At 48.8% G+C, this 144,179-nt stretch overlaps 1 protein-coding gene and 1 long non-coding RNA gene across 2 annotated transcripts; one reads left to right on the top strand and one right to left on the bottom strand.

Moving 5' to 3' along the window:
- Positions 1-43,202: 43,202 nt before the first annotated feature.
- Positions 43,203-143,494, top strand: LOC140426442 (laminin subunit gamma-1-like). Its single transcript, XM_072511237.1, has 23 exons — positions 43,203-43,506; positions 74,718-74,906; positions 83,935-84,055; positions 88,552-88,650; positions 92,420-92,556; positions 95,177-95,293; positions 96,611-96,800; positions 97,232-97,344; positions 99,898-100,119; positions 104,019-104,186; positions 105,760-105,993; positions 109,577-109,752; positions 113,536-113,692; positions 118,580-118,785; positions 120,765-120,841; positions 120,963-121,100; positions 122,349-122,493; positions 128,218-128,367; positions 129,200-129,314; positions 130,951-131,150; positions 133,572-133,730; positions 139,307-139,406; positions 142,832-143,494. Exons 1-23 carry the CDS (start codon positions 43,413-43,415, stop codon positions 143,083-143,085), a joined length of 3,561 nt encoding a protein of 1,186 aa, XP_072367338.1. The 5' UTR covers positions 43,203-43,412; the 3' UTR covers positions 143,086-143,494.
- LOC140426444 (uncharacterized) lies at positions 45,721-76,815 on the bottom strand. The gene is made up of 2 exons (XR_011948203.1): positions 76,755-76,815; positions 45,721-47,005 (listed from the first exon to the last, which is right to left on the bottom strand). It is a non-coding gene; the product is annotated as an uncharacterized lncRNA (long non-coding RNA).
- Positions 143,495-144,179: the final 685 nt, after the last annotated feature.

Genomic DNA, 144,179 nt, shown 5'->3' with positions numbered 1-144,179 from the left:
CTGTGCTCCTGGAGTCAAAAAGGCAGGCCGTCTCGTGCCCGTTGATCCGGATGGTCATCGTGGACTTCGCGAGGTGGTGCGGCCGGGACTGGTCGAGCATGGTGGAGGCAAGCTTCGGAAGGCGGTCGGTAGGCCGGTCGGAGGTAACGGCGGCCAGCGTACGGTCGGGCGAGCCGGGCTCCCGGGAGGCTGCGAAGTGGTCCCAAGATGGCAGCCCCCATGAGTCGCTCGTGGCGGCCGTAATTGAAGATGGCGGCGAAGATGGCGGTGCCCACGGGTCGCACATGGCAGGTGGCGTGGCAGCTGGGGGCGGCCCCGACAGGCAGCAGGCAGCGCTGCTGGGCCGAGAAGGTTTAGGGGGGGATCGGAACTGGAAAGCTTTTGCAAAGTGGCCCTTCTTCCCACAGCTGTCACAAGTTGCGTTCCGTGCCGGGCAGCGTTGTCGGGGGTGATTACTCTGGCCACAGAAGTAGCACCTCGGGCCTCCGGCATTGGCGGGCCGCTGAGCGGCGCAGGCTTGCGTCGCACCCGGGTCGGTTGATGGCTGCGCCCACGAGGCCCACGAGGGTGCCGCGTGGTCGGTGGTGTAGGCCCCCATGTTCTGGGAGGTCACCTCCAGTGAGCTGGAGAGTTGTACTGTTTCTGGGAGGCCGAGTGTCCCCCCTTCTAATAATCATTGGCGGATATAGTTAGAGTTCATGCCCGCGACATAAGCATCGCTGATCAGCAGCTCCGCGTGCTGGGTAGCCGATATCACCCGACAGTCACAGTTCCGGCAGAGGATGCACAAGGTACGCAGGAATTCTGCGAGTGATTCCCCAGAGCGATGTCGTCTCGTGGCGAGGAGGTGCCTAGCATACACCTCGTTAACGGATTTCACGTATTGTCCTTTTAGTAGCGTTATTGCCTCTGCGTACGAGGGGGCGTCCCTGATGAGGGGAAAGACATTTGGGCTCACCCAAGGAGTGAGGATCTGCTTCTTCTGGAGGTCTGTGAAGTCCTCCGGTGGGCAAACATACCGGGTCTTCAGCGCCGTGAGGTAGCAGTGCTAACCACTACGCCACCGTGCTGCTCAGGGGAATGTAGAAGATGATGCTCATTCCAATAGTGGCATGGGTCATTATCATCCATACAAAAAATGGTATAGGCAGATTGATTGATATATTATGCAAAAGAGCTAAAGCCTCTATCTTTATTCAGCAGTTATTATCAGACATTAAGGGTGAGAGACAAATCACATGCAGTGTTTTAGTTTTTTCAAATACTTAAGTACCGTAGAATCTCTCTAATGCAAAAGCTCTCAGAAGATTAATTTTTGTAATATGATCCTGAATGGGTTCCAGTCACTGTAGTTGATCATCTGTTAGTCACATTGAAGAGGTGAACACACCCAGGTTCCATGCTGGGAGCCATGGTAACTGTTAAAAAATGAACACAGCCTGAGTCTAAGAACCGGAGACTACCTCCAGGTGACGTTTTCTAAGAAATGTGACGGTGGAAAATTCTAGTGGAACCTGGGGCAAAATTCTCCTACCCGCCCCGCCACATTTCTGCCCCCACCGGCCGGCGGGAATCTCCGTAACACTGGCTGGTCAATGGGGTTTCTCATTGTGGGGCAGCCCCACGCCGTCGGGAAACCCCCCGGCGCCGGCAAAACGGAGACTCCCGCCGGCGGAGAATGACGCCCCAGGATTGAGAATCTGGAACTGAGAGGGTTTTCTTTATAGATATGCCATCTGCACATGTCCACAAGGTATACTCTCGCATCGACTTTTTTGTTCTGAGAAGGGCGCTAATACCGAAGGTGGTGGATACTGAGTACTCGATAATTGCAGTGTCGGATCATGCCCCGCACTGGGTGGATCTACGGGTTAGTGTGGAGAGAGGGCAATGCCCGCTGTGGAGACTGGATGTGGGGTTGCTAGCGGACGAGGCGGTCTGTGGGCGGGTTAACAAGTCCATCCAGAACTACCTGAAAACAAATGATATGGGGGAGATCTCTGCAGTGGCGGTCTGGGAAGCTTTGAAAGCAGTAGTCAGAGGGGAATTAATCTCGATACAGGCCCACGGAGAAAAGGTGGAACGGGCTGAGAGGGATAGATTAGTGGAGGAGATATTCCAGGTGGACAGGAGATACTCGGAGGCCCAAGACGCGGGGCAACTGAGGGAGGTTACAGGTGGAGTTTGGGCTGTTGACCACAGGGAAAGCAGTGGAATAGTTGAGGAAGGCAAGGGGGCGATCTATGAGTACGGGGAAAAGGCAAGCAGAATGTTGGCGCACCAGCTCAGGAAAAGAGAGACGGCCAGGGAGATAGGTAAAGTAAAGAGTAGAGATGGTAATACTGTCCTGGACCCAGTGGGGGTGAATGTGGTGATTAAGGACTTTTACAGTAAATTAAATGAGTCGGAACCCACGGCTGGGGTGGAGGGGATGAGGCAATTTCTGAATCAGTTGAGGTTCCCGAGGGTTTGGAGGACCTGGTGGAGGGGCTGGGAGCCCCAATTGAGATTGAGGAAATAATCAAGGGGCTGGAGGGCATGCAGTCGGGCAAGGCCCCGGGGCCTGATGGCTACCCGGTGGAATTCTATAAGAAGTTTTCAGAGATATTGAGCCCACTGCTGGTGAGGACATTTAACAAAACAAGAGAGAAGGGAGTCCTCCCCCCAACAATGTCGCAGGCCTCAATTTCATTGATCTTGAAACGGGAAAAGGATCCGGAGCAATGCGGGTCATACAGGCTGTTTCTCTACTGAATGTGGACGCCAAACTGCTGGCTAAGATACTGGCCACAAGGATAGAGGACTGTGTCCTGGCGGTGATGGGGGAAGACCAGACAGGATTTGTTCAGGGCAGACAACTCAAGGCCAATGTTCGAAGGCTTCTGAATGTTATTATGATGCCCTCAAAAGGAGAGGAGGCGGGGGTGGTGGTAGCGATGGATGTGGAGAAGGCTTTTGATCGGGTGGAGTGGAATTACCTGTGTGAGGCGCTGGGAAGGTTTGGGTTTGGTGAGGGCTTTATTGACTGTGTGTGGTTGCTCTCTCAGGCACCAGTAGCGAGTGCGCGTACGAACCAGCTATGGTCGGGTTATTTTGAACTGCACCGAGGGACAAGGCAAGGGTGACCTCTCTCCCCGTTACTGTTTGCTCTGGCCATAGAGCCAGTGGCCATGGCGTTAAGAGCCTCTAGGAACTGGAAAGGGCTGGTTCGGGGGGGGGGGGGGGGGTGGAGCACCTGGTCTCGCTCTACGCAGATGACCTGCTCTTGTACCGTTCGGACCCGTTGGAGGGGATGGGAGATGTAATGTGAATCTTGGGGGAATTTGGCAATTTTTCGGGGTATAAATTGAACGTAGGGAAAAGCGAGATGTTTGCGATCCAGGCAAGAGGGCAAGAGAAGCGACTGAGAGAGCTGCCGCTTAGGCCGCTTAGAATGGTAGGGAAGAGCTTTCGATATCTGGGAATCCAGGTGGCCCGGGAATGGGAGGTACTACACAAGTTAAACCGATCCCGGTTGGTAGAACAAATGGAAGGGGACTTTAAGAGATGGGACATGCTCCCGCTATCACTGGCGGGGAGGGTACAGACTGTGAAAATGACGGTCCTCCCCAGATTTCTGTTTGTCTTTCAGTGCCTCCCCATCTTTATCCCTAAGGCCTTTTTCAAGCGGGTGAATAAGATTATTACGGGCTTTGTGTGGGCGAGTAAAACCCCGCGAGTGAAGAAAGTGTTGCTGGAGCGCAGTCGGGGAGGGTGGGTTGGCGCTGCCGAACTTCTGTAATTACTACTGGGCGGCTAATATAGCCATTATCAGGAAGTGGTTAGTGGGGGAGGGATTGACATGGGAGCGGATGGAGGCGGCGTCATGGAAAGACACCAGCCTGGGAGCATTGGTAACGGCACCTCTGCCGTTCTCGCCGGCCTGATACTCCACAAGTCTGGTGGTAATGGCGGCTCTGAGGATCTGGGGGCAATGGAGGAGATATAAGAGAGTGGAGGGAGCATCGATTTGGACCCCGATTTATAACAACCACAGGTTTGTACCGGGTAGGCTAGATGGCGGGTTCCAGAGTTGGCAGAGGGCAGAAATTGGAAGGATGGGGGATCTATTTATAGATGGGAGCTTTCCCAGCTTGAAAGCTTTGGAGGATAAATTTAAATTGCCAGCAGGGAATGGTTTTAGGTATTTGCAGGTGCGCGACTTCCTGAGAAAACAGGTGCCGGCCTTTCCGCTGCTGCCGCCACGGGGGATACAGGATGGAGTAGTTTCCAGTACCTGGGTGGGAGAGAGGAAGGTATCGGATATTTACCAGGAGCTTTCGGAGGCGGAGGAAACTCCGGTGAAGGAGTTTAAGGGCAAGTGGGAGGACGAGCTAAGAGAAGAGATAGAGGTGGGGCTATGGGCGGATGCCCTAAGCAGGGTTAATACCTCCTCATCATGCGCCAGGCTTAGCCTGATACAATTTAAGGTAGTCCACCGGGCACACATGGCAGCGGCTAGGATGAGCAGGTTTTCCGGGGTAAAGGATAGGTGTGCGAGGTGCGTAGGAAGCCTAGCAAATCATGTCCACGCATTTTGGGCATGCCCGAAGCTTAGAGGGTTTTGGCAGGGTTTCGCTAAGGCAATGTCCACGGTGCTAAAAACACAGGTGGTGCCGTGTCCAGAGGTAGCGATCTTTGGAGCGTCGGAAGATCCGGGAGTTCAGGGGGCGAAAGAGGCCGACGTCCTGGCCTTTGCCTCCCTGGTAGCCTGGAGATGGATCTTGTTAATGTGGAGGGACTCGAAGCCTCTGAGTGTAGAGACCTGGGTTAGTGACATGGCTGGGTTTCTCAATCTCGAGAAAATAAAGTTTGTCTTAAGAGGATCAATGTTAGTGTTCTCCCGAAGGTGGCAGCCGTTCCTCGACTTTCTCGGGGAAAATTAAAAATGTCAGCAGATGCAGTATTCCAAAGGGGGGGGGGATTGTTGTTGTATGGTTGAGGTGCGTGAAGATTGGGCTGGTGGGGGGGGGGGGGGGGGGTAATATTTATTTTACCATGTTGATATCATTGTTTTTGTTACTATTATAAAAATTTTCAAATACCTTAATAAAATATCATTGAAAAAAAAACTATGCCATCTGGGTTGATGTGACCTATTCCACTGAATTACGTGTTTGCAGTGCCATTTAAATATCCTATAACCAGCTATTCCCAACAAGCTGCTAAATATATTGGGCGAGATTCTCCACTCCCGCGCTGGTTGGGAGAATCGCCTGGGTCGCCAAAATTTCCGGGGACGCTGGTCCGACGCCCTCCCGCGATTCTCCCAAGCGGCGGGAACGGCCCGGTCGGGTTCCGCGTGCCGCAGGCCGGAGAATCGCCAGAGACACCCAAAATGGCGATTCTCCGGCACCCCCGCTATTCTCAGGCCCGGATGGGCCGAGCGGCCAGGCCAAAACGGCGGGTTCCCCCCGGCGCCGTCCACACATGGTCGCTGCCGTCGGGAACAGCGCGCGAACGCTGGGGGTGCGGCCTGCAGGGGGGCGAGGGGGGATCCTGCACTGGGGGGTACCTCAAATGTGGGGTGTCCCGCGATCGGTGCCCACCGATCGTCGGGCCGTCCTCTCTGAAGGAGGACCTCCTTCCTTCCGCGGCCCCGCAAGATCCGTCCGCCATCTTCTTGCGGGGCGGACTTAGAGAGGACGGCAACCACGCATGCGCAGGTTGGCGCCGGCCAACCCGCGCATGACGCCAGTCATGCGGCGCCGGCCGCGTCATCTATGCGGCGCCGCCTTTACGTGGGCGACAAGGCCTGGCGCGTGTAGATGACGTGGCCCCAATCCTAGCCCATTGTCAGGGCCTGAATCGGTCGGGATCGGGGCCGTTTCGCGCCATCGTGAACCTCGACGGCATTTATGACGGCGCGACCACTTCGGCGCGGGAGTGGAGAATCCCGCCCACTGTGCCAGGAGGATGATAGGTTCAGTCCCTGGGTGGTGCTGAGTTTACTAATCTCAGTCTAGGCAGCGTAGTGCTACAATTTGCTTCAGTGTATGAAATCAGAGAAGGGGATATAAGATCAACCAGTATCTGAGTGCTGTGCAGTGACTTCCTGGAAAGGTTGATGGATGGGATTAGATTCCCTTTTGTCTGAAGACCCACCAAAGCTTATTGTTAAGGCTTACTTGGGTGTACCTGTGGAACTATATCCCGGCATATATCATTCTATTGGAGAAATCCCTACATCCAGACTGGCAGGCTTTAGAACATTTACAGAGAAAATGATAAAGTCTTAAAAAAATGTATTTAAAAAATATCAGCCTGAATTCTGCACCGCTGCCGCCGGTTGCGGGCTCTCCTATACGGCGACGAATGGAAAAATCGTGATCGGTACAGGGTGTTGGCAGGCCCTGATGAACCCCACTGGTGATAGGAACGAGTTTCATGCCTACGTACCTGCGGGAGAATGTAAATGAATGCAGGTGGGTCTTAATGACCCATTTGCATCCATATAGCGGGCCCGGCACCCGATTACTTCCCCCCCCCCTCCCTTCCCCCTCCCGCTCCGTGGTTCTCCAGTCCCAAGGGTCGGGAATCATGTGGGTGGGGATTACTACTGGTCTCTCCAAACCTGAGCCTGATGTGATGGCCTTCGTGGTGGGCCAAGTGGATAAATCCTGAAGGGAGCGGCCCCCCAAATCCTTCCGAAGGGCCCCCCCCCCCCCATAGTGAGACACCCGATCGAAATGGCGGCCTGATTGCAGGATTTGCTCAGGATCCCTCGTATTGCTCACCATGCATAAATTTGCATGGCAGGTGATACTGAATTGCTTCCCGATTTGTGCTCCCGGGGAAACGTAAATCAGTCACAATTCTCCTCCAGCGCGAGAAAGTTTATTCCCAATGGATAATCTCAGCCATCATATTTAAAACCCTGAGACTATTGAAAAGCTAAACCAATGAGCTGTTCCTATTACTAAGTTGTTGATGTTATGAGTATACCCATTTCCTGTTGTACCATAACTGAGGGGAATTGATATCAATGCAGACAAATGATAAGTAAGTTAAACAAGGAATAAAAATGTGTGGAAATCAAATGAGCATACGGCACATCAATCCTCTTTATTCTACCTAGCAGATTTTATTTTTCCTTATCATGGCTTTCACTCTGCTTTATGTGAGCTGATGTTCTCTCTCTTCAGATGTTGTCTCTCTCCTTTAAAATCTGCTGACATCACCACGCTCCGCAAAAGACAAACCTTGGCAACATCCTTGCAAACTCCCTTTTCTCTCCAAAGTCCATGAAAATATAGTCATCTCAAAAATCCATGACCAGTTTATTCTGGAACTTCGGCCGGGATTCTCCAAAATCCCGGCTAAGTGTTGCCGCCGGCATAAACACCGGAGTGCTTTACACTGGCGTCAATGGGCCTCTTGGCCCAGCGATTTAGTGACCCACGCAGCTCCAGTGCCAATACGCGGCCCTGCAATGCCGACACGGGTTCGCGCATCCGCACGGCGGCTGTTTCCGTGCCGGCTCATGCACACGGCGGCTGTTTCCGCGCCGTCTCATGCACAGGGTGGCCGTTTCCGTGCCGGCGCCGCGCAACATGGCGTAGCGACACAGCGGGCCCATGCAGAAGAAGGTGGGCCCCCCCGATTGGTAGCCCTCAATCGTGGGCCTGGCTGTTGTGGAGAACCCCCCCCGGAATCTGACCCCCCCCGCCCCACCCACCAGAACGGCCACCGCAGCCGCAGGTCCGAGCTCCCGCCGTGTGGTACCATATATGAACCACGTCGGCGGAACTCAGCAGGAACTTGGGCATTTGACCACGGAGAATCACCGCGGGGGCCTCTTTCAATGGCCCCCGACCGGCGCCACGTCGACCGTCCTCGCGACTGGCGCCGATTCTCCGGTCGCCGGAGAATCGCGTCCCTGAGTCAGAGCGGCGTGGTGGTAATTTTCGACGACAATGGTGATTCTCCTACCTGGCCCGGGCTCGGAGAAGCCCGGCCTTCATGTTTGAATCCAGTCAGATCTCACCAACCCCCTCCACCCCCCCGGGCCCACCACCATATTTAAACAGTTCTTATCAAAGTCACGAGTGGCATTGAACTCGACTGTGACAATGGTCAACTTTTCCTTCCTCATCTTTGTCATTCTTTCTGCAGCCTTTGATGCATTTGCTGTATCATCCTCTGCCCTTTATTGTCATTCAGATGAGTGGGACTGGACTTAATCTATCTAATCATATCCAGAATATCACTTACAAAGTTCCTCTTCCATCTCCCACACCTTTACCCCTCTGGCTTTCCGCTAAGATATATCCTTTGCCCTCTCCTATTTCTCACCTAAATGTTGCCCCTCGGTGACACCATCCAAAAGCTTAGTGTTAAGTTTTCACAAAACTAATGAAGGCACTCATCTCTACCTCATTATCACTTCTCCAGTCTCTTCCATTGTTGATCATTAATCATAGACCTCTAGTATGACCTTACAGTGACCAGGGGTGTGGTCGAGCATTGCTTCAGCATCCTCAAGATGCGCTTCAGGTGACTGGACCGTTCTAGAGGGGCCCTCCAGTACGAGGCTGAGAGGGTCACCCGCATCGTGGTGGTCTGCTGTCTCCTCCACAATATAGCACAATAGAGGGGCGATGTGCTGGAGGAGAATGAGGAGGAAGAGCAGGCCTCATCAGATGAAGAGGATGCGGGGGAAGGGGACGTAGAGCAGGACATGGGGCCCAGGTAGGCACAGGAGGCCGCACAACGCCACCAGGGCCAACACGCACGGGATGCTCTCATCGCGACACGGTTTACCGACTAGGAGGGGAAGGGTGTTGCTGGCCAGGAACACGAGCACCACCATCCCAAACCCACACCCCCTCAGCTCCCACACCACCAAACCGCCCGCATGGCCCACTCCCACATCCATCAGACAGAGCACCGAGGCAGGTTTCAATGGTGTTAACAGGTCTTTATTGTGGAGAAATATATACAGTCTGGGCCCTAGCCCCATAACTCAACTGTGCCCTGCACCCATGCCAACTTAACTGGTGTCTAACATTCTGGCCTTACGGGCCCTAACACTACACCTATGTGGTTCCCCAGATGGTACAGCAGGAGTGGAGGCGGCCTGCTGTGACTGCTGCCCTGTGACAAGGGTCCCCGTTGGCGCACGTCTCCTGGGACGACCCGGGCTGGATGGGCTCAGCTGCTGCTCAGGCATCCTGGGTGGCGTTGTGCCACCCTGTTCTGCCCGCTAACCACCAGATGTACCAGGGACAGGAGCGGTGGGGAGGGGGTGGGGGGGAGTCCGAGATGCTGTGCTGTTCCAGTACCCCCCCTGCGGGGATCATCAGCCCAGGCCCCAGCATCTCCTCTTCCCTTGGGGTGCCCGATGGCCACCCTGCCAATCCTGGAGGCCTGCTCTAGTCTCGACCAGGGTCTGCACGTTCGCGGCCATGGAGGACAGGGAGTGGACCATCTCTGTCTGGGACCGCGCCACATCACACTGCGACTGTGCCACCACCCTGATGGTCTGCGCCTCACCAACCAATGACTGGGCCAACTCTCTCTGGGTCTGAGCCACCTCCCTCTGGGTCTGAGCCACCTCCCTCTTGGTCTGAGCCACCTCCCTCCGGGACTGGCCTCCCCGCCCAGTGTTTGCGCCATTGCGGCCAGCACCTGGGTAATGCTGCCGACGTTCCCAGCCAAGGCCTGCTGTGACTGGGCCATACTGAGGAGCGCCACTGCAATCTCCAGGTGGCACTGGCACATGGCTGCCTGTGAGAGGGCAGCCCTGTCCTGGTCTCGGCCCCACCTGCACAGAATGCCCCAGGCCTTGGACACTGACCCATATCTGACACCATCGCCCCCATCACCTCCACCACGGACGCCACCCGTGCGGTGTCGGCCTGGTGGCACGCATGACCGGCATCACTCCCTGCTCCTGCACACGGATGGACTCCTCCACCTGTGCCTGCAGGTGCTGGATGCTCGCTGTCATCCCATCTTGTGGTCCCTGGGTCTCTGACTGCACCTACACTGTGGCTGGGACTGGATGTTCCAGAAGCCCGGAACCCGTCTGGACGGCAGCTGGTTCCTGAGACCGGCCTGCCCTCTGACCATCCGGCCCCTCGGCTGCTCCTACCTCCACCTGCTGTACTGGTTGTGATGTGTGGTACACACCAGATAGTGTCCCAGGAGCCTCTTCAGTAAAGTGCCGAACCGAGGTGATCGTCCCTGGGATGGTGGAGGATGTTGGAGACAGCTGTGATGGAAAGTTAGTGTCCTCCTCCGACCCGAGCTCCGGGGTGTCCTGTGTCTCGGGCAGCGGGCTGGTGTTCGAGCTTGATGCACTACAAATTACGACGAGACGAGAGTAGAGAGTAATCGAGGCTTTATTACACAGAGACGTGTGGCCTCCAACAGCTGCTGCCGAAATGGCTGCAGTTCGGAGAGCACACACATTTATACTCTGCCTCCTGGGCGGAGCCAGCAGGCAGGGATCAACCCCTGTACCTGTAGTACAGGGGCCTTACCGTAATACCCTCGTATACAGTACAATATATACAATATAATACAACAGTGGTGACTACCACATTCACCCCCTGTTATAAATGAGTCCAGTGGGGGTGGTGGAAAACTATTTACATACAGGTTGTCATTAAAATTTCAGAGAAGGTTACAAATTTAGACGGTCGGGCGCCTTGATCCATTGTTGAGAGCGCCGCAGTGCTGGTGCTGGGACCTTTGTAGTATATATAAATGATTTGGAGGAAAATGTAACTGGTCTGATTAGTAAGTTTGCAGACGACACAAAGGTTAGTGGAATTGCGGATAGCGATGAGGACTGTTAGAGGATACAGCAGGATTTAGATCATTTGGAGACTTGGACGGAGAGATGGCAGATTGGGTTTAATCCGGACAAATGTGAGGTAATGCATTTCGGAAGGTCTAATGCAGGTAGGGAATATACAGTGAATGGTAAAATCTTCAAGAGTATTGAAAGTCAGAGAGATCTAGGTGTACAAGTCCACAGGTCACTGAAAGGGGCAACACAGGTGGAGAAGGTAGTCAAGAAGGCATACGGCATGCTTGCCTTCATTGGCCGGGGCACTGAGTATAAGAATAGGCAAGTCATGTTACAGCTGTATAGAACCTTAGTTAGGCCACACTTGGAGTATAGTATTCAATTCTGGTGGGTGCAGAAGAGATTTACCAGGATGTTGCCTGGTATGGAGGGCATTAGCTATGAGGAGCGGTTGAATAAACTCGGTTTGTTCTCACTGGAACGACAGAGGTTGAGGGGGCGACCTGATAGAGTCTACAAAACTATGAGGGGTATAGTCAGAGTGGATAGTCAGAGGCTTTTTCCCAGGGTAGAGGGGTCAATTACTAGGGGGCATAGGTTTAAGGTGCGAGGGGCAAGGTTTAGAGGAGGTGTACAAGGCAAGTTTTTTACACAGAGGGTAGTGGGTGCCTGGAACTCACTGCCAGAGGAGGTGGTGGAAGCAGGGACGATAGTGACATTTAAGGGGCATCTTGACAAATACATGAATAGGATGGGAATAGAGGGATACGGACCCAGGAAGTGTAGAAGATTTTAGTTTAGACGGGCAGCATGGTCGGCACGGGCTTAGAGGGCCAAAGGGCCTGTTCCTGTACTGTACTTTTCTTTGTTCTTTGTTCTTTGACTGTAGTCAACGACCATCCTGTTTTTCTCCCCTGTTTTCACCACTACCACTTGGGCTCTCCAGGGGCTGTTGCTGGCCTCGATGATGCCTTCCCGCAGCAGCCGCTGGACCTCAGACCCGATGAAGGTCCTGTCCTGGGCGCTGTACTGTCTGCTCCTGGTGGCGATGGGTTTGCAATCCGGGGTGAGGTTTGCAAACAGAGAAGGCGGGTCGACCTTAAGGGTTGTGAGGCTGCATACAGTAAGGGGTGGTAGGGGCCCGCCAAATTTCAGGGTTAGGCTCCGGAGGTTGCACTGGAAGTCCAGGCCAAGTAACAAGGCAGCACAGAGGTTGGGAAGGATGTAGAGCTGGAAGCCGCTGAACTCTACGCCCTGGATGGTGAGGGTGGCGATGCAGTACCCCTGCATCGTCATGGAGTGGGATCCGGAGGCCAGGGAGATGCTTTGGTTAATGGAGGGTACCGCGAGGGAGCAGCGCCTTACCGTATCGGGCTGGATGAAGCTCGCAGTGTTCCCAGAGTCCAGAAGGCAGGATATCTCATGCCCGTCGACCTTCATCTTTGTTGACGCGGTCGCGAGGTTGTGCGGTTGGGACTGGTTGATCGTGACGGAGGCGAGACGCGGCTGGTCGTCGGCGGCTGCAGGCGATGAGCGGCCCGATGAGGTGCCCAACGGGCAGAGCTCCTGAGGCGGGGAAGATGGCGGCGCCCATGGGCCGCACGTGTCCTGAGGCAGGCAAGATGGCGGCGCCCTTGGGCCGCACATGTCCTGGGGCAGGCAAGATGGTTCCGCCCATTGGTTGTGAGGCAAGCAAGATGGCGGCGCCCACGGGCCGTACATGTTGTGAGGGGAGCAAGATGGCAGAACCCACCGGCGGCACGTGGTCTGAGGCGAGGAAGATGGCGGCGCCCACTTGCCGCATGCGATGGATGCAGGGACAATAGCGGCGATTGAGCGGGCCTGGCACACTGCAGCGAAATGTCCTTTCTTGCCGCAGGCCTTGCAGAGCGCGCTCCCTGCCGGGCAGCGCTGCTGGGGGTGTTTTGTCTGCCCGCAGAAGTAACACTTGGGTCCCCCGGGGTTGGTTGGCTGCCGCACGGCGCAGGCGTGGCGTTGGCTGGGGGCAGTCGCTGATGGGGTCCACGATGAGGTGGCCGCTGGCGGGGTCCATGATGCCCAGGAGGGGTGGGCCGTGCGGTCGGGGGCATACGCCTGTTCTTTGCGTGAGGTGACTGTGAGCGAGAGTGCTAATTTCTTGGTCGCCGTGAGGTCAAGCGTGGCCCCTTCTAAGAGGCGTTGGCAGATGTAGGCCAACCCTATGCCCGTAATGAACGCGGCTCTCATTAGCAGGTTAGAATGTTCAGCGGCCGAAACGGCCTGGCAATCACAGTCTCTCACCAGGGTGAGCAGGGCACGCCAGAAATCTTCCACAGACTCACCAGGAAGTTGGTGCCGCGTGGACAGGAGGCGCCTGGCGTAGATCTTGTTGGTCTGCTGAGCGTAGTTTTCCTTCAGTAGCGCCATGGCCTCTGCGTAGGTAGGCGTGTCCTGGATGAGGGGAAAGACATCGGAGCTCAGCTGCGTGTACAGAATCTGGAGCTTCTGTGCTTCTGGGATTGGGTCTGGCGCAGACCCGATGTAAGCTTCAAAGCAAGCTAGCCAATGTACAAAGTCCTTTTTGGCATTGTCTGCTTGAGGATGCAGCTGCAGGCGATCCGGCTTGATGCGGAGATCCATGTTTGTAAACTCTCTGTGTAATAAATTGATGCACTATCAATTACGACGAGACGAGAGTAGAGAGTAATCGAGGCTTTATTACAAAGAGATGTGTGGCCTCCGACAGCTGCTGCCGAAATGGCTGCAGCTCGGTGAGCACACACATTTATACTCCGCCTACTGGGTGGAGCCAGCAGGCAGGGATCTACCCCCGTACCTGTATCACAGGGGCCTTATCGTAATACCCTCGTATGCAATGCAGTATATACAATATAATACAACAGTGGTGACTACCACAGAGTTGCTCTCCCCGTCAGTGCTCGGCTGTCTGGGGGGCACCGGCTCTGTCACTGGCTGGGGGCAGGGAGCTCTGGATGGTCCGGCTCCATCCCCCCCGGGTCCTGTAAGACACAAGACGCCATGTATGATTAGACAGCGGACCAGGTTGGGGGGGGCTGGTTGAGGGAGGTAGGGGTGGAGGGGGTTGGGCTGAGAGGGTTGAGGGAGGGTAGGCTGAGGGGGCTGGGTGTGTGAGGGGTGAAGGGGGTGTGGGGGGTTGTCCACACATGTGTCGTGGGGATCCGCAACTAAGTAGGGTCTCATTTGCTCACCCGCAGGTTTCTCACTTACTCGTGGAGTTTCTTCCTACACTGCATGCCAGTCCACATAACGTTGCCCAGCCCCGACACACTCCCCCACCTGGATCCGCCCTCTCCCCCAACCAACAGGAGAAAGACACCCAGGATTCTGACCCATCCCGCCTCAACCATCGTAAAATACCAACAATGCCAACACATGAAAATAGAATAATTGGTAAACACTATACACACATTTCAAAAAACCCAAAATATCATAAAGCATTGCCCCAATAAACTCTCCTCCAACCAGGCTCTTTAATAAAGCCATTTACCCCTTCAGGTGACTCAAAATAATGCTCCTTCCCCTTAAAGGTCACCCAAAGTTTGGCCAGGTACAGCATGCCAAACCAAACCTTATTTTGAAAGAGTACCGCCTTGGCCCAAATAAAGCCAGCCCGCCGCTTGCCAGGTCAGTACCAAAGTCTTGGTATATTCAAATCTCTGGTCCTCCCAATTACAGTCTCTCGTTGTCCTCGCCCACCTCAAGATTTGCTCCGTCACCTGGAGCTGGTGCACTATCACCAGCCTCGGTGGCTCCCCTGCTCTCGGCCTCTGCCTTAATGATCGATGCGCCTGCTCCACCTCTGGGGCCTTCTCACAGACCCCCTCATCCACCAGCTTTGCCAACATCTTCAAAACGTAGGCCGTAGCACAAGTTCCGTCCACCCACTCCAGCAGGCCTCTAATACATAGCTTCTGCCGCCTGGACCGATTCTCTTGGCTGTCCACTTTTATTTTCAGCTCCTTGCAGACCGCTCCCAGCATCGCCACCTCTCCCTCCCAACTCCACAATTCAATCACTGTGGTCCGTGACTGCCTTTTTCACCTCTTGGATCGTCGCATCTTGCGACTCTAGGCATTCCTCCACTCACTCCATGACACTGCAAAGAGGGTCAAATGCTCCCTCAGTATCCTTCAACCAGTTCTCCTGTATCTCTAGCCACTGCTGCTGTGGTTCTCCTTTAATCAGCCCCACCAATTGCTCCACTGGCAATAGAGTGGACAAAGACAATGCCCCTACCTCCTCCGCCTTCTGCAACTGCGCCACACAGACCCTCCACCTCCAACACTGTTGACTTATTCAACTTCTGCCAGGTGCAGTAACCTGCTGACATTCCACTTTAGAGGAGAATTCACTCCGCACCATTTATTCCACAAACACTCAGACCAAAAAGCCCATTAATCAGGCAGAAAGGGCCAAAACCGAAACTCTCAAGCAGGAGCTACCCTGAGTGCGACCGATCAGCACATGTCCACCACCGGAAGTCCCTGGGTCACCTTCTGGTGTGCACTTCACACAAGCTGCAGCACATCAGGTGAAAGCAGGGACTCCTGAGGGAGCGGGCGGTTGGAGGGCTGCCCGATCCCAGGAAACAGCTGTAGTCCGGACAGCTGTCGTGCTTTTGGAAAGTATGATCCCATCACTGGTGGAGATGCAGACAACAAAACAAAGAACAAAGAAATGTACAGCACAGGAACAGGCCCTTCGGCCCTCCAAGCCCGTGCCGACCATACTGCCCGACTAAACTACACTCTTCTACACTTCCTGGGTCCGTATCCTTCTATTCCCATCCTATTCATATATTTGTCAAGATGCCCCTTAAATGTCCCTATCGTCCCTGCTTCCACTACCTCCTCCGGTAGTGAGTTCCAGGCACCCACTACCCTCTGCGTAAAAAACTTGCCTCGTACATCTACTCTAAACCTTGCCCCTCTCACCTTAAACCTATGCCCCCTAGTAATTGACCCCTCTACCCTGGGGAAAAGCCTCTGACTATCCACTCTGTCTATGCCCCTCATAATTTTGTATACCTCTATCAGGTCGCCCCTCAACCTCCTTCGTTCCAGTGAGAACAAACCGAGTTTATTCAATCGCTCCTCATAGCTTATGCCCTCCATACCAGGCAACATTCTGGTAAATCTCTTCTGCACCCTCTCTAAAGCCTCCACATCCTTCTGGTAGTGTGGCGACCAGAATTGAACACTATACTCCAAGTGTGGCCTAACTAAGGTTCTATACAGCTGCAACATGACTTGCCAATTCTTATACTCAATGCCCCGGCCAATGAAGGCAAGCATGCCGTATGCCTTCTTGACTACCTTCTCCACCTGTGTAGCCCCTTTCAGTGATCTGTGGACCTGTACTCCTAGATCTCTTTGACTTTCAATACTCTTGAGGGTTCTCCCATTCACTGTATATTCCCTACCTGCATTAGCCCTTCCAAAATGCATTACCTCACATTTGTCCAGGTTAAACTCCATCTGCCATCTCTCCGCCCAAGTCTCCAGACAATCTAAATCCTGCTGTATCCTCAGACAGTCCTCATCGCTATCCGCAATTCCACCAACCTTTGTGTCGTCTGCAAACTTACTAATCAGACCAGTTACATTTTCCTCCAAATCATTTATATATACTACAAAGAGCAAAGGTCCCAGCACTGATCCCTGTGGAACACCACTGGTCACAGCCCTCCAATTAGAAAAGCATCCCTCCATTGCTACCCTCTGCCTTCTATGGCCTAGCCAGTTCTGTATCCACCTTGCCAGTTCACCCCTGATCCCGTGTGACTTCACCTTTTGTACTAGTCTACCATGAGGGACCTTGTCAAAGGCCTTACTGAAGACCATATAGACAACATCTACTGCCCTACCTGCATCAATCATCTTAGTGACCTCCTCGAAAAACTCTATCAAGTTAGTGAGACACGACCTCCCCTTCACAAAACCGTGCTGCCTCTCACTAATACGTCCATTTGCTTCCAAATGGGAGTAGATCCTGCCTCGAAGAATTCTCTCCAGTAATTTCCCTACCACTGAAGTAAGGCTCACCGGCCTGTAGTTCCCGGGATTATCCCTGCCACCCTTCTTAAACAGAGGAACAACATTGGCTATTCTCCAGTCCTCCGGGACATCCCCTGAAGACAGCGAGGATCCAAAGATTTCTGTCAAGGCCTCAGCAATTTCCTCTCCAGCCTCCTTCAGTATTCTGGGGTAGATCCCATCCGGCCCTGGGGACTTATCTACCTTAATATTTTTTAAGACACCCAACACCTCATCTTTTTGGATCACAATGTGACCCAGGCTATCTACATCCCCTTCTCCAGACTCAACATCTACCAATTCCTTCTCTTTGGTGAATACTGATGCAAAGTATTCATTTAGTACCTCGCCCATTTCCTCTGGCTCCACACATAGATTCCCTTGCCTATCCTTCAGTGGGCCAACCCTTTCCCTGGCTACCCTCTTGCTTTTTATGTAAGTGTAAAAAGCCTTGGGATTTTCCTTAACCCTATTTGCCAATGACTTTTCATGACCCCTTCTAGCCCTCCTGACTCCTTGCTTAAGTTCCTTCCTACTTTCCTTATATGCCACACAGGCTTCGTCTGTTCCCAGCCTTTTAGCCCTGACAAATGCCTCCTTCTTCTTTTTGACGAGGCCTACAATATCACTCGTCATCCAAGGTTCCCGAAAATTGCCGTATTTATCTTTCTTCCTCACAGGAACATGCCTGTCCTGTATTCCTTTCAACTGACACTTGAAAGCCTCCCACATGTCAGATGTTGATTTGCCCTCAAACATCCGCCCCCAATCTATGTTCTTCAGTTCCCGCCTAATATTGTTATAATTAGCCTTCCCCCAATTTAGCACATTCATCCTCGGACCACTCTTATCCTTGTCCACCAGTACTTTAAAACTTACTGAATTGTGGTCACTGTTACCGAAATGCTCCCCTACTGAAACATCTACCACCTGGCCGGGCTCATTCCCCAATACCAGGTCCAGTACCGCCCCTTCCCTAGTTGGACTGTTTACATATTGTTTTAAGAAGCCCTCCTGGATGCTCCTTACAAACTCTGCCCCGTCTAAGCCCCTGGCACTAAGTGAGTCCCAGTCAATATTGGGGAAGTTGAAGTCTCCCATCACCACAACCCTGTTGTTTTTACTCTTTTCCAAAATCTGTCTACCTATCTGCTCCTCTATCTCCCGCTGGCTGTTGGGAGGCCTGTAGTATACCCCCAACATTGTGACTGCACCCTTCTTATTCCTGATCTCTACCCATATAGCCTCACTGCCCTCTGAGGTGTCCTCTCGCTGTATAGCTGTGATACTCTCCTGAACAAGTAGCGCAACTCCGCCTCCCCTTTTACATCCCCCTCTATCCCGCCTGAAACATCTAAATCCTGGAACGTTTAGCTGCCAATCCTGCCCTTCCCTCAACCAGGTCTCTGTAATGGCAACAACATCATAGTTCCAAGTAGTAATCCAAGCTCTAAGTTCATCTGCCTTACCCGTAATGCTCCTTGCATTAAAACATATGCACTTCAGGCCACCAGACCCGCTGTGTTCAGCAACTTCTCCCCGTCTGCTCTGCCTCAGAGCCACACTGTCCCTATTCCCTAGTTCTCCCTCAATGCTCTCACCTTCTGACCTATTGCTCCCGTGCCCACCCCCCTGCCATACTAGTTTAAACCCTCCCGTGTGACACTAGCAAACCTCGCGGCCAGGATATTTATGCCTCTCCGGTTTAGATGCAACCCGTCCATCTTATACAGGTCACACCTGCCCCGGAAGAGCTCCCAGTGGTCCAGATAACAGAAACCCTCCCTCCTACACCAGCTGTTTAGCCACGTGTTTGTCTGCTCTATCTTCCTATTTCTTGCCTCACTGGCACATGGCACAGGGAGTAATCCCGAGATTACAACCCTCGAGGTCCTGTCTTTTAACTTTCTGCCTAGCTCCCTGAACTCCTGCTGCAGGACCTCATGCCCCTTCCTGCCTATGTCGTTAGTACCAATATGTACAACGACCTCTGCCTGTTTGCCCTCCCCCTTCAGGATTCCCTCTACCCGTTCGGAGACATCCTGGACCCTGGCACCAGGGAGGCAACATACCATCCTGGAGTCTCTTTCACGTCCACAGAAGCGCCTATCTGTGCCCCTGACTATAGAGTCCCCTATTACTATTACTCTTCTGCGCTTTGACCCTCCCTTCTGAACATCAGAGCCAACCGTGGTGCCACTGCTCTGGCTGCTGCTGTTTTCCCCTGATAGGCTATCCCCCCCGACAGTATCCAAAGGGGTATATCTGTTCGAGAGGGGGACAACCACAGGGGATTCCTGCACTGACTGCCTGCCCTTTCTGGTGGCCACCCATTTCTCTGCCTGCACCTTGGGTGTGACCACATTTACATAACTGCGATCTATGACGCTTTCCGCCACCTGCATGCTCCTAAGTGCATCCAATTGCTGCTCCAACCGAACCATGCGGTCTGTGAGGAGCTGCAGTTGGGTGCACTTTCTGCAGATGAAGCCATCCGGGACGCTGGAAGCCTCCCGGACCTGCCACATCTCACAGTCAGAGCACAGCAAGCACCCCTCTAACTGACATTGCGTCAATTAATTAAAATTAAAATTTGTCTTTTTTTTTACACAGGGAGGATTTGCAGGAGGAGATGTCAGCAACTTTCCAACACCTGTAGGTGCAGCTGGAGGAGTCAAGCTGCCATCAGGCACAGGAGATGGTGCTGACAATGCGTGGTACCCAGGCCAACACTGAACGGGTGGCGTCTGCAGTGGAAGCCTTGGGCAAGAAGTCAGAGCCATGGGTCAGGACGTCCAAGGCTTGGGGCAATCTGTGCAGGCGATGGCTGAGACACTGGGCAGGGGAGTCCAGTCGCAGGCAGACATGTCTCGGGCCCACATGGACATTGCTGTGGCGTTCCAGAGCTTGGCCCAGTCACAAAGGACCGTGGCTGAGGGCACCAAGAGCAATGATTTTTGATTTGATTTGATTTGATTTATTATTATCACATGTATCAGTATATAGTGAAAAATATTGTTTCTTGCATGCTGTACAAACAATGCACACTGTACATAGGGAAGGAGGAGAGACTGCAGAATATAATGTTACAGTTATAGCAAGGTGTAGAGAAAAGATCAACTTAATACAAGGTAGGTCCATTCAAAAGTCTGATGGCAGTAGGAAAGAAACTGTTCTTGAGTCGGTTGGTACGTGACCTCAAACTTTGGTATCTTTTTCCAGACGGAAGTAGGTGGAAGAAAGTATGTCCGGGGTGCGTGGGGTCCTTAATTATGCTGGCTGCCTTTCTGAGGCAGCGGGAATTGTAGACAGAGTTGATGGATGGGAGGCTGGTTTCCGTGATGGATTGCGCCACATTCACAACCTTCTGTAATTTCCTGCGGCCTTGGGCAGAGCAGGCTCCATACCAGGCTGTGATACAACCGGAAAGAATGCTTTCTATGGTGCATCTGTAGAAGTTGGTGAGGGTCGTAGCTGACATGCCAAATTTCCTTAGTCTTCTGAGAAAGTAGAGTCGTTGGTGGGCTTTCTTAACTATAGTGTTGGCATGGGGGCACCAGGACAGGTTGTTGGTGATCTGGACACCTAAAAACTTGAAGCTCTCGACCCTTTCTACTTCATTCCCATTGATGTAGACAGGGGCATGTTCTCCACTATGCTTCCTGAAGTCGATGACAATCTCCTTTGTTTTGTTGACATTGAGGGAGAGATTATTGTCATCGCACCAGTTCACCAGATTCTCTATCTCATTTCTGTACTCTGTCTCGTCATTGTTTGAAGTCCGACCCACTACGGTGGTGTCATCAGCAAATTTGAAAATCGAGTTGGAGGGGAATTTGGCCACACAGTCATAGGTGTATGAGGAGTATAGTAGGGGGCTGAGGACACAGCCTTGTGGGGCACCAGTGTTGAGGATGATCGTGGAGGAGGTGTTGTTGTCTATCTTTACTGATTGTGGCCTGTGGGTTAGAAAGTTCAGGACCCAGTTGCAGAGGGAGGAGCCGAGGCCAAGGCCACGGAGTTTGGAGATGAGTTTCGTAGGAACGATGGCGTTGAAGGCTGAGCTGTAGTCGATAAATAGGAGTCTGACATAGGTGTCTTTGTTATCTAGGTGTTCCAGGATAGAGTGCAGGGCCATGGAGATAGCGTCTGCTGTGGACCTGTTGCAGCGGTAGGCGAACTGTAGTGGATCAAGGTAATCTGGGAGGCTGGAGTTGATCCATGCCATGACTAACCTTTCGAAGCATGATGATGGATGTCAGAGCCACTGGACGATAGTCATTAAGGCACGCTGCTGGGCTTTTTTTTGGTACAGGGATGATGGTCGTCTTCTTGAAGCAGATTGTTGTAAAGAGAGGTTGAAGATGTCTGCGAATACCCCCGCCAGCTGATCCGCCCACGACTTGAGTGCCTGTCCGGATACCCCATCCGGGCCAGTGGCTCTCCGAGGGTTGACCTTCGAGAAGGCTGCTCTGACGTCTGCAATGGTGATCTCAGATACAAGTTCATCCGAGGCTTCTGGGGTGGAGGGCTTTTTGGCTGGGCACGGACTGACCTTAGCCAGTCACAAAGGGACATGTTACAGGCAGAAAGGGTCATGGCACAGTCTCAGAGAAATTGAGCCAGACCAGGTAGACAGACCAGACTTTTCTTCCCTAAAGGACTTTAGTGAACCAGGTGGTTTATACAACAATTGACAATAGTATCATGGGCATCATTAGACTTTTAATTGCAAATATTTTATTGCGTTTAAATTCCATCAGCTGCTGTGTTGGGATTCGACCTGGGTCCCCAGAGGGTTACCCTGGCTCTCTGGAGTACTGGTCTATCGATAATACCCCTGCCCCACCACCTTCCGGGTGCCTTCCTGGTAAGCAGGAAACTCCAGCAATATTAAATTTCCTGCTAGTATGTCATGTTTAAAGGCAAGGAAATAAATAATTCACCTCAACACTCCCTGGCAAGGGAAGCGGCAAAACAATCAGCTTTTCATAAAATCCCTACAGTGCAGAAGGAGGCCATTCAGCCCATCAAGTCTGCACCGACCCTCCGAAAGGGCACTCTGCCGAGGTCCACTCCCCCCACCCAACCAGCCCGTCCTATCCCTGTAACCTAACCTGCACATCCTTGTGCACTGAGGGGCAATGTAGCATAGCCAAATCCACCTAACCTGCACATCTTTGGACTTTTATTTCAGTTCACAGTGATCCCAGTATTCTGGAAAGTATGTATATCAGGTGACATTTAGATCAGGCCATGGACACTCAGATAACTTGCTTATGTATAATGTCTACATACAGACATGACGAATCAGGGCTTGGGCTAAGAACAGGAAGGAATTTGGCTGGAACCATAATCTAAGATGAGTCATGTCTTTTGAAGAGGAGGAGAGAATTTGGAAAGTGGGTTTTAAATATCGATAGTTTGCAACAGGTTGTCTGGAAACCTCTCTATGCTGTGTTGTTTTTTAAAGGCAGTTTGTCTTTATTTTCCGAGGATCACTACCGCCTCCAGAGCCAAGGTGCCATAAAACCGTTGTGTATGATAAGTAAATTTGACTCAGATCTCACTTTGATTGCCTCACCTATATTAAATATGCACATAAGATAATTTGTCACACATTCCAAAGAGATGCTTAGAAATTCCAGACAAGACTTTATCCTAATGATTTCTATTATTACCATAAATTTAATTGGCTTCCAGTGGTCATTAAACTAAAGAGGCAGAAACATAATCAGCTACAATCTCCACCCCATAGCACTATTCAGCGGCCTCTATTGACAAAAGGACTTAGTTGTAAACAAAGGGCGTGATTCAGTGGACTTGTTGCGCTTGAGCGAGAGTGTGACGAGGCTGGTGAATAACGAGAGAGGCCAAAACCGAGAACCACGCCGGGTGCCAAACAAATTCAATGCAACCGGCCCGCTCCTCTTGGCGAAATCGGGATCCCACCGTAGCGTGGTGAGAAGCCAATATTCACCACATAAATCCTATTTCCATACAATTAACGGGAGCCACCCCATATCCAAAGGCCTCCCGTGATTCAGCTGCCTCCCCAGCAAATAGTCACGCTGCACCGATTAGTACTCCATTTTAAAAACGTGAACCTGGCTTCTGTAGAGAGCCAAGGAGGTGAGTAGTCAAATCCGCTCACAGGCAAAGAGCTCGGGGGTGCTGGGCTTGCTGCCCCTGTGCTCGGATGGGGGTGGGGGCCACACGGGTGGGGGGTGGGAGGGTGGCCCTCGGCTGGGGTGGTCTGTCATTGAGGAGAGGGGTGCACCACTGGGCAGGCAACTGTTCGCAGCTCCGCCATGCGAACTCCTGGGTCATGTGTCCCCGTTCCAGGGCAACCCTTGTCCCTGGCTGTCTGCCCCACTGACCATCCATAACCCCTACTGACCGTGGAGGCCTCTGGCTGTGGGGCTGAAGGCTATTGCTAATAGGGAATTGGCAATCGTAGTTAAGTGAGCATTTTACACAACCCAAGTGGATTCATGTGGGTGGGCAGACCATGTAGCATGGGGGAGTTATTGCCTAGCATCACAATCAGGCTGTGATGCCTGTACACTGCGGGAGCAACACCACACACACAGCAGCCAACATCCGAACACCCAGGGGGTAGGACACAGCCCTGGGGACATGTACCCGACTGGAGGGTGAGTGAGCGCAAGGAGACTGTGAGGCACCTATTCCATGTCCTCGTGGACTTGACGCCACATGGAGGAGGACACTGATGTGTTAAGTAAGTTGGTTCAACGTTGACTGCAACTGAACGCAGTGAAACTAGAACCAGGCTTCTGACACAGGAGATGGTCCAACACTGTTTTATTGAACTTCCTGATAGCTGTACATAGTCTGCTGTGAGTTGACACTCTATCAGCCTAACTGATAACCCCCTACTGGCTTGACCAGACTAGCTCTCTACCTCATGGTGATAGTGCTCACTGGCTTGTGCACTCTCACTATCTCAGTAGCTGTGTTCTGTAGAGAGGGAGAGTCTTAATGCCCTGTGTGCTTTATAGTGATGGTGTCCTGTCTGGTGATTGGTTGTTATGTGTCGTGTGTGTTCATTGGTTATCCTGTGTGTCAATCACTGCCTGTCTGCATCTCATTATATACATGAGTGGATATTATGACATCTCCCCTTTTTGAAGTAAATTTTGGAACGTGGCGATATATATATACATGCACAATTATATACAAGTGGTGAGTGAATGAACATATGTACCTAGGAAGGTGTCTATCGTACAGATACAGAGCAAACTGAACAAAATTTACAATATTTAAGTCTATAGATTCAGTCTTTGTGGCGGGCGACAAATTCTTGTCGATCGCCTCAGAGGTGGAGGGGGGTGCGGGGGGGTTGCGGGGGCGGGGGGGGGGGAGGGGGGGGGCGGGCGCCGGCACTTGGACAGGTGGGATTGCTGCCATGTGGGTGTCCTCATGGAGATTCGGGATCGCTGCCAGATCGGTGGCCTCGTGGTGCGAGATGTCCGGAGGAGGCATGATGACATGCGGAGGAGTGCGGCCAGGCGGTGGGCAGGGAATTTTTCGTAGCGCCCTCCTGTTGCGCCGTAGAATGGAGGCATCAGCCATTTGGACAATGAAGGACCTGGGGGCAGCCTGCCTGACGACAATAGTTGGGGCTGACCAACCTCCCTCAGGCAACTGGACGCGAACAACATCGTCCGGAGCCAGCGCAGGTAGAGCCTTGGCATGAGCACCATACGTGATCTTCTGCTGGTCCCTGGATCGCTGCACTTTCTGCAGCACCGTGAGGTGGTCAAGGTCTGGAGCATGGATGGCTGGAACAGTCGTCCTCAGGTTGTGGTTCATGAGCAGCTGCGCCGGAGACAAACCAGTCGACAGAGGGGTTGCCCTGTATGCCAACAGCGCCAGGTTGAAATCCGAGGCTGAGTCTGCAGCCTTGCACAGCAACCGCTTGACAATATGGACCCCTTTTTCGGACTTCCCGTTGGATTGCGGGTAATGGGGACTGGATGTGATGTGACTGAAGTGGTAGGATCGTGCAAAGTCGGACCACTCTTGGCTGTAGAAACATGGGCCGTTGTCACTCATTACTGTGAGTGGTATGCCGTGCCTGGCAAACGTCTCTTTGCAGGCTTTAATAACTGACTTGGACGTGAGGTCCGACAGTTTCACCACTTCCGGGTAGCTGGAGAAGTAGTCGACCAAGAGCACGTAATCACGCCCATTTGCGTGAAAGAGGTCTATCCCCACCTTGGACCACGGAGAAGTCATGATCTCGTGCTGTTGCAGTGTTTCCTTGGGCTGAGCTGGTTGAAACTTCTGGCATGTTGTGCAGTTGAGGACCGTGTTGGCAACGTCCTGGCTGATGCCAGGCCAGGAGACTGCATGCCGAGCTCTGCGTCGACATTTTTCGACCCCAAGGTGACCCTCATGGATCTGTCTGAGCACCATGGCTTGCATGCTTTGAGGAATGACGATTCTATCTAGTTTAAGAAGGATCCCCTCGACAACCGTTAACTCGTCCTTCACGTTGAAGAACTGGGTCACTGCCCCTTTTGCCAGCCATGGGCAAGGTGTTGCATCACGCGCTGCAGTAGAGGATCTTTGGCAGTTCCTTCGCATATCTGGCCAATTCGTTCATCAGTGGCTGGGAGGTTGCTGGCACACAACTGCACCTGTGCCTCGATGTGGTGAATGAAGTCGCCCGGTTCACACGGCATGGTGATGGATCGGGATAGGGCATCCGCGACGATCAGCTCCTTGCCCGGTGTATAGACGAGTTCGAAGTCATATCAGCGGAGACGAAGAAGAATTTGCTGCAGCCGAGGTGGCATGTCATTTAAATCCTTCTGGATTATGTGGACTAAAGGTCTGTGGTCTGTTTCCACCGTGAACTTCGGCAGACTGTATACGTAGTCATGAAACTTGACTATTACTATCAGGAGACCCAGACACTCCTTTTCGATCTGGGCATACCGTTGTTCGGTCGGAGTCATGGCCCTGGAGGCATTTGCCACTGGAGCCCCGGATGAGGAATCGTCTTGCTGGAGGAGCACCGCCCCAATGCTGTCCTGGCTTGCATCTGTGGATATCTTGGTATCCTTGGTTGGGTCAAAGAACGCCAGTACTGGGGCTGTGGTGAGCTTCGCCTTCAGCTCAAGCCACTCCGCTTGATGTGCTGGAAGCCACTGGAACACTGTCGACTTTTTAACGAGATGCCGGAGGGCTGTGGTGTGGGATGCCATGTTGGGAATGAATTTTCCGAGAAAATTTACCATCCCGAGGAAGCGGAGGACCGCCTTTTTGTCCTCTGGTGTCTTCATGGCATTGATTGCCAGCAACTTGTCGGCGTCAGGTTGCACACCCTGCTGTGAAATGTGGTCACCCAGAAACTTGATAGCGGACCGACCAAATGAGCATTTGGCCCTGTTGAGCTGGAGGCCATTTTCATGAATCCTCTGGAAAACCTGTTTGAGGCGAGCAATGTGATCCTCGGGCGTCGTGGACCAGATGATCACGTCGTCCCCATAGACTCGCACCCGCTCGATGCCCTCCATCATTTGCTCCATTATGTGATGAAATACTTCGGAAGCTGATATAATGCCAAAAGGCATGCGGTTGTAGCAGTACCTGCCGAACCGAGTGTTAAACGTGCACAGCTTCTGACTGGACTCGTCCAGCTGAATTTGCCAGTACCCACGGGAGGGGTCCAGCTTGGTCAATTCTTCACGCTTCGGGATCGGGTAATGCTCTTGCATGATATTGCGATTCAGGTCTTTGGGATCAATGCAAATGCGGAGTTCATCAGAGGGTTTCTTGACGCAGACCATGGAGCTGACCCAGTCTGTGGGTTCCGTAGCCTTTGAGATGATGCCCTGGTCTTGGAGCTCTCGTAGCTGCGTTTTCAGACGATCCTTGAGAGGAGCCGGCACCCGGCGTGGTGCATGGATGACTGGGGTGGCACTCGGCTTGAACAATATCTTGTAGCGATATGGGAGCGTGCCCATCCCATCAAACACAATGTGGTATTGTGTGAGAATGTCATCTATCTCAGCCTGGAGATTCGCATTGGGCGAGGCTGTCGCCGGTGTCGAGGACATGGCATGAACTCGCTGTACCAGATTTAGGAGTTTGCATGCGCGAGCACCGAGCAGGGATGCCTTGTCAGGCTGGACGATCTCGAATCTCAACGTCGCCTTGATTGCCTTGTGAGAGACACCTAGCTGACACGACCCACTGGCAGCTGTGGCATTACCATTGTAGTCAAGGATCTGGCAGGCTGGTGGAAGAATGCTAGGTTGGTGTCGGATGCTGTTGAGGTCCGACTGTGATATGAGGTTCGCAGATGCGCCAGTGTCCAATTTAAATCGGATGCGAGACTGGTTGACCGTGAAGCCGGCACACCACTCGTCGTCAGGATCCACACTGAGGATCGAAAGGCGGTTGGCAGGCACGGTAGAGACCCACTCGCGTGTGGTGATGATGCCCACCCTATATGGAGACTCGAGGCAGTCAGCATCGGGGTCCATTGGGCTGTCTGGATCAGAATCCTGCATGCCTTGTTGTACGCAGCGGACACGTCTGCGCTGCAGCTGGGATCGCTGGCTGTTGTTCGGTGGAGCGGACCTGCAGAAGGCCGTGTGGTGACCAGGCTTTCACACTGTAGACATCGCCTGCCTTTGGCTGGATATTGCCACTTTAAATGGGCGGAGCCACAATTCGGACACATCATGACGCTAACGTCAGCACGTTCTGTGCGCCATCGCGCATGCGCAGTGCGGTCAGCCGACGTTCGCGCATGTGCCTCAGTGTCTTCGGCCTCATTGTCCACCCGGTCGTGGTGCGCATGCGTGCGGACCCGAGAAAAGCGTGCGAAACGGCCACTCTCCTCGATGCTCAGGCCTTGCATTTTCACTATGGCCTGCACCCTTTCTGCCTCGTGGGAGGCCAGTTTTGCAGTTTCTGCCGCCCTGATGCGGGAGTAACGATTTCTGGCATGCTCATGGACACCGCACGTTTCGATGGCAACGGAGAGGGTCAACTGTTTGATTTTGAGGAGCTGCTCCCGCAGGGAGTCGGACTGGACCCTGAAAACGATCTGATTCCGGATCATGGAATCAATCGTCGTGTCATAGTTACATGACTGCGCGAGGATGCGGAGATGGGTCAAGAAGGGCTGAAAAGGTTCATCCTTACCCTGAAGCCTCTGTTGGAAGATGTACCGTTCGAAGCTCTCATTCACCTCAATGTCGCAGTGGCTGTCGAATTTCAGCAGAACTGTCTTGAACCTTGTCTTGTCTTCGCCATCGGCAAACGTAAGTGAGTTATAGATGTGGATGGCGTGATCCCGGCAGCCGACAGGAACAGCGCGATCTGTCTGACATCTCGCAGGCTACAGGTGCATGGAATCCCTGTTTGCCAGGGTGGAGAACTGTATAAACTTTGACATGGGCTAAGCCCAACAAGACGCCTGAGCAGCAGGAGTTTCCACCATTGCCGGGATGTCCAAGGTCCAGCGGCTGATAAACTGCACTCGTGTAGCCCTGCCCACACCAGGCCATTACATTAACAGAAAGGGCTTCCACTCCCTGAACATCCAGCTCATGTGTGACCACCAGATGAGGATTATGCACACGTGTGCACGCTTCCCAGAGAGTGTCCACGACCGCTACATCCTGGGGCAGTCAGGTATCCCTGGTCTCTTTGAGGACCACCCCAGGGTAGCCAGCAGGCTCTTGGGGGATAAGTGGGATCTGCTTCGGGCCTGGCAATGACGCCAGTTCGGAGGCCAGAGACTCGATACAACAAGGCCCATATGGCCGCCTGGGCTGCCGTTGAGCGATACATCAGACTGCTCTAAATGTGTTTCCGGAGGTGATGATAATCCGCAGAGAGCTGAGCGCTGGTGCTCCTCAATCTATGCCATAGTCTGACCCCTGCCTGTCTGCTGAGTGCTCGCTCACACCCACCACCTGCATGCAGTGTGCCTGGGGGAGGGGGGAGCGCCAAGCCTTGGGCGATGGACCAAGGGTTCGGAGGTCGGCCCACATAGCTAAAGAAAGTAACAGAGGGTCATACTAGTTGTGGTGAAGGGTTTCTAATGTTTCACAAGTGTCCAACAGTGCCCCACTCCCCGAATGGTGCCACCCCATTCTCCCCACCATCCCCTCTCCATGGGACAGGTCCAGGTTGGCACCCAGTGCCCTCTCCTCCTGGTTGGTGCCCAAAGGACCCTGGGGTTCACCTTGGGTTGGCGGGACAGCTGGATGAAGCCCCGGTTGCCCCTGCTTCATCTGGCTCTGCCAGCCCTGGTGGCTCCCCAATGTCTGCACCATGGTGTTGACGCCCTCAGCGATGCTCCTCAGTGACTGGGACAAGCTCTGCAGCACCTCGGCCATTCTCATCTGAGACTGGGACATGTCCCGCAGTGCTCCATCAAGGTCAGCCTGGTTCTAGGTCACATCCCCCAGCAAGTCAAATATTCTGCCGAAACCCTCAGCCATGGCCGCCACTGACTGTGCAATGCCTTGGACACCTTCACTTTGCTGCTGACATTGTGGTCCAGGCTCTCTTCTGTGGTCACCACCCTAGCAGTGTTGGCCTCGGTGCCTCACATTGCCGGCAACACCTCCTATGCCCGTAGCCTCTGGAACTCCTCCAATCGGCTATGGGCCTGCTATAGTGTCACCGACATCTCTTTCTGGATATCACAACCGATCCCTAACGTCTGCATCAACTCTGGGTAATTCTACTCCAGAAGCTCAGCATCTGACTGGTGTTGTGTTCCGTGACCTCGTCTTTGCAATGATTCATACAGAACTGCTGGTGACTTAACTAGAATGATGTTTTATTCATGTACACGTGGTAAGGTAACCACCAGAATGCCAAACAGATCAAGTTATTGATTGAGTTACATAGACTCTCCTGGAACTACCCTTATGTGCGATTGTCCTTCTGCCGATAGCCGGATGTCACATGACTGACGTCTGACGCCACCTGCTGGTGGGAGGTCGCACTGATGAGTGCATGTAATATGATTCACAGGCATTTGACCACACACCCCTTCCTTTGGAGATATTGATCTCTATATACAAACATTGATTAATATCTTTACTTTACCCATTTGGTTTATGCATAAACAAATAAAATTAATGTGTCCATAGACATGACATGCCTGCTAGGTGTCTGTTCCTTGTGCATAGCTCATTGTGCCTCCCTCATAGGATCACCCCGTTTGGGCTGTTGTGGGACTTATTGAAGACTGGTTTGCGTGCCAATCTCTTGCTTCGTATCCCTCTGACACAGTTCTGTTTGAAGGCATGTATCCTTGTTGGCCACACGAGGATCACCAGCTTTTTCTTTCTGGGTTTCTTCACACGACGCTCTTTGCTGCTGCATCGTTGTATATTCTGTCTCTGGCTTGTCGGCCACAACATTGCCATCTTCTCTCTTGGTGTCATCAGTGGGGTGTACTGCCTCTTCCACTCTCCTTCTCTTCCTCTTTTTTGCTTTGATGATCATTTTGTGAGTGCTTGTCTGTTTGCGTATGGGTCTGTCTTACTACTGGTCTGCACCATGTGAGCAGAAGTGTGCGGATCTTCTGTTGGGATGTCTCGTGCTGGCGTGCTTCCGAGGGACTGTGTAGTCACAACCAAGTTTGTGCCTTCAACTGGTGGTTGCAGAGCCTCGCACTCTTGTGCCTGGGTGGAAGCCACATCTATAACAACGGGTGCTGCCCTTCTTGGCTTGTTGGAACATCTAGATATGGCTCCTCATTACTGGAGATTATGGTACAAACATTCTCTGGTCTTGACGATCCGGGCGATAGGTCATCCTGGTCTTGCTCTGGTATGTATGTGTGATCCGTCGAGCTACATAGCGATATAGCCATCAGCTCTTTAACTCATCTTCCGGTGGAGTAGCCTCAAGCATCAGGAAGTTGACTACCGGAACCATTTCAGAGGCCTGAGGTGATCCACCATGTGCCTCTGGAGCCAGTTTCTCCAAGATTGGTACGATGTCTTCTGTTATTAGTTTATTCGAATTCTGTTCCTCTGAGGTGTCAGCTACTGCAATCTCACTTTTCATTTTGGAGGGCGCCATTGCAGAGCTTTCGCACTTCTCGGTGTCCTGCGCAGTCTGGGCATCCCTTGTGACCTCGTCAATCCCGCCAAAACACCTTTCCGGACTCCTTCAGCTAGCTCGCCATTACTCCCGTGAAACAGGTTTATCAGCATTTCATAGTCATCTTAATCTGGCTCACCTTCCACATTGGGCGGCACAGTAGCACAGTGGTTAGCGCTGTTGCTTCACAGCGTCAGGATCCCAGGTTCGATTCCGGCTTGGGTCACTGTCTGTGCGGAGTCTGCACGTTCTCCCCGTGTCCACGTGGGTTTCCTCCGGGTGCTCCGGTTTCGTCCCACAAGTCCCGAAAGACGTGCTGTGAGGTAATTTGGGCATTCTGAATTCTCCCAGTGTACCCGAACAGGTGCCGGAATATGGCGACGTGGGGCTTTTCACAGTAACTTCATTGTAATGTTAATGTAAGCCTACTTGTGACAATAAAGATTATTATTATTATCTTTACTCTCTGTATCGTCTTCGAGTTCTTCATATATGTCGTCTTGGTACTCATCATCGTAGTCAGTATCATCTTCAAAGACTTCTCCTGTAAAATACCACATTGCACAAGGAATTATGTGTCCGCACAGGAGGCAGCCAATTTCAAAGTCAGCATTGAGTTTTGCTGCAGAATTTTAATTTAACATTCCATCCTGTGGAACTTCAGGAGGATTGAAGAAATTGAAGAATGAGCCATTTGGTAGAGTTTTCATAACTGTTTTACAAGTACTCTGACCCTTATGCTTCGGCTTCGTTTTAATGATTTTCCACGCAACATATTTTCCTTTCTTCCAGTCGATCAGGCAGCCTGTGCACCCTGTGGTTTCTGATTTGTCAAAGAAGGAAGATTGAAGCTTGTCAGGCCGTGATTGCAGCTGATAGACTTCCGTATTTACCTCATTTGTAAAATGTCCATTAGGCTCGAACGTGAACTACAGAGTGAAGCTCATTGCCTGTGTGCGCTCTGAACATTTAACGTTCACATCTTGTAGATGCTTTAATATGGGCTCATCATGCTCCTATATCATACCACTGAGTATACACACCTTCTTGAAGACTGTTAACCAGAAGTCTGGAATTCCCTTTGGCTCTTCTTATCTGATTTGTCATCCTCCTGGACTTCTGCAGTTTCACATTGAATGACTGCATTATCATATCTCATTGGGATTTGTAGAGTTCGCCTGGCCACTCGCTGTCTGGAATGTACAGCCGCTCAACTAGGTTCAGGGCCTCACATGCATCCGCTCCTATGATGGATTCGATTTTCATGTCCACAATATAAAACGGTAACATGTACGTTGTGTCGTGCACGCCTAGCTCAAGTTCACATTCACCCAACATCTCAATCTTTTTCCTACCATAGTGTATCGGCAGTCCCGGTCGATCAACGACTTCTGGCTGCGCATTCAGCCTGTGCAAAGCAGACCGACTGAGGAGGTTAGCCCTCGTTCCCATGTCGAGGTTGCATCGTACCAGTGAGTCATTCATCCACACTAGCGTTTCGATGGCATCAGGTTTGTTCTTACTGACTTCCAGTGATGACGTTGGGCTAAGCAGTCACACATCAAGTTGCTCTACTCCCGCGGAACTGTAAAACAATCACTTTTTAACAAAACTCGCCAAGGTTCCTGCGGATCGTGGGCCTACCAGAAGGACCCAACGGCAGAGAACCCATGAACTACTTCCCGCAATGGCTGCCTGTGCAGGTCGTACGCGTCGAGCAGCGTAGCAGATGGCGGGCAAGATGGAGGCCCCCATGGGTCGCACGTGGCCGGCCGCGTGGGGGAGGATGGCCAAGATGGCAGCCCCCATGAGTCGCACATGTTATGCGGAGGTGGAGTCGGCAGACACGCTGCCACCTTGCGGGTTCTGCGGGCCTGTGAGTCTGTGGATCGGGTCTGTGAGTTTGAGTTCTTAGACCTGGCCAGGCAGACCTTGGCGAAGTGTCCTTTTCTCCCGCAGCTGCTGCAGTTCGTGTTGCGGGCCGGGCAGTGCTGTTGGGGGTGTTGGGACTGGCCGCAAAAGTAGCAGGGTAGCCCCCCCATGTTGGGCGGGCGGGCGTGCGGCACAGGCCTGGGGTAGTCTCAGGTCGGGGGCCCACGAGGGGGTCGCGTGATTGGCAGGGAACGCAGAAAGGCTCTGAAAAGCCGCCTCCAGAGAGGTAGCCAGTTTTACCGTGTCGTCCAGGTCCTGGGCCCCTTTTTCGAGCAGGCATTGTTTAACATAGTTCGATCGGACCCCCGCCATGTAAACGTCTCGGACGGCGAGCTCCATGTGCTGAGTGGCAGTAATGGCATGGTAGTTACAGTTGCGCGCGAAGGCTTTGAGGTCACGTAGGTAATCATCTAGCGACTCCCCGGGGCGGCGGCGGCGGCGGCGAGTGGTGAAGATGTGTCACGCGTAGACCTCGTTCACAGGCCGCACGTAGAGGCGTTCCAATAGTGCGAGGGCCTCTGTATAGGAAGCGGCTTCGTCGAGCTGGACAGAAATGCGATGGCTCACCCGTGCGTGGAGGAGGCTCTGCTTCTGTTCGTCAGTGACGGATGGCGTAGACGACGCGGCGAGACAGGCCTTGAAGCATCAAAGCCAATGTGAAAAAATGTCACCTCTGCGGCCTGTGGATCGAGTTCCAGTCTGTCAGGTTTGAGGGCTGATTCCATAGTAGTATTTTAAGCTGATTAAATTGATGCGACCATCAATTCACTCGAAGACACGTGGAGGAGTAAACCGTGGTTTTAATCAGCTTAGAACTGAGCCTGCCTGTGACCGGTACAACACTGAAGGTGGCCCCGCAGGTCAGCGGCTCTTATACCTCCTGTAAAGGGGGTGGAGCCATGGGCGGAGCCCGTACAGGCTCCAACATATCCCCTGTGGGTGAAGCCACACAATGGCCCATAGGTAGGGCCCACAGGGTTAATAACATAACACAGTGCACTGGTGAATTATCAGTAATTATACATTCACCACAGGAACATGAGAGCCGACATAGTCTTCCTCCAAGAGACACACCTGAGAGAGCAGGACCGACTGCGGGTAAGGAAGGGCTGGTTGGGACAAACCTACCATTCCTGTTAAGGGATGAGGGCCGGCTATTCTGATAAATAAGAGTACAATGTTTAAGGCAACGAAGACGGTAACGGACCCAGGAGGACGGTACGTCATGGTTAGCGGTGCCCTAGTCCCCGCTCGAGCCCTGGAATGAACCTGAAGCGTAAAAGTTCAGGGTTGTGGTGATCTTGATGGCCACGAGCAGCAGGTTGCCTCCTCCTCCACGTGGTGCCAAGTCCGCAAGGACATGGCACAGGTGCCACACTGTCCCCTTGTTGAGGTGCAGCGTCCTGTGGCACACGCTGTCCAACATTTTCTCAAACGCCCAGCGACACCTTGGGACATCGCCGACCTCTCCCTCTGGGTCCTTCCTCGACCGGATGGACGGCCGGTTCCTCAGGGTGTGGGGCGAGCCCCTGCATATAGGATGCCGCGCCGAGCCTCTGTCGATGCTGTTGCCACTGCTTTCTCCGGCATCTTGCCGCCTGGGCTGCTGCTGCCACTGTACCGCGAGGGCAGCTGCTGTGGGGTCAACAATATCATCCATCATGTGATATCTGTAAGGAATTGGAGAGGTTGAGAGACCGACAATCTATTAGGGCTCCCACCCATTCCCTTACATTCCTTTTGATTCTTTTGTTTAAACAATATGCTCCAGTAACTCACAGTTGTGTCCCGATTAATGTTCGAAACACTTATTTCACAGAGGCGGTTGTCACGATCGACGGGCTTCTCTATGATCTGAACTTTTTTTTAACTGCCAAAAACCCTTTGATGATATTCAGCCCGAGTATCGCCAATGGTTTTCTCCAGGCCTCTGAATCTTCGCAGATGGCTGTTTATGGCACGAATCCTCGTCAATAGATTTTTTTATGCCCAAATCCTTATCGCCAGTTTTCTCTTCTATATATATATTAGTTGCCGTCTCAAAGAAAAAATAAGTAGAGGTGCCACACTTTAAGTTCATAAAAACATATTAATTATTTATTAATAGATGTTACATCTACAAGGTAAGATGGTGAACTCCCCCAAAAGCACGCAAAACGTTCCACTGATGTCACTGCGGAAGTAATTTCAGCAGTTAATTGGATTGAAGTTTGTTAAATCCCCTGAAGCAGATGAACTGCATTCTGTACAAGGTGGCTAGAGAGATAGTGGATGCATTGGTGATAATCTTTCAAAATTCCATAGATTCTGGAAAGATTCCTGCGGACATGAAAGTAGCAAATGTAACCCCACCATTTAAGAAGGGAGGAAGAGGGAGAATGGAGGACTACAGAACTGTTAATTTCATGTCAGTAGCAGGGAAAATGTTAGAATCTATTATAAAGAATGTGATAACTGGGCATTTAGAAAAGGGTGGTAAAATTGGGCAGAGTGAATGTGGATTTATGAAAGGGAAGTCATGTTTGACAAAATTGTTGATGTTCTTTGAGCATATGATTTGTAGCAATTATAAAGGAGAACCAATGAGTACGGTGTGTTTAGGTTTTCATACGGCTTTTTAAGTTGAACACTTTGGCAGGAAGAATAAAAAAGCAGAGTATTATGTAAATGTCAATGAATTCTGAGGTGCAGAGGAATTTAGGTGTTCTTGTCCATGATTCACAAGAAGTTAGTATGCAGGTGCAGCATGTAATCAAGAAGGCTAATGGAATGCTAAGCTTCATAACAAAAGGAATTAAACATTAAAGTAAGTATGTTATATTTAATTTAATAATCGTTATTGTCACAAGTAGACTTGTAGAACACTGCAATTAAGTTACTGTGAAAATCCCCTAGTCGCCACATTCCAGCGCCTGTTCGGGTACACAGAGGGAGATTTCAGAATGTCCAAATTACCTAACAGCACGTCTTTCGGGACTTGTGGGAGGAAACCGGAGCAGCTGGAGGAAACCCACGCAGACATGGGGAGAACATGCAGACTCCGCACAGTCAGTGACCAAAGCCAGGAATCGAACTGGGACCCTGGAGCTGTGAAGCAACAGTGCTAACAACTGCGCTACCGTGCCACCCTTCAGTTATGGAGAGCATTGATGAGATTGCATCTCGAATGTTGGGCGAGATGCTCCGTTTCCCGATGCTGCTTTTGTAAACCGCGATCGGGTGGAGAATCCTTTTTTACGATGGAATTGGGGTTAGCCTGTTATACGCAGGTTTTGCATGCTCTGCCCCTTCCAAAATGGCGTCATCGCGTCGTGCGCCGCACGCCGTTGGGACGGCCTCAGGTCCATCACCTGAACGTCCTCCCCCGATGTTCCACCCCCAATGGGCCGAGTTCATGATGGCACGGGGGACGTGTGGTCCCAGCCGTGCGGAAGCCCGGCGTGGCGGCTGTGGACTATGTCCGGCGACACCACAGTTGGGCATGAGCCATGCTGCTGGCCAGGGGGCCTTCTGTGAGGGATGGGAGACTGGTGAGGGGTGGCCAGGGGATGGCGAGGGGTGTCCAGGGGGGCATTATCTAGCAGGTCGAGTCCTCGCACGGCCATAGCCATGTTGTACGAAAGCCGCTGCAGGTCATCGCCATGCGCATGTTTGGTCACGGACCTGGCAATTCTCCGGCCGTTTATTTTGTGGAGATCGGGAATTTTATGTGGCGTGGCTGTTAGTCCCTCACCGTGCTGCCACCGATTGTTTCCATGTAAAACGCCACGGTTCCTCCACACTTAACCTCCGAATCGGGGAATCTGGCCCATTTTGTTCTTATTTCAGGAAGGATGTAAATTCAGTGGAGGCGCTTCAGAGAAGGTTTACTATATTGATACTGGCATAAATGGGCTGTCTTATGAGGATAGGTTGGAAAGGCTGTGGTTGTTTCCACTAGTTTCGAAGAGTGAGAGGTGACTTGATTGATGTATATAATAACCTGGATGGTATTGACAAGGTGGCCATTGTAAGGATATTTCCTCTTGTGGGTGAGTCCAGACTAGGGACCAAAGATTTAAAATTGGGGATCGCCTGTACAGGACAGAGATGAGGCATTTTCCCTCAGAGGCATTTGCACTTTGGAACTCTCTGCCTCAGAAGGCGGTCGAGGCGGGGGTCACTGAATATTTTTAAGGCAGCAGTAGACAGGTTCCTTTTGGGCAAGGGAATCAAAGGTATCTGAGGTCAATGGGGAATGTGGAACTTCACACAAACAGATCAGCTCGAGGGACCAAATGACCTACTTCAGCTCCTATTTTGTATGTTCGGATGAAGTCCAACGCTGGAGTGTATGGGATTTGGGAAATATAATTGTATGGATTGAGAATTGGTTAATAGATAGAAAGCAGAGAGGAATAATGGATCGTTCTCAGGATGGCAGGCTGTTACCAGTGTGGTAAAGCAAGGATCATTGCTAGGTCCACATCTGTTCACAATCTATATAAATGTACCAAGTATAACATTTCAAAATTGGTCTGGGAACACGAGTTGGGAGGAGGGTGGAGGGCATTAAGAAGATTTGGACCTGCCGAGTGAACAGGCAAGAACATGGCAGATGGAATATAATGGCCGGGATTCTCCCTTTTGGGGACAAAGTCCCCATGCCCGAGAATCACTCCGGACTGTTTCCTCGAACGTCTGAGGTGATCCTCCGTTTTCCAGGGGGCTAGCAGAGCACGGCGGCCGCAAGCGGGTCCGCACATTCGCGCGACGGCCACCTCGGCGTGGGCGCTGCCGACATGGCGGAGCGACACAACCGGCCCGCATGGAGTAAGGTAGATCCCTCCCAGATCGCGATGGCCCGCCAATCGGTGGCCCCCGATCGCGGGCCTGGCCACCGCTGAGGCCCCCCCACCCCGGAGTCAAATTCTCCCCGCCCCCACCAGGACCGCCACCGTGGCCGCGGGTCCAAGCTCCCGCCGGGTGGTACCAGATGTGAACCACACCGGTAGGAGTTCGGCTGGTCGACTGTGGAGAATCGCCGCAGGGGCCTGTTCCAATGGCCCCCGACTGGCGCTGCGTCGATGCATTCGCGTATGCGCATTGGCGGGTCCGCGGAAGCGCCGTCCTGCCGGATTTCCGGCGTGAACGTCTATTCTCCGCCCCCGCGGCAGGCGCGATTCCGGCGCGGAGGGTCAGAGAATCCCGCCCAATGTGAACAAGGGTGAAAACATAGTGCAGGGATTTTTTAATAGATGTTGCTTTGGCAGAAAAAACAAACAGAAAGGCAGAATATTGCTTAAGTAGTGACAGGTTGGGAAATTGTGTCTAAAAGGACCTGGGTGTTCTTGACATGAATAACTAAAGGATAGCAGGCAGGTGCAGCAAGCAATTAGGAAGCAAAATGGAATGTTGAAGTTCACTGCACGGGAATTTAATTCCAGGGATAAAGATGTCTTGCTTCAGTTGCATAGAGCTTTGGTGAGACCAAGGAATATTGCGTACTGTTTTTGTCCCCTTATCCAGAGAGGGATATGCTTGTCAGAGAGGGAGTGTAATGGAGGTTCACCAGTTTCATCGCTGGGATGGTGGGTAGTTTTATAAGGAGAGATCAGGGAGAATGGGTCTGTATTTCTGAAAGTTCTGAAGAATGAGGTGTGACCTCATAGAAACTCACAAAACGGTTACAGGGTGTGACAGGCTGGGTGTAGATAAGGGGGTGGATTCTGTGTCCCGTGATGCGCGCTGTGCGCAGTTGCAAGGCTGTTGGTGTGTCATCAGCCAGCCTACCCATGATGCACCACCCGCGATGGGCCGAGTTCTTGACGGCGCGGGCCACGTGTGGTCCCAGCTGTCGGAAAACTGGCGTGCCGGCTGTGCACAGTGTCCAGCGCCGCCACACTTGTCCGGGTTCCGTGCCGCTGGCCCAGGGGCTGCTGCTAGGGCTGGGGGGAGTGGTGGGGGATGGGCTGTGGGGTCAGGGTGGGCAGATTAGGGTTCCAGCATGGCCGGCGCCATGTTTTCCGGTGCGAGCGGTACTGCTCGTCAAGCCTGCGCATGCGAGGCCCAGGACCCAGCGATTCTCCGGCTGTTTTCTGTGCGATCCGCGGGTGTTCCACACGGTGCCGGTGCGAGCCCCTCACTGATACTGGAAACGGTGATGGGTTCGTGCAGATTTTCCCACCGTAAATCAACTGTGGATTCTCCATTGGCGCCAGAATCTAGCCTCAGGGATGGAGAATTCCGCCCTAGTCTCCCAAACAGGGGGATTGATTCTCCGCTCCCGCGCCGGTTGGGAGAATCGCCTGGGTTGCCAAATCTTCCCGCGTGCCAGTCCGACACCCTCCAGCGATTCTCCCAAACGGCGAGAATGGCCCCGTCGAGTTCCGCGCGGCGCAGGCCGGAGAATCGCCCGAGACACCCAAAATGGCGATTCTCCGACACCCCTGCTATTCTCAGGCCCGGATGGGCCGAGCGGCCAGCACCAAACGGCGGGTTCCCCCCGGCGCCGTCCACACCTGGGGCGAACTTCTCCGGTATCAGCGCGATGTCCGCCGGCTGGCGCCAAAAACAGCGCAAATCAGACCGGCATCACGCTGCCCCAAAGGTGCGGAATCCTCCGCACCTTGGGGGGCCGAGCCCTAACCTTGAGGGGCTAGGCCCGCGCCGGACTGATTTCCGCCCCGCCAGCTGGCGGTAAAGGCCTTTGGTGCACCGCCAGCTGGTGTGGAAATGACATTGCCGGGCGGCGCATGCGCGGGAGCGTTAGCGGCCGCTCACGGCATCCCCACGCATGCGCAGTGGAGGGGGCCTCTTCCGCCTCCGCCATGGTGGAGACCATGACGAAGGCAGAAGGAAAAGAGTGCCCCCACGGCACAGGCCCGCCCGCGGATCGGTGGGCCCCAATCGCGGGCCAGGCCACCGTGGGGGCACCCCCCGGGGCCAGATCGCCCCGTGCCCCCCCTCAGGACCCCGGAGCCCGCCCGCGCCGCCTTGTCCCGCCGGTAAGAGAGGTTGTTTAATCCACACCGGCGAGACAGGCATTCTAGCAGTGGGACTTCGGCCCATCTGGCGCGGCGCGATTCCCGCCCCTGCCGAATCTCCGGTGCGGGGGAATTCGGCAACCGGCAGGGGCGGCATTCACGCCAGCCCCCGGCGATTGTCCGACCCGGCGAGGGGTCGGAGAATCTCACCCCTGGTCGCTGTCGGCGGGAACAGCGCGGGAACACTGGGGGGGGAGGCCTGGTGGGGTGGGGGGGGTCCTGGGGGGGGGCTGAAATGGGGTCTGGCCCGTGATCGGTGCCCACCAATCGTCGGGCCGTCCTCTCTGAAGGAGGACCTCCTTTCTTCCGCAACCCCGCAAGATCCGTCTGACATCTTCTTGCGGGGCGGACTCGGAGAGGACGGCAACCACGTATGCGCGGATGGCACGCGTAAATGACGCGGCGCCGCTCCTAGTCCATTATCGGGCCCTGAATCGGTCGGGATAGGGGCCCTTTCGCGCTGTCGTGAACCTCGCCGGCGTTCATGACGGCGCGAACACTCTGCCTCCATTTCGGAGAATCCTGCCCAGGGAATCCAGCCTTATATTCTCCCCACCTGAGCTGAATTGCATCAGTTTTATGATCCCCTCAGGTCATAAAGCTGGAAGCAATTCCCATTTCCCTGCCATGCAAAATAAAGCATGGCGTGGAATAAGAGGGATTCCCAGGGAATCCCGCTATTATTTTTATTTATTCATGGGACGTGGGCATCACAGGTTGTGCCAGCAATCATTGCCCATCCCTAATTGTCCTTGAGGGGGCAGTTAAGAGTCAACCACATTGCTGTGGGTCTGGAGTTGCATGTAGGCCAGACCAGGTAAGTATGGCAGATTTCCTTCCCTAAAGGGTATTAGTGACCAGATGGGTTTAACGACAATGGTTTCATAGTCAACATTAGACTTTTTAATTCCAGATTTGTTTTGAATTGAAATATTGGTGCGCCATCCAGAGCAGGCAGCCCGATAGCGGAGTCCTGGCCATCACCCCCTTTCCCCCACCCCCACATTGGCCCTGATGTCCAGCCCACTGCAGATTGCCCCCCCCCCCTCCCCATTGCACAGCAGCCCGCCCACCCCTGGATTCCTGGATGCCCCCCCATCCCCACAGACTCTTTTAATAGGGGGATCCCTCCCCCCAGGACGCCTGTAATAGGGGGCCCATCTCGGGATCCCTACAATAGCCCCCCCCATCCCCGGACTCCTGTAATATTGGGACCCCCTGTCATTGGGGGATCCCCCACACGGACCCCTATATTAGTGGGACTCCCGACAGGGAGCCCCTGACTAAAGGAATCCCCTCCACAGAGCTCCCATACACAGACCTGCCCCAACACACATCTTTGATGTGGTCAATGTCTACAAACATTGGGGATTCACCATTTTGCCCACTGAACCATGAATGGATGTGAATGGATCAAAGCTGCAGATGGTTTTGAGAAGCTGTCAATCACAGACCATGACTAGAAAGCTATGAATGCTTTGCAGCTAATGGATCTGTGGGTACCAGGCGCAGGTCACAGCTGCTCTCCTTCCAGGAATGGCATGTGGAGCTGCAAGGTAAGCATTTCTGCCATAATGCTTCTCACTTCCCCTGCCTGGACTGCTCTCTAGCTTTTCTGTGGAGGTAGTGGGGCCGGGTTCTGTGTGGAGGGTGTCGGTGTGTGGGGGGTTTCTTTAAACAGGGGCCCCTGTGAGGGGTCCCCCTTTTACAGGGGTCACTGGGGGGTTCCCCCTATTACAGGGGTCCTTGTGAGGGGTTCCCCTATTGCAGGGGCTCCTGTGAGGGGTCCCCCTATTACAGGGGTCCCTGTGAGGAGTTCCTCTATTACAGGGGCCCCTGCGAGGGGTTCTCATATCACAGGGGTCGCTGGGGGTTCCCCAATTACAGGGGTCCCTTTGAGGGGTCCCTCTATTACAGGGGCTTCTGAGAGGTGTCCCCCTATTACAGGGGTCCCTGTGAGGAGTCCCTCTATTACAGGGGCCCCTACGAGGTGTTCCCGTATTACAGGGGACCCTGGGGGCGCCCCAATTACAGGGGTCCGTTTTAGGGGCCCCTCTGTTACAGAGGTCCCTGTGAGTGGTCCCCCTATTACAGGGGTCCCTAGGGGGAGTTGTGGGGGGGCGTCTGATAGAGGAGGTCTGGGCAAATTGTACATTGTTCAGTGGAGGATGGGGCCCTCGGATGGGCTCTACCAGCCTCGCCCTGGCGTGGTGGACTTTGCCCCCTTGGACAAAGTGAGGTCAAGCATGTCAGGACCACACTGGTAAAAGCCACAATTGATCCTGGCTGCGGGGACGCATCATGGACTTTGTTCATGCCGCCAGCAGGGGGTGGGAGCGACACATTCAAATCGATCCCGATTTTCCCTTGATGCGTGATTCCCATCAAGGAAAACATTCCAGCCGTCTCAGGATGGAGAATCTTGCCCACAGTCTCTCAAACGGAGAATCCCGTCCAAGATGTTTCCCCTGGCTGGTGTGTTTAAAGCCAGGGGAAATGATCTTAGGATAAGGGGTAGGCCATTTATGATTGAAATTAGGAGGAATATCTTCACTCAGAGAGTGGTGTATCTTTGGAATTCTCTCTCAGTCACTGAACATGTTCAAGCAGAAATCAATACATTTCTGTTGACTAATGACAGCCAGGTAATGGAGAGAGTGCGGGAAAGTGGCATTGAGGTAAATGACCAACCATGACCTAATTGAATGATGGAGCAAGCTCAAGGGCTGAAAGGACTACTCCTGTTTCTATGTTGCTAGGTGAGATATGCCTCCCCCACAACATTACCTTCTCATTCTCCAGGCTCACACTGAAAGATTGATCACTTGTGAGGTGCAGAAGGATGTCCGATGCCTGTCAGTCATATTGGAGCATGAATCAGTGCCCCCAGGATAAGAGGATAAAAGAAACCTCACCTACTTTGGCCAGAATCCAAACCCCGCCAGGTATACTTATAGAACTGATTTAAATTGTTTTTTTCCCTTAAAAGCTTAAGTGTACCGATAGGTAGTAGGTTACTGAAAAGCCATTCCAGTATATTGTCACTGTTCTTATTTACATAGGGAACAAGGATTGGAATATTTGCCTTACCAAACAGAATGATATAAAATAGAATAGCTCTGATAACATTGGGAGCACTTTACCTTCTTCTGAATTGGTATCTTCCAAATGCTTGGCATGGTTCCAGAAACGGTCGACAAGGCAGGGCAGGGCAGGGCTTGATATTTTGCAAGCGTTGAAATCGGTTCTGAATGATGGAGCAGAGCATGTCTGATTACTGAGGGATTGGCTCTTGTTCATGTCTGAATCACGTTGGGAGACTTTGGATTGCTATTTGCTTGCAGGGCATTCTTAGATTTGTCAGAATTAGTCAGGCAGGGAGGCAATATAAGTTCACTGGGTGAACACCTTCAGAGTGTACCTTTCTTCTTCTGCAATAAACACCGCCAGTTAACTTGCTCCGCCGATTGAAGGTCTCAGTTGAAGATGAATACATGTTTCTTACTGGCACTGGCTGGTTTCATTTTTATTTCATCCTATGTGTCTGGCACGTACGTTTGGAATGGTAGCAGATATGTAGGTAGGTCTCTACTTACTTTTCAATGGTTGAAGCACTTCAATGAGAATTTCGAGATCTGAGTGAGTTGTGAATAAGTTTACAAAGAAAAGGTACAGTAGAATGTGACGGTAATCTATTTTGCGCTGAACTGATTTTATAATAACCTGTGCATGAACTCATGACATGTTCGGACTGATAGGTAGATTATAACTTGTGCAGGCTTTTTTTTACTGTTGGGCTATATCAAGGGAGGGCCGTGATGCAGTGCTGGGAGCTGCCTGGATTCTCATTTTATTTCCTGTGGAGCTGGAGGAGTTCAAATACAAGGGGAAAAGAAGAGAAAAGCCTTGGCAAGTGAGCTTGGGATGAAATTAATTTGTTGATAAAAAACAGAAGCTGACATGCTGCTTTCCCAGTTATTAATAAAACTATGTGGAGTCGAAACAGGAGTCCCAATCGGAACTCTGTCTGATTGATGGGAATGGGGTGACCACGTGGTTAAAATAGCAGTCACTTACTAACTTCGGTATCCCCTAAGTACCCCCACCTACTGCTATTTGAAGCGCAAACGTTTTGTGGGCAACCCACCCATCATCGGCAGGTGGAGGCCACCTAATTGTATATAAATTAAGGTTCTATAATGTCATTAGGACCCCAATGCTATCTGAACCTAAAATGAACAAGTCCTGCCCAGTACTGGTCTGGAGAGTAAATAATATCTCAGAGACATTGATACAGGGCATGATTCAACTAATTGGGAACAAAGTCCCATAGTGAGCATATTTAGCCAATGTGGTGAACGTATTGCTACTGCAATTCACCACTGTATTGTACTGTACTATGTTGATGCCCCTGTGGGCTCCGCCTGTGGCTCCACCCCCTCAGGGGTGGTATATAAACTTGCAGCCTGTAGGCGGCACTCAGTACAGAGCAGTCGCAGGCAGGCACAGATCTAGCTTATTAAAACCACTGTTCACTTCTACTAATCGTCTCGTGTGAATTGATGGTCGCATTAGCCGTGTGTTTCCCAGCGCTCGCAGTGCCAAGAAACACATGGCTATACAACGGTATAAGGGGCCTCAGTGGGGAATGTGCAGCCAAGGCCGCACATAGCCCCATTTTGTACACTGGGGAGCTCCACTCGCTGGAACTCCCCAATGCAGCGAGAGATCACACCATGTTTAAAAGGCATCCCAATCTCCGAGGCCAACCCCCCCACCCCTGTCCCCCCCCCTGCCCCCGCTCGTTCTAATATGCAGATTTGCCAAAAAGTGATCCTGCCCACAAAATGGGCATGATTTACATTGCAGCATCTCGCAAGATTGCGTTGGATCTCGCGTGGCATTGCAAGCCGGGTAGATGCTGGGAGCGGGGTCTCCCGGCTTTTATCGACCAGACTGTGCCGTGGCGAGCTGCTTTTCGGGTGCAACGTGGCTATTGGACCGCGCCAACAGTATTTAATGCAACGTTCACCTGTAGCTCATTGGATCACAGCATATTTTTCTATTTGGATTGCCAGACATGTTGGGTTGCTTTTTTCTCCCTTAAACTGCCTCATCAACCTCAGTAAGCTCCAACTGCCTATCATGGGGGCAAGTTTCATTTGGACAGAGAAACAGCAGGAAGTAGCGGTAGCAGGGTAACAGGTATGGGGGACCGTTAGTAGGACCTCCTATTCAACACACAAGATGTACAGGGCAGGAGTCACTATCTTGGATATATCTGGATTAGCTCATGGCACCTTTCTACAACCCTGAGAAACATAGATAGAATCAAAGCAGGGAGATCTCCAGGGTTATTACTGAGCTCACCAGGAAGATGAGGAGAGGTTCATGTGTCTGGACAATTCTGGGGACATCCTACAATATGCCTCAGAGAGAGACTTCAGCATTGTTGTGCTGTGCTGCATTCTGCACAACCTCTGCATATAAAGTGGCCAGCGGTTGGAGGAAGAGCAGCAACAGCGATAAACATGGACAAGGAAGGGCAGAAGGAAGAAGAAGCAGAAGTACAACTGCCACCTCACTGCTTTTCAGAAAGAGATATGAAAGATCAGCTCATTGCTCAGCAAATCTGGTGACCTGCTCATTACTCTGTCCTGATAGCTTAGACAGAATTCCTCTGATTAACAATCCCAGTTACATCCTTCACCGCCCTCTTCATCTTGGAAAACAAACATCCAGGCCTTCCAGATAACTCCGGGATCAATGCCATACAGACAATGTTGTAAAAGTGTTTAAGTTAATAGCAAATTGATTGATATTTATTGTTACATGTACCAAAGTACAGTGAAAAGTATTTTTCTGCGGCCAAGGGAATGTACACAGTACGTACATAGTAGACAAAAGAATAATTGACAGAGTACATTGACAGTGGTGCATCAACAAATAGTGATTGGTTACAGTGCAGAACAAGGCCAAACAAGAGCAGCATTGGTCGTCGTGAATAGTGTTTTTACAGAGAACAGATCAGTCCGAGAGGGAGTCGTTGAGGAGTCTAGTAGTTGTGAGGAAGAAGCTGTTCCTATGTCTGGATGTGTGGGTCTTCAGACTTCTGTACCTTCTGCCTGATGGAAGGGTCTGGAAGAAAGCAATGCCTGGGTGGGAGGGGTCTCTGACAATGCTGTCTGCCTTCCTGAGGCAGCGGGAGATGTAGACAGAATCAATGTGGGGGTGGCAAGCTTGTATGATGCGTTGGGCTGAGTTCACCACACTGCAGTTTCTTGCAATCTTGGGCCGAACAGTTGCCATACCAAACTGTGATGCAGCCGGATAGGATGCTCTCTATGGCACATCTGTAGAAGTTTGTGAGACGCGATGCAGACATGCTGAATTTCTTTAGCTTCCGTAGGACGTAGAGACATTGTTGAGCTTTCTTGATTGTTGCATCAGTGTGAGTGGGCCAGGACAGACTGTTGGTGATGGTGAACCCCAGGAACCTAAAGCTATCGACCATCTCTACTTCAGAGCCATTGATATAGATGGGAGGGGGGGGGGGCGGCGTGCTATGCTTCCTGAAGTTGATGATCAGTTCCTTGGTATTTCCAGCATTTAGAGAGAGGTTGTTTTCGGTACACCATGCAACCAAGTGATCTATCTCCCTTCTGTTTCGTCGTTGGTTGAGATACAACCCACCACAGTCTCAAACAAAGTGACAATTGGCTTTTACTTCACAAATAGTAATTGGCTTTTGTTTATTTCTTATACAAATGATGAAAATCTATAGTGCCTTACTTTATAGAAGCTTAAGAATTCTATCAGTCCAATGAGGTGTCTCCTTCCAGCCTCAACAAACCCACTGTGGAGCTGCTGTTCCTCATGTTTGGACCTTGAAATGTTCTTGGCTGGTGACATACAGATGTTCTAGCCTGTGAGCGCTCAGTTGTACACTGGCTGCTGTTGAAGTAGTCTGGCCCAGCTGACATGGCAGCAACGTTGCAGGTATTGATTCAGGGGTGACAATCGAACAGATGTTTTGACATCCTCAGACATCCCAACAGGCCATCGCTGCTCTTGTGTGGCTACAGGAGAGTAGATAACAGGGAGAACGTGACTTCTTGAAAGCCTTCATCATTACGGCCATTTTGGACAGATTGAGGAACCATAAAGATGAGAAATCAGAGAAGAAAAGTACAGCTATTTCATTCTCACATTTCGTGGCACAAGGCAGGTTACAAACAGACTCTGTTTACTTAGCACCTGTCTACTTCATAAAATGGGGAATCAACAGTAAAAAGCATCTTTACAAATGAGATGATGCAGCTGATGAACATGTTGGGCTCTGAAGTTCCGGTGCATTATAGAGCTTTGGTTAGTTGCATGGAGGTGTAATAAACTGCTGGCATAGAGTTCATGAACATTTCACTGACTTCACAGGATTTATGGCCCACACCAGAAAACTGCTTGATTATATAGATTTAAAAAAGCAATAAAATAGAAAAATAAAATGGATAATTACAAATAAATCGACCTGGGTACTTGTCAAAATGAGTTAGTTTATCTTCAAGAGTATAATGACTGGTTGAAGAGGCACAAAGTTGATAGAAACTCTGTTTGCAGCTTTGAGGGAAGCTGGGGCAGGGAGTTCTAATCTGAGATGCTTGGTGTCAGCCATTCACATCGAATAGGTTTAGATCAAAACAAGAGTCTCAAAACCACCTGTTATTTTTGTGAAATGTTTGACCCGTGACTATCGGATGTGTTTCATTCAAATGATGGAATGTTGCAGAATGGTCGTCCTCTTATCTCAGTTATCAGTTGTGGCGAGGGCAACTGATAAAATCAATGATGTAATCTTACTGCACATGAATTCTGTCAATCTAGCTTTAATCCAAGTTGCAGAACAAACTGATACTTGATGTTTTGTAAAATGGGCATATTGCAGGTTCCAGTTGGGGGTCTTTTGTGGAACTGCTGCAATTGGTCTTGGTGCCCCTGAAATAATGAGCCACGTTTCCTGCCCGTTTCCTATCTAATCTGGTCTGTGGTGTAGCAAATATGAACCTACCCCCTACCTCACATAAACAAATCTCCTGACATTCATTCTCTGGGTCAATTAGGCAAGGCACCAACATAAACCATACATCAACATAAAGAGAAGGAAGGGGGGTCAGAGGAAATTCCAATTCCATTCCATTCTTCCTTGTTGATTAACTGATCACCTTCTGGTCACTAATCATGGACCTTCTTCCTGGAAGCATTCATGTTTTGGGTGAGTCCATGATCAGTAGCTTGGTAATACTCCCTGTCAAAGCTATGTTGCCGCATCTGCCCATGTCCCAGTTGGAAGTCAATGAACGCAGAAGAGGGCAACAGAGAAAGTGGCAATAAAGTGTTATTGTTTTCCTTTTGCCAATTCGCAATACAGTGCGTTTTTTGTTAGATTGTGGTAGTGGATAACTAAGAAACTTCAACTGAGTATGAACAGCAGTTGCAGTGAGATGCAAAGCTGATGCTTGGATTGCTGTTTGGAAGTCCTGCATTGTGCATAACTAATTAAGTGGACATCTCCCGCTGGATTAGGTTTATAAAGTTTGGTAAATTACTGAGATTTGAATTGAGAACAATTTGAACAACAGAATTTTCAATAACATAGGTACTGCAAGTGCTTAGATGTCAGAGTTTTAGTTTTTTAAAATTTAGAGTACCCAATTCATTTTTTTTCCAATTAATGTAGCATGCCCAATCCACCGACCCTGCACATCTTTGGGTTGTGACGGTGAGACCCACGCAGACACAAGGAGAATGTGCAAAATCCACACGGTCAGTGCACCGGTACTGGGATCGAACCCTGGTCTTCGGTGCCGTGAGGCAGCAGTGCGAACCACTGCACCACCGTGCCGCCCAACATCAGAGTTTTAAACAAGGTGTAATATGTAAGTTAAATTTTGGGAGTACCTTAATCACGTCAAGAAGACGGTTAATTAAAAATAGGGATAAATACTAGCCTTGCCAGTGATGCCCATTGTTGTAAGCCCCAAGGTGATGACCCGATTGATCTCCCTTTGGGGCATGTGAAATACCAGCTCCCCCGCTGAGGGGCGGAGGCCCACAGTGGGGCTCATCAATTTCACCCGATAAAAGCTAGCCCAGAAGGGAACCGGAATTTCGATGGTTCTGACTGAGACTAGTTGTACTCCCTGCCGTTGTGCAGCTTTGCTTTGTATTAGAGAAGTAAAACTACTTGGACTAACCTTTCCGGGAATCCTTGTGATTATAAAACCCATATTCTGTAAATAAATAACTAAAAGAACAAGGAAATTCTTGCCTTCAAGTAAACAAAGGATAGCAAACCAAGGATAGTTTAAGGATATCAAAAGTGTGCATTAAGCATCACTGTTACAGTAGCTTGAACATTTTCACAGAGTTCCTAGACTTGAACTTTGTAGTTGTCCATAACAATTGTCTTTTTATGTGAAATTCACGGACTTTAACTTGCTGCTGTCATTTTCAATTTACCTATCTTGGATGCTATTTGGGTCAAAATGGAAAGCAAAAGTTCTTGTTGATAAATACACTTGACAGCAGTTAAGACAAATCAGCGGCTTGTCCACATTGTAAAATATGGTGCATCATTAAACTTTGATTTCAAGTAAGGAATCAAGGAACAGGCCAAAAGGCAACGTGTTCATATCTGACTGACAAAAGTATGAGGAAATGTAAGATAAGGAGGAAAAAAGTTCAATGTATAATGGAAACCGAATCACCCACAATAGCAGAAAGACCTGCAGGTACATGACAGAAAATAGTGAATAATCAAGAGCGCCCAAATGAACTTTTGCTTGAAATGAAAGGGGGAATTTTTATTCCCTTCATCTGAAATAAAGTAGCCATGATGTGGAGATGCCGGAGTTGGACTGGGGTGAGCACAGTAAGAAGTCTTACAACACCAGGTTAAAGTCCAACTGGTTTGTTTCAAACACTAGCTTTCGGAGCGCTGCTCCTTCCTCAGGTGAATGAAGAGGTCTGTTCCAGAAACATATATATAGACAGATTCAAAGATGCCAGACAATGCTTGGAATGCGAGCATTAGCAGGTGATTAAATCTTTACAGATCCAGAGATGGGGTAACCCCAGGTTAAAGAGGTGTGAATTGTATCAAGCCAGGACAGTTGGTAGGATTTCGCAGGCCAGATGGTGGGGGATGAATGTAATGCGAAATGAATCCCAGGTCCCGGTTGAGGCTGCACTCATGTGTGCGGAACTTGGCTATAAGTTTCTGCTCGGCGATTCTGCGTTGTTGCGCGTCCTGAAGGCCGCCTTGGAGAGCGCTTACGCAGAGATCAGAGGCTGAATGCCCTTGACTGCTGAAGTGTTCCCTGACTGGAAGGGAACATTCCTGCCTGGTGATTTTCGCGCAATGTCCGTTCATTCGTTGTCGCAGCGTCTGCATGGTCTCGCCAATGTACCACGCTTCGGGACATCCTTTCCTGCAGCGAATGAGGTAGACAACGTTGGCCGAGTCGCACGAGTATGTACCACGTACCTGGTGGGTGGTGTTCTCACGTGTAATGGTGATATCCATGTCGATGATCTGGCATGTCTTGCAGAGATTGCCATGGCAGGGTTGTGTGGTGTCATGGTCACTGTTCTGAAGGCTGGGTAGTTTGCTGCAAATAATGGTTTGTTTGAGGTTGCGCAGTTGTTTGAAGGCAAGTAGTGGGGGTGTGGGGATGACCTTGGCAAGATGTTCATCTTCATCGATGACGTGTTGAAGGCTGTGAAGAAGATGTCGTAGTTTCTCCGCTCCGGGGAAGTACTGGACGATGAAGGGTAATCTGTTGGTTGTGTCTCATGTTTGTCTTCTGAGGAGGTCGGTGCGGTTTCTTGCTGTGGCGCGTTGGAACTGTCGATCGTTGGGACTCATCGATCGACAGTTCCAACGCGCCACAGCAAAAACCCGCACCGACCTCCTCAGAAGACAAACATGGGACACAACCGACAGAATACCCTTCGTCGTCCAGTACTTCCCGGAGCGGAGAAGCTACGACATCTTCTTCACAGCCTTCAACACGTCATTGATGAAGATGAACATCTTGCCAAGGTCATCCCCACACCCCCACTACTTGCCTTCAAACAACCGCGCAACCTCAAACAAACTATTGTTTGTAGCAAACTACCCAGCCTTCAAAACAGTGACCACGACACCACACAACCCTGCCATGGCAATCTCTGCAAGACGTGCCAGATCATCGACATGGATACCACCATTACACGTGAGAACACCACCCACCAGGTACGTGGTACATACTCGTGCGACTCGGCCAACGTTGTCTACCTAATACGCTGCAGAAAAGGATGTCCCGAAGAGTGGTACATTGGTGAGACCATGCAGACTCTGCGACAACGAATGAACGGACATCGTGTGTCAATCACCAGGCAGGAATGTTCCCTTCCAGTTGGGGAACACTTCAGCAGTCAAGGGCATTCAGCCTCTGATCTCCGGGTAAGCGCTCTCCAAGGTGGCCTTCAGGACGCACAACAACGCAGAATCGCCGAGCAGAAACTTATAGCCAAGTTCCGCACACATGAGTGCGGCCTCAACCGGGACCTGGGATTCATGTCGCATTACATTCATCCCCCACCATCTGGCCTGCGAAATCCTACCAACTGTCCTGGCTTGATACAATTCACACCTCTTTAACCTGGGGTTACCCCATCTCTGGATCTGTAAAGATTTAATGACCTGCTAATGCTCGTATTCCAAGCATTGTCTGGCATCTTTGAATCTGTCTACATATATGTTTCTGGAACATACCTCTTCATTCACCTGAGGAAGGAGCAGCGCTCCGAAAGCTAGTGACTTTGAAACAAACCTGTTGGACTTTAACTTGGTGTTGTAAGACTTCGTACTGAAATAAAGTAGGCAGGAGCATAGAATCATAGAGTCCCTTCAGTACATCGAGTGCACTGACCAGAAAGGGAGTTAAAATCAAACATGGGCGAGATTCTCCGACCCCCCGCCGGGTTGGAGAATCGCGGGGGCTGGTGTGAATCCCGCCCCCGCCGGTTGCCGAAGTCTCCGGCACCGGATATTCGGCGGGGGGCGGGAATCGCGCCGCGCCGGTTGGCGGGCCCCCCCCCCCCCCGCGCGATTCTCCGGATGGGCTGAAGTCCCGTCGCTAAAATGCCTGTCCCGCCGGCGTAGATTAAACCACCTACCTTACCGACGGGACAAGGCGGCGCGGGCGGGCTCCTGGGTCCTGGGGGGGGGCGCGGGGCGATCTGGCCCCGGGGGGTGCGCCCACGGTGGCCTGGCCCGCGATCGGGGCCCACCGATCCGCGGGCGGGCCTGTGCCGTGGGGGCACTCTTTTCCTTCCTCCTTCGCCACAGTCTTCACCATGGCGGAGGCGGAAGAGACTCCCTCCAATGCACATGCGTGGGAATGCCGTCAGCGGCCGCTAACGCTCCCGCGCATGCGCCGCCCGGAGATGTCATTTCCGCGCCAGCTGGCGGGGCACCAAAGGCCTTTCCCGCCAGCTGGCGGGGCGGAAATTCGGCCGGCGCCGACCTAGCCCCTTAAGGTTGGGCCTCGGCCCCCAAAGATGCGGAGCATTCCGCACCTTTGGGGCGGCGCGATGCCCGACTGATTTGTGGCGTTTTGGGCGCCAGTCGACGGACATCACGCCGATACCGGAGAATTTCGCCCCATATCTTTTACTCACCTGATGCCAACATGTGGACTTTTTGGGTGGAATTCTACTCTGCGCCTGTCGATGTGAGAATTCTGAGAGATTGAGGCCAAAAATTCAGTTCTGGATTCTCCACCCCGCCACGCCACCTTTCAGCCTCGACCTGCCAGCGGGATTCTCTGTCTCGCCGGCCGGTCAATGGGGTTTCCCATTGTGGGGCAGCCGCATGCCATCGGGAAACCCCCGGGCGCTGGCAAAATAGAGAATCACGCCGGCGGAGAATCCCGCCCTCAGTTTCATTTTGGCATGAAATTGCAGCGGGATCTTCTGATGCTGCCAGAGGAGGGCTTACACTTTTGGCGGCCTCGTGCTCTCCCTCTTTGCGGGGGCCCCATATCACGCACTGCCCCCCTGGTGATCTGACAGCCTGCCCCAATGATGTTGAGCGCCATCCCAATGACAAGGAACCCCGCCCCAATGACATCGAGCCCCACCCCAATGACATCGAGCCCTGCCCCAATGACATGCGCCCCACCCCAATGACATCACGTCCCACCCCAATGACATCACACCCCACCCCAATGACATGGTGCCCCACCCTAATGACATGGTGCCCCATCCCAATGACATCGCGCCCCACCCCAATGACATCGCTCCCCACCCCAATGACATCGAGTCCTGCCCCAATGACATCAAATCCCACCCCAATGACATCACACCCCACCCCAATGACATCACGCCCCACCCCAATGACATCGCGCCCCACCCCAATGACATCACGCCCCACCCCAATGACATCGCGCCCCACCCCAATGACATGCGCCTCACCCCAATGACATCACGTCCCATCCCAATGACATCACACCCCACCCCAATGACATGGTTTCCCCACCCTAATGACATGGTGCCCCATCCCAATGACATCGCACCCCACCCCAATGACATCGAGCCCTGCCCCAAATACATCAAACCCCACCCCAATGACATCATGCCCCAATGATGTTGAGCCTGCCCCAATGACATCGAGCCCTGCCCCAATGACATCGCACTCCACCCCAATGACATCATGCCCCACCGCAATGACATGGTGCCCCACCCCAAAGTCATCAAGCCCCACCCCAATGACATCACGCCCCAATGATGTTGAGCCCCGCCCCAATAACATTCTTAAGCAAATGCAGCCGATTGTCTAAGCTGCTCAAAAGCAGTGACAAACTAAACAAAGCTTTTGAGTTGATAAGGGGTAGTCTTCAGAAATTGTGAAAAGAATCGGTATGAGTATGATCTGAAGTTCACTGACAAAATCCTACCAGAGTAACTGGCTGCTGGCAATAATGTTTGGCAAAGGTATGATGCCGATGGATGATCAAGGCAAATCGGTTATCATAAAAGACACCGCAATGGATCAGAGAGTTAAATGAGTGACACCAAAAAGGCAGTAAATTCAACATGCAAAACAACAAGAAGACGCTGTTGGTTGCTGCCCAACATCTCACTCTCAGCCCTGCCTGGCTGGCCTTGTGTTCTAGTTGAGTCCCCCCTCCCCCCTCTCCCCCTCCCCCCCCCTCCCCGACCGCTGGTTTCCTCTGTTCTTTACAGTTGGTTGCCTTCCTGGCCTCCTCAACCCTGGCCTGAATGTCGATAGCTGCCCCCCCGCTACGTCCCTCGACAGCCATTGGCTGACGGATTCCCAGGCTCAAACTCTAATGTTATAGAACATAGAACATAGAACAATACAGCGCAGTACAGGCCCTTCGGCCCACGATGTTGCACCGAAACAAAAGCCATCTAACCTACACTATGCCATTATCATCCATATGTTTATCCAATAAACTTTTAAATGCCCTCAATGTTGGCGAGTTCACTACTGTAGCAGGTAGGGCATTCCACGGCCTCACTACTCTTTGCGTAAAGAACCTACCTCTGACCTCTGTCCAATATCTATTACCCCTCAGTTTAAAGTTATGTCCCCTCGTGCCAGCCATATCCATCCGCGGGAGAAGGCTCTCACTGTCCACCCTATCCAACCCCCTGATCATTTTGTATGCCTCTATTAAGTCTCCTCTTAACCTTCTTCTCTCCAACGAAAACAACCTCAAGTCCATCAGCCTTTCCTCATATATGTTGGCGACCTCACTTTTGCCTCAGGTTGCCCGCCAGACTGAACGCCAGAAACCTGGCTGCTGCTTTGCACCTTTACTCAATTAAAGTTCAGAAACTTCACATCAGTTCAGGAGATCCATGTCTGAGCTGCTCTCGATCTCCACCACCTCTCAACATCTGGCAGGCTGTTTTGCCGCTCCAAAGGGGAGTGCACCAATCAGAGCCCGATGTTCTTCTGTTTGGCCTGCTGATAGACTCAAGAATGAGCCTATCAGCAAATTTAGAAATATCAATACTCTGATTGGTGTTCCCATTATGTTCCCACCACAACAGTCACCTCTCCGCATGAGGCCCCCAATTGACTGTGCTGCGTGTTTCACTGAACGTTCGCCTCTGGGTGCAGTCCACCATGGCTTATCAGGAGTCCCTCTGGACGGTCACATAAAACTGATCTGCTAATGAAGGCCCAACTGCAATCTTTCCACCATTTTCAATTCTCCACAACACCAGCGGTAAAGCAAGCCAGTCCAGAAGACATCTGGACCAGCATGGCATACAAAAGTTGAGACTTACCTGAAGAAGGCCTGGACAGTCTCCGGAATTTGAGATGGAGGTTGCAAGCAACCCTGGACCCTGGAACACCACAGCAATGGCGAAGGGAACATCTATCAGATGGATCTTCCAGCTCCAGTGTCTTTGAGGAGCTCCATCTTTACTCTTCAAAAGGTCCATCTTCTTTTTTCAATAGTGGTTCAGTGATGCCGGGTGTCGTTTCAATATGGCACCCGGGTATAATGGCAGGACAATGGGACGTGTGCCAATAACCTGCCCTGACACGAAAGGTGGCACAAACGCCCGAATACACACTTAATTATGCCAGGGATGGAAGATATGTCTGGGTTTCCTGTTGCCCTCCCTGCCCCTGACACGAGACTTAGCCCCAGATGGAAGAATTCCGCCCTTTATCCCAATGATTGAGGTCTCTGCCTGACACAGATGAACACCTTATGAACATACACCAATCAGAGGCCAATGACTCAGTTAGCACGCTGAGGAGTGACCACCCCTATAGTCTCCTTTCTCACCTGTGGGACTGTTCATCCCCATCTTTCACTTTACCTGAAGATGCCGACTGGTCTCCGGGATTCCTGATCTTTACCTGTTGCCCCCTCATACCCGTTTTGGGTGGCAACTGGTTTGTAGGATGGTTAAACTGATCAGATTGCCCATGGAGATTTCAGAGCTGTGAGTTATGCTGCTAAACCCTCCACTCCAACCTCTGCTTTCCACCTGGGAGCTAAAATCCACATTAAAGTTTATTTTTAAAATAAATTCTTTCAGCACCAACTGTTATTGGTGTCCCAATGCAAACTTCTGCAAAAATGATGACTTGCGCAAAATTCCACACCAAATAATGAAGGATAATGAGAGTGTAACTAGTTGAGCCCCATTGTATTGCACTCTGAACAATTGCAAATCTCGGCATAAGAATGATTATGCCTTTGTTGCTGAACCAAAGCCACACCCAATGACTATTACATACAGAGTAATTTATTTGTGGGAGAAAGAGGCCCTCTCTGGTGTTTGGTCATTAAGTTCATCTGTAGCATTTGTGGTTAGATATAATGGAGTTTCTCCCAAATCCACAGTCTGTGCTATAATCTCTTTCAGGATTTTCTTGTGAATGAATGCTCATTTAAGAAGGGGCTCTTGTAATGGTTGACTGAGTAATTCCACAGCCTGCCCTGGACCAAGAAGCTCTCAGGTTCAATTCTTGACCGGTGCTGAATGATATGATTTAAGCTGTTCAGAAGTGGAGACCCAGTAATTAGACAGGGAGTGATGGCATAGTACCGACATGTGGGCAGGCTCTGACTGAAACCTGGCATGTTGCTTCCTGAAGCACAGCTGGTTTTCTGACCAGATCTTCTGGCACTTTGTCAGAAGAAAATTGATGGGCGTGTTTAGCGCTGTGGAACAGGGCCTCATGCGGTCGACAAGCTCACACAGAGATGAGGGCGCCGTCTTTGAAGGGCTCCCCTATTTGCGCCATCCCCCCCACAGCCATGGAGGGTGTCCCCACAAGCTTCAGGTCGACCGACCCCTGCCGCCATCACAAAAGTATTGGGGGGCCTTCTCCCCACTCTCCCTTTTCCCCCCATCCCCCGTGTGGTCTCAGGCAACACCCCTCTCCCCTACCACACATAAGGGGAAGCCCCCCAACCGAGAAGGGTTTGCCCCTCTCAGTGCCCCCAAGGGGGCAATGCCGGGGGCCACTGTCCAGCCTCATCCCGCAACACTGAGCACTTCCACACCCCCGACGAGGTCAACAAGACTGGTTCCAGTTTCGAGAACCAATAATGAATTATGTACATGTGACATCCCGCTGGTGGGAGGGAAGATTCAATGTGGTCAGAAGAATTGATTATAACCTCACTAATGATATTGAAATTGATCCAATTTGAGGCAAATCAGGTTCTTGCCCTTCCTGGGTGTGAATCTGATCATGTCATCGGGAGGGCCCAGGAACGTCGCGATGGGAAATCCTGCTGATGCAAACCTAATTTCTGGCCTCTCTGGAGAGTTTGCGGTCATTAGGGGATTTGCACCGTGGCTAACGGCCCCGCAGAATCGCACCCACTTTCCTTGGTAATCACCATTGCCAATATTGATGTGCTGAATATAAATGTGGTTTTCAAAAGGTATAGGTTATTATTTAGCAATTGATGTAGCAATAAGCTCATTTATACCGCAATAATCCTGAGCCTTGACAACAATTGTGAAATATTTATGCAGCCTCCCAGTTCTTATTTTTTCTTTCCTTTTTTTGTGTGATGATAGTGTTAATGGCACAGACATTAGGGATCTGGGCTGCAATTCCAGACATGTTTTAGAAAACATACTTGCTGGTTTGGAACTGCGTAAACAACATTTCTCTTCACTTACCCCAACATTGGTCACAAACCACTATTTCACCCAGTCTAGATGTTGATAGCTGAATCAGTGTTCAAGCACCTGGATAGTGTTTTGTTATGTCCAGCGCAGCAAAATGCTTAGAGTAAATAGACCTGAATTAAGCACTCAATGCTATATTCAAGCATTGTTTGACGCTATGGGCTGGATTCTCCGATTTTGAGGCTATGTCCGGAGCATGTGTCTAGTCTTACGACCCAAACATTGGCGCCACACCTGCACTGATGCTCTGCCCCGTGGGGTGTTAGCATTCACACCACATAAAGCCCCTGCCTTCACCTGTAGATACGGATGGAGAATTGCCGGGTCCGTAGCGCGTGCGCACGGCGATGACCTGTGGCGGCCGTGCCGTGCCCTACAACATGGTGCAGACCGCGCATGGACCCGCCCTGCCAGATAGTGCCCCCCTGTAACCCCCCCAGACCACTCTCCCACCAGTCCTCCCAAATCCCCCGGAAGCCCCCCCATTCAGCCAGCGGAATGGTCCCTCCCCCCTACTATGGCGGCGCTGGACAGTCCGCAGCCGACACGCGTAGTCCCCAAAAACTGTGAGCGCATGCGACCGCCGATTATGGCGTAAAAACGGATTATCCGCCCAATTGCCGAACGCGATTTCAGCATCGGCAATCAGAGAACCCTGCCCAGAAGTTGTTTATAATCTCATACTTATCCTATAACCATCTCATTATTCGGATATCTGCAAGCTTCTGTGCTGAAATGCTGACTTGTGCTGAGGTAAGAACCCATGGATGCTGTATGAAAATATCCTGCAAGAAATGGGCAACATGGTAGCACAATGGTTAGCACTGGTGCTTCACAGCGCCAGGGGCCCGGGTTTGATTCCTGGCTTGGGTCACTGTCTACGCGGAGTCTGCACATTCTTCCCCTGTCTTTTAAAAAAATGTTTTATTTCATTACAAACATGTATCAAAACAGATTACAACGAATAAACACCCCGGGAAACATACTTCCCAACAATCAATTATACAGATCTTTCCCCTTTTTCACCCCGCCTTCCCCGCGACAAACATCCCCCACCTTTCCTCAAACCCCTCTGCAGAGCCCCTGAACTCATCTTCTCTAATCGCAGGAAGTCATACAAGTCACCAAACCAAGCTGCTACCCCCGGTGGCGATGCCAACCGCCACTCCAGCAATATTCGCCGCTGTGCAATCAGAGGGGCGAAGGCCACGACATCGGCCTTCCTCCTCTCCATGAGCTCCGGATTCTCTGAAACCCCAAATATTGTCACCAAAGTGTCAGGGTCCACCTTCTCCACCACTATCGTGGCTAAGAATGCGAACACTTCTGCCCAGAATCTTCCCAATATTTCACAACCCCAAAACTTGTGCGCGTGATTCGCTGGCCCCGCCCACACCTCTCACACTCATCTGCTACCCCCTGAAATAACCCACTCATTCTCGCCCGAGTCATATGCACCCTCTGCACCACCTTAAACTGCAACAGGCTCATCCTTGCACAAGAGGAGGTCCCGTTTACCCTACGCAGTGCCTCACTCCATACTCCTCACTTGATCTCCCCTCCCAACTCCGCTTCTTATTTCTCCTTGATCTTCACCACCCGCTCGCCTCCCTGCTCCCCCCACTTGGATATATCCCCAATTCATCCCTCCCCTTCCACATCCGGAAGCAGCAGTCACTCCAGCAGAGTGTTTCCCGGCAACCTCGGGATCCCGCTCCAGACCTTTCGTGTAAAGTCCCTAACCTACAGTTACCTGAACTCACTCCCCCGCGGCAGCTCTACCCTTTCCCTTAGCTTCTCCAGACTGGCGAACCCTTCGTTCTTCCCGTATCTGCGTGGGTTTCCTCCAGGCACTCTGGTTTCCTCCCACAAGTCCCAAAGACATACTTGTTATGTGAATTGGACATTCTGATTCTCCCTCTGTGTACCCGAACAGGCACCGGAGTGTGGCGACTGGAGGATTTTCACAGTAACTTCATTGCGGTGTTAATGTCAGCCTATTTGTGACACAATATGGATTGCTATTATATTGGGGATTGGAATACAAGAATAAGGAAATCTTGCCGCAGTTGTGCAGGGTTTTGGTGGGACCACACCTGGAGTACTGTGTGCAGTTTTGGTCTCCACATTTAGGGAAGGATATATTTGCATTGTAGGCGATACAACAAAGGTTCATTAATTTGGCCCATGGTGACGAGTGAGTTGTCCTATGACAAGGCTGAATATATTGAGCCTATAGTCTCTGGGTTTAAGGTGAATGAGAGATGATCTGATTGAAAAATACAAGATTCTGAAGAGGACTCACGGGGCAGACACTGAAAGAATGCTTCCCTTAGCTGGGGAATCTAGAACATAGTAACACAGTAGCAGGAAAGGGGCCGATCATTTAGGACTGAGATGTGGAGAAATTTCTTTGCTCTTTGGAATTCGACACTCCAGAAGGTTATTGGAATTTTCCATCGGTAAATATATTGATGACTGAGATAGACTTTTGATGTCTCAGGGAATCCAGTGATACGGAGAGTGGGCAATAATGTGGCATACAAGATTAACCAAATTGTACGGTGAAGTAGGCTGGAGGGGTCAGATGGTTTAAACATAAAATGGCTTCACTATGTGTTCCTCTGCTGGATTAGTGGGTAAAGGCATCACATGCTATTGTCCCTCTGAATCATCCTCAATGCTTGGCACTTTTTTAAACCGATTTTTATTTAAAAAAAATATTTTTATTGGCATTTTCCAACTTTAAAGTATAACAGTTTAACATATAAAGCACAAAATATTTACAAAGTGACAGCTCAAGTGTATCTGATATTTACAAACCAAGTTTGTGTCTTATAAGAACTTAAGAACTAGGAGCAGGAGTAGGCCATCTGGCCCCTCGAGCCTGCTCCACCATTCAATGAGATCATGGCTGATCTTTTGTGGACTCAGCTCCACTTTCCGGCCCGAACACCATAACCCTTAATCCCTTTATTCTTCAAAAGACTATCTATATTTATCTTAAAAACATTTAATGAAGGAGCCTCTACTGCTTCACTGGGCAAGGAATTCCATAGATTCACAACCCTTTGGGTGAAGAAGTTCCTCCTAAACTCAGTCCTAAATCTACTTCCCCTTATTTTGAGGCTATGCCCCCTAGTTCTGCTTTCACCCGCCAGTGGAAACAACCTGCCCGCATCTATCCTATCTATTCCCTTCATAATCTTATATGTTTCTATAAGATCCCCCCTCATCCTTCTAAATTCCAACAAGTACAGTCCCGGTCTACTCAACCTCTCCTCGTAATCCAACCCCTTCAGATCTGGGATTAACCTAGTGAATACCCTCTGCACACCCTTCAGCGCCAGTACGTCCTTTCTCAAGTAAGGAGACCAAAACTGAACACAATACTCCAGGTGTGGCCTCACTAACACCTTATATAATTGCAGCATAACCTCCCTAGTCTTAAACTCCATCCCTCTAGCAATGAAGGACAAAATTCCATTTGCCTTCTTAATCACCTGTTGCACCTGTAAACCAACTTTTTGCGACTCATGCACTAGCACACCCAGGTCTCTCTGCACAGCAGCATGTTTTCATATTTTATCATTTAAATAATAATCCCTTTTGCTGTTATTCCTACCAAAATGGATAACCTCACATTTGTCAACATTGTATTCCATCTGCCAGACCCTAGCCCATTCACTTAGCCTATCCAAATCCCTCTGCAGACTTCCAGTATCCTCTGCACTTTTTGCTTTACCACTTATCTTAGTGTCGTCTGCAAACTTGGACACATTGCCCTTGGTCCCCAACTCCAAATCATCTATGTAAATTGTGAACAGTTGTGGGCCCAACACTGATCCCTGAGGGACACCACTAGCTACTGATTGCCAACCAGAGAAACACCCATTAATCCCCACTCTTTGCTTTCTATTAATTAACCAATCCTCTATCCATGCTACTACTTTCCCCTTAATGCCATGCATCTTTATCTTATGCAGCAACCTTTTGTGTGGCACCTTGTCAAAGGCTTTCTGGAAATCCAGATATACCACATCCATTGGCTCCCCGTTATCTACCGCACTGTTAATGTCCTCAAAAAATTCCACTAAATTAGTTAGGCACGACCTGCCCTTTATGAACCCATGCTGCGTCTGCCCAATGGGACAATTTCCATCCAAATGCCTCGCTATTTCTTCCTTGATGATAGATTCCAGCATCTTTCCTACTACCGAAGTTAAGCTCACTGGCCTATAATTACCCGCTTTCTGCCTACCTCCTTTATTAAACAGTGGTGTCACGTTTGCTAATTTCCAATCCGCCGGGACCACCCCAGAGTCTAGTGAATTTTGGTAAATTATCACTAGTGCATTTGCAATTTCCCTAGCCATCTCTTTTAGCACTCTGGGATGCATTCCATCAGGTCCAGGAGACTTGTCTACCTTTAGCCCCATTAGCTTGCCCATCACTACCTCCTTGGTGATAACAATCCTCTCAAGGTCCTCATCTGTCATTGCCTCATTTCCATCAGTCACTGGCATGTTATTTGTGTCTTCCACTGTGGAGACCGACCCAAAAAACCTGTTCAGTTCCTCAGCCATTTCCTCATCTCCCAATATTAAATCTCCCTTCTCATCCTCTAAAGGACCAATATTTACCTTAGCCACTCTTTTTTGTTTTATGAATTTGTAGAAACTTTTACTATCTGTTTTTATATTCTGAGCAAGTTTACTCTCATAATCTATCTTACTCTTCTTTATATCTTTTTTAGTAGCTTTCTGTTGCCCCCTAAAGATTTCCCAGTCCTCTAGTCTCCCACTGATCTTTGCTACTTTGTATGTTTTTTCCTTCAATTTGATACTCTCCCTTATTTCCTTAGATATCCACGGTCGATTTTCCCTCTTTTTACCGTCCTTCCTTTTTGTTGGTATAAACCTTTGCTGAGCACTGTGAAAAATCACTTGGAAGGTTCTCCACTATTCCTCAACTGTTTCACCATAAAGTCTTTGCTCCCAGTCTACCTTAGCTAGTTGTTCTCTCATCCCGTTGTAATCTCCTTTGTTTAAGCACAAAACACTAGTGCTTGATTTTACCTTCTCACCCTCCACCTGTATTTTAAATTCCACCATATTGTGATCGCTCCTTCCGAGAGGATCCCCAACTATGAGATCCTGAATCAATCCTGTCTCATTACACAGGACCAGATCTAGGACCGCTTGTTCCCTCGTAGGTTCCATTACATACTGTTCTCGGAAACTATCGCGAATACATTCTATAAACTCCTCCTCACGGCTGCCTTGACCGATGTGGTTAAACAAATCGACATGTAGATTAAAATCCCCCATGATAACTGCTGTACCATTTCTACATGCATCTGTTATTTCTTTGTTTATTGCCTGCCCCACCATAACGTTACTATTTGGTGGCCTATAGATTACTCCTATCAGTGACTTTTTCACCTTACTATTCCTGATTTCAAATGGATTCAACCTTATCCTCCATAGCACCGATGTCATCCCTTACTGTTGCCCGGATGTCATCCTTAAATAACAGAGCTACACCACCTCCCTTACCATCCACTCTGTCCTTCCGAAAAGTTTGATACCCTCGGATATTTAACTCCCAGTCATGACCATCCTTTAACCATGTTTCAGTAATGGCCACTAAATCACAGTCATTCACGATGATTTGCGCCATCAACTCATTTACCTTATTCCGAATACTACGAGCATTCAGGTAAAGTACACTTATGTTGGCTTTTTTACTCTGTTCTGAATCTTAACACCTCGATCAGTAACCTCTCTTAAGTTATATTTCCTCTTAACCTTTCTCCTAATTTTCCTTGTCGTTGAACCCATATCTTCATGTAGCAACCTGCTGCGTCGCTTACCATTAATGTTTTCACTTCCCGTTTTATTTCTTTTAGTATTCCTGGTCCTATTCACTGAGCTCCCCTCAGTCACTGTACCTTGTACTATCGCCCGTTTTGATTTTTGACTATGGCTTCTCTGCCTTACACTTTCCCCCTTACTGCCTTTTATTTCTGTCCCTGTTTTATGGACAATGTTTTTTACCAGCGATCCCCCCGACCCCCCCCCTTTTCCTTGTTGGTGACATGTTCCGCTTTTTTTTTGCTTTTTTCCTTGCTGCGGGTTTTACTTTTTATTATTTGGTGTTGGAGGGGGGGCCTGCGTGGCCCTTCCGCACCCTCCCCTTGCTTCACTTTGGGCCTTCCTTGGGATCCCTTCCCTCCCCTGCCCCCCTCTGCCCCTGTCTCTTCTCTGTGCCATCCCTTGTCTTCCTCTCTCTCTTCGCCCCCTCCCCCCTGCCTCGTCGCTGTTGGCCTCGAACAGGTCTTGGAACAGGCTGATGAATGGCCCCTACGCTTTGTGGAAGCCCTCGTCCGACCCTCGGATGGTGTACTTGATCTTCTCCAGGTGGAGAAATTCCACCAGGTCTACCAGCCAGTCTGCAGCTTTGGGTGGTGCTGCTGATCGCCAGCCAAGCAGGATTCTCCAAACTGCTCCAGTACTTCGATGAGGTACTTCCATTCGACTCTGTCGAAGACTTTTTCTGCGTCCAGGGAGACAATCAGCTCTGGTGTTCTCTGCCCAGAATGGGATCATTATTACATTCAGCAGCTGCCTGATGTTCGCAGTTACCTGCCTACCCTTGACAAAGCCCTGGTCCTCTGTGACCACCTCTGTTACATAATTCTCCAGTCTCTTGGCCAGGACTTTCGGAAGTAGCTCCACGTCTAAATTCAGCAGTGAAATGGGTCTCTATGATCCACATTACGTTGGGTCCTTGTCTTTTTTGGATATCAGCGATATCCTGGTCGGTGTTAGCATAGGAGGCATAGTGACCTTCACTTGCGAGTTTGCGAATATGGCCTGTTGGTGTGGGGCCAAGGTTAGTGCAAATTTCTTATCGAACTCCGTCGGGAGCCCGTTCGCCCCCTCCTGAGTCGCCATTTTCTTCCCCAGCCTATCGACTGCCTTCTGCATGGTGGCCATCACCTCTGCCACCGCCACCTTGACTGACACCTGGATCTCTGTCCTGATTGCTCCTTCATGGCGGTCAGCTCCTTCATGAGGAAACTCTTCCACCCGTCTCCAGGTGGTGGGGGAGAGGCTGATGCTCGGGTTGTCGGTCACCCTCTTGTCTGGGTGGCTGGACCCTTCGCCTTGTGGGTCCGCTGTCCCGTCCGCCTGCTGCTCTTTGCTCTTGCTGCCGTCTCTTCGGCCCCTCAAGCTCCCGTTCACTGGCATCTCTTCTTGGTTACCCTCCTCTTGCTGTTGAGGGATTTTTCCTTTGAAAAGTTATCTTGTTATGCCATTTTCGAAGGGGACTAGAATGTCGGACAAATATTTGAAAAACTTTTATTCACAAACAGCATGGTGCAATCTCCTCTTGAAACAGAAAATGAAAATGACTTATCTTCTTAAATAGAAACACTAATTCAGAAAGTCAGTGATCCCCTGAGATGTACTGCGAAATATATGCACTGTATTTTGCAATCTTTAAGCATATCTTCAAGCAAAACATTTATAATGACCCCTATTTCTGGTCTATCAGCACAATTGGAGCCAAACATATACAGACAGACAATGTGCTTACTCTGTGTCTGGGATGAACAGTTAATGAGCCATGCCTGTGATGACTGGGTGGTTGCATTGTCCCTCTAGTAGCCTTTAAAACCGGCTTGGGGAATGATCCAACAGTCACGGCAGAAGCCAACACATGTAGGAACAAGCCTTGAGGGCTCCTGAATAAAGAGAAGAGGGGTCCTTTGTATGATGTGATGAGGCCTGGCTGTAACTTGCCTTTCTGAATACTGAGTGCTGAATCTGATTTCAGCTTTTCATTAATTTATAAGAACGAGATGTTAAGGCTTCAGAAGATCCTTTCCTGTACAGCTAGACGATTGAAACTGTAGAAATGCAATAATGTTACATTATCAACCTATTCACATTCACGTCTTTGTGACCAAGTCTTGTTCCAATATTCATTTGGCTTATTTGTATCTTCTAAGACAGGTTGTATACCATCAATGGATTGGCAAATATTTGAATGACGTGTGGAAGTATATAATCTGCAGGAGTTACTCTGTTAACAGCAATTGCGCGTCTGGGACACAGTTAGGAGTTCAAGCCTCATTGGCATTAATTTGAGGTTGCAAATTGTTATCGACCCCAGAAAACATTTTGATGAAGGCCAGAGGATGAACTGAGAACCCATGTGCCTATTTACTGATGTATCTCAAGACCCTGACATGTTAGTTGTTAAGAGAAAGATTGCTGCTTTTCACTTCCACCAGTTTCCCAATATAAATGGGAGTTTGCGTTTTTTATCTATTAGGCATCTGCCATCTCCCAAAAAAAGAGATCATTCTCAAACATTTCTGGTTAAATAAATAACATATGCTGTTGTTGAGCAATCTTACACTTTAACATAGCTTTTGGAGATATAAAAAATCTTCCAATTGGAGTCAGAATCCTTGGGCGGGATTCTCCGGTCTCCAACGCCAAAATCATGTTCAATGATTGGCTGGAAAATCCACGTTGGCGCGGAAATCGGGGGCATGCAGCTTTTGCAATGCTCCGCCCCCTCCAAAATGGTGTAAGTACACTGCACGTCGTGTGAACGGCCTCAGGACGTTACCTGAGGCCCATCCCCCGATGGGCCGAATTTCCAACGGTGTGGGTCACTCATGCTAGTTTTTGTCGGGAGCGCGGCACAGTGGCTGAGGCCTGAGTCCAGCATCGCCACAGTCGGTGAGGGGGAGCCGATCCACTGGTTGGGGGGGGGGGGGCTCTGGCTGGGGCTGGGGGCACTGTTGGGGGGTGGTCCTGGGGTGGCGAGCCTGGCCAAAGGGGTCACTATTTAGCAGGCCGGGTCTGCGCGTGGCCGGCACCATGTTGCACGGTGCGGCCTCTCCAGGCCGCTGCCGTGCGCATGCACGGCCACGGACCCGGCAATTCTCCGGCCAAATCAGCAGCAAGAGCCGAGGGCTCTACGCTGCGTGTCTGCTACCAAATGGAGGGTCAATGGCGGTTTTGTGCCATTTTTTCAGGCGTAAAACACCACTGTTCCCACCCCGGCGTCAGCACTTAGTCTCAAATACGGAGAATGCAGTCCCTTGTGTCTGACACTGATCAGACAGAAAACTAGCCACTTTAGCTAAGTGTGTAATACCCTACCAGTTATTTTATTTAATTCATTTTTTTTGTTTTTTGTGTGTGCTCTTCTAAATATATATATATATTTTGTTCTGTGTACTTTGTTCAAAAAACCAATAAAAAGCATTTATAAAAAAAGACTAGCCACTTATCTGGGTATATTCAAAAGGCTTCTCATCCGACTTCTGATCCACCGTGCAAAAAAACTCCCCCAGTGCTAGCATCCTCACCGAGAGCAGTGAAGAGGATCAGCACAGAACCCCGCCCCCCCCCCCCCCCCCTCCACCCCCCACCCCTCAATTTTATGGCCCTAGCTGTCATAAGATAAGTTTAAGTGTCCTGTGTGATTGTTAGTGAATGGGTGATGGATGGATTTTGGTGAATGAGTGATGGATGAGTGAATGAGTGGGGTAATAGGGTTTGTACGTGGGTGAGGTAAGTCGGTAGGATGGGTGAGGTAAGTGGATAAATGGGTAGGATGGCAGGTGGGAATTGTGGTAGGATGGCATGTGAATAGGGTGGCAAGGTGGGTAAGGCAGTAGGGTGGCTGGTGAGTAAGGTGGAAGGGGGAAGGTGGAAGGGTGGCATGTGGATGAGATGATAGGTTGGCAGGTGGTTCAGGTGCAGGATGGTGCGTGGATAAGGTGGCAGGGTAGCAGATAGGTAGGGTGGGATGTAGGTGAGGTGGCAGGTTGGTCAGGTGGCAGTTAGGATGGCAGGTAGATGTGGTGGCAGGTGGGTGGAGTGGCAGGTGGGTGAGGTGGTAGGATTAAAATAAGTTTGTTTGACAATTACAGAATGGGGCTAGAGGGCTCAGATTCTTCAATATTTAATCATTGAGCATCTTAGAATACAATTTTTACTGAACTAGTCATAGGAATTTCATTGAAATCTTAAACCTCAATTAAGTAATTAAATGAATTGTTTTAATTGCCAAACAGGTTCTGATTTCCCCCTTCCTAATTTATGTATATATTTAATGACCCTGTGTGCTAAACCAGGAATGTAATTGATGATTAAATCTGATCACATGCAGTTCAGGAAATAACCCTATGCATATCAGTCCTTTTTCAGCATTGATTTACATGCTGTGCCCATCCCCATGTAATCAAATCGGAGCTATTGCTCCCAAGCATGTCCATTTTAAGTAAGCAATTGTTGGGTTCTGTATTGGGCTCCAGCCCCTAGGAAGTGTATCGGGCATTCATCACACTTCTTTTCATCTACCGCTGAGCTCACTGCGTATTATAATAACCTTTCTGGCAGATTGTCGTGTTTATTTGTCACTGGAGGACTGGAAATCACAATGGTCCAACCTAGTGCATTTATCATCAAATTTGCCGTTGTCTTCATATATTTTCCTGTTGTTTCATTCCATTTCGATCCAGTGTTGGAACTGGTGTGAATGTCAGGGCAAAGCACATTTCAGTTAAAATTCTACATGGTCAATTGTTGTTTAAATTTATTTTGAAATATTCATTCATCATCCAGTTAATCATTTTTGACTGTTTCATCATTTTTACAAACCCAGAAATTAAAGCATTTTTATTCCTGACTCCACAGAAAAACCTCCAGCCATCCCAATATTTGCACTGTGGGTTAGTTTAAAGCAGTCTCCAGATTCAGATTAGCTGCAGGCCAAATATTAGAAAATTATCACCTTCAGTGTCTGCATGGTAATATGGTGGAATACATTGTAGTCCTATTTTAGACCTGTTCCATTTATATAAGTTCCTCCCTTACCCTCGAACTGGATTGTCTCCATGCTCTGGATTTCCCCCCCAAACTCCTCCACCTTCCTTTCCTCCTTTAAGGCTATTCCATTCTTAAAACTCATCTCCTTGACCAAACTATTATCACCCACCAATATCCATTTTTAAAATAAATTTAGAATACCCAATAATTTTTTTCCAATTAAGGGGCAATTTAGCGCGGCCAATCCACCTACCGTGTACATGTTTGGGTTGTGGGGATGAGCCCACGCAGACACGGGGAGGATGTGCAAACTCCACACAGACAGTGACCGGGGGCCAGGATCGAACATGGTCCTCGGTGCCGTGAGGCAGTAGTGTTAACCATTGTGCCACCGTGCCGCCCATAAATGGCCATTCATGATCTCAGGATGTACCAGATCATTTTTCAGCCGATGAATTACTTTGGAGGTTAGTCGCTTTTTTACACAGGAACATTTACACAGAGGGTGATCCTGTTTTGACAGAAAGAAAAGCTGAGGCCTGATAGTATAATAGGAAGATGTTAAGGCATCAGTGTTTCAGAAGGACTAAGGAGCCTTTACCTTGAGTTGCAATGTCACCTTGTGATGATATTGAAGAAAGTTACCAGAAATGGCCATGACTTTGAGGTGGTGCCGGGATCTTGGGCGGGGGTTGGGGGGAATGCGGTGAAGCGTGCGGTGCAGCTGAAATTATTGGTTATTTGCAGAACAAAATAAACAAATGTAGAAGGGTTCAAAAATCAAGATTAATTTTGGCCAGGACCCTGCGTTAATCCTGAGACCAATCCAAAAGAATTGTGCCAATTGGCAGCTAACATGCTACTGACATGGTAAGTAGATCTATTATACTGGTGACTGCATCGGAATGTGGCTTCTATAGTTGTTAAATTGTTGCCGAAACCTGGGGCGTCATTCTCCGACCCCCCGCCGGGTCGGAGAATGGCCGTTGGCTGCCGTGAATCCCGCCCCCGCCCCCGCCGAAGTCTCCGGTACCGGAGATTGGGCGGGGGCGGGAATCGGGCCGCGCCGGTTGGCGTGACCCCCCGCTGGATTCTCCGGCCCGGATTGGCCGAAGTCCCGCCCAGAAATTGCCTGTCCCGCCGGCGTAAATCGAACCTGGTATTTACCGGCGGGACCAGGCGGCGTGGGCGGGCTCCGGGGTCCTGGGGGGGGGGGGGGGGGGGGGGGGGGGCACGGGGCGATCTTACCCCGGGGGGTACCCCCACGGTGGCCTGGCCCGCGATCGGGGCCCACCGATCCGCGGGCGGGCCTGTGCCGTGGGGGCACTCTTTCCCTTCCGCCTCCGCCACGGCCTCCACCATGGCGGAGGCGGAAGAGACTCTCCCCACTGCGCATGCGCGGGAAACTGACAGCGGCCGCTGACGCTCCCGTGCATGCGCCGCATTTCTGCGCCAGCTGGCGGGGTAACAAACGCCACTTCCGCCAGCTGGCGTGGCGGAAATCCCTCCAGCGTTGGCCTAGCCCCTCAATGTTGGGGCTACGCCGCCAAAGATGCGGAGCATTCCGCACCTTTGGGCCGGCGCGATGCCCGTCTGATTGGCGCCGTCTTTGGCGCCAGTCGGCGGACATCACGCCGTTGGGGGAGAATTTCGCCCCTGGTCACTGTCCGTGCGGAGTTTGCACATTCTGCCCGTGTCGGCATGGATCTCACTCCACAACCCAAAGATGTGAAGGTTGGGTGGATTGGCCACACTAAATTGCCCCTTAATTGGACAAAAATAATTGGGTACTCTCAATTTTTTTTTTTTAAATTATGGCTGAAAGACAAGTATTAATAATATCATTTGTTAGTCATTATCCTCCTAGTCCCGGGTGAGATATAAGGCCACATTAGCAACATAATGCAGGCAATTTATCCAACATTTAGGCAGTGAGAATCTATGGATCTATGGATGTGGAGAGCGAAGATCATTGCTAATGAGAGTTTTAAGACTGATGAGTGTTATCTGTGTCTATGTGTGTGTATTTAATGAACTGCTCTATCCAGTCATAGATTTGTACAGTGTGTTATAAGGTACTTGTCTCATGCCCCATTAAAGTGATCAATAAACATTGCATGGTTGAACTTCAATAAAAGCTCGGATCACAAACTAAACAGCATATTACTTCCAAGCCAGTTGAGATATCAAAGCCAGATTGAAGCTAAGAAAAGATGACATTTGGTCACTGTGTTTTGAAGTATGATTTAACAATGCTGTATTACACTGATAATATTAAAGCATATGACGCATCGGTAATGTTACAGTATTAGAGCTCATATAAGACTCAAAAGAAAACCACTGTCACTTTCAAACAGCAAAGTACAACTATGATTAACAGTTCATTAATAGATCCACAACAACGCAACCCTTAACTTGTGAGCATTGCAACCAGTAGCGGGAAAAGGGGTTGAAAATTATGACTATTTTTTTAATGAGTGATTTATTCTTCAGAAACTGATGTTTTCACTACCTCCTGATACTGTTGTACTGTGCCAACAATTCATCACACTACCACTCAAGCAAAATTTGTGATGTTGCATCATTCAATCACGTACACTGTTATGAAAAAATCATTAATTGTTAGTTGGATCAATTGGCTCACTGTAATTGTCAAAAACATGGAGAGCTATTACTTATTTTGTTCATAGAATCCCTACAATGCAGAAGGAATTCGAGTCTGCACCGACCCTCTGAAAGAGTACCCTATCTCGGCCCACTCCTCTACCCTATCCCGGTAACCCCACTTAACATGCATATCCTTGGACACTAAGGGACAATTTATCATGGCCAATCCACCTAACCTGCACATCTTTGGACTGTGGAAGGAAACCGGAGCACCTGGAGAAAAGCAACGCAGAAACTCCGCACAAGTCACCCAAGGCTGGAATTGAACCAGGGACCCTGGCACTATGAGGAAGCAGTGCTTACGCCACCGTGCTACCCTAGTTGTTCTAGTTTAAATTGTAAAATTGTAGAAGTGTAACTCATGTTTTCTTTGTGAACTAAATATCAGAGAATTTAGGATGGAAAGACAAGGCACTATGTTGTATTTCACCTTGACTTAAACACAGTGAAAGACTTTAGCCTCATGCCACCATGCGCTGCAATTAGTGCAGCTGGTTTATAATATGTCTAACTGGAAGCTGCCAAATCACTGGTAATTATTGGCCAATTCCCGACACAAAGTGCTATTTGAATTACTGCCATCTCTCGCAGATGTTATGACCAGAGTCACTTTGCACGGAATAGGACTGCTGTCACACATGCTTCTGCGAAATAGTTGAAACTGTTGTACAACTTTTATTGCTGTGGGTCATCGCATACTGGACTGAAGCTTTTAACCTGCAAAGACAGAATGATTTTCATCAGATATTTGGCCATCATGCTTATTAAAGGTCTACCGGTTCCCTAATAGTTTAGTGCGTTTGGCCAGAGTAGAAGGTATCAGGTTTCATCGCTGACAGTTTTTGATGAGCTGGCAAATTACAGGTGTTAGGTGTAGACCAATAGGCTCCAGTGCCCCTGGGCTAGGGAGGGGAAAATCATAGAAATCATAGAATTTACAGTGCAGAAGGAGGCCTAGTATTTCTCTAGCATTTTTCTTCCTGATCCCCAATTGTGGGAAGGACCTAAATCTAAAGAAGACATGCAAACAAAGTCAGCTAGACTGCCGCACCAATGTGGAATATGTTTCTACTCAAAATAGCACACCATTCAAACTAACCGAAGACTTAAATCATGGAAACAAATATATTCTATGCCTTGATATTGGTAATAAAAGATACAGTGGTTCTAAAGAACAATAAATGCTGAAAAACAATAGGTCGCGAGGTGATGGCAAGGTGGGGATTTGACTTTGATTCAGGAGACATAGCTTCTTGGCATTTATGCCTGGGTTCACACATGAAAGATTGGTACTTGGGTGAGGTGCCTGAGGGTGAACACTGCCGGTATCCATGTAGTGGCTTCAGGAGAGGCAAGGAGAAAGTGGGAAGTGACAAATAAAAGGGACATGAAAAATCCTCTTTTCTAGAAAGACAACCACTGAAAGTCCACTTAGTGGTTTGCATAGTTAGTCTCAAGAAATTACAAATTTCTCATTAAATGTTCAGTAGACGTGCTGCTATATGCAATCTACTACAAACCGTTGATACGTTGATGAAACAGCAAGCATGGTGGCAAGTACTTCTCTTTGCTGAATGATGTGGGCAATGTCATTCAGCTTGGAAAAGGGAAGCCGCTGGTCCCACTGCGTATCGACACAGCAAGGCCATGGATGTGATTCCAATGGGCTGTGAAGGGTCTGTGTTTCTGATCTGAAAAGAGAAACAGTGCCATCTTGTGGCCTTCCCTATACATTGGACTAATAGCATGCGCTACAGAGTCCTTAACCTAAAAGGTTGGGTCCACTCATCTCATTAGATTTCATAATGGAAGCCAGCCATTTCATGAACAGAAATAGCTAAAGCTGCACTACAGACACGGCACAGTTTGTCTGCTTGTGGCTGGCTCTAAAATGGGAAATATGTGGTTGATAACCATTGAAAATAAACTGAACCACAGATCATAAGATAAATGCTAGTATTCAGAACAGGAACATGATTGATCTGAACCCTCTTAGAAACAGATATAAGAAAGAAATACTCGCATTCACATTTCACCTTATCACATGGTCAAATTGTCTTAAAACACTTTGTACAATGAATGGCTGTTTGATTGCAGTGGTTGTTATGTTGGTAAACTTTATGCTACTTGATTTTTTAAATCTTGCATTAATTGGCTATTTTATTAAAATATTCTTGATAAAGGAATATGTAAGATGTGGCCTAATAAAAGAGAAATGGGAGTTTCTAAAATTAAATGCTGTTAGATACAATTTATATTTTAAACTATAATAAGTCATCTCTTATAAATAGTTCAGAGCTTGTAATTGAGTTCCATGGTAATATGTTGGGTTATGATATATGAAAGTCCTGTTGAGATGGTGCCAAGCCATTCCATTTGGGTGAGGTAACTCCCAGAGATGCTAGAAAATAGTCCTCAGAGGTTACTGCGGTCACCCTCTTCCCGATTGATATAATGGGCGCGATTCTCCGCTCCCGCGACTAAGTGCCCATGCTGTCGTGAACGGCATTGAGCTTCACGAATGCGCGAAACGGCCCCGATCTCGACCGATTCAGGGCCCGTAAATGGGCTAGGATCGGGGCCGCAAGGAACTCGGAGAGCGTGTCGCGAAAGCAGCGTCGTCAGCGCGCGCCGGGCATTGGTGCCGTGTAAAAGCAGCGCCGTGTAAATGATGCGGCCGGCGCTGCGTAACTGGCATCACCCGGGTTGGCCGGCGCCAGCCGGTGTCAACCCACGCATGCGTGGTTGCCGTCCTTCCCGAGGCCGCCCCGCAGGAAGATGTCGGATGGATCTTGCGGGGCGCGGAGGAAAGGAGGTCCTCCTTCAGAGAGGCCAGCCCGCCGATCGGTGGGCACCGATCGCAGGCCAGACCCCTTTTGAGTCCTACCCCGGTGAAAAACCCCCCTCGCCCCCCCACAGGCTGCACCCCCCAGCGTTCCTGCACTGTTCACCGCCGGCAGCAATTTCAACTTTCTTAAAGATGATATTTAATTATACGGGCAATGTAATATTTTGTACCAAATCATTTGACAACACAATGGGTTACAAGATAAAGCATTCTATTACAGCCTTTCCTTTGTGCAGTTATATGAACTGAACAGAATTATTATCCACGATTAGCGGGAACATCAAAGAAAATAACTGGGGCGTCATTCTCCGCCGGCGGGAGTCTCCATTTTGCCGGCGCCCGGGGGTTTCCCGACGGCATGGGGCTGCCCCACAATGGGAAACCCCATTGACCGGCCGGTGTTACGGAGACTCCCGCCGGCCGGTCGGGGCAGAAATGTGGCGGGGCAGGTAGGAGAATTTCGCCCCAGATCTTAATCCACGTAGAAAGTGTTGTTTTTATCAGTCAGGTGAACTTTGATCTCTGTTGCTAATGTATTGCTGCATCTGCTGATGAGCACTGTCATGATGAGTGAGCATATTATAAAAATACACTGGTTTCAATTAGCAGTGATGGCTTTGTCATTAGTAGAAACCATTGTTCATGTTATTTATTGTCTTGCCACAGAATGCAGCTGTAATCGCAGGGCTTATCGTTGCGAGTGGGACCCTAGACTCTACCAACAGACTGGAAGTGGTACACGCTGTTTGAACTGTGCCGGTAACACTGAAGGACTACACTGTGAGAAATGTAAGGAAAATCACTATACTCCAAGGCCAGGTGGACACTGTCAACCCTGCAGATGCAACTCACTGGGTAAGTACATGGAATTAGAAATTATGCCCTTCTATAATGTTAGGATGAGAGTTAAAGCATTTGACTTGTCTGGAATTAAGGGTCAATATAAATCAGATCAACAATGACACCTTTTAAAAAAAATTCTTGCAATTCAAATATTTTTATTTAAGTTGCATTTTTACACTGTACATACAAATGGATGAGGCGGTAACAGTTTACATATTGTTCCTTTTCGGCATCTTCCGACCCTCGGATGGTGTACCTGATCTTCTCCAGGTGGAGAACTTCCTAGGTCTGCCAGCCAGTCTGTAGCTGTGGATGGTGCTGCTGATTACCAGCTGAGCAGAATTCTCTGGCGGGCGACGAGGCAAGCAAATGCAAGGGCGTCGGCCCTCCTCCCATATGACGATCTGGCTGGTCCGATACCCTGAAGACTGACACTCTTGGGCACGGCTCCACCCTCACCCCCACAACCTTGGACATTGCCTCGTTAGCCAGGCCTCAATTTCACCATTCACATTTGTTAGAATGACAGCTTTATCCATTTTTATTTTACCTGAAAAAATATGAGTGAGCTCTTTGGACCATTTTGTACCTCGATGATTTGGTGAAAACTGTCTGTTTGGGAATGTAAATTAACGAGACTAGTGCCCTGCATTTATTTTGCTGTAACATGAGCCTAAATGTGATGGCAATTATTTAAACCTACTTGGTCACGGGTCCGGTTTCATTTCGTCCCTGTACTGCAACCAATTCCAATTCTAGGTGATAGAAGGACCTTGCATTCATTTTTGATAACATTCCCTTGATTTCAAAATAAAAAAGTCAAGACAAACATAATTAGGAGAAACATTTTGTTCACATACTGCAGCTTCGAAACTGTGCTGTGCTGACTTTGCAGAGTCCCTGGAGACAGATAGCACCAATGGTCACTACCAGTGCAGTTGACGCAGGTTTCTTCAGTGATATCAATGAAGAAAGCCATGCAGGTCACATAGGTAATTTACTGACCGTCTCTGCTTCCATCTACTTCGTATACAGTGGGTTCAGTTTATCACCATTCACTGTGTAAAAAGGTACTTCCTCGAGCCCCCCCACCTCATTCACTGCAGTACATCTTGCCCCAAACCGTAAACCTGTGTCTCCTAGTCCTTGTACAATCAGCTGATGGGAACAGCTTTGTCTGCCTTATCTAAACAGTCATAATTTAATGCACCTCTATCAGATCTCCCCCAACCACTACAGACCAAGAAGAACAACCCCATATTCTCCAATTTAACTTTGTAGCTAAAATACCATCTTCCAGGAAACATTCTGGTGAACATCCTTTGAAACCTCTCAAGGACCTGCACAACCTTCCTGAAGTGTGGTGACCAGAGCCGGACACAATATTCCAAGGAATATTCCCAACTCCATGAACTCGACTCCTGAAAAAGTGCCCTGGAAGTTTAACTTTTCATTCCAGGGGACACGTTTTTCTAGAGATTGTGCCTGCTGCCTTTGAAAAGAGTTTGTAGGCAGCCACAGGGGCTGGTGGGTGTGGAGGTGGACTGGGAGAATGGGCCCATCTCAATGATCTGGAATTTTCTTCCAGCTGTGAAAAAAGAATGAAAGAAGAAACAGCCTCCAGCATTCGGCTATCACATCCCCTCACCCCCACTCACTCCCATCCCCTCACCCCCACACACTCCCAATGCTCCATTCATGTCAACCCATGCTATCTCATTTCCCCAACCCAACCATGTCCCTTTACAGCTCCTATGCCAAAACCTACCAACCGATGCCTCCCACCCACCAAGGTAGGAAAGAGTTAATATTCCCAGTTTAGAATCGGGGCTTTAATTGTTGTAGCGCACAATGACTTACGAGAGAGACGAGTAGTGATGAAGTCGATGAGGCTTTATTAAGCGAGACTTGTCCCCAGCAGTTCAGCAACTGAATGAAGCGGCGGGGAGAAGCTCGGGTTCTTATACTCCGCCTTCAGGGCGGAGCCAGGAGTCAACAGCCAACCAAGACCCGGGATCTGTAAGCCAATAGCATCACGGCTTCACAGTCCCACATGACCCCTAATACATATCACCACAATTGTTAAATAGATTGCACCAATATATAAAGCAGATACAGGTGGCGCTGTTTTGTTGATGGAGAAGTGATTACTGAAGAATACGTCAAACTTTGAATAGATAAGTGATAAATGTGATATACGTAAGAAATAAGAAGACCTTCACGACCCATAATGAGTATGTCCTGAAGAACAGATTTTAATTAGGTTGTGGCTATGGATCTTGAGTTGTGCGTTGAACATTTTCATTTTGCACTTTGTAGACTTGGCAACAAGGTTTAGTCAATCGATGATTATACATAGTAAAGAAAATAATTGTGGAACAGATAATGCAAAAATGGACAGGGACCAGACTGGGGCCACCAGCAAATTTCCTCACTGATAATGAGGGGAATTTACTAACGATTAATTTTGAGATCTGAGTGAAAATCTGAAAATAATAGTTATGAATACACCTACAAAAAACCCATTTAGTAACAGGGGGAGCGAAAGAAATCATGCTGTGATGAGTGAAATGCCTTGTAAAAATGTTGACAGTTCGACCAAAGTGTAAATTAACTTTGGCTTTAGCATGGACGTCCTTGCAAAAAATTAACTATAGATGGCTGGGGGATACAGCCTAAATCAGTTGTGTTTTGGGGAGAAATCCCCAAATTCCTTCAGTCATGAATGATCATCCTCCAGCTTGGGAGGGGACTACGGTTAGCTCTAGCTTTTCTGATCATTTGAATGCACGTCACATGGCAGAAGAGCATCCCTTAAAGCAGAAACCTCAAAATGAATTCGGAGAGCATTGAGGCACAATATATGCGCCATTGGAAACAATTTTCAAACAGGGAGACATGGTATAGTATGAAAGAGATGGATTTGGTGTGTGGAAAGGTCTAGGAAAGGTTATAGATATGAAAAGACGCCTCCCTGAACCAGCCTCCCCGAACAGGCGCCAGAATGTGGCGACTAGGGGTTTTTCACAGTAACTTCATTTGAAGCCTACTTGTGACAAAAAGCGATTTTCATTTCATAGGGGGCAGGTAGGGGCCTCAGTCTGGGCTCCGATACGGGACAACCATAGGTTTGTTCCAGGTAGGATAGACGGTGGGTTCCTAGGCTGGCACAGGGCGGGAATCGGATGGATGGGGGTTTTGTTTATCGATGGGACTTTTGCCAGTCTGAGGGCGCTGGAGGAGAAATTTGGTCTACCCCCGGGGAATACCTTGAGGTACATGCAGGTTCGGGCATTCGTGAGAAAGCAGGTAGGAGAATTCCCGCGGCTGCCTGCCCAGAGGATACAGGACATGGTGGTCTTGGGGGTGTGGGTGGGGGATGGCAAAGTATCGGACATATACCAGGAGCTGCAGGAGGCGGAGGAGGCCTCGGTGGAAGAGCTGAAGGGCAAGTGGGAGGAGGAGCTGGATGAGGGCCTGTGGGCTGACGCACTGGGCAGGGTCAATTCCTCCTCATCTTGCGCCAGACTTAGCCTGATTCAGTTTAAGGTGGTGCACTGGGCGCATATGACAGTGGCGAGAATGAGTAAGTTTTTTGGGGTAGAGGGCAGGTGCGTGAGATGTTCAGGGAGCCCAGCAAACCCCACCCATATGTTCTGGACGGATCAACTCCCCCTATCTGGTCCATGAATCCCCTCAGGACCTTGGCTGCTGCCGGCCGCTTACCCGACCTCGACCTAGACCGGTCCAGAGACGGGTCCAGGACCGTATTGAAGTCCCCCCTCATTACCAAACTACATGACTCCAGATCCGGAATCCGACTCAGCATCTGCTTCATGAACCCTGCATCGTCCCAGTTCGGAGCATACACATTCACTAGCACCACCCGGGCCCCCTGCAGCCTGCCACTCACCATAACATAACGACCCTCCTTATCCGCCACAATACCCACCGCCTCAAATGCCACCCGCTTATTCACCAAGATTGCGACCCCCCCTGTTCTTCGCATCCAGCCCTGAGTGAAAAACTTGCCCCACCCATCCCTTCCTCACCCTGGTCTGATCCACGATCTTCAGGTGTGTTTCCTGTAGCATGGCTACGTCTGCCTTCAGCCCCTTTAAGTGCGAGTACACCCGGGCCCTCTTGATCGGCCCATTCAGGCCTCTCACGTTCCACGTGATCAGCCAGATCTGGGGGCTCCCCTCCCCATTCCCCCCCCACTTCCCCCCCCCACTTTCCCCCCCCCCCCACTTTCCCCCCCCCCACTTTCCCCCCCCCACTTTCCCCCCCCCCACTTTCCCCCCCCCCACTTTCCCCCCCCCCCACCACTTTCCCCCCCCCCCCCACTTTCTCCCCCCCCCACTTTCTCCCCCCCCCACTTTCTCCCCCCCCCCCACTTTCTCCCCCCCCCCACTTTCTCTCCCCCCCCACTTTCCCCCCCCACTTTCCCCCCCCCCACTTTCCCCCCCCACTTTCCCCCCCCCCACTTTCCCCCCCCCCCCACTTTCCCCCCCCCCACCACTTTCCCCCCCCCACTTCCCCCCCCACTTTCCCCCCCCCACTTCCCCCCCCCACTTTCCCCCCCCCACTCCAACTCCCCTGACCCAGCAACTGCTTAACCCCCCTACCCTCCCCCTCCCATTGCACTCCCGTAAGCCAGCTGACCCTGGTCGCTCCTGCCTCTGCCTCCCATCCCCATTTGGATTCCCCATCCAAATCTCCAGCCCCCCCCCCCCCACCTAAGTGGGGTAAAGAGAGTCCCCCCCCACTACACCCCATATAAACCAATGCGACATCAAACACAGTACCGCCCTCCGCTTCGGGTACCGCCCCCACCATTTCGCGGGAAAAAGTCGGGCTCCCTGCCTGGGCTGACCCCACCCCCTATGACACAGCTCCTCCCAACTGCTACCTCGCCCCAATCCACGAGGGCCCCAGGCCACGGGGCCACCCAGACCCAAGAAAACGCGGGGAAAAACCCCATCCAAACATCGTCCCATCTCCCTCACCCACAACCCTCAGAACACGCTGCAAACCATTAATTCGAGTCCAACTTCTCATTTTTGATGAAAGTCCACGCCTCATCCGGCGTATCAAAATAGTGGTGTTGGTCCTGGTATGTGACCCACAGCCTCGCCGGCTGTAACAGCCTGAACCTCACCCCCTTCCCGTGGAGGACCGCCTTGGCCCGATTGAATCCTGCCCGCTTCTTGGCCAGCTCCGCACTCCAGTCCTGGTAAATCCTGATCTCGGTGTTCTCCCACCTGCTGCTCCGCTCCTTCACCCATCGCAGGAGACTCTCCCTGTCGGTGAAGTGGTGGAACCTTACCACCATAGCCCTCGGCGGCTTGTTCGCCCTTGGCCTCTTGGCCAGGACTCTGTGCGCCCCATCCAGCTCCAGGGGTCTCGGGAAGGCCCTGGCGCCCATCAGCGTACTCAGCATCATGGCCACATACGCCACAGCATCCGACCCCTTCACGCCTTCAGGGGGACCCAGAATCCGCAGGTTCTGCCTCCTCGACCTATTCTCCAGGTCCTCCAGCTTCTCCTGCCATTTTGTGTGCAGCGCCTTGTGCACTTCCACTTGACCGCCAGGCCCAGAATCTCGTCCTCATTCTCATAGCCCTTCTGGTGCACCTCCTTAATCGCCGTCCCCTGCATCTTCTGGGTCTCCACCAACCTTTCGATCGACGCCTTCATAGGGGCCAACATTTCCGCCTTCAAGTCCGCAAAGCAGTTTCTCAAAACTCCTGCTGCTCCCGAGACCACTGGGCCCACGCTGCCTGATCACCACCCACCGCCATCTTGTTTTTTCACACCTGTTCTCTTCTCTTCTCTAAAGACACTTTTTTGACCGCTCCGCTGCTGGTCCACTCCATACAGTGCTGGGGGACCCTCACTGTTTCCTACCCATGCCGGGAATCATCATCGAAATGCTGCAGGAACTCCTTAACACGGCTCAAAAGTCCATTATCGGCGGGAGCTGCCGACCGTGCGACCTACCAAGGCATAGCCGCAACCGGAAGTCATCATCCTCACTGTTATAAAAAACACCTTGTCTGTTATTCTCCATTCTGAAAAACAATCATTTACCAGAATGTTCCGTTTTCTGTCCTTAAACCAATTTTATTTTAATCCACACTGATACTGACCCTTTACTCCATGAGCCTCAATTTTGTTAACTAGCCTTTATCAGGTCCATTGTCAAACACTTCCTTAAAATCCCACATAGACAATATCCATTGCATTCCCCTCATCAACCTCTTCTGCTATTTCATCAAAAAATTCAACAAGATTAATCAAGCATGATCTGCCTTTTAAAAATCCTTGCTGCCTATGATCAGGTAACTCAAACCTCTCCAAGTGTTGTTGATTTTTCCCCCTGATTATCCTTTGTAAAACCTTATCTACTATTGATGGTAAGCCTGTAGTTGCCAGGAATGTCCTTCCACCCTTTCTTGAAAAGGCTATCACATTTGTCCCTCTCCATACTTCTGGAACCTCCCCTGTATTTAGGGAAGATCGGAAAACTATGGCAACACATCTACTACTGCTTCCCCACTTTTTCCGCAGACTGAAATGCAAGCTATCCAGACAAGGTGATTTATCCACTCTAAGCACAGTCAACCTTTTCAGTACATCCTGCCTATTAATTTTCACCCTATCTATTACATCTGGCAGCACGGTAGCATTGTGGATAGCACAATTGCTTCACAGCTCCAGGGTCCCAGGTTCGATTCCGGCTTGGGTCACTGTCTGTGTGGAGTCTGCACATCCTCCCCGTATGTGCGTGGGTTTCCTCCGGGTGCTCCGGTTTCCTCCCACAGTCCAAAGATGTGCAGGTTAGGTGGATTGGCCATGATAAATTGCCCTTAGTGTCCAAAATTGCCCTTAGTGTTGGGTGGAGTTACTGGGTTATGGGGATAGGGTGTGGAGGTGTGACCTTGGGTAGGGTGCTCTTTCCAAGAGCCGGTGCAGACTCGATGGGCCGAATGGCCTCCTTCTGCACTGTAAATTCTATGATAAAATTCTATGATCTAACATCTCTGCTTCAACCAGTGTTATGCCAGCTCCCTTAGTATATACCGAAACAAGTGCTTATTAAGCCTTGTCCTGCACCTCTAAACATAAATCACCTCTTTATCTCTAATTGGACCCACCCCGCCTCTTACTCCCTGCTTATTATTTGTTTGCTGATAAAAGATGTTTTGGTTCCCTCAGAGAATCAGTTAGTCTATGAAATGTGGCTTTATAGCAGTGAAACATAAGCAAATACAGTTGTTTTACCAGTCTGGATCTTTCTAAGTACATCATGATGTATATTAAGGCAATTAGATACTTTAGTCTGTGTATGTAAAAAGCAGTGATTATGGGAGATAGCTATTAATTCTTAGCATTTTTAGGCAGAAAACAAATACAACCTGCAGCATCACTCAGGCAGGAACCATGTATTTATCTTGCAGCAACAGTGTGCAAAGGTTCTGTTTGGATTCTTTGCATTTCACAACAAGTGATAATAAATACTATCAACTTAATCTGTGTCGAATCTGTATGTATATGATTGTGAAAAGCATGCTTGCAATTGATAATATAAAAGTTGACTAATGGGATCAGCTATTGTCATTTATTATAATAGCTGTTGGATAAATGCTCTTTCATTTGATCTTCTCTGCATTTTTGACTGACTCAGAACCCTGTGTGATTGCACAGGTTGCACAGCCCTAACATTGTCCCTTCAGAAACCTTTAGTAAGGACGGAAATGGCAACAACCAGAAACGGAATCGTGAAGCTTCTGTCAGTAAAAGTTTATTTTTGCCTTGTTAACAAGGAACCTATGTAGGCAAAAGAAATAACAATAGTTGGTTGGTTACTGTAACATTATTAATGTTCTGTTAGCAGGGTTATCCATTTATTGTATGAAATTAAAGAAAGATAAAATTATTCTATTTGAATACCATTATAATGTACCTAGGCCCACTCCCCTGCCCTATCCCTGTAACTCCACATATTCTACACATCTTTCGGCATAAAGCGGCAATTTGAGCATTGCCAATCCACCTAAGCTGCACATCATTGGACCGTGGGAGGAAACTGTAACACCCAGGGAAACCCATGCAGACATGGGGAGAACATGCAAACACCACACAGACAGTAACCCAAGGCCAGAATTGAATCCAGGTCCCTGCTGCTGTGAGGCAGCAGTGCTAACCACTGTGCCACCTTTAAGAGCGAGTTTGAAGAAAAAAATGAAGAAGGAACAACTCTGATTTTGTACATTACTCAGATAGTAAACAGATTGCAACAGAGCACATGGGATGGTTCTGATGTTAAGCAATAAGCAGGGGAGTGCATTATTCAAAATGCTCTTTATCACATTGTTGAACCATCTGAAAGCACTGGACACAGTGAGCTACTTTTTGACCTGTGACATTCATATGCAAAGCACCTGGCAGCCAGCCAATTTCTTTAGTATTTCCAGGATTTCTTTACTATCGACCTGCACCTCAGTTTTATATATTGTCTACGCCGATGCCAGCAACTCTGATGTGCAACACGGTAGCATTGTGGTTAGCACTATGGCTTCATAGCGGCAGGGTCCCAGGTTCGATTGCCGGCTTGGGTCACTGTCCGTGCAGAGTCTGCACATCCTCCCCATGTCTGCGTGGATTTCCTCCGGGTGCTCCGGTTTCCTCCCACAAGTCCCGATAGGCATGCTATTAGGTAATTTGGACATTCTAAATTCTCCGTGTATCCGAACAGGCGCCGGAATGTGGCGACTAGGGTCTTTTCACAGTAACTTCATTGCAGTGTTGATGTATGCCTACTTGTGACAGTAAAGATTATTATGAATTATTATTATCATAATGAAACACCCAATTCTTTTGGATTATATTGAAGATCAACATGGATTATGGTCCTGAAATCCTGAAGTGGATTTTGCATCCACAAACCTCTAATCAGAGGTAAATGTTGAACGAATCCGACATAGACTACATTTTATGCACACAACAAAACCCTGTTGTTTTAATGTTTTCTCAGGTTCCACAGGTAATGGTTGTGATGAATATGGTCGCTGTCGGTGTAAACCAGAAGGTGTGGTTGGAGATAAATGTGACAAATGTCAGCCTGGCTTTTACTCATTATCCAGCACTGGTTGCAAGTAAGTGAGCTGATAACTTCTCCTGTCTTAAATTCTCCTCCCCTCAGTGTGACATACAAAAGCTGTACTTTTAATGTAATAGAAACAGAAAATTCTGGGAGGTCGATATTGTATTTGGGAAAATAATAGAGTCCATTATAAAGGGTGTAATAGCAGAGCATTTAGAAATGCATAATATAATCAAGCAGAAGCAGGGCTTCATTAAGGGGAAATTTGTTAGAATTCTCTGAGATGATGATGAGCAGGATAGATAAAGAGGAACCTTTAGATGTAATACACATGGATTTTCAAAAAGCATTCAATTAGATACCGCCCAAAAGGCTACTTAATAAGATAAGAGCTCATGATGTTGGGGGTACTATATTAGCATGGATAGAGGACTGGTTATTGATAGGAGACAGAGTTGGGATAAGTGGGACATTTTCAGGATGGCAACCTGTAACTAGTGGAGTGCCACAGGATCAGTGCTGGGGTCACAATTATTTACTATATATTAACAACTTGTACGAGGGAGGTGAATGCCCTATTGCCAAGTTTGCGGATGGCACAGAAATAGGTGGGAAGGCAAGCGGTGAGGATGACACAGTCTATAGAGGGATATAGACAAGTTCGGTGAGTGGGCAAAAATGTTGCAGATGCAATTTAATGTAGGAAAATGTGGAGTTATGCACTTGGTAGGAAGAATAAAGGAGCTGAATATCATTTAAATGGAGAAAGACTGCAGAAACCTGCAGCACAAAGGGATTTGGGGATCCTTGCGCATAAATAACAAAAAGCTGGCATACACGTTCAGCAGGGAATAGGGAAGGTAAATGGAATGTTGGCTTTATTTCAAAGGGAATGGAGGATAAAAATCAGGAGGTTTGCTGAAACTATAGAAGGCACTAGTCAGACAACACCTGGAATAATGTGAACAGTTTTGGTCCCCTTATCTAAGGAAAGATATAATGGTATTGGAGGTAGTCCAGAGAAGGTTCACTTGGTTGATCCCGCATAGGAGTGGGAGGGGGGCATTCTTATGCTGGGAGGTTGAGTACGTTGGGCCTGAAGAATGAGAGGTGACCTTATTGAGACATATAGGATTCTCAGGGGCTTGACAAAATAGATGCTGCCAGGTTATTTCCCCTAGGACCGGAGGGCATAATCTCAGAGTGAGGTGTAGCCCATTTATGACAGATATGAGGAAGAATTACTTCTCTCAGAGGTTAGAATTAGTTACCGCAGAGGGCTGTAGAGGTCAGATCATGTTCAAGGCTGAGATAAGCAGATTCTTAATCAGTAAGGGAATCAAGATGTAATAACTCTCCCTCTCTCGAGACCCATGGGGATGACCCAATTGATCTCCCAATGGGGCTCGTGGAAAATGAGCTCCCGCATTGATGGGCGGAGGCTCACCAGTTGGGGCTCATTGAATCAACCATTAAAAGCCGGCCCAGATTGGGACTGGCATGATCGGTAGTCTTGGTTGGGACCTATGTGCTGTATGCTGCATTGCAGCCTTTTTTTTTGGTTATCAATAAACCTCAGTTTGAATCACCTCCTTGGATCTCTTGAGCTTTTATACAAGGGTCATGGGGATAAGGCGGGAAAGTGGAGTTGAGGGTTATCATATCAGGGGCGAAATTCTGAAGAACCGGCGCGATGTCCGCCGACTGGCGCCCAAAACGGCGCAGATCAGTCGGGCATTGTGTCGCCCCAAAGGTGCGGAATGCTCCGCATCTTTGGGGGCCGAGCCCCAACCTTATGGGGCTAGGCCCGCGCCGGACGAATTTCCGCCCCGCCAGCTGGCGGAAAAGGCCTTTGGTGCCCCGCCAGCTGGCGCGGAAATGACATCTCCGGGTGGCGCATGCGCAGGAGCGTCAGCGGCCGCTGACAGCATTCCCGCGCATGCGCAGTGGAGGAAGTCTCTTCCGCCTCCGCCATGGTGGAGACCGTGGGGAAGGCGGAAGGGAAAGAGTGCCCCCACGGCACAGGCCCGCCCGGTGGGCCCCGATCGTGGGCCAGGCCACCGTGGGGGCACCCCCGGGGCCAGATCGCCCCACGCCCCCCCAGGACCCCGGAGCCCGCCCGCGCCGCCTTATCCCGCCGATGAGGTAGGTGGTTTAATCTACGCCGGCGGGACAGGCATTTTAGCGGCGGGACTTCGGCCCATTCGGGCCGGAGAATCGCGGAGGGGAGCCCGCCAACCGGCGCGGCACGATTCCCGACCCCGCCGAATATCCGGTGGTGGAGAATTTGGCAACTGGCGGGGGCGGGATTCACGCCAGCCCCCGGCGATTCTCCGACCCGGCGGGGGTTGGAGAATCTCGCCCCTCATTAGTCATGTTCTCACTGAATGGCAAAGCAGACTCGATGGGCCAAATGACCTACTTCTGCTCTTATATCGTATGGTGAAGAGAGATGGTAGGCTGGTATTTTGGGTGTAGATCCTCTGTCAATAATGCATTTGAAAAGTAAACTGTCATTTTCCCTGTAGAGGTGCTGGTGGATTTAGTATTCATTTGCACTGTGGTCCATTTTATTTATGATGTGCGTCTTTTGAAGTTTTCTTATAATTTCACCTCTGCACTTTCAATAGAATGTTACATTACAAAAACAAACCATTTAGCTCAGTAAGACTGTGTTGGTGTTTTGGTCACACATAAGCCTTCCATGCTATAATCCCATGTGTTGGCATAAAGTCACATCACTTCTTGGGAGGCCATATTCGGGGTGTCGGACCAGCTGGGTTTGGAAACGGGTGCGGAGGCAGATGTTGTAGCCTTCGCCTCATTGATCGCCCAAAGGCGGATCCTGGCGGGATGGAGAACAACCTCTCCACCCTGTGCCATGGCATGACGGGGGGACCTGTTGGAATTCTTGACTCCTGAGAAGGTTAAGTTTGAACTGAGGGGAAGGATGGAGGGGTTCAACAATTTGTGGGCATTATTCATTATGCACGTTCAAGAACTGGATAACATCGAACATTAGTTGGGGGGCGGGGGGTGGTTGGGAGGATTGGGGGGAGGGGGGGCTGTGTGTGTTAATGGCGACGATGGGTGATTCCTGAATCCTTTTTGCCATTTGTTTATGTTAACATGCGGGCTAATGTTTGGGGTTTGGTGGGAGGGTTGGACCTTGTTATTGATATGGGGATTGACATTATATTCGTTACTGATTATTGTTTATTGTTGGTGGGTGCAAATTTGAAAAAAACATGAAAAAGGAGGAGAATAAAATTTTTTTTTAAAAAGCCACATCACTTCATGGGCGAAATTCTCCTTAATCGGCGCGATGTCCGCCGACCGGCGCCAAAAATGGCGCAAATCAGTCCGGCATCGCGCCGCCCCAAAGGTGCGGAATCCTCCGCATCTTGAGCGGCCAAGCCCTCACCTTGAGGGGCTAGGCCCGCGCCGGACTGATTTGTGCCCTGCCAGCTGGCGCGGAAATGACATTGCCGGGCGGCGCATGCACGGGAGCGTTAGCGGCCGCTCACGGCATCCCCGCGCATGTGCTGTGGTGGGGGTCTCTTCCGCCTCCGCCATGGTGGAGACCATGGCGAAGGCGGAAGGAAAAGAGTGCCCCCACGGCACAGGCCCGCTCACGGATCGGTGGGCCCCGATCATGGGCCAGGCCACCGTGGGGGGCACCCCCCGGGGCCAGATCGCCCCACGCCCCCCCCCCCCCCCCCAGGACCCCGGAGCCCACCCGTGCCGCCTTGTCCCGCCGGTAAGAGAGGTGGTTTAATCCACGCCGGCGGGACAGGCATTCTAGCAGCGGGACTTCGGCCCATCCGGCCAACCGGCACGGCGCGATTCCCGCCCCCGCCAAATCTCCGGTGCCGGAGAATTCGGCAACCGCCGGGGGTGGGATTCACGCCAGCCCCCGGCGATTCTCCGACCCGGTGGGGGGTCGGAGAATCTCGCCCCATATGTCACAAAGTTAGCCTTTTGTGGGGATGGTAGCATAATGGTAATATTACTGGGCCAGTAATCCAGAGTCCTAGACCAACGCTCTAGAGGCATGAGTACAAATCCCACCATGCCAGCTGTTCAATTTAAATTCAATTAACCAATTAATCTGGAATAAGATGTTAGCCTCATTAATAATGATCATGAAACCACGAGTTTGGTGTTAAAACCCCATTGTTCCCATGCATGCCCTTCAGAGGAAAATGTCCATTTGTCCTTCAGCTGGTCTGGTTTACATGTGACTTCAGATTGAGTAATGTGGTTAACTCTGAAAACGTCTAACACCCACTCAGAGGGCAACTAGGGATGGACAATAAATGCTGGCCTTGGCAGTATGCACAAGAAGGAATGAAAAGAAACATCAGCTGAACCTCTTCATTTATATTATCGCATGAAGCGTGAGTTAGCACGCTCAGGACAAAATGGGAGAAAATTCCAAGGAAAAATATTTGTCACTTGCAACACACTTCAATGTTCTTTCCAAAGGAATCACTGATTGATTACACAGTTCATCTTTAATTATTAAATTGTGTTTGGTATTGGCAGGCGCTGTACATGTAATATGGCTGGCGTTACAGAAACTTGTGATGTTGAAACAGGAACATGTTCCTGTAAATATAATGTAGAAGGCTCCAACTGTAACCGGTGAGTATTCTAGATTTTGTTCAAAAAAATTTAGTTCAATTTTATAGCTTTCTACACAACAATTGTGGCGGCACGGTTAGCACTGCTGCCTCACAGCACCAGGGACCCAGGTTCGATTCCAACCTCGGGTGACCATGTGGCGATTGCGCTTTCTCCCCATGTCTGCGTGGGTTTCCTCTGGGTGCTCTGGTTTCCTCCCAGAGTCCAAAGATGTGCAGGTTAGGTGGATTGGCTGTGCTAAATTGCCCTTAGTGTCCAAAAGGTGAGGTGGGGTTATTGGGTTACAGGGATAGGATGGAGGGCTGGTGCAGACTCAATGGACTGAATCTGCACTGTAAATTCTATGCATTGCAATGAATATTGACAAACATATTACTCTACATACACTTTTTAAAAATAAATTTGAAATACCCAATTCTTTTTTTTTCCCATTAAGGGGCAATTTAGCATGTCCAAACCACCTATCCTTTGGGTTGTGGAGTGAGACCCACACAGACACGGAGGGCGGGATTCTCCACTCCCACGCCGAAGTGGTCGCGCCATCGTGAACGCCGTCGAGTTTCACGACGGCGCGGAACGGACCCGGTCCCAACCGATTCAGGCCCTGACAATGGACCAGGATCGGGGCCGCGTCATCTACACGCGCCAGGCCTTGTCACCCGCGTAAAAGCGGCGCCGCATAGATGACGCGGCCGGCGCCGCATAACGCGTGGTTGCCGTCCTCGCTAAGTCCGCCCCACAAGAAGATGGGGGACGGATCTTGCGGGGCTGCAGAAGGAAGGAGGTCCTCCTTCAGAGAGGACGGCCCGATGATCGGTGGGCACCGATCGCGGGCCACCCCACATTTCAGGTAAAGCCCGGTGCAGGATCCCCCCTCGCCCCCCCCCCCCCACTGGCCGCCTCCCCCAGCGTTCACGCACTGCTCATGACTGCAGCGACCAGGTGTGGACGGCGCCGGGGGGAACCCGCCGTTTTGACCTGGCCGCTCGGCCCATCCGGGGCTCAGAATAGCGGGGTTGCCGGAGAATCGCCATTTTCGGTGTCTCCGGCGATTCTCCGGCCTGCGGCCCGCAAAACTCAACCGGGCCGTTCCCGCCGCTTGGGGGAATCGCGGGAGGGCGTCGGGCCGGCGTCCCGGGAAATTTTGGCGGCCCAGGCGATTCTCCCAACCGGCGTGGGAGTGGAGAATCGCGCCCGGAGACTTTGCAAACTCCACACGGACAGTGACCCGGGGCCGGGATCGAACCCAGATCCTCGGTGTCATGAGGCAGCAGTGCTAACCACTGCACTACCATGCCGCCCTTTACTCTACATACCTGAAATTGATTTAGTAGAATTCGGAGTATTCTAAATCAGTTAGTGTTGCTAATTAGCTACTTTTTCAGCTATTCTCTGCAGTTTCATTCCATCAGCTTGTGAGCTTGCACCTGTAGATGCATTTTTCTAAACTGCAAAATCTTTAAGGATCTTTAAAGTTGGTTGTAATTGCCAGTTTAAAAACAGCTGGATGTTGGGTGTTTTTTCAGGTTTATATTTAAATGGGGACCAGTCATTGAAAATACTTTGATTATGAAAACCTGGAACAAATCTGCAAAATATTGTGTTACACCCTCCTGTTCCTGGCTGATGATTCACAGCCTGAGTCACTTGTATTTTGAAGCCAGACTGTCTAACCTTCGTAGAGTCTGCTGGAAGGCAGATATCAAGATTGCAGTTGTGATGTCGTTGGCTGTTCCTCGATTCGAGGATAATGTGAACTTTACTGCCATGTGCCTTCATGTGACTGAACAGGTCAGTTCTTGACACACAGATCTTTAGGCACATGGGGCAGGATGTCCCACAAGGTAGTGGGATTTGGAGTACAGGATTTGCTTCCATTTCCTTTTTTCAACTGCTCCACCTCATTAAGACATTGTGACTCAAGGTGAGATGCAGCTTGATGGAAATGTTTCTTTATTTTGAATGATTGGTAGCAAGCTCCTCTCAATCGTTAATGTCAATGCTGCCATACTTCAAAGATTCATTTCAGAATGTCTTTGAAGCATTTTCTTTGTCTTTCTCCGAAACACTGTTCATTTGAGAATAGAGAAAACAGGTCCTGGTGGAGGAGGTGCTTTTCGGCCATCCGGGTAATGTCCAGTCCATTAACGTTGCTTCGCAGTTTTGTTTGAATATTTGTGGAGTTGGCTTCAATTAGTGCACTAGTATTTGTGCAAAGGTCCTTCCGTTGAATCTGGAGAATGCAGCCGAGGCAATGCTGATAGAATTGCTCTAGTTCTCGAATGGTTCGCTGATACAGAGTCCAGGTCTCACTGCAGTACAGGAGTGCAGTGATGACACCAGCTCTGTACACCAGGACCTTTGCAGACTTGCAGAGGTCTCTGTTGACAAACAGTCACCGCCGTGGTTTGTAGAAGGCTGAGTTGATGCAATGTATCCGGTGTTGAAACTCCTCGGCCATGGTGGCCTTTTCAGAGAGGTGGCTGCCAAGGTATGGGAAGTGCACAACATTTTCCTGAGTCTTGAAGATAGTCACAATTTTCATATCCCTGAATGTGGTGGTGGGTAGGTGGGGGCAAGGGGTGGGGGGTTGTTAGGAGAAGAGGGGAAATTCTTTTCCCTCCAGAATCCATAGGATGAGTGCATGGAGCCTTGGAGTGGGATGTCCCGCACAACCCACTGTGTGTTTCGCGGTGGTGAAGGTGACCCATCATTGGCCGGCGGCAGGATCTTCAGGTTCTGACATTGTCAACAGGGTTTCCTATTGAATGCGCCCCTCACTGACCTGAAACCCGTGGTGGGGTTGCACAGTTGCCCGTACTGGAGGATCCCGTCGACATGAACAGCCGGAAAGCTCTGGCCTTGATGTGAGCCAAGATCCAAGAGCCTTGAAGACCTCAGCAGGCCTTGCTGGTTTTTATCCATTTGATTTCTTGTTGCAGCTCTCTCATTGATGGTGATTCACCCATGGATTCTACTGCAGAGCACTGGGCAGGGTGAGGGGTGGGGGGGGGGGGGGGGGGGGTGCGGGGAGCAGCTGCCACTGTGGGGTCACAGTTTGGAGTTGTTAGAAATGTTCTTTCCAGTGTTGACAGATGGGATTGTTAACTTAAGAAGAGAGACACCATCCTGTGAGCGAAGGGGATTTTGTTCATTTGATCTTGGTCTATAAATGGTCCTGGTCACTTCTAAAAAGCTTCACGTATCATTATTGTCAGCATATTGATGGCTTTCTCTTACCACCACATGTCCTTTATCTCCTGGATTTCATTTCAGCTAATAGAATGCTGCCTTCTTGATTTGTAATCTTGGATTATTCTGCCAGGCAATGAGGCTGCTCTTTTTGTTATCTCTTGGAGGTCACTTATTACAGCACTGTTTTCATCAAACCACTCCTGGTGGCGACAATGTTTTCGACGCAGGAGTATAGTACAGATTTTAGTTTGGCAGCATTAAGAAATATGTATTGACATTGTCTAAACGTCACAGAGGTGAGAATTCAGCCTGGGTTCTCACTCATTGGTATCCGTTGACTTGTGCCGGCAAATGCACAGTTAGCAATAGGAGTGAAGTCTGACTGTGACATGCTGCACATATTTTTTGTTTGTCAACGCTCATTTTCTAAGTTCACGCTTGCCGCTGTTGCCCTCCTCATGGGTTGGAGGATGGGTATCTGAGTATTGGATCTGCACCCTCGGGGGGAGAATAACTGGTGGGGGAAAAAGGAATAAGAATCATAATTTTCCAAATGTTTTATTCTCTCCCACAGTTGCAAGCCGGGTTATTACAACCTTCATCCAGACAATCCCATGGGTTGCTCAGCATGTTTCTGCTTTGGGCATTCACCAGTCTGCAATGTGGAAGATGGTTACAGGAAAGATCGCATCATCTCCACCTTTGATTCAGGTACTGCAGCATCAGCTGCGATGAACTGAGGTCTTATTCATTAGTGAAGAGAGACTAAGAGAAATGTAATTATATATTTTACGAATGACTGTGAGGGATCATGGGCCAAAACTCATAGTGGGGCCAGTCCATAAAATTAAATAAGAGTGTGGAAGGAATGGCTGAGTAACCTAAATAAAAGGTCCCTGGAATGATTTGCTAGTAAAGGTCATAGGATACCAGGTTATTGCTATATAAGTATGTAAAAAATATAACAGACTTTGTTAATTGGACTCGACACTCTTGGATTAAGACAATGTAAAACTTGCCAGGGTTCTTTCTGATTGTTACTCATCTCAGCTCTGATTGTTCCCACTGCTCAAAGAACTTTCAAGCACTCATTGCCCAAGCGATTAGATTCTGGAGTGCAACCATTTCCATAGAATTATACACAGCAATGAATCAATCCTTCAGCAGGTGATCGGGAAATATTAAGATGGAATGTTCCTATCATTAGGCTAGAGCGTAGGATAGCTATTCCCAGCTTTGCATGTATCTGTGCTCAAACATTCAGCAGGGAAAGGAATGTTGATGAGGAAATGTTCTTATGATAAGAGCATACAGTACGAGTTTAAGAGTTGAAAGACCATTCCAGGATATTTTAACCTTTAATTAAATCAAAAGATTTCCACCACAGAGAATATTCAATTAATTAACACCAATATTGTTGTGATATCTTCATAAGATCATCAGAAATAGGAGCAGGAATAAACTATTTGGCCCCTCAAGCTTATTCTGTCATTCAACAAGCTCATGGCTGATCTGATTGTTGCCGTAACTCCATTTTTCTGTTTGCCCACCGTCTCCCACACCCCATTCCTCCCCTTTAGTACAACCTAACCCACACATAATCAAAGCCAACATTTCATTGCCTTCCTAATTACTTCCTGGTGCTAACTTTTTGTGGTTCATGTACAAGGGCACCTAAATCCCTCTGTAACACAGCACTTGGCAGTCTCCCTCCATTTAAATACTCGGCTTTTCTGTTCTCCTTGACAAGTGGACAACCTCACATTCTGCAACATTATGAAATGAAAATAAAAGTCACCACAGTCCCAGATGACCATACTCTGCTCTCTACTTTAGAGAAAGAGCTGGTGGTGATTTAACCTGAGGGTCACCACACCTCAGGCGAGGAGCAATGTTGAGAAGGCAGGTCTTTCATGGATGACCTCAGCCAGCACGGGTATTGACCTGCACTGTTGGTGTCTCGCTGCATCATGAAACAGCCGTCTAGCCAACTGAGCTAACTGACTCCACTAGTTATGGTTTGCCAGTCTGAAAATGATCTATTATCCCGACTCTTTGTTTCCTATGCAGTTGTCAATCCTCTATCCACGCTAATATAACCCCCCAAATATCAAAGAACTCTTATCTTGTGCAGTAACCTTTTATACGGCACCTTATTGAATGCTTTTTAAAAAATATATATTTTTATTCAAGGCATACATATACAAAAAATATCAGAAGAACATCAAAACAGTTCAACAAAAAACCACGGCCCATCTGCTCCCTTGACGCCGACCCCACCTCACCTACCCTATTTAACCCACTTACCCCTGAGGCCCTCCTCCCCACCCCGCCCCCCGCCAACTGCTCCTCCTGCTTCCCCACCACCTCCTCCACTTTCTGGATCGCCTGACCCTGCAGCTTCTGCTTGACTTGCTTGATTCCAGATCTCAGCAGTTCCACCACCTTCCAGGGGCCTCTTTCCTCTGTTATTGAAACTTATCTTTCAGGAACTCTATCAACTGTTCCGTCGACCACTGGGCAGGCAGCACAGCCCCCATGCCTTCCGTCATCTTTTCCTGTGGCGCACCATGAAGACTCTCCTGCTTCAGCTGCCCTTTTATCCTTGTACCACTCCTTGTACACGGTTCCATCTACCAACCCCACCTGAGGAGTGTTGCCTTCCCCAGGCACTCGTGTACCTCTTGCTCTCAAATACAGCACCCTTCAGGCAGGGAAAAGACCCCCAAAAAATCCACCTTGAGCGGGAGCCACGAGGTGTGCGACCACTCACCATGGCCGCCATCGGAAGTCCTCCTTATCGAATGCCTTTTGGAAATCCAAATACATTGCACCGATTGGTTCCCCTTTATCCAACCTGCGTGTTAATGTGTATGCATTTTGGATTTACCTGCTGATAGTAGCCATTATGAAACTACAGTCACCCTATCAATATCATCACTTTGGTCGGGAAGCTGCGAAGCAAGTTGCCCAAAATTGAAATATCTCATAGCAGAAATATGCCACAACACATCTAAAAGATATTGCACTGCCAATAATTTAACACAATGAAATTATCAACAAACTATACTGATTCAAATTTGCTGTGATGTCCCCACATGAATGCTTCACACACTCGCGTTCAAATCCCTCTTCATTATATTGAAATTAAGATAGTGAACAAAGTATTTGATGCAAAAATGCCCCAGGCAGTGATTTCTAGGGTGATATCTTTCTCTGGCTTAAAGATGGTGTTGTTTAACTTACTAAATGCAGCTAAATTGGGATATCTGCTAATTGTTATGCATTATATGAAGGCATGTGTGGTTTATTCGCCTATTCTTGTGAACAGGTGCTGAAGGATGGAAAGCACAGTACCGAAGGGGTGGGGATCTCCCTCTGATGAGATCATCACGTGACCTCATCGTTGAGGCTAAAAATGAATACCCAATATTCTTTGTTGCTTCGGGTGAGTTGAGAATAATAATGGGTGCTACATGTATTAGCCCCACAATTTTATCATTGCTGGTTAATTTGTACGTCTGTCGAATTGCTGACACATGCTTTGATAACCTGCCCATATGAAATAGAATGCAGTAACTTAATATTTGGATGGTTTTGATTACTGTAATTTCAGTGATGTCCATCTCACACATGACATGTTCTGACCCATTTTACAATCTCCTCAAGAATTGGCAATTTGCAGTTTTACACAGATACATGTGATTTGCAAATCTTTACCTCTAACACTCATTACTTTATAACATAGGCATGGACTGTAGGGTTGGGTTGTCAATTGTTTTGGGGCTTGTAATATTTACAAGTATAATGTTGATACTGATCTGTTCTGAAATTGTGTCAAGCATTCTCACCTAAGAAAAACATTAATTTTGTGACATTTGATGTTAATGGAAATTATTTGATTTTCAAGTTTGGTCATTTTGGAAACTTATCAACAAGTCATGAAAAATTGTTAATATTTGCAATTACCATATTTTTAAAACTTCATATTCTGGTCTGCACACTGACATTGGCATAGCCCTGTAACCCTGAGGAGGTACACTGTTTTTATTGCAGAGAACTCAGTTACCATTACATTCACAGTGATACTCATTGACTACCCCATCTCTGTGTTCCTTGTTAACATCACTTGGATGGGAGAAGTGTACAAGAACTACAAGACATAATTATTTAAAAAATATTATACTAGTTAAATTCTGAAACCAGTGATCAAGTACAATTGTCTATTGGTTTTCTCTACTCCATCATAAATTGTGCACAACTTGGTATCATTACAAAGATAAGGAAGACATTGGTAAAGTGAATTTCATAGAATCATAGAATTTACAGTGCAGAAGGAGGCCACTCGACCCATCGAGTCTGCACCGGCCCTTGGAAAGAACACCCTACCTCCACCACATCCCCACCCAACCCATTTGGACACTAAGGGCAATTTAGCATGGCCAATCCACCTAACCTGCACATCTTTGGACTGGGGGAGGAAACTGGAGCATCCGGAAGAAACCCATGCAGACACAGGGAGAACATGCAGACTCCACACAGACAGTGATCCAAGCCGGGAATCGAACCTGGGACCCTGAAGTTGTGAAGTGACAGTGTTATGCTCTGTGCTACTGTGCTGCCCCCATTATCATTGATATTTGGCAATTGACTAAAGGCAAAACCAATACTCAGGCCTGTTTCAGGTTAAGGAACTGCGTTGTGCAGAATAATTGGCTGAATATAAAGTCCATTACTCATGTTCTCCTGTTTCTTACATCTTTAGCCAAGTTCCTGGGAAATCAAGTGTTGAGCTATGGACGGAACCTCTCCTTCACATTCTATACGGAAAGCAATGGTGCCTACCCATCAGTAGAAGATCTGATCTTGGAAGGAGACAGTCAGACACTGACTACTCAAGTGAACGCACAAAATAACCCAATCCCTTCTACGAGAAAGCAGACATACAACTACAGGTAGACAAAGCAGATGTGCTGAATCCAACAAATCTTCATTTCAGTTAACCTGGGAATGGAATTATTTTTGTCTTGAACATGGATTGGGTGCAAATTAGATCATTCCCCCTCAAGGGTGCTTTGTCCAGTACAATTAATGCTCCTGTTGTCAAATGAGGCACTGGCCTGGCTGTACTGAATGGGAATGTTTTCAATATAAGTGTAAAGAGCATTGTTTATCTATCAAAAGGATGTAAATTCTGCAATGATTACTTTGAACAGTTATGCAGTTACTTTATGGTAAGGTTTAAGAAAATGATTGAATAAATTGAGCATATTGTTTAATTAGTTAGTGGTAGACCCAACTCCATGATGCATCACTACGTAATTTGTTTATTAGCCAATTGTGGAGGTTAAAATAAAAAGTTTAATAACCTTGTTTTGCATTGCAGGCTCCATGAGGGTTTGGAGTATGGGTGGAAGCCATTTCTAACTTCGCTTGACTTCCAGCGGGTGCTCGGTAACCTCAAAGCCATCAAAATCCGTGGTTCATACAACAGGCAAAGTAAGCCTTCTGACTTTACCCAGGTTGATATAAAAGATAAATTAAATTGGGGAAGAATGCTGTTGAAAATTAAGTTGAGAGGCAGAAAAGTAAGAAAAGATGATCTCTTATCTATCTATTGAGATGAAGATGACCATCTTCAAGATCTGGGGTATTTGGGAGAGTTTTGTTGGATACATTGATGTCTGCTAAGACCGATTTGCACTCGGAAGGTGCTGCAAATAATAGAGAATACAACAGATGATTGAGATTTGGATGAGTTGCTGGCTCGGAAATTCCTCTCCTTGCGTTTTCTCTTTGCCTCTGATATGCACATGCTCTTGAAGGAGAATGCACCTCTTTTCGTCCGGTGCAGAAATTCTTGACATACTTTTCCCAGGACTTGAAGTAGATATCAGAACTGCTAAGTGAAGCCTTCACAATGCCCTTGAAGTGCTTCCTTTGACAGCCGCAAGATCACACTCCAGACTCAATAAGAGGAATTTCCAGCCTTTCCTGCCAGCGTTATCCTGCAGTCTGTCCGATGGTGACTCCTTCCTGCCTCCTCCCCCGTAGCAGGTTCCCCAGTGGCGGAGTGTGCGGGCTACACAAAACCCTGTAGACACTGGTGGGACCAGAAGATTCCGCTATCTCTGCTGCTGGAAAGCACGCTGTAGTTGGACCAGAGATTCCTGCCTAATCTCTCTATAGGGGATTCATTCAGGTAAATGAGGATCAGGCATTCTGGTCACTTGACCATGGTCTGGATGCTTGGCATGTCAACTCAGGTGAGCACCTCTGTGTCTGCTATTTTGTCCTGCCATCTGATATGCAGAGACTTCCAAAAGCAGATCAAGTGAAAGTATTCTTTCAAAAAATATTTCCAATTGAGGGGCAATTTAGTGTGGCCAATCCACCTACCCTGCACATCTTTGGGTTGTGGGGCCGAGACTCACGCAGACTCGAGGAGAATTTGCAAACTCTACACGGATAGTGATCCGGGGCTGGGATTGAACCCGGGTCCTCCAAGCGAAAGTAATTGAGCGTGGCGTGGCGGTGGCGTAGTGGTATTGTAACTGGACTAGTAATCCAGTTGCCCAGGGTATTGCTCTGGGGCCCTGGGTTCGAATCCCACCACGGTAGATGGTGAAATCTGAATTCAATTTTAAAAATCTGGAATTAAAAGTCTAATGACGACCAATGAAACCATTGCTGATTGTCATAAAAGCCCATCTGGTTCGCTAATGTCCTTCGGGGAAGGAAACCTATCCGGTCTGGCCTGTATGTGACTCCAGACCCACACAGTGATGCGGTTGAGTCTTAACTGCCCCCCCCCCCCCCCCCCCACTGAAATTGTCCAGCAAGCCACTCAGTTCAAGGGCAATTAGGGGATGGGCAACAAATGATGGCCTTGCCATTGACGTCCACATCCCAAGAATGAATTTTTAAAAAAGCTTTTTGACAAGGCGCTGGTATGCTGTCCAAATCTCGCATGCAGATTGGACAGAACTATTACTCCATAGACTTTCAGTTTGACAGGCAGGCTTCTTTTTGTTCCTGGCTGATGTTCAAAGGCTGCTGAAGGCTACACTTGCTTTGGCAGTTCATACATGTATCTCATCATCGATATAGACAGCTTGAGAGAGTGTGCTGCCAAAATGAGTGAGCCTCTCCACTACTTACAGCTCTGGCCATGGACTGAAGCCTTGGTCTTGACAGCACAGAAATCCATTAAAGTATTGAAACGCCTGAGTCCCAGGCAAAACATTGCTTGATTGACATGCCTGGCTCTCGGATACATGCTGTCAATTATGTAATTTTTACTGACACAAGTTGAAGATATTTCAGATGCTTGTAGATTTTGTTATTGATACTTGATTGACACATTTATTGGCTTGTAGCGTAAAGGAGTTTTTTTTAAGAAAGTGGAAAGTTATCAATAAATGACTTTTTAAAAAGCTTATTTTATGCATATTCTGGCCATTTTAGGGTTCATTGTTTGTTTCCAAACAGTGTATAATGAGTAAATGGTTTTGGAAGTACAATAGCTTGCCATGGCTGCGGGTGGGAGGGACGAGGGATCATAGGGGTGGGTGGTAGGAACACCTTGGTATGGGTGGTATGAGGGGCCATAGGGATGGGTGGGGATGGGGAGTGTGTGAGGTGAAAGGGGTGAGAGGGCCTTACTTTTTCATTATAACTGGGATGAAAATCCACAGCACAGAGATAGATCTTTAAAATATATCTGCCGTGAAACCCAGCAACCCCGGTGGCTTACTCCAAACTCTTCCCTCATTGGCTGGCCCAACAGCAGTCTGCACCTCACTCCCCCAACACCAATAACCCCTCCCCCCAATCTACTCTCCACAGCCCCGGAATGGCCTGTCCCTGAGGGCACTTTCTCTCGAGGGCAAGTCAAGCTGGGAAATTTTCTGACTCCTGTTACCCTCCTCGAGGATGAAAATCTAGCACATAGTTTTGGAAACTTGATGCTTTTTTCATTTGCTAAGTGAATGAAGCTGACAGCAGTTTGGTAAAATGACAAGGAAGTAACGTAGATGCTTTCTATTACAGGTGCTGGACACATCGATAATGTGATTCTCCACACAGCCCGACCCGGTGCTGGAAATGCCGCTCAGTGGGTCGAGAAATGCACGTGTCCAACAGGTCATGAGGGACGATTCTGTGAGAAATGTACAAGAGGCTACACAAGGCAAAATCGCAAACTCGGAAGTTTCAGCAAGTGTGTGCCATGCACCTGTCGAGGCTCCGGTGACAACTGTGACCCTGAAACTGGTGAGCTTGTTGATAGATTGACATGATTTACTGCTCAGTATTTTATTAAGGTTTGAGGCATGCTTGGTAAAATTGGATGGCTGTATAAATGATAATGGAGAACTTTACTTGAAATACTCTATACAATCAGATTACAGAAATTACCTTTGAGCCAAAATAACAGTTGCAATTGAATGTGTTCATTTTCATAATCATCTTTATATTTTAGCAGTACAAGCATTATCCAAGTATTGAGCAGAATTAGTCATCCATCATTTGTTGTGAAGCTGCATGATTTTTAAGGATTGATTTGTGAGGTGAGGTGAGACTCGCAAGATCCCAGTAGGAATAGTGCGATGATAATTTATATCTTGACAATCTCTTGCATTTTGGGACCATGTCTTCCTGAAGATGAACAAGACATTTTCATTAGCTCAGCTCGTATGTTGAAACAGTACAGGAAGATAAAGTCTAACTGTAAGGTCCAAAGATGTGCAGGTTAGGTGGATTGGCTATGCTAAATTGCCCCTTAGTGTCCAAAGATGTGTAGGTTTGGTCATGGGGTTATTGGGATAGGGCAGGGAAGTGGCTTAGGCAGGGTGCTCTTTCAAAGGGTCGGTGCAGATTCATTGGGCTGAATGGCCTCCTTCTGCACTGTAAGGATTCTATGATTCCATTTATTGAAAGAGCACAGCTTCACCAAGTGTCTTGATGTAATATGCAGCACTGCAATAATAAGGATTTGAAAACACAATGCCCAACATCTCACCATGAAAATTCCTTTTAAAGTTAACTTTGATGAAAGTTGACATGCTTTTTCTTCTGTTCTTTCTTTCCTGTTGATCTATTTGATCAGTGAACATTGTTGAAAATCTGAGAAACATTAGCTTTCAGTAGCAGCTGAGTCCAACATTTGAAAGATGTCATCAGTGCGCCAATAATAGCAAAATTGTTCCTGCCCTTTTGCATTCACATTTTAGATTAAAAAGGCATCATTGAAACATCCTTGGTTTAATCTGCTGATCATAAATTCAGCTCTATTACACTCTTGGACTCTTCAACTTCTTTAGGCAGTTTTGATGGTAGTATGATCAGATTTCACAATTAATAATTCAGTAAACGTTTTTTAAAAACCTGCAGAAATTGTCAGAGAGAAAAACATAATTTTAAATTTAATCGTGAGTCTTGGCAGTCCCTTCTTCATGACTTTGACCAAAGGAGGATTTGACTGATGGATCAAAATGTATGATGTCTTGTAGTATTGCATAATGTTTATGCTTGCGGTAACTTAGTATTTCTTTGAATTTGAAGGACTAGCTGTATTTTCCATATTTCACATGTCTGGCAATTATCAATCCGGTAACTCCGGTAATAGAGTGCATCTGTAGAGCATTGATCCACAAGCCACTCTCCTTAACTGTAAGTTAAATCTGGAATCCTACCAGGAAAAGGATAGAAAGGATCCAGATAGCAATCACCAGGATGTTTCCAGGATTAAGGGACTAAGTGTGGAAGATAAAATTTAATGCCCACACCCACCTTCCCCTCCCCACCACTCCTTACCAACCATGGAGATGAATTTGGAGGTAGGGAGAGCCATTTGGTCGGGCGGGAGGATGCATGCTGAGGATGCCATTGCCTTCTGGTCTCTTCACAATAAAATCTGGTGGGTAAGATTTGAGGACAGTCTTCCTGCCTGGACACCAATGGAAGCCCTTAAGTGAGTACATCGTTTGAAGGCACCCACCCAGTGCTTGGTCGAAGGACCCACCATCAGGAAGAGGACTCCATTGAGATCCACTGTCCTACCTTTTCCTCCAAACCCTCCTCCCCTCTTTGCTAGTGACATGATTCCCTCATCGTGACCACCATTTTGCCCTTGGTTACATTTCTCCAGCTATCCAATGACTTAGGCCCACAATTATTCATAGCAACAGCCACCACTCCAAGTCCTGTTGATGCTAATGGAGAGCTGTCAGCCTCTCATTGTTTTACACCCTACTGGGGGTGAGGGAAAGTCCGAGAAGTAAATGGCTCTGTGGAGACGGGAGGTCCAGTATCAGAATTCCTACAGCCAATTAGGGATTTAATTCATTCCGGGCTCCTGAGGATCGGGTCAGCGGGGGTGCCACTAATTTTGTGGCAGATGTCAGTCCCTATGATACCAAGAAAAGTTCAAATGTCTAAACTTCGGCTGGTGAAAAAGGAGACTGAGGGGTGACATAATACAGTTGTTCAAGATAAAGCTATGGATGAGATGGGAATAAGTAGATATTTAAAAGCGGGCAATGAACTCAAGAACAAAAGAGCACAGGTGAAATTCTCCAACCCTCCGTGCCAGAATCGCGCCCGGCGCGGGGGCGGAGAATAGCCGTTCATGCCGGAAATCCAGCGCGATGGCGCTTCCGTGATTCTCCGCGGACCCGCCAGTCCCGCACACGCGGTCGACGTGGCGCTGGTCGGGGGCCGTTGGAACAGGTCCCCGCGGCGATTCTCCGCGGTCGACCGGCCGAACTCCCGCCGGCGTGATTTACATGTGGTACCACCCGGCTGGAACTGGGACCACGGCCGTGGTAGCGGTCCTAGTGGGGGGGCTGGGGTTATCTGACTCCGGGGGCGACCTCAGCTGTGGCCAGGCCCGCGATCGGGGGCCACCAATCGGTGGGCCATCGCGATCTGGGAAGGACCTACCTTCCTCCGCGCGGGCCATCTGTGTGGCTCCGCCATGTCGGCGGCGCCCGCGTCGAGGTGGGCTGCCGCGCGCATTTGCAGACCTGCTTGCAGCCGCCGTGCTCATCCGTGGCCGTGCAGTGAGGCTAGCAGGGCCCCGCCGGAAGCCAGAGCCGCGGGACGCACGCCGGGGCTCTGCTAGCCCCTTGGAAAACGGAGAATCACCCCGGACCTTTGAGGGAAAAGTTCAGAGTGATTCTCGTCCATTTTCCGGCAGGTGTGGGGACTTAGTCTCCATAAGGGAGAATCCCGCTCCACAAGTATAAAATACACAAGTTGTGTGCAAAGTTAAAGTTCAGTAAAAAAGTCCACAGAGGATAGTGGATGTGGAACAAACTCCCAGAGTTGGTATTTGACTTAGTGTCAATAAAACCTTTAAAAAGAAACTGAGCAATATGTGTTGAGTAAGAAACTGGAGCGAAATTCTCCGGAAACGGCGCGATGTTTGCCGACTGGCGCCCAAGACGGCGCAAATCAGACGGGCATCGCGCCGCCCCAAAGGTGCGGAATGCTCCACATCTTTGGCGGCCGAGCCCCAACCTTGAGGGGCTAGGTCGGCGCCGGACGAATTTCCGCCCCGCCAGCAGGCGGAAAAGGCCTTTGGTGCCCCGCCAGCTGGCGTGGAAATGACATCTCCGGGCGGCGCATGCACGGGAGCGTCAGCGGCCGCTGACAGCTTCCCACGCATGCGCAGTGGAGGGTGTCTCTTCCGCCTCCGCCATGGTGGAGACCCTGGCAGAGGCAGAAGGGAAAGAGTGCCCCCACGGCACAGGCCCGCCTGCGGATCGGTGGGCCCCGATCGCGGGCCAGGCCACCGTGGGGGCACCCCCTGGGGCCAGATAGCCCCGCGCCCCCCCCCCAGGACCCCGGAGCCCACCCGCGCCGCCTTGTCCCGCCGGTAAGGTAGGTGGTTTAATCTACGCCGGCGGGACAGGCATTTTAGCAGCGGGACTTCGGCCCACCCTGGCCGGAGAATCGCGCGGGGGGGCCCGCCAACCGGCGCGGCGCGATTCCCGCCCCCGCCGAATCTCCGGTGCCGGAGACTTCGGCAACCGGCGGGGGCGGGATTCACGCCAGCCCCCGGCGATTCTCTGACCCGGCGGGGGGTAAGAGAATTTCGCCCCTGATACCTATTTGTTCAGTCATTGTCTTTGACTATTAATAAAGTGCTTTTCCACGTTGCCTTCTAGGTTCCTGTTTCTCCAATGATCATCCCAGAAACTGCCCACACGGTTATTATGTTGATTCTTCTGAACCAAGTGGCTGTAGGATTTGCCCCTGTCCAAGTGGTACAGGTTGCACTGTGACACCGGGAACAACAGAGATAATGTGTGTGGGCTGTCCAGCAAAAACAATGGGTAAGTTTTGGGTACAACCTATCAATATTAACCATAAAAATAACACTAGCAGAAAGAAACAACACTGCAAGATCCCTTTACACACAGATCTGTTCAGCAGTTTTAAGGCAGGAACTAATACCATTTAATCAACATTCAGATTCCTAATGTGTGAATGCCTGTAGAAAATATCTCCAGTCGAAAACCTTCTTCATTATCCACACTCCAATTATCTGTCTTCCTGGTAGTCCAGCAGAATACAATTGAGATGACGCCCCATTGCGCTGTCAAATAAATGTCTTCATTCCTTGTATATCATCTCCAGCAGTAGTGAGTTAACCTACACGATGCTTCATTTATAGCTTGAAATGTGTCTCTTCTTCCGATAGTTTCTGATGTTACAAATCAGATGTTACATGTGTTGTTTTAACTCCTCGTGAATCTGGTCCCTCAATCTTAGCGTGAGTTCCCACCTACATTCCTAGGTGATGAACTATAGCATCTTACTGCCTGTTGCTGCTTCGCCTCTCCTGGATCCTGACAAACTAACTTGTCTATGAGTAGCAAGGAAACCTTTCCTCTCTCAAAGTCCACCAATCACTATGGCACCATGAATCACATAGGCTTTGTATCCAGGTAGTAATGCTTATTATCTATCCTTGAGACCCTCCACCCTCTTTTATCTTGGAAGTAAATAGACAGTTTAAAGCACAAATGTTTACAACTCATCATTCTCAACACTTTTTTGAGACTTTGGAGAGTCATAGTGTGTCCATTATTACCACATAGGCTATTGTCTCCAAGTATAAACATGTTGTACTTCCCAGTAAAACAATCTGGTCCCCTTTTGATCCCAAATAATCAAATCACCTAGGTTTCCTGGTAGGTAGACTGAAGAACAGTTCATATGACCCATTTTATTTTACTTTAAATTAACGGCATTTTATAAACCTCAGAACTGTAATAATAGACGATGGTGTCCCTTTTGAAGTCCCATCACTGGCAATCAGCTTGTGTACAGCTCGGTTTTACAAACAGCAAATGAGATGAAAGATAAAGTAATTGCATGATTTCCTTTGAAAAGTATTCATGGAGTTTGCATCAATTATGATCTGCAGCCCAGACCTATTTATCTGCTCCACTGAATCTCACTGCTATTTCATGCTTTTAAGAATTTCACCATTTATGTAGAAGTTCAACAAATCAAGTCTCATTTTATTCACTATTATTTGAGAGAGTTACAATAGGCCAAACCCTTATCCAGTCATTGTCATATACAGAAATCAAACCTATCAAATCCTTTCCATTCATGGCCACTGTACAGAATTCAAATATACAAAGCAATTTCTCATTCATTGCCGTTATGTAGAGTTCTGTGCCAAACTCTTTTCCATTCACACTGAGTATACAGATTGTTGCAGGATTAGGCTGTTCTATTTTGACAATTAATTTAACAAGACAGGGCGTATCGATGTGAGAAAAATATTGCTGATAGTTGGTTTGATGAAGTTTGCTTTTTGTTTAGTTAATACATACTTTGCGATTCAAATGCAAGTACTTTCCACTCCTTAATGCTATTGCACACATTTCCTAGGTAAACGCTGTGAAATGTGTGAGGAAGGATACTTTGGTAACCCACAGGCAGGCAGATCCTGCCAACCTTGTACATGCAACAACAACGTTGATCCCAATTCGGTTGAGAACTGTGACCAGTGGACTGGGCAATGCCGGGAATGCCTGTACAACACTGCAGGACGTCATTGTGAGAGATGTAAAGATCACTTTTATGGAAATGCACTTGCCTCCAATCCTACTGAAAAGTGCAAATGTAAGAATTATCTTTGAACTATATATATTAGTTTATATTCCACAACATAAAGTGTGCTATTTCATCACAACAACCCTGCATAAAGCAAACACGGTCCAAAATTAAAGCAAGTTGCAATCACTCCTTGATGTTATCAATTTTTTATTTTATTCAATCATGGGATGTGGACATCGCTGGCTGAGCCAACATTTATTGCCCATCCCTAAGTGCCCTTCAACTGAGTGGCTAGGCCACATCAAAGTATTTAAGAGTCAACCACATTGCATTTGATAAGGTACTGCCCAAAAGGGCAGCACGGTGGCACACTGGTTAGCACTGCTGCCTCACAGCGCCAGGGACCCAGGTTCAATTCCGGCCTTGGGCGACTGTCAGTGTGGAGTTTGTACATTCTCCACATGACTGCGGGGGTTTCCTTGGAGTCCTCCGGTTTCCTTCCACAGTCCAAAGACGTGCAGGCTAGGTGGATTGGCCATGCTAAATTGCCCATTAGTGTCCAAACATGTGTAGATTAGGTGGGGTTATGGGGATAGGGTGGAGGAGTGGGTCTAGGTAGGGTACTCTTTCAGAGGGTTGGTGCAGACCCGATGGGCTGAATGGTGTCCTGCTGTAGCGATGCTAGGGATTTGGATGAAGGAAGTGAATGTACTGTTGCCACATTTGCAGACAGCACAAAGATAAGTTGGAAGACAAGTAGTGAGGATGACACAAAGAGTCTACAGAGGGATATAGACAGGTTAAGTGGGTGGGCAGAAATTTGGCAGATGGAATATAATGCAGGAATATGTGAAGTTATGCACTTTGGTAGGAAGAATAAAGCAGCTGGATATTAATTAAATGGAGAAAGGCTGCAGAAAACTGCAACACAGAGGGATTTGGAGGTCCTTGTACATAAATCACAAAAAGCTAGCAGATCGGTTCAGCAGGTATTAGGAAAGGCAAATGGAATGTTGGCCTTTATTTCAAAGGAATGAAAGATAAAAATAGGCAAGCCTTGCTAAAGGCACTAGATAGACCAGTGTTCTTCAGATTTTTTTTCCGGGGACCATTTTTATCAAACTGCCAACCTTCGGGACCCAACTCGACCGACCTTCGCGACCCACGCCGGCCGACCTGCGCGACCCACCATTTTCTCATGCCTTGTTTGTTGCTGACAAAAATGGAGGAATTGGGTTTGGGTCCCTTGGCCCTCGTACACGCTCCTCCAATGGAACCTGTTGGATGAAGGTGAAGCCTTCCGGTGTCGGAAGGTATGGAGTCTCCATCTGTCCAAAGTTCTGCATTTTTTTCCTGTAACATTTTATCAAATAAAACCCCCCGAACTTGTAATAAAAATAAAATGAATAAAATAAATGAAAAAAAAAAAAATTAAATGAATAAACCCCCCCCGAACTTGTAAAACAAAAAGCTGCGACCGTTTTAAAAAAAAAGCGGCTGCACTGCGCATGCGTGCCCGTTGATCTGGCATGCATGCGCAGTGTGGCCGCATTTTTTTTACATGTTCGCGGCCATTTTGAAGGCCGCTTGCAGCCGACGTTATTAACAGCCGGCTGCTGCGGCTGTCGCGCGCGGATTTGCGCGATCGGGAGCACCACAATGGACGGCTTCACGACCCTCCCGACACCCGCCCGTGACCCACTCGCGGGTCTCGCCCCCGAGTTTGACAATGCCTGAGATAACCACACCTGGAATATCCGGCATGGTGGTACAGTGGTTAGCACTGCTGCCTCACGGTGCCGAAGACCCGGGTCACTGACTGTGCGGAGTTTGCACATTCACCCCGTGTTTGCGTGGGTCTCACCCCTACAGCCCAAAGATATGCGGGGTAGGTGGATTGGCCACGCTAAATTATCCCTTAATTTGAAAAAAAAAGAATTGGGCACTTTAAATTTATTTTTAAAAAGACCACACCTGGAATATTATGAAGAGTTTTGGTCCTCTCATCTAGGGAAATAGATATTGACATTGGAGGCAGTCCAGAGAAGGTTCACTAAGTTCATCTGGGTAAGGAGGGATTTTCTTACAAGAGGTTGAGTATTCATTGGAATTTAGACGAATGAGTGGTGACCTTATTGTGACATTTGGATTCTCATGGGGCTTGGCAGGGTAGATGCTGAGAGGTTGTTTCCCCTTGTTGGAGAGTCTAGGACCAGAGGGCATAATCTCAGAGTAAGGGGCCGCCCATTTAAGACAGAGATGAGGAGGAATTTCTTCTCTTGGAGGGTAGTGAATCTGTGGAATTCTTTACTGTAGATAGCTGGGTCTTTAAGTATGCTCAAGGCTGAGACAGATAGATTTTTAATCAGTATGAGAGTCAAGGGTTATGGAAAATAAGGCGGAAAGTGGAGTTGAGGATTACCATATCAGATTAGTCATCTGCTCCTAAATCTTATGGTCTGTGGACTCACATGTGGGCTAGACCAAGTAAGGGCAGCAGGTTTCCTTCCCTAAAGGACATTAGTGAACCAAAGGGCTATCATTAGACTTTTAATTCCAGATTCTTATTGAATTCAAATTTCACCATCTGCCATGGTGGAATTCGACTTCAGGTCCCCTGAGCATTACCCTGCATGGATCTCTGGATTACTAGTCCAGTGACAATAGCATTATGCTGTCACCTCCCCATTGTTTTGGAGTACAATTTTATTTTATTTTATCTCATATTAAAGGTATTTTAGAGATACTAAATTGGGATTGTTCAGTGAGAAGTTTTCTGCCAGTTTTCTAATTTGTGATACATCGATAATGAATGGCAGATCCCGGGCAAGAGTCCCATTGCTGAGCGAGATCTCTTATACCATGGTTGTACAATTCTAGCGGTACAGCAATGAAATCTCTGTCGCAGCCCTAAAAAAAAAGGCAGCTGGGTGTTCAAAGGGGTAAAAAAGATGAAAGAAATGACAGCATTATAAATCTCAACAAAGATGCAGGCCTACAACAGTTTAGAGATGACAGGAAGAGACAGCTTCTACAAAACTCTCCGTACATAGGGATCCTCAGAATCCGCGTCACCACTTCTCGAGGGATACTGCTATCTTCCACATGGTGGACCTAGGATGGTGGTTGCAACTTAACTTGGAAAAACGGATGAGGTCCTCTGGTATTTGATTGTGACAGTAGGGAAGAGTCATCAAGCAGCAGTTTAGGTGGAGGTGGGGAGAGAGAGAGAGACCAAGATGCCTGGAAGTGTGGTGGAGGGAGGTTCAATCGTGGCATTAGATGATTATTTAAACAAAAACAATGTCAGGATTATGAGGAAAAGGCAGGGGAATAGCACTGAGTCATAATGCTCATTCGGAAAGCTGGTAAAGACATGTGGGCCAAATGACCTCCTTCTGCACCATAACAATTCTGTGAAGATCAGGCGAAGGAAAGAGCCTCCAATATTTCCCAATGCTCTCCCACCTGATTTCAGGGAGCATTGTGCAGGAAAATGCAGCTCCAATTCCTCTTGAACCCTGCATAACAATGGATTTGATGTCTAAACTGGGATTGTTTGCATGAAATATATATGTTTCAATAGTTAAACAATAGTCATGAGATAAAAATTGTACATTTTTATATCAAAATTATGTTACTTTTACAGCGTGTAACTGTGACCCAAGTGGTTCTCGGTCCTTACAGTGCAGGAGTGATGGAACATGTGATTGCAAGCCAGGAGTCTTTGGAAATAAGTGTAATCAGTGTGCAGGAGACACCTATTTCAATAGCACTACAGGATGCCAGGAATGTCCACACTGTTATCAAGTAGTAAAAAGCAAGGTACGCACCTGACCCCGTCTGCACAAGAGTTTCAGAAGGCGCTAATACTTCTCTTGGTTAAGATCATTTAAATTCGTTTTTGTTTTCAAGCTATAAGACCAGAATTTCATCATTTCCACTTATTCAGAAATGTGCAGAAATTAATATATATTTTTACACTAATCATGTAGCTAATCTTATTGGTATATGCCAAACAGAAATATCTGTAGTAAACAAAGATAAATCAGTGTGTGAATTTGGGCCTGATGAAGGTATGGAACTTCTGTCCAATTCCTTCTATAATTTCCTCTTCTAGTATGAAGGCATCAACCCATCATTTATACACACTGGGCTCAGCATGTTTAAGAAAAAATAATAGTGGAAGTTTTCAATTTTTAATGTAGCGTGATTTTTTTAAAAAATGCATTCAAAGAGACAGGCAATGTGGTGCAAGTCTCAGTGAGGAGAAATAAGTAGCAGAAGATTAGCAGCGGTTCTCTTAATAAGCATGAAAGATTGAGGAATCTACAGTGTAGCCTAAAACTGACAGAAATCAAGCATTCAAATTTCCTGTATCTTAAATCAGCCTCACATTGTACTTTTACCCGTAGTGGAAAATAGTATTTGGGGCTGTAGAATGGAAGTTTGTTGTGTGATATTGATAATAGACATGTTATAGAAGGCCCATTGAGTCTGCACCAGCCCTTACAAAGAGCACCCTACACAAGCCTACGTATCTACCCGATCCCAGTAACCCCCACTTAACCTTTTTGGACACTAAGGCCAATTTAGCATGGCCAATCCACCTAACCTGCACATCTTTGGACTGTGGGAGGAAACCGGAGCACCTGGAGGAAACCCACGCAGACACGGGGAGAACGTGCAGACTCTGCACAGAAACTACTTGTGGGACCATGTAGCGATGTGTTAACAGTGCCATATGTTGCTGCAATCACTTTCTCTACCTTGCCAGCACAGAGTGGTGGTGAGTAGATGGCACTTAGCCTGTCCCATTACAGACATAATAATAATAACCTTTATTAATGTCACAAGTGGGCTTACATTAACACTGCAATTAAGTTACTGTGAAAATCCCCTAGTCGCCACACTCCGGCGCCTATTCGGATACACTGAGGGAGAATTTAGAATGTTCAATTCACCTAACAGCACATCTTTAGAGACTTGGGGAAGAAACCGGAGCATCCGGAGGAAACCCACATTGGCAAAGGGAGAACATGCAGACTCCACACAGACAGTGACCCAAGTCGAGAATCGAGCTTGGGTCCCTGGTGCTGTGAGGCAACAGTGCTAACAACTGTGCTACCGTGCCGCCTTATCTACCTAATTGCATGGCAGTGAGTTAAATATATTTCCAGTAAGCAAATTTATATTAATTTTTCACAGAGGTGACATTGTCATTATCATATTTTAATCATGGCAGCCATCTTGCTTTTGAAAATATGCTTCATGAGGTATTATGTGGCATTGCTGATGCTTAATTTGAAAATTTCACTGACCAGTTGGATAGTATGGGGGAGATTTACTGGCTGTTCACGCCAGCAGGAAATTCCGGTCTCATGCTGGCGCACGGGTTTTCTGGCGACGAGGAGTGCTGACAATGGCGGGACCGGTAGATCTTGCTGGCAGGCCGCCTCCCACTGTAAAACGCACGATGGAGTGGTGGCAAAATCCTGCCTAATATACCTTTGGAAATTGGTTGAAAGCGCATGTCCCAGACTTTGAATTGACTCAAATTTGAAGAACAGTGATCTGGACAGTGTTAGTACAGGTGACCAAGGCATATGAAACACTGTTCAACTGTAAGCCACTGGCTGCAGGAGAGAATGATTGTAAAGTGGGAGAGGATAAGGCAAACAGATCTTGTAAGTCAGAACAGAGACATTAACATCCGAAATCTCTATTGCTGAACAGTAAGTTATAATAATAATAATCTTTATTGGCACAAGAAGGCTTACAATAACACCGTAATGAAGTTACTGTGAATAGCCCCTAGTCGCCACACTACAGTGGCCGCCTGTTCGGGTACACTGAGAGAGAATTCAGAATGTAAAATTCACCTAACAGCACGTCTTTCGGGAGTTGCCGGAGGGAACCGGAGCATCCGGAGGAAACCAATGCAGACCCAGGGAGAATGTGCAGACTCCGCACACACAGTGACCCAGGCTGGGAATCGAACCTGGGACCTTGAAGCTGTGAAGCAACAGTGTTAACCAGTTTGGGACTCATGCTCCTGGGAGTTACAGAATAAACAATTCACAAAGAAACATAGGGAACTACCACCTCCCTCCCCATCGCCAATTAACTTAATCACTCATATCTTATCAGGATAGCCTACACATGAGTAATAACTCACAGCCCATGGGTTTGCTTTACTGATCTCCCGTATCCTTCTCACTTCATTTTAACATTTTCACTGATACATTTTAAGCCCCAAAGCTTTGAGCAGTGACCTTGAAATGACAGTGAGAATGTGGGGCGAAATTCTCCTACCCGCCCCGCCACATTTCTGCGCTGACCGGCCGGCGGGGGTCTCCGTAACGCCGGCCGGTCAATGGGGTTTCCCATTGTGGGGCAGCCCCACGCCGTCGGGAAACCCCCGGGCGCCGGCAGAACGGAGACTCCCGCCGGCGGAGAATGACGCCCGTGTTCTCTGTAATTCTTCATTGCTCAGGTAGACAATGTAATTAAGGACGTTTGAAGTCGTACCTTTTTTAAAAACTCACTATTTCTAACAAAATTCTACCTGCTCTTCCTATCCTTGTTTGCAATTCCCTCACAACTAGTGGGCTGCAGTAATTGGAGGTTTCAAATGAAAGCAATAAAGCATTCCTTAGAATTAAAGACGATTGTACTTTAAATCAACATTGCTTGACCATGAATCCGGTTATGGGATGTCCGTGACTTGCCCTCAAGTATCCTAATGTAATTACTCCAGGTTTTTCAGCACTCACAGCCGCTGTCAGTGTGAGAGGCCTAACTTCCGAAAAGTTGTTTCTTGCTTTATCAGTTATAAACCATATTTTATACCCACTGTCATGTGAGAGTACCTTTAAGAAATGTGCGTTTATAAAATGGCTGTAGTGGGTGTACCTTTAAGAAATGGGTGTTTATCAAACAGCTGCAGTGATGTCAGAGTGGGCGAAGCTGGGTTTTGGTCTGTGGCTTTTTATTTTTGCTTTGAGCTAAAAGCTGGTGTGTGTCTGAGTTTTAGTTTCGCTTTCAGAGTTGGAGCTGCATCCAGCCAAACAAGGTGTAATTTTGATCTCTCTCTGCATGATCACTTGTTAATTTAAAAGTGATAACTGCTCTCAGTAGAGAATTTAAACTTGCTTTCTTTGTGAAAGAGGGTATTCGTCTTATGGATGTTGCTAGGAAAGATTAAGGGTTACTTATAGGGTACTGTATTCTTTGGGGGGAGTATTGATAGTTGCTAAGATGTTTACTGTGTGTTTATAAAATGTTCATTGGATTCATAGAATAAACATTGTTTGATTTTAAAAGTACTTTAGATCTCTGTTGCATCACACCTGTAGAGTAGGCCCTTGTGCTCCCCATAACCAAAATCTATTAAACATTGTGGGTCAGATGAACTCCATGATACACTTTGGTGTTCTCTAAACCCTGGCCCATAACACCACTTCCAAAGGTTTATAAATACTGTGATAGCTTTTAGCTTTGTTTACTGGCGGTGAAATTTTGGATACTAAGGAATGTTTACTGACTGACTTTTCTTTGGTTTCTTGCTGAATGCTTTTCATGTCATGTTCTGTATCGATTGTTAAGGTACTAAAACACAAGAATGTGGTTAGAGATCTGGAAATTTTAATCTCAGAAATGAAGACTAATATGAATCCATCGAACGACAAGGACTTTGAGGAAAGATTGAGGAAAGCAACAATGGTCCTCAATAAAATGATGACTGATGCTAAAGAAACTGAAAGTAAGTTCTTATATTTTGGTTTGGTAACAAAACACTTTAAAGACTTGTATAAAGTAAAAACATAAAATTCTCTGTGTCCCCTTCATTTTCATTTCACCCCCTCAATCCCAATGTAATGATCTGCCCCTGATTGCGTAGACACCTGTTCCAACCCACTGTTAGACCATCTCTTGTAGGAAAACTACAGGTTTAGTGATGACTTTACCTCTTGGGAAAGAAAGTCTTACTTTCTGTGAGCGTTAGACTGTTGAGAGTGATAGGGTCTCATTTACTCAGATTGGCTGCAAAAATTGCTTTGGATGATCCAAGGTACTTGTTGATTCTTATCCAGTCCTTTTATCCAGTCCTTTCCTGATGCTGATGCATGTTGGAATGTAGTTCTCTGGATCCTTCATTTGCCAAAGGTGGGGTGCAGAGGACATTTTCTTTTTTTCTGCTTCTTATTGACCCTGTTGATTTTTTAATCTCTTCCAAGGGTGCAGGAGATAACGTGGCTGTGTGAATGGGGAGGGAGTACAGGAGATAACATTGCTGTGTGAATGGGGAGGGAGGACAGGAGATAACATTGCTGTGTGAATGGGGAGGGAGTACAGGAGATAACATTGCTGTGTGAATGGGGAGGGAGTATAGGAGATAACATTGCTGTGTGAATGGGGAGGGAGTACAGGAGATAACATTGCTGTGTAAATGGGGAGGGAGTACAGGAGATAACATTGCTGTGTGAATGGGGAGGGAGTACAGGAGATAACATTGTTGTGTGAATGGGGAGGGAGTGCAGGAGATAACATTGTTGTGTGAATGGGGAGGGAGTACAGGGATAACATTGCTGTGTGAATGGCGAGGGAGTACAGGAGATAACATTGCTGTGTGAATGGGGAGGGCGTACAGGAGATAACATTGCTGTGTGAATGGGGAGGGAGTACAGGGATAACATTGCTGTCTGAATGGGGAGGGAGTACAGGAGATAACATTGCTGTGTGAATGGGGAGAGAGTACAGGAGATAATATTGCTGTGTGAATGGGGAGGGAGTACAGGAGATAACATTGCTATGGGGAGGGAGTACAGGAGATAACATTGCTGTGTGAATGGGGAGGGAGTACAGGAGATAACATTGCTGTGTGAATGGGGAGGGAGTGCAGGAGATAACATTGCTGTGTGAATGGGGGGGGCCTACAGGAGATAACATTGCTGTGTGAATGGGGAGGGAGTACAGGGATAACATTGCTGTCTGAATGGGGAGGGGGTACAGGAGATAACATTGCTGTGTAAATGGGGAGGGAGTACAGGAGATAGCATTGCTGTGTGAATGGGGAGGGAGTACAGGAGATAACATTGTTGTGTGAATGGGGAGGGAGTGCAGGAGATAACATTGTTGTGTGAATGGGGAGGGAGTACAGGGATAACATTGCTGTGTGAATGGGGAGGGAGTACAGGAGATAACATTGCTGTGTGAATGGAGAGGGCGTACAGGAGATAACATTGCTGTGTGAATGGGGAGGGAGTACAGGAGATAACATTGCTGTGTGAATGGGGAGGGAGTACAGGAGATAACATTGCTATGGGGAGGGAGTACAGGAGATAACATTGCTGTGTGAATGGGGAGGGAGTACAGGAGATAACATTGCTGTGTGAATGGGGAGGGAGTACAGGAGATAACATTGCTGTGTGAATGGGGAGGGAGTACAGGAGATAACATTGCTGTGTGAATGGGGAGGGAGTACAGGAGATAACATTGCTGTGTGAATGTGGAGGGAGTGCAGGAGATAACATTGCTGTGTGAATGGGGAGGGAGTGCAGGAGATAATATTGCTGTGTGAACGGGGAGAGAGTACAGGGATAACATTGCTGTGTGAATGAGGAGGGAGTACAGGAGATAACATTGCTTTGTGAATGGGGAGGGAGTGCAGGAGATAATATTGCTGTGTGAACGGGGAGGGAGTGCAGGAGATAACATTGCTGTGTGAATGTGGAGGGAGTGCAGGAGATAACATTGCTGTGTGAATGGGGAGGGAGTACATGAGATAACATTGCTGTGTGAATGGGGAGAGAGTACAGGAGATAACATTGCTGTGTGAATGGGGAGAGAGTACAGGAGATAACATTACTGTGTGAATGGGGAGGGAGTGCAGGAGATAACATTGCTGTGTGAATGGGGAGGGAGTACAGGAGATAACATTGCTGTGTGAATGGGGAGGGAGTACAGGAGATAACATTGCTGTGTGAATGTGGAGGGAGTGCAGGAGATAACATTGCTGTGTGAATGGGGAGAGAGTACAGGAGATAACATTACTGTGTGAATGGGGAGGGAGTACAGGAGATAACATTGCTGTGTGAATGGGGAGGGAGTACAGGAGATAACATTGCTGTGTGAATGGGGAGGGAGTACAGGAGATAACATTGCTGTGTGAATGGGGAGGGAGTACAGGAGATAACATTGCTGTGTGAATGGGGAGGGAGTACAGGAGATAACATTGCTGTGTGAATGGGGAGGGAGTACAGGAGATAACATTGCTGTGCGAATGTGGAGGGAGTGCAGGAGATAACATTGCTGTGTGAATGGGGAGGGAGTGCAGGAGATAACATTGCTGTGTGAATGGCGAGGGAGTGCAGGAGATAACATTGCTGTGTGAATGGGGAGGGAGTACAGGAGATAACATTACTGTGTGAATGGGGAGGGAGTACAGGAGATAACATTGCTGTGTGAATGTGGAGGGAGTGCAGGAGATAACATTACTGTGTGAATGGGGAGGGAGTACAGGAGATAACATTACTGTGTGAATGGGGAGGGAGTACAGGAGAGAACATTGCTGTGTAAATGGGGAGAGAGTACAGGAGATAACATTGCTGTGTGAATGGGGAGGGAGTACAGGAGATAACATTGCTGTGTGAATGGGGAGGGAGTACAGGATATAACATTGCTTTGTGAATGGGGAGGGAGGGCAGGAGATAACATTGCTGTGTAAATGGGGAGGGAGTGCAGGAGATAATATTGCTGTGTGAACGGGGAGAGAGTACAGGGATAACATTGCTGTGTGAATGGGGAGGGAGTACAGGAGATAACATTGCTTTGTGAATGGGGAGGGAGTGCAGGAGATAACATTGCTGTGTGAATGGGGAGAGAGTACAGGAGATAACATTACTGTGTGAATGGGGAGGGAGTGCAGGAGATAACATTGCTGTGTGAATGGGGAGGGAGTACAGGAGATAACATTGCTGTGTGAATGGGGAGGGAGTACAGGAGATAACATTGCTGTGTGAATGTGGAGGGAGTGCAGGAGATAACATTGCTGTGTGAATGGGGAGAGAGTACAGGAGATAACATTACTGTGTGAATGGGGAGGGAGTACAGGAGATAACATTGCTGTGTGAATGGGGAGGGAGTACAGGAGATAACATTGCTGTGTGAATGGGGAGGGAGTACAGGAGATAACATTGCTGTGTGAATGGGGAGGGAGTACAGGAGATAACATTGCTGTGTGAATGGGGAGGGAGTACAGGAGATAACATTGCTGTGTGAATGGGGAGGGAGTACAGGAGATAACATTGCTGTGCGAATGTGGAGGGAGTGCAGGAGATAACATTGCTGTGTGAATGGGGAGGGAGTGCAGGAGATAACATTGCTGTGTGAATGGCGAGGGAGTGCAGGAGATAACATTGCTGTGTGAATGGGGAGGGAGTACAGGAGATAACATTACTGTGTGAATGGGGAGGGAGTACAGGAGATAACATTGCTGTGTGAATGTGGAGGGAGTGCAGGAGATAACATTACTGTGTGAATGGGGAGGGAGTACAGGAGATAACATTACTTTGTGAATGGGGAGGGAGTGCAGGAGATAACATTGCTGTTTGAATGTGGAGGGAGTGCAGGAGATAACATTGCTGTGTGAATGGGGAGGGAGTACATGAGATAACATTGCTGTGTGAATGGGGAGGGAGTGCAGGAGATAACATTGCTGTGTGAATGTGGAGGGAGTGCAGGAGATAACATTGCTGTGTGAATGGGGACGGAGTACAGGAGATAACATTGCTTTGTGAATGGGGAGGGAGGACAGGAGATAACATTGCTGTGTAAATGGGGAGGGAGTACAGGAGATAATATTGCTGTGTGAACGGGGAGTACAGGGATAACATTGCTGTGTGAATGGGGAGGGAGTACAGGAGATAACATTGCTTTGTGAATGGGGAGGGAGTGCAGGAGATAACATTACTGTGTGAATGGGGAGGGAGTACAGGAGATAACATTGCTGTGTGAACGGGGAGGGAGTGGGGTGGAGGAAGGCTACGAAGAATATAGTCCTGATGCTTCAGTCTCGTTTTTTCCTGCGTGTAGTTTATGTATGATCTTTCCGTACCAGCCTCCCCGAACAGGCGCTGGAATATGGAGACTAGTGGCTTTTCACAGTAACTTCATTGAAGCCTACTTGTGACAATAAGCGATTATTATTATAATTATCATTATTAATATTATATTGATTGCTCTCCATCAATTCATCCAACTGTAGCAGTCTTCAAATATGATCGTAGGTTGGTTCACCAATCCATTTGGCCAGAAGAAGAGGCACAGCCAAGTACAATCGTGATAATCATTTAACATCTATGATTGGGCACTTTCCAGTAAGGATAGCAACTGGACTTGGGTACACTGACTGATAGTTTCCCTCTGTGAATACATAGGTGCTGAGATCATTTTAATACTCTTACCAGCCGAGAGCAACTAACTTGACACAGATTGAACCTGGGATCCTCCTGGTCTCGGTGCCAAGAAATGACAGATTAGATGGTACAGTTGCCAGGCAGAAGTTGCAAGTCTGGGGATCTTCAAAAGGCACAACTTGAAGATTGTACAGATTTTTCCCTCAGTAGTAAAGATCTGATTCTTTCTACAGTCAATGATGAAAACAATCTTGACCAATTGAAAAACCTGAACAAGAAGCTCGGAGCAGAGACATATCATCTGAACGACATCGGGAAATCTGTTGATGCGACAAGAAGGTTAACACTAACATACGAAGATCGAGTCCGAAATACAGAGAGGTTGCTAAACAATATCAGGACAAAGGTCCAGGAGAGCAAGACAGAAATGGGCCGAATGGTAAGTCCTCATGAACCAAAACCAGGATCAGTTGAAGGTAAACATTCAGTTAGTAGCCCTGATGATACAAGTTATGACACAACCCATTGGTATGACACTCTCCCATGTTATGACATGACCCCTTGTTTTGTTATGATATGGTCCCTTGTAATGATACAGTCTTTTAAAAAAAAAAATTATATTTATTAAAGTTTTTTAACACAATTTTTCACCCTTAAAAACAATCAATCCCCCCCCCCTCGTAACAAAATAGAAAGAAAACGCACATAGCAAGATATATACATGGTAAAGCGATATGTTACAGAGCTTTCTACACTGGCTCCTACCCGTACGTGCCAGTTTCCCAAATCTTTCATGTGTTTTCTTGCTCAAACACCCCATAGGCAAACCCCCCTACCCCCCTCCCTCCCTCCCCCCTACCCCCCTCCCTCCCTCCACCCCCCCTTCACAGAACATCTCCCCCCCCCCCCCGGGTTGCTGCTGCTGCTGATCGACCTTCCTCTAACGCTCCGCGAGATAGTCTAGGAACGGTTGCCACCGACTGTAGAACCCCTGCGCAGACCCTCTCAAGGCAAACTTTATCCTCTCCAGCTTAATGAACCCAGCCATGTCATTTATCCAGGCCTCCATGCTGGGGGGCTTCGCCTCCTTCCACATTAGCAAGATCCTTCGCCGGGCTACTAGGGACGCAAAGGTCAGAATCCCGGCTCGTCCACTGCTCCAAATATTGCTAGCCCCCAGCTTGGCTTGACCCGGACTTTCACCACCTGAGATATTGTTCCTGCCACTCCTCTCCAGAACCCCTCCAGTGCCGGGCATGACCAAAACATATGGACATGGTTCGCTGGACTCCCTGAGCACCTTCCACATCTGTCCTCTACCCCAAAGAATCTACTCAACCTCGCCCCCGTCAAGTGCGCCCTGTGAACCACCTTAAATTGTATCAGGCTGAGCCTGGCACACGAGGAGGAGGAATTAACCCTACCTAGGGCATCAGCCCACAGACCCTCCTCGATCTCCTCCCCCAGCTCCTCCTCCCATTTACCCTTCAGCTCTTCTACCAATGCTTCCCCCTCTTCTTTCATCTCCTGGTATATTGCCGACACTTTGTCCTCCCCGACCCATACACCCGAGATCACCATGTCTTGAATTTCCTGTGCCGGGAGCAATGGGAATTCCCTCACCTGCTGTCTCACAAACTCCCTCACCTGCATGTATCTAAAAGCATTTCCCGGGGGTATCTCAAACTTCTCCTCAAGTGCTCCCAGGCTCGCAAACGTCCCATCAATGAACAGGTCTTCCATTCTTCTAATCCCCGCCCGATGCCAGCTCTGAAACCCCCCGTCCATCCTCCCCGGGACAAACCGGTGGTTTATCCTGATCGGGGACCACACCGAGGCTCTCAGTGCACCCCTGTGCCGTCTCCACTGGCCCCAGATCTTTAGCGTTGCCGCCACCACCGGACTCGGCGAGAGTAGCAGCGGTGCCGTCACCAGCGCCCCCAGTAATGATACAGTCTTAACGCAAGAACTGCACATGAAACTTTTATGATGTAGTTGAACCGTTAGTACAAATCTTGGAGGTGTGACTTCAAGTTATATCACAATGCCCCAGACTGGCTCTCAAAAACAATGTTAAAGCTTGACAGTAACTCGTGAAAAGTTGCACTGCACATTGTGAAACTGAATGTTGTACATCAGGATGGTAACCAAATTCAATCCCCGAACTCAGCTGCATTTGCTGATCTCCGTATAATTAACTTCAGTAGCCCTAGATTAACTTCATACAATGATGGGATTTTGATCTCACTGATATGAAGTGAGGCTTAGAGTAAAGTGTGTTTACGTGGAATGAATACTTGGGTAAGGTAATAATTACCAATATCAAGGAAGGAATCGGTTTTATTTTGTTAACATTTAACATTTGGACAGTTGAGGTTTTGTTGCTAAGTGTAATAAGTGGCATGTTATATTTTACAGCCATCATTGCCAACAGGTCCTGTTGGAGGCAGCAACCTGGCGGGCCTAGCAGAAGAGGCTCGTAGACTGGCAGACAAGTAAGAGTGGTCCTTTAATTTATATTTCAGTTTCCAACATTTCTTATTCCCAGTTTCATCTCAAAACCTCACAGGGAAATATTAAGAACTTTTCTTTTTGTTTTTGCTTTTCTTTATTCAGGCATGTGAGAGATGCAGATGACATAGCACAGTTCAGCAAAACTGCCAACGAGTCGTCATTTGAAGCCCTGGAATTGATTACTCAAATAATCAAAGATGATCAGAAAACCACCAAGTCCATCAATCTACTTAATCAGCAGTAAGTGGGAGCATGTTTCAATGGGCAACAGCTGAGGACAATTTGAATGTTTACACACTGTTCTTATTATATCTGACATGAGCAAGGGATTAGAATATTTAGGTTGTTGTTTTTGACTGGCGCAGACGCAATAGGCCGAAGGGCCTTTTCTGTGCTGTAGATCTCTATCACTCTGACTCATTCTCGATATTTTGAATGGAATAACCAAATGAAGTCTATTGACTGGAGACACCGGCTGGATCTTTATCCTCAAGTGGGGGTTGGACAAATTCCCAACTTAGCCCACCTTGGGGGAAAGTGGTTGCAAAGGCGGGATTTTTATTATGGGGTCATTGAGAATGGGCGGGTCCCGGGCCACATATGGTCACGGCTGATGACCTGCAGCGGTCATGCCGTACAACATGGCACCGGCTGTGTGCTGACCTGACCCACCATCCGCGACCCCACAGCCCACCCCTGGCCGCCCCTTGGTCACCTCCACCAGTCCCTCCAGCCCTTACTGAAGCCCCCCCCCCCCAGCGGCACGGATCCCAGCCAAGTGTGGCAGCGCTGGACACAGCCTGCAGCCGCCACACCGGGTTCACGATTTGTGTGAGGACAAGTGTCCCGCACCGCTGGGAACATGGCTCATCGGGGGCGGAGCCTCACGAGGGGCCGGCCGATGATGCGGCAATGGCATTTCGACTACGCGCGGCGCGCATCACCATGACGCCATTTCAGAGGGGGCGGAGAATTGCAAACCAGTGCCAAATCGTGCTGGCCCCGATTCCGGCGTTGGAATCAATTGTCCGCCCGATCGTCGATTACAATATTGGCGTTGGGCAACGGAAAATCCCGCCTCATGTTTCTGACTTAACAAGACAAGTTGTAAGTTTTAGATGATTTTAAACCTTGTTATTATTCTCTCAAGATCACCCTCACTCCACCCCCTCATGCTTACCAACCCTCCCCATTTAGTGTCCTGCTCTCACAGTCACTCCTCTATTAAGTGTCCCTAATTTGATTTCACCAGAGTTAGTCACCCTGAGCATAATGGAAATTGCAAAGGGAACATTTGTTGCTGAATCACCAAGAAAAGATAAAATTAAAATAATTGAAGATAAATTAGTGGACTATTTAGTGAGGCACTGTCTTGTGTAAAGAATTGCTTTGGAGAAAATTCTGGCACAGAATTGAATTGCAGTCAATGGAGGCTGCACTGTATGTGCCATTTTTTAGTATGACTCTGAAGCGATTTTGTTTTGTTAGGTCTAAGCAAGTCAGTGATATAGCAGAGGACCTAGACGACCAAGCAACCCGAATAGCCACAAGAGCACAGAAAGCTAGCGAGAAGGCTCAGCGGATTTATGATGAGCTGAATAACTTTCCAACGATTGATATAACTGTCCTTGAGGTAAGTAATATTTGAGAGTTTGTTTATTGGATCTGGGAGTGATTAGTTCAGTTAGTTCATGGAGCTGGGTCAACAGGTGGGATCTTCCACCTGTTGCTCTTTTTAACCTTAGTCTATTTGCTCTGATTACGTCACCTTTGCTCATGAGTCGCCAGGTATGGGGTTCTTTCATCCTCCACAGGGGGTTTGAGTGTCTGCTGGTGGTATATCCTGGCTGGTTAGCATTCCCCATTGTGACTTCCGGTTGCGGCTATGCCGAGGTAGGTCGCACGTTCGGCAGCTCCCGCCGGGAACGGACTTTTGGGCTCTTCAGAGGGGCTCCAACAGCAATTGTTCGACGGCTCCCAGTGTGGGAAGGTGACAGCAAGGTTCCCCCGGCACTGTATGGATTGGACCAGGAGTGGAACGGTTAAGAAAGTGATCCTGGTGCAGCGGAAAGTGCGAGGGAGGAAAAGCAAGATGGCGGCGGGTGGCGACCAAGCAGTGTGGGCGCAGTGGTCGCAGGAGCAGCAGGAGTTCCTTAAACGCTGCTTTGCGAAGCTGAAGACAGAAATGCTGGCGCCAATGAAGGCGGCGATTGAGAAGCTTGTGGAGACTGTTGCTCTTTTTAGCCTTAGTCTATTTGCTCTGATTACGTCACCTTTGCTCACGAGTCGCCAGGTATATTTCTGATACCGCCACGTGGTTCAAGTTCAGGTTATGATTAATAACACAGCACACCGCTTAGTAAGGACTAAAACAACGGTCATTTATTATATACAACAAGCAATATTAATACCCTAATACTACTTTCTATATAATAAACCTATCACTACTGGCCAATACTTAACTTAGGAAGAGCCCACCAGGTCAGGGAAACGAATGGCTTGTCCAATCAGGTCTGGCCCGCGGGATTCAAAAGGCTGCTACAGGTCGGTGGCTTGGTGTCTCTACCGGATAGGGATCGCTGGATTCAAACTTACAGTTGCCGGTTGCTGTTCTTGCGAACGTCTCGAGCAGGCGAAGAGGAGAGAGCGAGAGATCTGAACTTGGACCCTCACTTTTATAGGGCCCAGGGGCTTCCCGCCTCCCGGGGCGGCCCTTGACCCTGAGTCCCAAGTGATTGGATCTGTCCCCAATCTCTGGGGTCGATGTGTCCAATGGTGAGGCGATTCCTCGATCGGTGGGGTGGTCGCTCACCTGTCTTTGTTTCGGCCACTGCAGGCGCCGACAGGTCTGGCCCGGTATTCAATTGCTAATATGTTGCAATTGTTCCTGGGGATAGCCGATTTAACTGTGGATGTCTGAATAGATGGGCTGCAAACAGTCCTGAATGCAACTGCAAATACCTGGGTTGATGGGCTGTTGATAGCCCTGAGTATCGATCTGGGCTAACTTCCCAGAGCCGAATATGCAATACTGTCTGCAGCTGCCTGCTTGTCTTCTTAGCTGTTTTTCCCAGCAGTCTTTCGGGTTAGCCATTTCAAACTGGGTTTTGGCCAGATTAATCGGAACGCAGCCATTTTACGTGGCTACATTCCCGCCTTGTGATCCTAACGCAAAGCGGGAAGGATCACATCAATGTTGTCCTCTTCGTTCCCTGACCGGGGGGGGCACCTCCTACATGGCCACTACTCTGACCCTAGCTATGCACAAAAATTTACCTAAACAATTCTTGAGGGCACTATGTCAGGCAGGGGCATGTATCTATAAAAGAATAAACTGGGAACCTCTAAATTTTACCTAAACAATTTTTCAAGCATTATACAATCTTATCTCTCTAAACATACAATAACAATCACAACATTTAATATATTCTTTCCTGGCTTGGCAGTCAAGCTCAGGATCATACATTTCCATACATTTTTGTTTTATTTACAGGAAAAACCGCCAGTGCATTTTTTATTATTCATATGTCGCGGGGGTCTGGGGTCTGGTCATAGTCGAATATCGGGGATCGGATCCGATAGACCGGGGTTCGAGCGCATCGTTGGGGGCTGAGCCCCAACCTTGAGGGGCTAGATCGGCGCCGGACGAATTTCCGCCCCGCCAGCTGGCGGAAAAGGCCTTTGGTGCCCTGCCAGCTGGCGCGGAAATGACATCTCCGGGCGGCGCATGCGCGGGAGTGTCAGCGGCCGCTGACAGCTTCCCACGCATGCGCAGTGGAGGGAGTCTCTTCTGCCTCCGCCATGGTGGAGACCGTGGCAGAGGCGGAAGGGAAAGAGTGCCCCCACGGCACAGGCCCGCCCGCGGATCGGTGGGCCCCGATCGCGGGCCAGGCCACCGTGGGGGCACCCCCCGGGGCCAGATCGCCCCGTGCCCCCCCCAGGACCCCGGAGCCCGCCCGCATCGCCTTGTCCCGCCGGTAAGGTAGGTGGTTCAATTTACGCCAGCGAGACAGGCATTTTAGTGGCGGGACTTCGGCCCATCCGGGCCGGAGAATCGCGCGGGGGGGCCCGCCAACCGGCGCGGCGCGATTCCCGCCCCCGCCGAATCTCCGGTGCTGGAGACTTCTGCAACCGGCGGGGTTGGGATTCACGCCAGCCCCCGGCGATTCTCCGACCCGGCGGGGGGTCGGAGAATTTCGCCCCAGTTATGGGAAGTTGAGATGTAATCCCTGGTTTGTGCTGAGTTGGCTGATCTCAGTTTGGGTAGATGTGAGATGAAACAATTGGATTCAGATCCCTAGGCTAGGGTGAATTAAAAAAAGAATCGGCCTTTAACAGCGGATACTGACGTACGGTGTGGGCCATGGAGTGAGTGGTCACATACAGGGCAGCTCCTGCTCAGGGTCACAGAAAATAGCTCTTTTTAACCAATACAGGGTGGAATTTTGATGAAAAGACGTAGGTGAATGTTGGAGGAGTAGTTTCCCCCGGGAATGGTATGTCTGCTGGTTACCAGACCCGGCAGAAAACAGTGAGAGATTTGGCTGAAAAATTGGAGCAGACGTGTGCTGCAGCAACAACAAAAACCTCCTTAAACATGCAGGCGGGGGAAGGGCTGATGCAAGCTGCAAGCCTTCAACTTTACTTGATGGCTTTTATTAAAGCTGAATTCCTGCAGCAGAGGGAATGGTTTAGGTATTTGGGGATTCCGGTAGCGAGGGAACGGACGGGGCTCCATAAGGGGAACTTAACAAAATTGGTGGAGGAGGCTAGGGGGGATCTTAAGAGGTGGGATACACTGCCCTTATCGCTGGCGGGGAGGGTCCAAGTGGTGAAAATTAATATTCTGCCGAGGTTTTTGTTTATCTTTCAAGCTCTCCCCATCTTTATACCAAAGGCCTTTTTTCAGAAAGTGGACACGATCATTTCTGACTTTGTGTGGGCGGGGACGGTGCCGAGGGTGGGGAGGAACCTGCTACAGAGGCAGAGACAGCAGGGGGGTTGGTGTTGCCGAACTTGCTTCATTATTATTGGACGGCAAATGTGGACAAAGTGCGGCGGTGGTGGGAAGGGGTAGAGTGGGTGAGGATGGAGGAGAAATCTTGTAAAGGGTCTAGTTTGAGGGCTATGATGATGGCAGCGTTGCCAATAGGTATTCAAGGAGCCCGGTGGTGCAGTCCACAGTGAAGATATGGAATCAGTTGAGGAGGCATTTTAGGATGGAAGGAATGTCGGTGCAAACGTTGCTTGCGAGAATCATAGGTTTGAGCCAGGGGGTATGGATAGTGTATACAGGAGATGGAGAGAAGTGGGGTTGGTCAAGGTGAGGGATCTCTATTTGGAGGAAGGGTTCGTCAGTCTGGAGGAGCTAAGGGAGAGGGTAGAACTGCCGAGGGGGAGTGAGTTCAGCTATCTGCAGGTTAATGACTTTGTGTGGAAGGTCTGGAGCGGGATCCCGAGGTTGCCGGCATGCACCCTGCTGGAGCGACTGCTGCTTCCGGATGTGGAAGGGGAGGGAAGAATTGGGGATATATACAAGAGGCTGAGGGAGCAGGGAGGCAAGCGGGTGGTGAAGATCAAGGGGAAATGGGAAGCGGAGTTGGGAGGGAAAATCAATTGGGGAGTATGGAGTGAGGCACTGCGAAGGGTAAACGGGACCTCCTCTTGTGCAAAGATGAGCCTGATACAGTTTAAGGTGGTGCACAGGGTGCATATGACTTGGACGAGAATGAGTGGATTCTTTCAGGGGGTAGCAGATGAGTGTGAGAGGCGTGGGCGGGGCCAGTGAATCATGCACACATGTTTTGGGGTTGCAAAAAATGGTGAAGATTCTGGGTGGGAGTGCTAGAGAGTGGACCTGGACCCTTTGGTGGTGATATTTGGGGTCTCAAAAAAGCCGGAGCTCATGGAGAGGAGGAAGGTCGATGTCTTGGCCTTCGCCTCTCTGATTGCACAACGGCAAATTTTGCTGGAGTGGCAGTCGCGATCGCCACCGGGGGCTGGGTGACCTGTACGACTTCCTGCGATTAGAGAAGATAAAGTATGAGTTAAGGGGCTCTTCAGGGGAGTTTGAGGAAAGGTGGGGGATGTTTGTGACTGTGTTTGAGGGGCTATTCGTCGTGGGGAAGGGGGGGGGGGTGAAAAAGGCGAAAATCTGTACAAACTGTATAGTTGATTGTTGGGAAGTATGTTTCCCAGGGTGTTTATTCGCTGTAACCTGTTTTGATAATGTTTGTAATAAAAGGCATTTAAATAAGAAAACAGCGGATAACTGTGTAATGAATCCAGATTGAACCTGGTAGTCAAGCAAGAATAGCGTCAGACTCAGCTGACCCACTTTAACGCGTGTCTAGTTTTAGACAGGGTAAGACAGTGACTTCATTCACTGAAAGCTATGTGTTTGCAGGAGTTAATTCCTTCATGAAAGGTGCTAATTTAAAAAATAATTTAAAAATTAGTCTTTTGAATTGATCTATTTGAGGTTGTGGACCTATTTCAACTTTGATTTTCCCTTTCCCAACATAAGGGATACTGCAAGTATGAGCACTGAATCGTTTGACAGAGTAGCTGCATCATTTGAAAGTTTATATTTCAAATTAACTACAAAGATATGGGGCTGGATTCTCCGACCAAATATTCGGCGCCATCCCCGCACCGATGCTCCACCTAGTGGGGGGCTAGCAGCCGCGCCACGTAAAGCCCCCGGCTTTGCCTGCAGATACGGACGCAGAATGGCGGGTCCGTGGCCGCGCATGCGCACAGCGGCAGCCTGCGGTGGCTGCGCCGTACAACATGGCTTCGGCAGCAGGCGGACCTGGCCTGCCAAAAACTGCCCCCCTCGGCACCACCGGACCACCCCCCACCAGTCCTCCCAGCCCCCGCCGAAACCCCACATGCCAGCAGAATGGCTCCTCCACCCCCCCCCCCCGCCCCCCCCGACTGTGGCAGCGCTGGACACTTCCCACGCTGTCTGGAAGTCGGCCGATCGTGGGCGGATCATCGGGGGAGGGCCTCGGGTGACGTCCTGAGGCTGTCCCAATGGCTTGGGGCATACTCCAAATATGGCGTTTTTGAGGGGGCGTAAAAAGGTATTCTATGGCCGATCGCCGAATGCGATTTTGGTGTCAGCAATCGGAGAATCCCGCCCATGATCACCATTTCATGGAGGTTCATTTATCCTCTCCACCTTGTCTTGCTTTGTGTGGAAGCCCACTTGTAGTTGTGAAATTAGGAATAAATAGAGAACAGATAGCGATGAAGTTTGTACGAAAAGCAGAATGTATGAATGCATGGAAATTCCAGACGTTTGCCGGAGGAAGTTGAAATACAAAGTGTATCCTTGTTTTTTTCCTGTCAGGATGAGGCAAACCAACTCCAGATCCAAAAAAATGCCATAGGATTTGAGCTGACTGAAAAACTCGAATTGTACGAAAAACTGAAGAATGATGTGAGAGAGTTCCAGAAGAACATCAGAATAATTTTGGACAACGGAGAGATAGATGAAAGGGTATGCCCTTCACCTCACCTGTGATAAGTAAAGAGGTTTCTAAGGAAGATTAATGTGTCATTTTGTTGTTCAGTGTGATATGACAACTGTGTCTCTTTAAAAAGAAACAAAGATCGTGCTTTTTTGCATGATGCTATTGTGAAATAACCTATGCCTTGTTGTAAAGCTGGATACCCCCACTAGGAATAAAGACACAATGCTTGTAAATAATGTATATATGAACAAGAACCTTCATTTTCATGAGGTATAATTGCTGTAATAACACTATTGTAGATCATGAGCTATTGACTTTGCAAAATTAGAACAATCTATTTGACCAGTGGTAAGCCATTTTGTACACTGGTCATTACAAAAGGGAGGAGTTAATGCTCTATTTGATAAACTGGATGCCTTTGCAAAACCAAGTCATCAACTATTTTTGGTATCAGGTGCAGCGTTACTCAATTACATCTGAACAAGAAGTAATTGTTTTGCAATGGTGATACTGAATATCCCACCTCTGCATTAGTCTATAGATTACAGAATAGACAAAGGGATATTAGAGGGTACGTATCATGAATTTGAGCTCGTGCACAAAGCTTTGCTGTGAGGGACAGATAAGAGAAGATTGGATGTAGTGGTCAGTAGATAGCTTGTGTTAGTGACGGACCTTGGGTCATGTTGATCTCCAGGCCCAGACCCCTGATATACACTTCTCCCACATGACGTTTTGTGGCATGTTCCGTAAGTTCATGAAATAGGTCCTCAAATAGTGCAGAGACACTGCAGTTATGGTTTGCTGTTAATTCTCTGGATTTATTGTAGTATTTTGACAAGCTTCATCTCTTTGCAGACCGCTGGTCTATTACATGCTAGAGCAAACGCTGCTAAGTACCTGGCTGAAGAGGCTGTTAAAAAGGGGTCGTACACATTGGAGCAAGTTGATCGTATCTTAACTAATCTAAGAGGTATGTAATTAGGCTTTGTACTTTGAGGATAAAATACCAAATGTTGTAGTTGGATAAAAACTGTTTCATCCACATGAGGAGCTCTGAGTTGCTTATTTAATTTAGCCATTTATTCATGAGATATTTCCCTTGCAAAATTATTTTCTATTTGTCCCAAATATCAGTAGCAAATCTGCATTATATTGGACCCCAACAAAATAAAACTTTGATCATATGCACAATACTTATGTTCACAGCAATGTAAACACTACGGTTATTATTAATTACCTGATAATAATACCAAATCCAAAAAGAAAATAGCACCTTAGTTTTGTGGAACTGTCTGAAACTACTATTATATCCTTTGCCCTGTGAAGAACAGATGAAGAATTCATTCAAAAAAAGCACAGAAAGGATTCAAGAGACTGATCCCACCCTCCTATATTTGCCCCTACTTAATAGTTACAAGTAACACATTAGAACCCTGACACTAACTTTTGATTTAGCAGTTATGAAAGTTATAGATTCAAGACTAAGAATAATGAGGATAGAAATGCTTCATGTTGCCCCCTCGGCTCCTCTTCAGAGGTTGCAACGTTTGGAAATTGAAAATTGGGGAGTCCAGCATTAACTGGCACTCAAACTGACTTCAGAGTGTGTAAATATCTAGGCAAGCGAAAGGAGAAGAGGAAGGTGTTACAATCTGATACTTTTTGCTACTCAGATCTACCTTTAAGTGAAAGAGGCAGTTTATTCAATTAAGGAACAAAATGGTTTCTTGGCCTCTATAGTCTTTTCTCATTCTGTTTTCAGAAGCACAAATGGGTAGACTAAGCAACAGACGTGTGTATTGGAATTGATTTTCTGAGATTTGGGCCTAGGATACATTGCTAATGGAGCTTTAGCATCCATGTGCTTATCACTGACACTGGGTGCCTGGCTTGGAAAATGTTCCTTTCTCCAGCGCTAACAACTTTCAACTTGCTAAACACAAAAACAAATCACCAAAAAGAAACTTAACAAAAGAAGCCAAAATAAGCAGAGGAAAGTGTGGTGATGTGCATCAATGTAAATGCATGTAGGCTAGCTAGACACCAGAGCGAGCACCAGAAACATCACACACACACTCAACCAATAGATCAGTTAGATAGGATACGACCAATGGACATTCACGATACACAAGGAGGTGACACGACCACAGGGGGCGTTTCACCAACCCATATATAAAGGGCACCATACACATGATCTGTCTCTTTCCAGTGGAGATAGTCAGTGAGAACAGACACTGGGTTGATTCAATATTACACCCACCACGTGGATTGCAGCAGCTGGTTAGTCAGTCTGGGTAGCTACAGTAGGATTAGCAGTAGTGTCAAACCTGAGTAATAGAAGTGTAAATAGTTTAATAAACGTGTTGAAGTTATCTCCACGTCTGAACCTTCCTTTGTCAAGTGCACCACAAGGAAGCCGCTTATGTTACACCTACAACATAACAAATCAGAAAGATTGAATATTTAATCCCAACAGATATCATCGTTCGTGACACTGCTATTTCATTTGACTAAAATACCGAATTACATCTGAAGAATGTTCTCATCAAATGTGATGTCATGAACCATTCCAACCTCATTGTATGCTGTTTGTTACAAAATTGCAGATTTTAACACAAGAGTGATCAGCAATAAAACGGCTGCTGAAAATGCTTTGCAAAAAATACCTGGTATCATTCGCACCATTGATGGTGCTAACACAAAGACTAACCGGGCTGAGGATCACTTGGGAAATGCAGGAACGACTGCCAGTGATGCCAAGAGGAAAGCCGGGGAAGCAAATGTTATTGCCAATGATGTTCTGATGGTACTATTATTTACAATTATTTTCAATTCTGTTAAACAGTGTGAAATGAAATGTTATGATAATGAGCAATTAATTTGCTTTGCAACTCTTTAGAACACTGCTGGATGGCTCCTGACTGATTCTTTTGCTGTTGTAGCCAAGGAGCGATGACATATTCCACCGATGACAGAAGTCATCCAGTCATTGCAGCAGCTGCTGTCATTTTTCAGGTTCAGAATGCCAGCACTATGAAGGAAATAAATTAAAAAAACTCCTGGATCAATGTCCTTTACTGTGGCGGGGGGCCACAGACGGCTGCTCGGCCACAATAGTTTGGACTATTCTCCTTGGAACAGAGACGATTAAGGGGTGACCAAATTGCGGCTTTCTAGATGATGAGAGGTTTTGTTCGAGTAGATAGAGATCTACAATTTTCTATGGGGAGTGAGGCCAAGAAATCAATTCAAAATCAATGGCAAATGATTTCCAGCGGAGGTCTGAAATCATTTTTGTCACACAGAATTGTCAGGATCTGGAACACTGTGCCCGAAAGGTGGTGCAAGCTGATTCCATAAATAATTTTAGAGGGGCGAGAGGCAGTTGTTGAGGATGCGGAACTTACCGGGTTACGTCAAAAGACTGGGAAGTGCGAATGAGCATGAGCCAACACAGACATAGGGTAGGATTCTCCGAGCCCGCGTCGGGTCGGAGAATCGGGGGGGGGGGGGGGGGGGGGGGGCGCGAATCCCGCCACGCCACTCCGGCGCTGGGACGCGATTCTCCGGAGAGCGGGATGGGCACCCGGATGGGCCGAGCAGCCGTACAAAAATACCCGAGTCCCGCCGGCGCCGTTCTAACCGGGTCTTACCCGGCGGGACCTCGGCGTGAATGGATCCAGGAGTGGCCTGCTGGGGGGGTCCGCTGTGGTCTCGCCCGCGATTGGGGCCTACCCGGGGCCTCTCGGGCTGGGAGCCTCCTTTGTTCTGCGCCGGCCCCAGTAGCCCTACGCCATGTTGAGTCGGGCCGGCGCGGAGAAAGGAGCCACCGCGCATGCACGGCAATCACGCCGGTCCCACTGCGCATTCGCGCGTTGGCGCAGGCCCCACTGCGCACGCGCAGACCTGCGACACCCATCTGATGCTGGGTTCGGCAGCTGGAGTGGCATGGGATGCTCCACTGCCGTGCTGGCCCCCTGTAGGGGTCGGAATTGCTGCTCCTGAGGCCATGTCGACGGCATTGGGAAACGCGACGACCCAAGATGGGTTGAAAGGCCTCCTTCTGTGCTGTAAGTCCCCCCCCCCCCCCCCCCCCTGTTGCATTCTTGTATTTTCTCACCTTCTGCCTTGTCGTTATTTTACAAAACAGTTGTGAATGCCATGAGAGTATCCAAAAGGGAAGTGTCCCTCTGGTTTTGCTCCTTTTGATGGACATCATTCACACCTCATGGGCAGCACGGTAGCATTGTGGATAGCACAATGGCTTCACAGCTTCAGGGTCCCAGGTTCGATTCCGGCTTGGGTCACTGTCTGTGCGGAGTCTGCACATCCTCCTTGTGTGTGCGTGGGTTTCCTCTGGATGCTCTGGTTTCCTCCCACAGTCTAAAGACGTGCAGGTTAGGTGGATTGGCTATGATAAATTGCCCTTAGTGTCCAAAATTGCCCTTAGTGTTGGTTGGGGTCACTGGGTTATGGGGATAGGGTGGAGGTGTGGACCTTGGGTAGGGTGTTCTTTCCAAGAGCCGGTGCAGACTCAATGGGCTGAATGGCCTCCTTCTGCACTGTAAATTCTATGAAATCTAAACATTCTATTGATAGAAGACAAGTTTACCCAGATGGAAAATATGCTTGTGTACATATAGGGTGAGGAGACATCATCAGAAGCCGGGTAATGTCAATGTGCAATTATATCCCAACATAAATAATCTTCTTCGATAGGGAGAATGTATTTGAAAGGACAAGCAAATAAAGAAAATTCTTTCAAATATCTCACTTACACCCCAAAGTTACCTGGCAAACGTCCAGGATATCAAACCAACCTATAACTATTCAACTTTGACTAGTTGCAGATGACATTTCCAATGTTAAGGCAATGCAAGTACCATCATGTTCTATAAAATATTTGACCATTTTTGTCAAGCACTTATCTTTAAAATCTTCAGATTAATTCCTTACTATATATTTATTCAGCTGTATTTTAGAAAAATGAGTAAACACAGTGTGATTGTGCATGCTAAACAAATGTGTCCTGGGGCAATGCATTAATTTTCATTCCTCCTGCACTGAAGTCATTTATCAACAGCAAAATCTTTTTGAATGTGTCATCGTGCTTTATATTGTCACTTCGTGGAGCTTGAATAATGTTCTGTCCAACAGCAACTCTAACTTTTATGTTGATAATAACCTTCAAAATAACCTTTTGTTATTGTTTCAATCCTATTAACAGAGGGCTATCAAATCTTTAGAGGATGCAGGTGCTGCATTAACTGATGCTAGATCACTGGATGACGAGGTGCAAGATATGGTTGAGCAGCTGAATGGTTTGCAGACCGATGTAGCAAATAAAGAGAGATCTGTGGGTGGAGATACAGTGATGGCCAGGATGGTGAGATCTTTGTGGTTTTATTTACTCTAATTTACTGTAGGCTTTTATTCTTGTGCCTATTGCCCCTCTAAAAATCCACTTGCTGTGATTTGACCAATTCCTGGATTACGGGTTTTGGACGGGCCGTCACCCGTTTCCGCCAAATATGTAAATATGGGAAAAGGACAATGCGATATTTCATAAACCTTTGTATTCTAGTATTGAACGATTAGAAAGGGATTATATGGTGGTTTCTGAAGTGTGGTATTTTTGTAAATTTGTGAAAGCAAGGAATATACATTACTATCTCCAGCCTACTAAAGTGACAAAATGTTATAGAAAAACATTGTGAGATTCCAGAATAACATCTTATTAGAGCAATGCTCAATGTGCGGTAGCACAGTGGTTAGCACGGTTACTTCACAGCTCCAGGGTCCCAGGTTTGATTCCCAGCTTGGGTCACTGGCTGTGGGGAGTCTGCACGTTCTCCCCGTGTCAGTGTGGGTTTCCTCCGGGTGCTCCGGTTTCCTCCCACGGTCCAAAGATGTGCAGGTTAGGTGGACTGGACCTGCTAAATTGCCCTTCGTGTCCAAATAAAGTTAGGTGGGGTTACGGGGATAGGGTGGAGGTGTGGGCTTAGGTGGGATGTTCTTTCCGGGGGCTGGTGCAGACTCGATGGGCCGAATAGCCTCCTTCTGTGCTGCAAATTCTATGATTTTATGAAAATCAGAAATGACTAAATACTGTATGAGGAAATAATTCTGTTGTTAGTGACCGAGGACAGGGGATCAATTCCACATACTTGTCTGAAAGTCCTGTGTGGCGGCACATGTTATGTGCATGTTAGAGGTCCTCTTTGTACTTTTGAGTCCATTCTTCAGAGATGAAGCCTGGTTTCTCTTGCCCATGCAGAACCTCCTGCAGCGCTAACCCTTTTATTCGTCTGGGCTCACAGCCAAGCATACATTTTTGTTTCAATGTATTTTATTCCAAACTTATACCAAAGGTTACAAAACATAAACAATTCGGGGAATAAAATTACCCCAACACACAACTATACAGTTTGAACAATTTCCCCCCCTTTTTCACCCCCTCCTCCAGCCCCCCGCAACGAACAGCTCCTCAAACACGGCTACAAACATCTCCCACCTTGCCTCGAAGCCCTCCGCTGAACCCCTTAATTTGTATTTGATCTTTTCCAGCCAACGTAAGTCATAGAAGTCACCCAGCCAGGCCACTACCCCCGGTGGCGTTGCCAACCGCCACTCCACCAGAATTCTTTGCCGGGCAATCGGCGAGGCAAAGGGCACAACGTCAGCCCTCCTCCCCTCCATCAGCTGTGGCCTCTCCGATAGCCCAACTATCGCCACCAAAGGGTCCGGCTCAACCACCTCCCCCACTATCCTTGTTAGCGCCAAAAACACTCACGCCCAGAATCTCTCCAACTTTTCGCAGCCCCAGAATATGTGAGCGTGTTTCACTGGCCCCCGCCCACACTTCTCACACTCGTTTGCCAGCCCCTGGATGAACCCACTCATTCTCGCCGGATCATATGCACCCTGTGTACCACCTGAACTGTACCAGGCTCATCCTTGCACACAAGGAGGTCGCATTTACCCTGCATAGCGCCTCACTCCACTCCCCAGTTTATCTCCCCTCCCAGCTCTCCCTCCCACTTCTCCTTAATCCTCACCCCCTGCTCTCTCAGCCACCTGTATATGTCCTAGATCCTGCCCTCTTCGTCCACATCCCCCCCCCTCCCCCCACTCAAAATCATGGTTTACGCACAGTGGCACTAGCACAGACATCCCTTCTATCCTGAAATGCCTCCTCAGCTGGTTCCAGACCTTTACTGTGGACTGCACTACAGGGCTTTCCGCGTATTTCCTGGCACCATTGGCAATGCCACCATCACATAACCATCAAGCTGGACCCCCTACAGGATTCTTCCACCATCCTAACCCATTCTTCCCCCTCTACTTTCCACCACCCCCTCACCTTCTCTACATTCGCCGCCCAGTAACAATGTAGCAAATACTGTACGAGGAAATCATTTTGTTAGTGACCAAAGACAGAGGACCAACGCAACCCTCCCTTCTGCCTCTGTCTCTGTAATGGTCCTCTTAACCCTCGGCACCTTCCCTGCCCATACAAAGTCCGAGATAATCGAAAGAATGCCTTTGGTACAAAGATCGGAAGTGTCTGGAATGTGAACAGGAACTCGGCAGAATGTTCATCTTCATCACTTGGACCCTCCCTGCCAGAGTCAGATACAATGTGTCCCAACTCTTCAGATCCTCCATAACCACCTCCACCAGCTTTGTTAGACTCCATTTATGGAGCATCGCCCATTCCCTCACTACCCGAATCCCGAAGTATCTAAACCTGCCTCTGGCCACCTTGAATGGCACTCCCCACTAGATTGGCTCGCCGACCAACTCGTTCACCGGGAACACTTCGCTTTTCCCTCCATTTAGCTTATATCCCAAGAATGCCCCAAACTTCTCCAACAGGCCCATGATCCTCTCCATGCTGACCAGTGGGTCTGAAACATACAAGTAGGTCCTCCTGTAGCGACACCCGATGCTCCCTTTGTTTCCTTGTAATCCCATGCCACTCTGTCGACCCCCTAAGAGCCATTGCCAGAGGCCCTATCGCTAGCGCAAACAACAGCAGCGACAGCGGGCACCCCTGCCTTGTTCCCCTAAGCAGCTCAAAGTTCCGTGAACCCATGTCATTTGTCCGCACACTCTCCATCGGTGCCACGTATAACAGGCGCACCTATGCCACAAACGCCGGCCCAAACCCCAACCTTCTCAGGACCTCAAACAGGTACCGCCACTCCACCCGGTCAAATGCCTTCACCACTACCTCTGGTACCTGGGCTCTGGACAGGGTCATGATCACGTTGAACAGCCTCCTTATATTACTAGAAAGCAGCCTGCCCTTTACGAAACCTGTATGGTCCTCCGCAACCACCCCCAGGACATAACCTTCCATCCGTCCCGCCACCAACTTAGCCAGCACTTTCACATCTGTATTTAACAGTGATGTGGCCCTATACGACTCACATTCCAACGGGCCCTTCCCCTTTTGTATAAACGTGATCATTGCGTGTGTCATTGTCTCCGGCAGCTCCCCCTTCTCCAGCACCTCATTAAACGCCCCCAAGAGATGCGGTGCCAGGTCCGTCGTGAACTCCTTATAGAATTCTGCCGGAAAGCCATTGGGCCCGGGGCCTTCCCCGACTTCATACCTCTTATAGTAGTCAGTACCTCCCTCAGCCCCAGGGGCTCGTCCAGCATCTGCCTCTTCTCTTCCTCCAACTGTTCATCCGGTTTGTCGAAGAACCGTCCCATGTTCCCCTCTTCACTCCCCGGGTTCGCCCTGTACAGCTCCTTATAGTAATCCCTAAACACCTCATTTATCTTCCCCAGCTCAAACACCACATCCCCTGCCCCAGTCCGTATCTTCAATATTTCTCTGGACACGGCTTGCCTCCATAGTTGATGCGCTAACATTTGACTTGCCTTCTCCCCGCTTGCCCTATGCAGCTGTCCTGCTACCCTCCCTGTTGTCAACCTATCAAATTGCCCCTGTAATTTTTTCCTCCTCGCCAATCCCTCCATGGAGGGTGCCCTCAAGTTCTCCCTATCTACCTCCATCATCTCGTTCATTAGCCGTTTATATTCCTCCCTCCTTTCCCTATCAGCATGTGCCTTGAACGAGATAATCTCCCCTCGGACCACCGCTTTTCGTGCTTCCCAAAATGTGGCCACCGACACCTCCCCGTTTTGGTTCAGTCTTTAATCACAGCCCACACTTTATCACAAAACCCTCTATCTGCCAACAACCCAAATCGATTCTCCACCCCGGCCTCTGCTCCCGTCCTGATCTAAGCCGAAACTCCAGCCACTGGGGCGCATGGTCTGAGGTTACTGTCCCCGCATACTCTGCCCCCTCCACTCCAACCAAAACCTCCTGGCTCACCACAGAAAAGTTGATTCTTGAATATACCCTATACACATGTGAGAAAAAGGAATACTCCCTTCCCCCTGGGTACTTGAAGTGCCACGGATCCACCATACCCATCTTTTCCATAAACCCGCCCAGTTCCTTTGCCATTTGTATTCTACCCATTGACCTGGGGCTTCATCTATCCACCCTCGGCTCTCGGACACAATTAAAATCTCCTCCCATAATCAACTGGTGGTGGCCAAGTCCAGGATTGCTGCCAGTAACCCACTAATAAAACCTACATTGTCCTAATTCGGTGCATACACATTCACCAGTACCCCACGTTCTCTCTAATACCCCACTCACCATAACATATAAGACCATAAGACATAGGAGCAGAATTAGGCCACTCGGCCCATCGAGTCTGCTCCACCATTCAATAATGGCTGATATTTTCTCATCCCCATTCTCCTGCCTTCTCCCCATAACCCCTGATCCCCTTCTTAATCAAGAACCTATCTAACTCTGTCTTAAAGACACTCAATGATTTGGCCTCCACAGCCTTCTGCGGTAAAGCGTTCCACAGATTCACCACCCTCTGGCTGAAGAAATTCCTCCTCATCTCAGCTTTAAAGGATCATCCCTTTAGTCTGAGATGGTGTCCTCTGGTTCTAGTTTTTCCTACAAGTGGAAACATCCTATCCATACCCACTCTGTCCAGTCCTCGCAGTATCCTGTAAGTTTCAATAAGATCCCCCCATATCCTTCTAAACTCGAAGGGGTACAGACACAGAGTCCTCAACCGTTCCTCATATGACAAGTTCTTAATTCCAGGGATCATTCTTGCCTTATCTCCTACCCAGGTCCCTCAATTCCTTCGCGCTCACAAACCACGTTTTCTTGCTCATCAAAATTGCCTCCCCCCTGTGACTTTGAATCAAATCCCGAGTGGAAAACCTGACCCACCCACCCCTTCCTTAGCCTAATCTGGTCCTTCACACAGTGGTGTGTCTCCTGCAGAAAGACCACCTCCAGGGGCTTTTGAACTCCTTAGTTGCGCAAAGACCCGAGATCTTTCACTGGTCCATTGAGCCCTCATACACTCCATGATATCAGCTTACATCTCCATTCCCCTCTACCATCCTCCCCTTTCGGCTCTATCCCCTTTAATATCACGCTCTACCTGGCCCATCCAAGATGGCCCCTTTCTCCGCCCCTGAACATGTTTAATCTCCAACCTCGCTGTGTCACATCACCCTACGTCCCCCCACCTCCCCCCTTTTACGGCCACCTTTCTTGGCCTTCTCCTTCACCTCACTTCCGTTCACCAGCATTACCTGCCAGCGTGGCAACTCCTGCCCCACGGCTCCTCCTATTGACCCCCTCCCCCACCCTCACCTCTGTGTTCTGTGAAGCAGGCTCCCCGTGGACCTCACTCTCCCTGGATAACTGGTATTGATTAAGAGAAGGAACTAAGTTTATTTTTCTTTTCTTAAGTCCCTTGGTGCTGAGGCCAATAACACCACCCTCATCACATCCAGGGCTAAAATTGAGAAATTTAGATCCAGTTTGGAGCTGTTTTACTCTGCAAGCTGTTATCACATGACACAGTGCACTTACCCATGCATTTACTGTTCCAGATTACAGACACCCTAAATGATGCAGACTCAAATATAGCAAGTGCAAAGGATTCCATTCAGAAAACAATGGATTTGATAAACCAGCTACTGCTTTCTATGGGTGAGTGTAACAAAGTTAAGAATTGAGCTGAACGACTGTAAATATGATGAAATCTTGTTGTGGATCAGGTTTTAGAAACAAAAAGGATTCTTCAAAAGCTTTATCAAAAAGGCATCGCTACATTAAATCGAATTCCATTTCTGGGAAGGAGTAGGGGAGAGAGACCACAGTGATTCATCCCTTCAGCATCCAAACCCCCCAAATTTCATGAACATCATGGGTTTGACTGCTCAGCTACCCTCACCATTCCCACCCACCCAGTCGCCAGCACCAACTCCTCCTACCCCTACCTCACACCCGCTCCCTCGCCCCCTTCTAGATCATGTTCTTGATACTGCAGCTCTGTCCCCATCAATGATTTCCACCCATCCGTTGATGTGAAAAGCCTCTATCCTCACCACCCGTCCTTGTCAAATGGGTGCCGGTGGCTGCCACAACAAGTGTTAGCGATGGACTCTGAGGCCCTGTCGTGTTCTCCCAGTGGGTTCTACTTTGGGTGTCCTCATTGAGTGAGCCTTCCCTCCGGAAGGGTGGCACCTGGTTGTGTGGTGGAGACATTCACACTGCGCAGGTATGCAGCTCTCTGCCAAGAGACTGGTGTGCAGGCACATCCTGCAGATGGGGGTCACTGTGGGATGTGTCCCTTCGTTGGGAGCTTGGCTGCAGTGTGATATGGAGCCTGGGTTTAACAGAGCTGATCCCTAGGAGTGGGTTGGCTGATTGTCTCACTAGTGCGGCTATTACTCTGAGAGGGGCTGTGTGCCAGATAGGGTTCCAGCGGCCACCGGTACATGTGTCCTTTGTGTGGATAACATGTAGCATGAGGGTTCCAGATGGGCGGGGTAGATTGGTATCGACGCGATCAGATGTCCGACCATTTCTAGGATACTGGCAGCAGTCAACAATTTAAATAGTCAGGAGCCTGTGAGTAATATCTAGGGGATGAGTTGCTAGTCTTTTATAGCGGCAATGGGAGGTTCAGCTATGGCAACCAAACCTCATGGGGGGCACCCTAAGTCCACACCCTTACTACCAAGTCGGTCCCCACTAGTCCCAGAACTTCAGGTACACCCCCCCCCCCCCCCCCCCCCCCAAGCAAACTCGAAGGCAATGGAAAATGTATTTACCTCCTTGCTCCTCAAAGCCATGATGCCAGGGCCCCTTTGCACCAAATCCCACCCGCATGACTCCTGGCTGGGAAGGATGGGGCCAAATGGGGGGGTGGAAATTCAGGCTTGCAGCCCTTTAATCGCATTCAAATGAATGGAAAGGAGCTGTTTGCATGTTCCTGCCGGTATGGGGCGGAAATCCCGCTATCGTTGGCGGGACAGGACCGGAGACTGGGGACTGGTCTGCTGCCCGGCGCTGATCCCATTTTTGAGCCAACACCATTTCTCTGCCTGATTCAATTCCTGGGGCTGGATTGTCCAGTCGCCGACCCCGAAATCGCGTTCGGCGATTGGCCAGAGAATCCAAGTTTACGACAGAATCGGGGCGGTGCCTCTTTCTTGATGCTCCGCCCCCTCCAAAGGGGATATTGCCTGAGGCCATCCCCCGATGGTGGCCGTTTTTCGCCATTTTGTCTGGTGTAAAACGCCACCATTCCCACACCAGCGCGGGGACATAGCCCCAGAATCGGAGAATCCAGTCCCTGATCTTAGCGGCAGGGAATGTAACACTGTGCTCTGTAACACTGTGCTCTGTAACACTGTGCTCTGTAAAACTGTGCTCTGTAACACTGTGCTCTGTGACGCACTGCTCTGTGACGCACTGCTCTGTGACGCACTGCTCTGTGACGCACTGCTCTGTGACGCACTGCTCTGTGACGCACTGCTCTGTGACGCACTGCTCTGTGACGCACTGCTCTGTGACGCACTGCTCTGTGACGCACTGCTCTGTGACACTGTGCTCTGTGACACTGTGCTCTGTGACACTGTGCTCTGTGACACTGTGCTCTGTGACACGCTGCTCTGTGACACGCTGCTCTGTGACACGCTGCTCTGCGACACGCTGCTCTGTGACACGCTGCTCTGTGACACGCTGCTCTGTGACACGCTGCTCTGTGACACTGCTGCTCTGTGACACTGCTGCTCTGTGACACTGCTGCTCTGTGACACACTGCTCTGTGACACACTGCTCTGTGACACACTGCTCTGTGACACACTGCTCTGTGACACTGCTGCTCTGTGACATGTGACACGCTGCTCTGTGACACGCTGCTCTGTGACACTGCTGCTCTGTGACACTGCTGCTCTGTGACACTGCTGCTCTGTGACACACTGCTCTGTGACACACTGCTCTGTGACACACTGCTCTGTGACACACTGCTCTGTGACACACTGCTCTGTGACACTGCTGCTCTGTGACATGTGACACGCTGCTCTGTGACACGCTGCTCTGTGACACGCTGCTCTGTGACACGCTGCTCTGTGACACGCTGCTCTGTGACACGCTGCTCTGTGACACGCTGCTCTGTGACACTGTACTCTGTGACACTGTACTCTGTAACACACTGCTCTATAACACTGTGCTCTGTAACATACTGCTCTGTTACACACTCCTATATAACACTGTGCTCTGTGACACACTGCTCTGTGACACACTGCTCTGTGACACGCTGCTCTGTGACACTGCTGCTCTGTGACATGTGACACGCTGCTCTGTGACACGCTGCTCTGTGACACGCTGCTCTGTGACACGCTGCTCTGTGACACGCTGCTCTGTGACACACTGCTCTGTGACACTGTACTCTGTAACACACTGCTCTATAACATACTGCTCTGTAACATACTGCTCTGTTACACACTCCTATATAACACTGTGCTCTGTAACACACTGCTCTGTAACACACTGCTCTGTAACACACTGCTCTGTAACACACTGCTCTGTAACACTGCTCTGTAACACACTGCACACTGCTCTGTAAGACTGCTCTGTAAGACTGTGCTCTGTAACACACTGCTCTGTAACACACTCTCTTGTGACACCTCTGCTCTGTAGTATTGTGCTCTGTAACACTGGGCTCTGTAATACTCCAGCTCTGTAACACTCCAGCTCTGTAACATACTGCTCTGTAACACACTGCTTGGTAACACTCCTGCTCAGTAACACTGTGCTCTGTAACACTCCTGTTTTGTAACATACTGCTCTGTAACACTCTGACATAGCCGCAGAATTGGAGAATCCAGCCCTTAGTCCCAGCAACGGAGAATGCCGCCGCAGATTTCTTCAAAGTGTACAAGACTAACCTATGAAATATCGACCTCAGAATCGCCATCATTATTACTTAAATATTTGTAGCTCTACTGGTAGCTGTCTCTATCCCATGTCTACCCTATCTTATGTCTCTCCATCCCATATCTATCCATTATTCTACACACTGTTTTGGTTATGAAAGCATTGTGTAAATCTTTTCTCTTTTGCAGGTAACTCAGCAGAGATTGACATTACTAAGTTAAAACGTGTTGAAGATTCCATGCAGAGCTTGAAAGGTCAATGGAACAATAAACTTCTAAGGAAGCAACGATATTTGGAGGAGGCTGCCAGACAGCAAAAAGAAGCAATAGCAGCTTTTGATCGAGACATTGAAGATATCATTGGAGATATTAAAAACCTAGAAAACATCAAAGACACTTTACCTCATGGATGCTTCAACACTGCAGCCTACGAAAGGCCTTAATTCCTTGGCATCCTCCCATAGAAGTTGTACTGCTAATACTCGGTCTATTTTAAAGAAAAACCTCAGCAAAAAACTTACGTTTCATGCAACATTTTACCAGCATCAGACAGACAGATAAAATGTAGATCATAGCAACAGCCTTTGCAAAAATAATTACTTTTAAATCAGGCCCTTTCCATTATTTATTCTTTGTTGCATTGTCTACTATGGTGCTAACTTCACACTATTCCCACCCATGCCTAACCGGGTTGCAATAAGAAGATTAAGTTACTTTCAGAAAATGAAGTCAGTTATTAAAATACTAGACCAGATCATCATGAACTATTTTTCAAATTTATTAAATGTGCAGCATTGCAAGTTTACCACTACTGGGCCTGTTAAAAGCCTGTATAAAATTCTACTTAAAACAGCAGTACTCAGCTGTATTGATTGTTCCACTTTCGGATCCTGATACTGTTATTAATGTTTGAAATCCGTTTCTTTCAGCAGTGGCATATAGTTAATATTTGCTGCATCTAGCATTGGTCTTTTAGTGTTCTTTGCAGCATTTGTATAGAATTGACTGCTCTGATGCGTTCAAATATTTTGTCTGAATTACCAGGGTAACTGGTACTAAACAGCAATTTAACAAGGGCAAAAAAAGGGGAAACTGCTGTCTGTTAGTAGAGCTGAGCTGAGACACTGGCTAGTATGGCGTGGAGGGGGAGAAATACTAGCCAGTGTTTCCATTCTTTTTTTAAATTACTTTATCAGAGTTACAAAGCTAGAACTCAGAGTGTGGACAGGGGCGAACCCCTAATCCAGCTCCTTGCCTGCTCCAAAAAACAATTCAAATTGAATCTAATTCATGGTCCCCACAAGAGAGACATACCAGATCCAGGCATTACACCTGACATCATGCTCATCTTAGCCAAAACTCTGACAAGCAATCAGTGCCTCCATTCTTGATTACTACTTATATACAAATGTCAGACAAGGAGACTTCCTACGGGTGGATTACACTAATGACATTCACTGTCTAAACTGACACCTGAAGAATACTCACTTAAGTGAATTACTGGAAATCTGCTGGTTCCTAGGGGAAGCATTGCCAA

The sequence above is a fragment of the Scyliorhinus torazame genome, chromosome 7, assembly GCF_047496885.1.
Source record: "Scyliorhinus torazame isolate Kashiwa2021f chromosome 7, sScyTor2.1, whole genome shotgun sequence".
In the NCBI taxonomy this organism is placed as follows: Eukaryota; Metazoa; Chordata; class Chondrichthyes; order Carcharhiniformes; family Scyliorhinidae; genus Scyliorhinus; species Scyliorhinus torazame.
This window is presented reverse-complemented; position numbering and strand designations above follow the sequence as displayed.

Excerpts from the sequence above, each read along its gene's own strand:
- LOC140426442 (XM_072511237.1), top strand. The coding sequence starts at position 43,413 with ATGAATACATGTTTCTTACTGGCACTGGCTGGTTTCATTTTTATTTCA. Across the intron at positions 74,907-83,934 it reads CTGCAGATGCAACTCACTGG|GTTCCACAGGTAATGGTTGT; the intron begins GTAAGTACATGG and ends ATGTTTTCTCAG. Across the intron at positions 120,842-120,962 it reads GCTCGTAGACTGGCAGACAA|GCATGTGAGAGATGCAGATG; the intron begins GTAAGAGTGGTC and ends TTCTTTATTCAG.